We start from the raw sequence: 111854 nt of genomic DNA on the forward strand, positions 1-111854 counted from the left end.
GTATCTGAGATACGCTACGCCGCCTTAACTTAGTGAGGCTGGGGCTGGATTCACAAAGAACCTGCGCCCTAAGTTACGGCGGCTTAGCGTAAATCTCCCGGCGTAAGCGCGGCAAATTCAAATTGTGAAAAGGTGGGCGTGTTTTATGCAAATAAAACATGACCCCACGTAAATGACGTCTCTAACGAACGGCGCATGCGCCGTCCGTGAACGTATCCCAGTGCGCATGCTCCTAATCACGTCGCAAATAGTCAATGCTTTCGACGTGAACGTAATTTACGCAAAGCCCTATTCGCGAACGACTTACGCAAACGACGAAATATTCGACACTGTCCCGACGTCCATACTTAACATTGGATACTCCTCATATAGCAGGGGTAACCTTACGCCGGAAAAAGCCTTACGTAAACGACGTAAAAAAATCCGCCGGGCGCGCGTACGTTTCTGAATCGGCGTATCTAGCTCATTTGCATATTCTACGCCAAAATCAACGGAAGCGCCACCTAGCGGCCAGCGTAAATATGCACCCTAAGATACGACGGCGTAAGAGACTTACGTCGGTCGTATTTTAGCAAAATTCCGGCGTATCTTGCTTTCTGAATACAGAAAAAAGATACGCTGGCGCATCCTAGAAGTTATGCGGCGTATCAACAGATACGCCGACGTAACTTCTTACTGAATCTAGCCCCAAATTTTCCTCATTCAAAGGGGCTGTCCCTCTTTTGGAACCAAATCCCCCTGTCCCTCTTTCCTTCTCCATTGTCCCTCATTGTAATCTGATGAATAGATCTGTATAAGAATGTAATATCTAAAATTGAGCTCTAGGAAACCTAAAAATCATTCTTTGCAGGGAATATGCTTGTTTAGTTATAGGGGAAAGAAGTTTAAGGCTCGGTTTCCAATACTGCGACTTGGGACTGCAAAGTCGCATGACAAGTTGTACACTATGATATCCAATGAGTACTGTTCATATCTGTGCGATTTCAAGTCGCAGCGACTTCAAAGTAGTCCCAGCACGACTTTGGTCCACTTGGATGCAACTTGAGGTCCCTAGACCTAAAGAATACCCAGGCATTACTTCAAGTCGCATCAAAATCCCCTTAAGATCGCGGCAAAAAAAAAAATCGCTGCAAAATCGTGTGACTTTGGGGTTGCAATAGTGGAAACCTAGCCTTACTTACCCGATCCTCCTCTCCTGCAGGCTCTTCCATGTACTAGACCAGTCCATGCAGCCTCTTCTTCCCTATGCTCTGGGATCTAAGGCTTGATTCACACGAACGCGTTTTTTGGTGCATTTTGCAAGGAAAGCAGGGAATTTTTTTAACATGGGTTCCTATGGAACATGTTCACATCAATGCTTTTTTGTGCCTCTGCGTTTTTGGAAAGGGTCGGAGACTTTTTTTCCCCACAAAAAGCAGCGTTTTGCATGTAATAGAATTCAATGGACCCGCATCCAAAACGCAAGTACCGTGTTTTTACCGTGATTTGCGTTTTTTTAACCTGTTTATAGCTGGTTGTTAAAGGAAATGTAAAAAAAAATTAAATTGATGGCAAAAAAAAATAAAAAAACGCAAAACGCAAATCGTGGTAAAAACGCACGTCAAAAAACGCAGCAAACACCGCAAAAAGCACTGCAAAAACGCTGAAAAGTAACATGCATAGGTGTGAATCGAGCCTAAGGTCCTGTGACGTCATGAAGACCATAGCTTTGCATTAAAGGGGTTGTAAAGGTTTGTTTTTTATTTTCTAAATAGGTTCCTTTAAGCTAGTGCATTGTTGGTTCACTTATGTTTTGCCTCGATTTCCCTTCTAAATGTTTTTTTTCTTTGTCTGAATTTCTCACTTCCTGTTCCTCCTCAGTAAGCTTGCCCCCATCATCCGAGCCGTTCTGGGTGGGGGTTAGTCAGCGTGCTTGCCCCTTCCCTTGGGACTGCATCCCTGCGGGGAATCCTGTTCTCCTGTTCTGAACAAACAGGATTCTGATCAATCTGTTTATCATATACATGATAGGTGTTTATTATGATGTGTAATAAATTGTTGTTGGTGTTGATATCTTTTATTCATTTTTTTTTTTTTTTCTTGTAGCCAATACACAGCAGGGGTAGGCAAACCCGACCCTCCAGCTGTTTTGAAACTACAAGTCCCATGAGACATTGCAAGACCCTGACAATCACAGGCATGACTCCTAGAGGCAGAGGCATGATGGGATTTGTAGTTTCATCACAGCTGAAGTTGCCTACCCCTGCCTTACATCTCCTGAAGAAGCATCTAGTGAAACATGTTGAGGCAACAGGCATTTATATAGATTTATTAGCTTTTAATGCAGTATATAGTTTGTTATCATGCTGCGATAATTTTATATATGTTTGTCTGTTTATGAGAGTCAACATATGTTCACCCCACACTCGGAACATAATGCACTCCTGAACGTGACGCACTCCTGAACCTCACACTCTGAACGCAACACACTCCTGAACCCCACACTCTGAACATAACGCAACCCTGAACAACGCACTCTTAACATAACGCACTCCTGAACCCTGCACTCGGAACGTAACGCACTCCTGAACCCCACACTCGGAACGTAACGCACTCCTGAACCCCACACTCGGAACGTAACGCACTTTTGAACCCTACACTCTGAATGTAACACACTTTTAAACCCTACACTCTGTGCACAGCACACTTCTGAATGCAGCACTCTGTGCATAGTGCACTTGACTCCTCTTCAAACCATGTACATAGCATACGCCTTAATTCTGCAATTTGTACGTAGAGCACTTATGAACTTTGTATTCTGTACACTGCGCACTCCTCAACCCTGCACTCTGTACGTAGCGCACCACGGAATACTTCTTTGTACGTAGTACATCCTCAACCCTGTACGTAGCACACCCTCAAGACTTCATTCTGTTTGCAGCGCACTGCTCAAACATTGCACTCTATGTGTAACATACACCTCAACTCTGTACATAGCACACCCCTGAATCCTGCACTCTGTATGTAGCTCACTCCCAATCTCTGCTTTCTGTATGTATCACACTGGGGGGGGGGGTGTTGTTTATGATGTTGATGGTGAGTGGTGCGATGGGGATATGATAGAGTTCCTGGACCTAATCTCTGAGAAAAGATGTCCTGTAGCCGTAAGCCTCATTTACACTTCTATTTGTAACTGCATGCACTTTCAGACAAAGCTGTATTTTGTTTTGAGGCGGGGTCGGGGGAGGAGCCATGGGTGTAGTTGAGAGTAGGGCCAGGGGTGGGGTCAAAGGGGGCCTTGTCAGGTAGACTGTACAGGGGCCCATGATTTCTAACAATGGCCCTAATAAGAGGGATCTCTCTCATTTAATGGAGGTCTCTAAGGAAGGAGGGTGCACTGATAGAAGGGAACTGTGAGCTAACCGGTGCTGATCTAATGGTTGGTGATCATTAGATCAGCAGGCAGCACCCCTCCCCTACAGACCCTCCTCCCCCCCCTTCATTAGATCAGAGTCTTCTTCCCTATATTAGCACCCCCTCCCTACAGACTCCTTAAGAGGGGGTGCCAATATAAGGAGACTGATCTAATGGGTAGAGAGGGGGTGGTCTGTAGGGGAGGGGTGCTGACTGCTGATCTAATGACCACCCAATATTAGATCAGCAATCGGCACTCTTATATTAGCACTCCTTGTCCTCCTTAAAGTTAAAAACTAGTAGGTAGATTCAGTAAGAGTAAGGCCGACTTATCAGTAGATAAGCCGGCCTAACTCAGAATCTACGCCGACGTATGTTTAAGCGTATGCTCAAACAGAGATACGCTTAAACATATCTAAGATACGGCGGCTTGCGCCGTCCTATCTTAGATTGCAATTTTTCGGGTGGCCGCTAGGTGGCGCTTCCATTGCGGCGTAGATTATGTAAATGAGTTTGTACGCCGATTCACGAACGTACGCCCGGCCGCCGCAGTCGATTTACGCCGTTTCCGTAAGGCCTTAGGAGGCCTAAAGTTATTCCACCTATTAGGTGGAATAACAATGTTAAAGTATGGCCGCCGTTCCCACCGCGAGATTCGAAATTTTAACGTTGTTTGCGCAAGTCGTCCGCGAATCGGGATTTACGCAGTTTACGTCCACGTCAAAATCAATAGGCCCGTGCGGCGTTCGTAACCACAATGCACACTGGGAAATGTAGTCGCCCGGCACATGCGCAGTGACAAAAAAAACGTCAAAAACGTGAAGTCAAGCCTCATTACCATTAAAAACGCCCCCCCCCCCCCAACCCATTTGAATTAGGCGCCCTTACGCCCGCCGCATTTACACTACGCCGCCCTAAGTAAGGAGGCAAGTACTTTGTGAATCATGTACTTGCCTCTCTTACTTAAGGCGGCGTAGTGTAAACACGCTAGGCTACGCCGACCTAGATTTGCGCGCCCCTACCTGAATCTACCCATAGGTAAATAAATTCACTGTTGGGTTGCTGCTGGCACTGATATGTGTTCCCACACCTCAAAAGCGAATGAAAAAAAATGCAGCGCTACCTTCTCCTATAATTGTATTAATTTAAATGTAAAAATTATTTTGAACGGTAGTGGATTAACTCCGATTAACTCTGTATGATTGAAATGTTATTTAATCACAAAATATATGCAAAAAAAATAAAAAATCCTGTGTGCCGCTAAAATGTTCTGGTTTGGCTTGAAGAAAAGGTGGCAACCCTAAGGACGGTGCCCCTTATGGACGGGCCGCCGCTGCTGTCCACTGTCAGAATGTAATAGCTCAGCAGGGAAGACTCCCCCATTGTGAGGATGGGTGAATCTGGCAACCTGCTGCTTATATGGAAAAAAAAACACGAATTAATAGGCTGCCAAACAGTGATTGCAGTTTTTGTTTGGGAAGAATTGTACAAATTGTAACGTACGCGTTCTTGGCACAAAAGAAATCTGTTGGATACATCTGGGATTCCATTCAAATAGCAGGTCTGCATACAATTGTAAAGGCTTTTGAACGAAGTTAGTTGACTTATTGATAGAAAGACTGAATGCTCTGATGAACAATTTTATAGAATTTCCATACAAATGTGGAATAAAATTCTACTGGTGTACAGTGTTGCCAACCTACCAGATTAAAATGTACTGGCACGACACCCGAAATTTACTGGCGCAGCCACGTTTTTACTGGCATTTCACAAAAGTTACTAAATTAAATTTTTAGGTGCAAATTTCAGTATTTAGGCTACAAACAAGTACGCTAGGCAAATAGCAATGTGATTTAAGGTAGATATTAAGGTAAAATTTTTTTTTTTTTTCAATATAATAAGGGCAAATTATTTAGTCACATCACCCCCTGCCTTCACCCCCCTCTGCAGTGCCACAATCTCCCCCTGCCTCCAACATCCCTCTGCCTCCAATTTCCCCCAGGCCCCCTGCCTCCAATCACCCCCTGCCTCCATCGACCCCTGCCTCCATCCCCCTCTGCCACCAACACCCCCTGCCTTCACCCCCCTCTGCAGTGCCACAATCTCCCCCTGCCTCCAATATCCCTCTGCCTCCAATTTTCCCCAGGCCCCCTGCCTCCAATCACCCCCTGCCTCCATCGACCCCTGCCTCCATCCCCCTCTGCGGTGCCACCAACACCCCCTGCCTTCACCCCTCTCTGCAGTGCCACAACCTTCCCCTGCCTCCAATATCCCTCTGCCTCCAATCTCCCCCAGGCCCCCTGCCTCCAATCACCCCCTGCCTCCATCGACCCCTGCCTCCATCGACCCCTGCCTCCATCCCCCTCTGCCACCAACACCCCCTGCCTTCACCCCCCTCTGCAGTGCCACAATCTCCCCCTGCCTCCAATATCCCTCTGCCTCCAATTTTCCCCAGACCCCCTGCCTCCAATCACCCCATGCCTCCACCGACCCCTGCATCCATCCCCCTCTGCGGTGCCACCAACAACCCCTGTCTCTATCCCCCACCCTCTGCAGTGCCACCAACACTCCCTGCCTCCAATCACCCCCTGCCACTAACACCCCCTGCCTCCAATCTCCCCCTGTCTCCATTGCCCTCTGCCTCCATTCCCCTCTGCGGTGCCACCATAGCCACCATTACCCCCTGCCTCCAATCACCTCCTGCCTCCCAATCTCCATGCGCAGTTCCAAGACGAACCTGACCTCGGTTATTTTTACTGGCACATTCCCGCAACCATGGACATTTACGAACGGGGGGAAAAAGTGCCCGTTTTTACGAACTGTCTGTAAAAATACGGACGGTTGGCAACACTGCTGGTGTATGGCCACAAATGTAACAAAGACGTTGAGCAAACATAGGCAGTTGTGCAGTGCAGTGTAAATCGAATAAGAACAGATGGCAAGAAGCACTTCCAGAGTGCTAGTGAAGTGGTACCATACCATGCAGTGTCCCTGCAGAGATCATTTATACTGAGAATTAATTACATCCAGCATACAGAACAAGTGCTAAAGCGAAGCGCCTCTTTATACAGAACAAAAATAGATGCTGAAATTTACACCTAGCAACCAAGAATTATACCCAGTGTGTAGAACAAAATCCCTGGAATTCATAGAGAGTGTCGTAGATGTTCTTTAGAAATCGTGGTATTTGGACAAAATGGCGGAACTTGCAACAGAGTATGTGTCGGCAAGGTTTATATAATGCCGTGTACACACGATCGGAATTTCCGACAAGAAAAGTTCGATGTGAGCTTTTGGTCGGAAATTCCAACCGTGTGTATGCCCCATCGGACATTTTCTGTTGACAAAAATGTGAGAGCTGGTTCTGAAATTTTCCGAAGGGAAAAGTTCTTGTCGGAAATTCCAATCGTCTGTATGCAATTCCGACTCGCAAAAATCCTACGCATGCTCGGAATTATTTTCGGCTCATCGTAGTTGTGTTGTACGTCACCGCATTCTTGACAGTCGGAATTTCTGACCACATTTGCGTGATCGTGTGTATGCAACACAAGTTTGAGCCAACATTCCGTTGGAAAAAAATCCACGGTTTTCTTGTCGGAATTTCCGATCGTCTGTACGTGGCAAAGCAAGAACAAAGATTGTCTCTGGACAGCCGCACTCTGAACAAAAGGCTACAATTTGCTTTGCTAAGTGCGTTGCCTGCACCTGAGTTGTCTGCAGCGGAGGATATTCATCTGGGTTCCCACCTGGAGCGGCTACTCCCTTTTCCCGTGTGTACGCGGCATTAGGCTTCATGTACACGAGACGTTTTTACAACCTCTCCTTAACAATTTAACTTGACCGATAGTAACCAAAGTTTAAAACGTCCATTTTGCCGCGTTTACATGCCGCATTTAAAAAAAACGCCTGTAAATGAAACGCGGCTAAGGAGTTACTGTGTTTTGCCACGTTTGGCGCTTGAAATGCCAAACTCAGCTTCTGAACGCTTTTTTTGCGTTCCAAAAAATGCCTCTAAACTCAACTAGAATAAAAAAGAGAAGCTGCGCTACAAAGTTCCAATCAATACAGATAATGGCATATTCATATTCCATGTTGGGGAAGTGAATCCTCTTCTCATTGGCACCACAGTGACTTCAAACAAAAAAGTGCCCCACCATCTTAAGAAAGACCTGCGGATGGCAAGCAAAAAATCGCGCTGCGCGTCCTCACTGGACCCTGCTGTCTTCTGGGACCTGTGTGTTTTCCAGAAGACAGCGGGGGAGGGGGGGGTGGTGTAACCCCCACGGGGGTCTATGCCCAGAAGTGGGTGCAAAAACCTGTATTATACAGGTATCTGCATCCCCTCCCCCCTGAAAGGTGCTAAATGTGACACCGAAGGGGGGTAGGGTTCCGAAAAGCAGAAAAGCGGAGGTTCAATTTTTGTGTGGACCTTTGTTGAAGTCACACAGATATGAATGGTACACATTGGAAATCATGGGGTACGACTTGTCATGCGACTTTGCAGTCCCAAGTCGCAGGACAAGTCGTACAAGTGTAAAAGGGGCCTTAGCCATTGTGATATACAACGTCTTTCTAAAAAAAAAAAAACAAGAAAACAAGTTTCATAAACAAACAAAAATATAGATTTTTGACAAGCACAAGTACAACTTTAAAATATAAAAAAACACCAAAAACGGTAAACTCTATTGGCTGCAATGCCATTGCACATATTACCAGAATATATTACCTACATTAAATATTAATATTTTTTTCTTTCAGCGGCATAGTAGATGCCCCCTACTTACTGTTTAAACTTTAGACCCCTTTCACACTGAGGCGCTTTACAGGCGCTATAGCGTTAAAAAAAGCGACTGTAAAGCGTCTCTCCTGTCACGGCAGTATCTTTGTGGCGCTTTGGGAGCGGTGTATACACCACTCCTAAAGCGCCCCTGCCCATTGAAATCAAAGGGCAGCGCTGCCGAAGTGGTGCTTTGCTGGCGCTTTTAAACCCTTTTTTGTCCGGTAACAAGGGTTAAAAATGCTCTGCTAGCGTCCGAAAAGCGCAGCTAAAATGATGGTAAATCGCCACTAAAAATAGAGGCGCTTTACAGCCGATGCCCCCAACGCCCCAGTGTGAAAGGGCTCTCAATGCACTATTATTACAGGCTGGGGATAGAATTGTGCTGCGGATTTAGAAAAGGCCAGCAGAGCAGTGTTAATTTTGACGTCTAATTAGTTTTAGTCATAGTCTTTTGACTAAAATGCCATTTTAGTTTTATTCATATTTTAAAAATCTAGTACCAGTGTTAATTTCGTTGACAAAATTAATACTGCTGGAAAACTTGTTCTGTTGAAAAACAACAGGCGTACTGGACAGATCACATTGGGCTAAATTTACTGGTTTTTTTTGTTTTGTTTTTATTCATTAAAGTGTATTTTTTTTTTTTAAATGCGTTTGCACCATTTAGGATCCCCATCGCCGATTCAGCATTGCCAATCTTGGCTCCCTGGGGGTAACTGATTGAGGTTTATTCCCCTTTTTTTCCCCCTTCCCCACGCTCTCTCTCTCTTTCTCTCTTGCCTTCTTTTTTTTCTCTGCTGGCAATGGCACCGTCCAAATTGGTGCAGGGCTGGCTTTGCGGCGCCGCACCAATTCCCAATCTTGGCTCCCTGGGGGTAACTGATGCGTTTGCACCGTTTAGGATCCCCATCGCCGATTCAGCATTGCCAATCTTGGCTCCCTGGGGGTAACTGATTGAGGTTTATTCCCCTTTTTTTCCCCCTTCCCCTCGCTCTCTATCTCTCTCTTTCCCTCTCTCTCTCTATTTCTCTCTTGCCTCCTTTTTTTTCTCTGCTGGCAATGGCACTGTCCTAATTGGTGCTGGGCCGGCTTTGCGGCGCCGCACCAATTCCCAAAAGTAGTTCCTGTACTACTTTTGGCTACATTGCCTGTTTAAAATCGTGCGAGTTCAGTTGAACTAACCCACACCAGTGTGAATCTGAGCTTAAAGCGGTGGTTCACCCTGCTGAACAACATTTCAGCATAAAATTCGGCATCGTAGCGCGAGCTACAGTATGCCGGTCTTACATTTTTTAACCCCGTACTCACTGTTTAATCGTACATAGACGATTCCGTCTGCCGCGGGGAATGGGCGTTCCTAGCAAGAGGGAGGGTGATTGACGGCCGACTCTGGCACGTCACGCTCCCCGAAGACAGCCGGAGTAGGTCTCGGCTCTTCACGGCGCCTGCGCACAGGCTATGCGCAGGCGCCGTGAAGAGCCAAGCCTATTTTGGCTATTTCCGGAGAAGCGTGACGCGCCAGAGTCGGCCGTCAATCACTTTCCGTCTGGATTGGAACGCCCATTCCCCGTGGGCAGACGGAATCGTCTAGGTCGGATTAAACAGTGAGTACGGGGATAAAAAATGTAAGACCGGCATACTGTAGCTCGCGCTACGATGCCGAATTTTATGATAGAATAAAAAAAAAATTTTTTTTTTTTTATTCTAGGGTGAACCCCCGCTTTAAGGAAAGAACGTTTTAAAAAAACAAAAACAAATGTAGCTATCACATCTAATGCCGCGTACACAAGATTGGAAATTCCGACAAGAAAACCGTGGATTTTTTTCTGACGGAATTTTGGCTCAAGCTTGTCTTGCATACACACAGTCACACCAAATTCCGACCGTCAAGAATGCGGTGATGTACAACACTACGACGAGCCGAGAAAAATTAAGTTCAATGCTTCCGAGCATGCGTCGACTTGATTCAGAGCATGCGTAGGATTTTTCTCCGTCGGAATTGCATACAGACGATCGGAATTTTTGACAAGAGCTTTTCCCATCGGAAAATTTGAGAACCAGCTCTCAATTTTTTCTTGGCGGAAATTCCGACAGAAAAATTTCATTGGAGCCTACACGCGGTCAGAATTTCCGACCAAAAGCTCACATCGGACTTTTCTTGTTGGAATTTCCAATCGTGTGTAAGGGGCATAAGGATTGGTAAGCTGCAATACAATAAATGCCACTTACCAGAACACATTCTTGTGCATTTATCCTGCACAGAAGTAGCCACTGTATGACACTGTGAGACTCTGGATGCTTGAACTATATATGTCCCGTGTTACTGTACACTGAGCCAATTCTCCAAGCAGTCATTAGCTCATGACAGCGCTCACATATTGTGATAATATGGCCCAAGGCAGCGTATGATGATTATATGTTGTTTCCCAGGGTGACCAAGAAGCGTGTGTTCGCTGTCATGGTAATCCTGAGACTTACACGCCTATTTAAAGACTAAAGAGGATAATGGACTTGTGTGGGATTAATACTCAGCTAGTCAATCACACTAATTAAACCCTTTCCCAGGGCTTTCTTAAAGACACAGTAATTGCTCATTTGGATAGTAGAATTGTATCCATCACTTTGGACTAAAAAGCAGCATAAAGAATGTCTAATGCCTTGTACACGCGATCGGAATTTCCGATGAAAAAAGTCAGATGGAGGTCTGGATGGATGCTTGGGTGTGCGTGGGTGTGTGTGAATGTGTAGAGTGATTTGTTCTGTATCTAACAGGTATTTCCACTATTCGTTGTGTATCTACGATAGGAGGCCAAGTGTGGTTCACGTGGGATACCCTGGAGCAGTGGTCTCCAACCCCCGGTCCGCGGCCCACTACCGGGCCGCAGCCTGTTTGCTGGTGGGCCGCGAAGCCTGCTCTATCTGAGGTGCGGCGGTGGCGGGCGAGCAGAGAGATCGCCGCCATCACCGCACTTCCGCCCACACAGCCCCGCCGCACTTCCGCCCACACAGTTAGGGGTGAAGCAGGCTCGCCCGCATCACCGCTGTTCAGCCCGCCCCCCCCCCCTCCGCAAGTGAAGCCAGGCAGCAGCGGAAGCGCTCGGACAACAGCGGCAGCGCTCGGCTGTGACATCCAGGGCAGGGAGAGCGAGAGGTAAGCTGTGGGGGGATCTGCATCTGGTGGCATGTGGCTGGCACTCTGCATCTGGTGGCATGTGGCTGGCACTCTGCATCTGGTGGCATGTGGCTGGCAATCTGCATCTGGTGGCATGTGGCTGGCAATCTGCATCTGGTGGCATGTGGCTGGCAATCTGCATCTGGTGGCAGATTCTGCATTATGGTGAGTTTAACTATTTAATTTTATATTACAATATAATAATACAAATAATGTGCTTCAACCATCCTGATTAATCATGGTGTTGTGATGATTGAAGTGCCATATTGGCCGCGAAAAAACGCATCGTCGGCCCGCATCATCGGGCCTTGGCACAATTTTCATCCACAATGCCGGTCCCCGGGGCCAAAAAGGTTGGGGACCACTGCCCTGGAGCAACTGTTGTTATTGTTCCTCCGTTGAGGGACCGGGGTATTTATTCTCAGGGAGGGGAGAATTGTTGATTGATATGGGCTTGTTGAATTCTACGTCATTTTATGCCGATGTTGAAACAATTACTGTGCCTTTTTTGATGATTGTAATTGCAGAAAACTAATAAACAAAGTTTTAAAAAAAAGTCAGATGGAATTTTTTTCATCGAATATTCCAACTGTGTGTGGGCCCCATCGGCCTTTTTTCCGTCGGAGTTTAGAAATAGAACATGTTTTTCATCTGTGTGGTACTCCGACAGAGAAAAAAAACATGCATGCTCAGAATCGAGTCGGAAGCATTGAACTTCATTTTTTCTCGGCTCGTCGTAGTGTTTTACGTCACCGCGTTTTGGACGGTCAGAATTTGGTCTGACAGTGTGTATGAAAGACAGCTTGAATGGAATTCCGACGGAAAATTCCAGCGGATTTTATCCCACCAGAAATTCCGATTTTGTGTACAGGGCATTAGTGTTCATTAATGAACACTATTAGACGCTGACAATGTGCAAAGATCACACAGATTACCAGAATCATAATTCCCCTTTTATTAGCCTAGTTATATCCATGTCTACAGTATTAAAAAAAAATTATGTGGTGTTATTTTTTTATTATGTTAACCACTTAAGACCCGGACCTTTAGGCAGGTAAAGGACCTGGCCAGTTTTTGCGATTCGACACTGCGTCGCTTTAACTGACAATTGCGCGGTCGTGCAACATAGCTCCCAAAAAAAAATTGGCGTCCTTTTTTTCCCACAAATAGAGCTTTCTTTTGGTGGTATTTGATCACCTCTGCGCTTTTTATTTTTTGCGCTATAAACAAAAATAGAGTGACAATTTTGAAAAAAATGCAATATTTTTTACTTTTTGCTATAATAAATATCCCCCCAAAACATATAAAACATTTTTTTTCCTTAGTTTAGGCCGATACGTATTCTTCTACCAATTTTTGGTAAAAAAAATCGCAATAAGCGTTTATCGATTGGTTTGCGCAAAATTTATAGCGTTTACAAAATAGGGTATAGTTTTATTGCATTTTTATTAATTATTTTTTTTTTACTACTAATGGCGGCGATCAGCGTTTTTTTTCGTGACTGCGACATTATGGCGGACCCTTCGGACAATTTTGACACATTTTTGGGACCATTGTCATTTTCACATCAAAAAATGCATTAAAAATGCATTGTTTACTGTGAAAATGACAATTGCAGTTTGGGAGTTAACCACAAGGGGGCGCTGAAGGCGTTAAGTGTGACCTCATCTGTGTTTCTAACTGTAGGGGTTGTGGCTGTAGGTGTGACGTCATTGATTGTGGTTCCCTATATTAGGGAACACACGATCGATGACGGCGCCACAGTGAAGAACGGGGAAGCTGTGTTTACACACAGCTCTCCCCGTTCTTCAGCTCCGGGGACCGATCGCGGGACTCCAGCGGCGATTGGGTCCACGGGTCACGTGCGCCCGCCACCCCACGGCTGGGAACTTAAAGAGGAAGTACCTGTACGTGCTTGTGCCCAGCCGTGCCATTCTGCTGACCTATAAGTGGTTAAAGTGTTACTAAACCCACAACAGTAAAATCAGTCTGTATATTCAGTAAACCTAATGCTTGCATGCTTGTTATACTCACTGCGGAGGAGTTAATCCTCTGCATTGTGTATAAAGGCTGTTTGATCCTGGATCTCTGATCCTCCTCTTCTTCCACTGTCTCCAAAAAATAACCTGATATTTACAGAGCCAGGGGACGGGCTGCACATGCTCAGTTTTGTGTGTATTGCTAGAGAGTAGAGCTGCATGATTTTGGCTAAAATTAGAAATAATTTTTTTGCAAAGAATAAAGATCACAATTTTCTCATGATTCTCACGGCGTAACATCATCTTTCACATTATACAAAAATAAAATAAAAAATTGGGCTAAAGGTACTGTTTATTTTTATTTTTTTAATTCGTTAAAGTGTATTTTTTTTTTTTTTTAAATGCGTTTTCTACTGTTTAGGATCCCCATCGCCTATTCAGCATTGCCGATCTTGGCTCCCTGATTGAGGTTTATTCCCCTTTTTTTTTCCCCTTCCCCTCGCTCTCTCTCTCTCTCTCTCTCTCTCTCTCTCTCTCTCTTTCCCTCTCTCTCTCTCTCTATCTCTCTCTTTCCCTCTCTCTCTCTCTCTCTATCTCTCTCTTTCCCTCTCTCTCTCTCACTTTCTCTCTTGCCTTTTTTCTCTCCCTTTTCCTTCTCTATTTCTCTCCTTCAATAAAAATGAAACAAAAAGTGATGGACACAGATGTTTTTGTTTACCCAATATCAGACTTCAGCTAGTGGAGTGAGCCTGACTGAGAACTAGTTACCTTCACTCACAGTCTACAGGTCATTCTCAAAAAATTAGCATATTGTGATAAAGTTCATTATTTTCTGTAATGTACTGATAAACATTAGACTTTCATATATTTTAGATTCATTACACACAACTGAAGTAGTTCAAGCCTTTTTATTGTTTTAATATTGATGATTTTGGCATACAGCTCATGAAAACCCCAAATTCCTATCTCAAAAAATTAGCATATCATGAAAAGGTTCTCTAAACGAGCCCTTAACCTAATCATCTGAATCAACTAATTAACTCTAAACACCTGCAAAAGATTCCTGAGGCTTTTAAAAACTCCCAGCCTGGTTCATTACTCCAAACCTCAATCATGGGTAAGACTGCCGACCTGACTGCTGTCCAGAAGGCCATCATTGACACCCTCAAGCAAGAGGGTAAGACACAGAAAGAAATTTCTGAACGAATAGGCTGTTCCCAGAGTGCTGTATCAAGGCACCTCAGTGGGAAGTCTGTGGGAAGGAAAAAGTGTGGCAGAAAACGCTGCACAACGAGAAGAGGTGACCGGACCCTGAGGAAGATTGTGGAGAAGGACCGATTCCAGACCTTGGGGGACCTGTGGAAGCAGTGGACTGAGTCTGGAGTAGAAACATCCAGAGCCACGTGTACAGGCGTGTGCAGGAAATGGGCTACAGGTGCCGCATTCCCCAGGTCAAGCCACTTTTGAACCAGAAACAGCGGCAGAAGCGCCTGACCTGGGCTACAGAGAAGCAACACTGGACTGTTGCTCAGTGGTCCAAAGTACTTTTTTCGGATGAAAGCAAATTTTGCATGTCATTCGGTAATCAAGGTGCCAGAGTCTGGAGGAAGACTGGGGAGAGGGAAATGCCAAAATGCCTGAAGTCCAGTGTCAAGTACCCACAGTCAGTGATGGTCTGGGGTGCCATGTCAGCTGCTGGTGTTGGTCCACTGTGTTTTATCAAGGGCAGGGTGAATGCAGCTAGCTATCAGGAGATTTTGGAGCACTTCATGCTTCCATCTGCTGAAAAGCTTTATGGAGATGAAGATTTCATTTTTCAGCACGACCTGGCACCTGCTCACAGTGCCAAAACCACTGGTAAATGGTTTACTGACCATGGTATTATTGTGCTCAATTGGCCTGCCAACTCTCCTGACCTGAACCCCATAGAGAACCTGTGGGATATTGGGAAGTGAAAGTTGAGAGACGCAAGACCCAACACTCTGGATGAGCTTAAGGCCGCTACCGAAGCATCCTGGGCCTCCATAACACCTCAGCAGTGCCACAGGCTTATTGCCTCCATGCCACGCCGCATTGAAGCAGTCATTTCTGCAAAAGGATTCCCGACCAAGTATTGAGTGCATAACTGAACATAATTATTTGAAGGTTGACTTTTTTTTTATTAAAAACACTTTTCTTTTATTGGTCGGATGAAATATGCTAATTTTTTGAGATAGGAATTTTGGGTTTTCATGAGCTGTATGCCAAAATCATCAATATTAAAACAATAAAAAGGCTTGAACTACTTCAGTTGTGTGTAATGAATCTAAAATATATGAAAGTCTAATGTTTATCAGTACATTACAGAAAATAATGAACTTTATCACAATATGCTAATTTTTTGAGAATGACCTGTATATGCAATGCAGTTGTCTTTCCGTTTGTATCTGTGTCACATCTTTAAATAAATAAATAAAAATGCGTTTGAAAGACAGCTGTGCAAATACAGTGTGACATAAAATATTACAACAACCACCATTTTATTCTCTAGGGTCTCTGCTAATTTTCTATCAATAAATATTGATTTTAACTTGTAAGCAGCAAGTGCCAGAAAAAGGATTAGGCCCAGATTCTCAAAGGACTTGTACGCCGTCGTAAGTCCTAATCTGGGCCGTCGTATCTATGCGACTGATTCTTAGAATCAGTTACGCATAGATATCCATTCGATCCGACAGGCGTTAGTCTCTTACACCGTCGGATCGTAACTGCAATTTTTTTCCCCGCTAGGTGGCGCTTCCGTCGATTTCCGCGTCAAGTATGCAAATTAGCTAGATACGCAAATTCCCGAACGTACGCGCGGCCGACGCAGTAAAGTTACGATGTTTACGTTAGGCTTTTCCCGGCGTAAAGTTGCCCCTGCTATATGAGGCGCAGCCAATGTTAAGTATGGCTGCCGTTCCCGCGTCGAAAATTTATAAAATTACGTCGTTTGCGTAAGTCGTCCGTGAATGGTGTTGGACGTAATTTACGTCCACGTTAAAAACCAATGACGTCCTTGCGACGTAATTGAGAGCAATGCACGGTGCATGCACAGTTCATTCGGCGCGGGGACGCGCTTCATTTAAATGAAACACGCCCCCTACCCGCCGAATTTGAATTCCGCCGGGTGATTTACGCTACGCCGCCGCAACTTTACAGGCAAGTGCTTTGTGAATAAAGCACTTGCCTGAAAAACTTGCGGCGGCGTAACGTAAATGAGATACGTTACGGCTGCACATTTTTGCGCCCATCTACGAGAATCTGGGCCTTAGTCTTTAAAGCAGACTTTTTCCATCGGAATTTCCGAGGCATTAGAATTTCAAGCCTACAATACAAAACAATGTACCGCTTTCAGCATCAAAAATCGCACATAATCATACTGCCAGGGAGGTTAAGGATTTAAAAAATCGTAATTTTTATTCAAGTAAATATTAAATATTACCCAAGAATATTTCAAGTATATGTATTTCTATCTAATATGTGGTGCTCTGGGCTAATTTATATGTGTTTATCTGCCTATTCTTAGCTGTTCTGCAGCAAAAAAAAAACTGTAGTTTTACAGCACTCAGTGGCTCAAGCTAAAATGTACACTCACATCTCAATGATCAGAAGACTGACCAAAACCATACCATAGTTGCCCACAAGCTCAGCATGATCATTCACAGCTAACAAAAGTATTCCACTTACCTTCCACTTCCATTACAAAAGCAGACAAAGCCAAATGTTCCCAAAATTATTTTAAATTATTGTTAAAGCGGAGCTCCACCCTAAAGTGGAACTCCCGCTGATCGGAACCCTCCCCCCTCCGGTATCACATTTGACACCTTTCAGTGGGAGGGGGGTGCAGATACCTGTCTAAAGACAGGTATTTGCACCCACTTCCGGCCACACAGTCTCGGGCAGACTGCGGGCATGACGTCACCTCCCGTCCCCCGTCCCCCCTTGTGTTCTGGGAACACTCGGCTCCCAGTACACAGCGGGAGTCAAATCGGCAGGCGTAGCGCGACTCGCGCATGCGCCGTAGGGAACCGGGCAGTGAAGCCGGAGTGCTTCACTTCCTGGTTCCCTCACCGAGGATGGCGGGGGGGCAGCAGAGTGAGGAGCGATCGCTCATCCTCTGCTGCGGAAAGCGCTGGACTCCAGGACAGGTAAGTGTCCTAATATTAAAAGTCAGCAGCTGCAGTATTTGTAGCTGTTGGCTTTTAATATTTTTTTTTTCAGCGGATATCCACTTTAAGTCTTTTATGCTCCCAATTGTACTACCTATTCTAACTACCGTATTTATCGGCGTATACCGCGCACTTTTTTGCCCTGAATATCAGGGCAAAATCGTGGGTGCGCGGTATACGCCGATACCCGCTTTCCCGCGCCGAGTTTTAAACACTGCGCCGACCTATACACTCGTGTATTGTCGGCAATGCTCGGCTACCCGCGCTGACGTCCTGTACGTCCAGGACGTGACCGCGGAAGTTGCCAAGACTGCCCGACTATACCCGAGTGTACTGCGCTCGGTATAGGTCGGCGCAGTGTTCAAAACTCGGCGCGGGAAACGAGCGAGGACGCCGCAGAAGGACAACGGACACGCCGAAGAGGACACCGGACCCGCCGCAGAAGGACACCCGAAGCCGCAGAAGGACGCCGGACCCGCCGAAGAGGACACCCGAAGCCGCAGAAGGACACTGGACCCGACGAGGCCGCCGATGGACACCACGCAAGACACCAAAACTGTAAGTACAAAAAAAAACGTTTTTTCCACAGGATTCAGGGTCACTTTAGGGGTGCGCGGTATACGCGGGAGCGCGTTATACCGCGATAAACACGGTATGTTATTGTTCATGGAAGAAAAGGGGAACCTGTACAGAAGGGATGATCAATGCTGCAGAGGTGGCATTTACTGGAACTGATCCTCTGTAGTTCCCTCCTCCATACAGAAGGGCCAGTGATGCCTCCTTATCGAAGGCCCTGAAAGCATCGCTTTGGATAGACTTACCATTAACCCTCATACACATTTTTAAATTGGTTTCCTTTTTTCCTAAAGGGATGTTGCCCTTGTAACATTTTCAGCTGCCCGTCCTGCAACAGGTTCAAGCAGCGACTTGCAATCAATAGTGTGTGAAACAAAAAACATACACACGATCGGAATTTCCGATGGAAAAAGTCAGACGGACTTTTTCCATCGGAAATTCTGACCGTGTGTATGCCCCATCGGAGTAATTCCATCAGGAATTCCGATAAATTCCATCCGAGTTTAGATAGAGAACATGTTCTATTTTACTCCAATGGAATTCCGATGTGAGTTTGGCTGGGCAAAAGCCCGATCGTGTGTACGGGGCATAACTAAGTAAGTGCTCTTTTATCATAACTGTTGTCAGCTTAAAGGGGTTGTAAAGGAAAAAAAATGTTTTCAAAATAAGCATCCTTTACCTGCAGACATTCCTCTTTTCACTTCCTCATTGTTCGTTTTTGCTCAGAAGTTGCTCTATTTCTTCTCTGTTCTGTTCACTTCCTGCTTGTCTGATTGTAACTCGGTGGTCAGTGACGTGCTCGCCCCCTCTTGGGAACTACATCTGTGTGGCAGGACGCTCTCTACGTGTTAGAGACTCCAAGGAGGTGTGAATTACTGGGTGTGCCGCAATGCATACTGGGAAATGTAGTTCTTACATGAACGAGCGCCGCAAACCAGGAAGTGAATGAGAGAACAGAAACTAGAATGCCGGAGGTGATATAGATGAAGGAATTTACTAGGTATTTACTCGTTTTTTAACAGAATCATTACACTATTCTGTCTGTCTACCCTGCAGACATTGGCCCGGATTCACAAAGCACTTACGCCGACGTATCTCGAGATACGCCGCGTAAGTGTAAATATGCGCCATCTTATCTATGCACCGTGCCCACAAACTGAGATACGCCTAAAAATAGGCTTCATCCGACCGACGTAACTTGCCTACGCCGGCGTATCGTGGGCGCATATTTACGCTGGGCACATTTGCCGCTCCCATGGATTTTCTATGCACATATGCAAATGAGTGAGATACGCCGATTCACTAACATACTTGCGCCTGGCGCATAATATATACGCACTTTGCGTAGGTCGTACGTCTGGCGTAAAGTTATTCCCCATATATGAGACGCAACTCATGCTAAGGTATGGACCAGGGAACACAGCCGTCGTATTTTACGTCGTTTACGTAGTACGTGAATAGGGCTGGGCGTAGGTTACGTTCACGTCGTAGGCAGTGATTAGACGTATCTTAGGCAGTTGTTTCGATGCGATTCTGAGCATGCGCACTGGGAAGCGGCCACGGGACGGCGCATGCGCCGTTCGTTTTAAGTACTTCTATGGCGCTTGGCCCATCATTTGCATGGGATCACGCCTCATTAGCATGGCTCACGCCCACTTCCACCTACGCCGAAATACACTGAGGAAATTTTTATATATGTTTTTGGGGGATATTTATTATAGCAAAAAGTAAAAAATATTGCATTTTTTTCAAAATTGTCGCTCTATTTTTGTTTATAGCGCAAAAAATAAAAACCGCCGAGGTGATCAAATACCACCAAAAGAAAGCTCTATTTGTGGGGAAAAAAGGACGCCAATTTTGTTTGGGAGCCACGTCGCACGACCGCGCAATTGTCTGTTAAAGCGACGCAGTCCCAAACTGTAAAAACACCTTGGGTCTTTAGGCAGCAATATGGTCCGGGGCTTAAGTGGTTAAAGGAGACATCTAAGAAAATGGTAATCTCCTATCTGAATGGATTTTTTGGGGTTTAGTTACATGGAGGAACGCTTCTTACTACAGCCCCCTTGTAAATAGTAGTTGGCTTCCTGTCTGATGTTGTGAACATCACTGGGGAGACTGGAGTCTAATCAGTGGTTTTCAGTCATTATATTTTATGGTCATCACGCAATTCCAGATTTTCCTAACAAGTGACACTGCAGATAAAATCTGTAATGACAGCTCTGTCCTGAATACATCATGGAGCCACGGGGGTGGCGACCTTGGGTTTTTACATGAAGTTGTCCCATCTGTACAGGGAATTTTACATGTTTCTGGAAAGCCCCCTAAGGGTGCAGGATGGAGCCAATCTGCACATGTTTTTCATCCTGGCGGCTCATCGTACTTTAATATTTGTCTTGTAAGTTCTGTGGTGCAACAAATCATTGCCTTGGAGCTGCTGGGATACAGGCCAAGTTGTACGATAGCAAATAATCTTACTTATTTTTTTCTTAATAAAAGACATGGAGAAATCTTGATAAGGGTAACTCCACTTTCGTGGGGGGAAAAAAATAGCAAATAAAGAAAAAATAACATACAATTGAGACACAACTCATAATGTAATTGAATGTTATTAAAAATGACCTTTCCTTTTCAATCTGTGGCTGCTGTAATTTTCTGAAAATGCAATATGGCTACCTGGAGTTGCTCTGCACACAGAATGTGTATTGAACACAGCCCAGACACATCATTTTCTGCTTGTGTGATTGGCTCACCAATTTTCCCAGAAGTCACTAAGATACAAGTCAGATTTCGGGCATCCCCTGCAACATAAATTACATTTTTGGTTAGATACTCCCAATAGGAACACGTCTAAAGGGATGCAGGCCCAGCAGATTTCCTCATTAGTGCCATGGTTATAAAACCACTCCCATTAGACCCACTCACTACAGAGGCACAGAGAAACACACAGGGTATGATCCCCTCCCTTCGGAGACTGGGCTGCAGGGCAGTATTCCAACATGATAACGACCCCAAACACACCTTCAAGACGCTTAAGAAGCCAAGGGTAAAGGTGATGGACTGGCCAGGCATATTGCCAGACCTAACCCCTATTAACCACTTACCCCCCGGACCATATTGCTGCCCAAAGACCAGAGTACTTTTTGCGATTCGGGACTCTGTCGCTTTAACAGACAATTGCGCGGTCGTGCCACGTGGCTCCCAAACAAAATTGGCGTCCTTTTTTTCCCACAAATAGAGCTTTCTTTTGGTGGTATTTGATCACCTCTGCGGTTTTTAGTTTTTGCGCTATAAACAAAAATAGAGCGACAATTTTGAAAAAAATTAATATTTTTTACATTTTGCTATAATAAATATCCCCCAAAAATATATAAAAAAACATTTTTTTTCCTCAGTTTAGGCCGATACGTTTTCTTCTACATATTTTTCGTAAAAAAAAATCGCAATAAGCGTTTATTGATTGGTTTGCGCAAAAGTTATAGCGTTTACAAAATAGGGGGTAGTTTTATGTCATTTTTATTATATTTTTTTTTACTAGTAATGGCGGCGATCAGCGATTTTTTTTTCCGGTACTGCGACATTATGGCGGACACTTCGGACAATTTTGACACATTCTTGGGACCATTGGCATTTTTATAGCGATCAGTGCTATAAAAATGCATTGGATTACTATAAAAATGCCACTGGCACTGGCAGTGAAGGGGTTAACACTAGGGGGCGGGGAAGGGGTTAAGTATGCCTGGGTGTGTTCTTACTGTGGGGGGGGGGGGGGTGGCCTCACTAGGGGAAACACTGATCCTCGGTTCATACAGTGTATGAACCGAAGATCAGCATTTCCCCTGCTGACAGGACCGGGAGCTCCCGGTCCCCGCTCTGTACCGAGCGATCGCGTGTGCCCGGCGGCGATCGCGCCCGCCAGGCACACGCACGGGAGTCGGGGGCGAGCGGGGGGCGCGCGCGCGCCCCTAGTGGCGGCTGGGAGAGAGGACGTCATATTACGTGCTCTCGCCCAGCAGAGCCACCTTGTGGACGTATTTCGACGGTGCGCGGTCGGCAAGTGGTTAAGCATCTGTGGGTCATCCTCAAACTGAAGATGGAGAAGCGCAAGGTCTCTAACATCCTCCAGCTCTGTGATGTCATCATGGAGGAGTGCAAGAGGACTCCATTGGCAACCTGTGAAGCTCTGGTGAACTCCATGCCCAAGAGGTTTAAGGCAGAGGTGGAAAATAATGGTGGCCACACAGAATATTGACACTTTGGGCCCAATTTGGACATTTTCACTTAGGGGTGTACTCACTTTTGTTGCCAGTGATTTAGACATTAATGGCTGCGTGTTGAGTTATTTTGAGGGGACAGCAAATGTACACTGTTATACAAGCTGTACACTCACTACATTACATTGTAGCAAAGTGTCATTTCTTCAGTGTTGTCACATGAAAAGATATAATAAAATATTTACAAAAATGTGAAGGGTGTACTCACTTTTGGCCCGGATTCAGATACATTGGTGTATCTATTGGCGGGCGTAACGTATCTCAGATACATTACGCCGCCCTTAAATTAGGGCGCAAGTTCCGTATTCAGAAAGAACTTGCGCCCTAAGTTACGGCGGCGTAACGTATGTGGTCCGGCGTAAGCCCGCCTAATTCAAATCTGGATGATGTGGGCGTGTTTTATCTAAATTTCATGTGACTCCGCGTATTTTTACGGCATGCGCCGTTCGTGAAAGAATCCCAGTGCGCATGCTCGAAATTACGCCGCAAATCGTCATTGCTTTAGACGTGAACGTAACTTATGTACAGCCCTATTCGCGAACGACTTACGCAAACGACGTAAAATTTTCAAAAATGGATGCGGGAACGACGTCCATACTTAACATAGGATACCCCTCATATAGCAGGGGTAACTTTACGCCGGAAAAAGCCGAACGTAAACGACGTAAAAAAATGCGCCGGGCGGACGTACGTTTCTGAATCGGCGTATCTACCTAATTAGCATATTCCTTGCGTAAATCTACTGAAGCGCCACCTAGCGGCCAGCGTAAATATGCAGCCTAAGATACGACGGTGTAAGACACTTACGCCGGCCGGATCTTAGGGAAATGTATGCGTAACTGATTCTATGAATCAGTCGCATAGATACGACCCCATAACTCCTTTCTGAATCCGGGCCACTGTATATATATTTATTTTATTAATATGTTATCATTTCTTTTTATATATATATTTTTTAAATTACAAAAATGTGAGGGGTGTACTTTTGTGAGATACTGTATATAGTTGCACTTTGCTGCATTCACACCTCGGCGTACAAAATCGCGGCGTTTTGTCCCGCGAATTGCGGCAACAAATAGCGGCGTTTTGTACCGCAAATTGCGGCGACAAAACGCTGCAATTGTGAATGCAGCCTTCACCCCCTCTATGGAGATGGTTCACATCTCCTATGCCGAACGCCAAAAGCCGCCTGAAAAAAAGGTTCGGGACTTTTTTTCAGGCGGCAGGCGTACGGCGTTCGGCGTGGAGATGTGAACCATCTCCATAGAGGTGCATGTTAAATCATCCCTCTGGCGTTTCGGGGCTGCAGCGGCGTCGCACTACAGGCGTATATACGCCTAGGTGTGAACGGGGGCTTATATGCAAATTCAGAAGCCATGCCCTCTTTCTTATATTCCAACTATTAAATCTGAGCGTCTTCAATCACGAACACAAGAAGTTAATGTAAGGAGCAGAGCTGGATAATCCCCGGAGTCAGAGGTCGGAAGCCAAAATTAAACTCTTTTCCATGAGAGGAACATTCTGTACTATGAAAAATCCCGTTCATTTTAGAGGAAAAGAAAGACAAGGTGAATTTCCCGAAGTGTTGTTTTTATTCCCATATATCTTCCCACTCCACATCCATTCTCTATCTGCCCCCCCCCAATCTGGGCTCCTCCTCTCTGTTTCTCATTTAATAACGACTCCCCACCCCCAATTACCGACTTCTCCAAACCTTTTATGGAGATCTCAGCTGTGTATAAGTCATTTTCTCCCAACAAATTCCCAGGTCTCCTAATAGCAGATAAGACAGTGGTGTTATTGTATTCTGTTCCAGATGGATCCGAGTCATATGAATTTATTGAGTGGCGAAAGACTTGCGCAGTTCTGAAATACTCATAAATAAAAATAAACCCATGTACTGGATTGTGGAGAAGATTAAGGAAAAGTCCACCAAAAACTGATAATTAAAGGGTTTGTAAAGGAATTTTATTTTATCTTAATAGCTTCTTTTACCTTAAAGCGGTAGTTCACCCTCACTTGCATCATTTTTCCATCGAGACAGGCATTGTAGCGCGAGCTACAGTATGCCTGTCCCGATTTTTTTACCCCCGTACTCACTGTGTACCTGTACGATAAAGATTTCGGCTCCCGCGGGGAATGGGCGTGCCTAGGGAGAGGGAGGATGATTGACGGCCGGCCCTGGCACGTCACTCTCCCCGAAGACAGCCGGAGTAGGTCTCGGCTCTTCACGGCGCCTGCGCACAGGCTATGCGCAGGCGCCGTGAAGAGCCAAGCCTATTTCGGCTATTTCCGGAGAAGCGTGACGCGCCAGAGCCGGCCGTCAATCATCCTCCGTCTCCATAGGCACGCCCATTCCCCGGTATCTTCGATGTACGAGTACAAGGTGAGTACGGGGGTAAAAAAATCGGGACAGGCATACTGTAGCTCGCGCTACAATGCCTGATTTTATGGTACAATAAAAATTTTTTTTTTTTTTTGCGTTCATAGGGTGAACCCCCGCTTTAATGCAGTGCTGTTTTCATGTCCTCGTTGTTTGTTTTTGCTCTCAAGTTGCTGTAATTCTTCTCTTATCTCCACACTTCCTGGTTGTCTGTTTCCTGATAACCACAGTACTGGGAGCTTTCTCTCTGTGGTCACTAATCAAGGAGGTGTGATTACTGTGGGGCAGATCCACATACATCTGCGTGGGCGCAGCGTATGCGAGATACGCTACGCCGCTGTAACTTACTTTGCTATTCTTTGAATCCTGAAAGAATTTGTGCCGTAAGTTACGGCGGCGTAGTGTATCTCTCGCGGCGTAAGGGCACGGAATTCAAATGCGGCGAGTAGGGGGCGTGTTTCATTTAAATGAAGCGCGTCCCCGCGCCGAACGAACTGCGCATGCCCCGTCCGTCAAAACTCCCAGGGTGCATTGCTCCAAATGACGTCGCAAGGAAGTCATTGTTTTCGACGTGAACGTAAATGGCGTCCAGCCCCATTCACGGACGACTTACGCAAACAACATAACATTTTCAAAATTATACGCGGGAACGACGGCCATACTTAACATTGAGTACGCCACCAGATAGCAGCTTTAACTATACGTCGGAAAAAGGCGAACGGAAACAACGTAAAAAAATGCGACGGCCGCTCGTACGTTCGTGGATCGTCGGAAATAGCTAATTTGCATACTCAACGTGGATTACGACGGGAACGCCACCTAGCGGACGCCGAAAAATTGCATCTAAGATCCGAAGGCCTGTTGGATCTAACCCAGATGCCGTTGTATCTTGTTTTGAGGATTCAAAACAAAGATACGACGTGGGAATTTGGAAATTACGCACTTTCTTTGTGGATCTGCCCCTTGGTGCCTAAAACCCCACAGCACCAATCAGTTTCGTTTTACAAACCATCACTGCCCTGTATTGGCTCTGTGGCTCTGTACATCACAGAAGCAGGAAACAACATGCAAAAACGAAACTAGAAACTGTAGGTACATTATATGATTGATTTTTATCTATTTTTAATCATTTTTAAAAGGAATCAGTTACTATTATGTCTCTATACCCTGTAAACAGTCATTTCATAAAAAAAAAATGTTTTTCCTTTACAACTCCTTTAAGGGTGGCAATAGAAGCAATGACATTTTAGAGAATACGGGGGTTCAAGAGACAACTTCCTGTCTCAAACTTTCCGCAATCTTCACTTTTCCCCAAATATACATGCAGGCCATGTTGTCCACCAAAAGTGACAGTTGCAAAGTTTCAGCAAACCATAAAACACTTGTGGGGGTGCTTCCAAAGCTCAGTTTTTTTTATCCATTAGGATTAAAGGGGTTGTAAAGGTACAATTTATTTTTCCTAAATAGCTTCCTTTACCTCAGTGCAGTCCTCCTTCATTTACCTTGTCCTTCCATTTTGCTTTTAAATGTCCTTATTTCTTCTGAGAAATCCTCACTTCCTGTTCTTCTGTCTGTAACTCACCACCGTAATGCGAGGCTTTCTCTCTGGTGTGGAGTGTCGTGCTCGCCCGCTCAGAAATCAGTGCATTTTTATAGCACTGTTCGCTGTATAAATGATAATGGTCCCAAAATAGCGTCAAAAGTGTCAGATGTGTCCGCCATAATGTCGCAGTCACGATAAAAATCACAGATCGTCGCCATTACTAGTAAAAAAAAAATAATAATAATAAAAATGCCATAAACGATCACATATTTTGTAGACACTATAACCAATCAATATACGCTTATTGCAATTTTTTTTACCAAAAATATGTAGAAGAATACGTATCGGTATAAACTGAGGAAAAGGATCGTTTTTTTATATATTTTTTGGGGATATTTATTATAGCAAAAAGTCTTTTTTTTTTCAAAATTGTCGCTCTTCTTTTGTTTATAGCGCAAAAAAAAATTGCAGAGGTGATCAATACCACCAAAAAAAAGCTCTTTTTGTGGGGGAAAAAAGAACGTAAATTTTGTTTGGGTGCAACGTCGCATGTGCAATTGTCAGTTAAAGCGACACAGTGCCGAATCGCGAAGAGTGCTCTAGTCAGGAAGGGGGTACATTTTTCCAAGGCTGAAGTAGTTAAGAGATATTTACATGTGTAGCAGCCTGTGACATCACAGTATGCCGTTCATTGAGAACGGCATACTGTGCATATGTGCCGCGGTCGTGACTCCCACCCGCATGAGCGGAAGTGATGACATTGCGGCTTGGCCATTCAAATAGCCGGAGCCTGGAGACCAGTGAAGTATGCAGTGCATACTAGCACATAGTGACATTATCCTCGGGGGACCAGTTTTTTATTCTTAAACACAGTTTACTACTGCTTTAGAAAGTATTAACTAGACATGTGCACTTCGATTCATAACAAATCAAAGTTCAATACGAAATACGTGTGACATGGAGATTCTGATTTATCTAAATCCCCGAATCACAATAGTAACAAATTTCAACTAATCCTAAATAAATTATAAGGAAAACAACAAAATCATTCCAGTTCACTTGTTTCAGTCGGGTGACATGCGATAGTTTGGGATGACGCCGTTTCCGTTGCCCTCATTAGCGTCTTTGACACCATGCTCGGTCTCATTTTCTTCACCTGCTGGTTACACCTGCATAAAAAAAGAAAATATTTGTTTCAATTACTTTATAAATAAATTAAAATTTATATTTGATTTATAATAATCAAAAAATTACTTACTGTGAGCATCTGAATCATGTTCTTGGGGTTCTATGCTAACTATGTTGGGCCCAAGGCATCCCATTAAAAAGGAAGTAAACTCTGATGGGTTTTACTTCCTCTTTTGCTTGCTGCAAAGTCTGCAAATGAAAAGCATAATGGGCTAGTATGCATCGCATACTAGCCCATTATGTGCCACTTACCTGCAAAAGAATCCAGCGATGTCCCCAGTGTAGGCAGCGCCCATCTTCTGGCCCTTCTTCCTTCTGGGCCGTGGACTCCAGGTCTGTGATTCGCCAGAGCCGCGTGACATCCAGGGCTGTGGAGTCGGAGTCGAGGAGTCGGAGTCGGGGGAAATTTTGGGTACCTGGAGTCGGAGTCGGCAAACAATGCACCGACTCCGACTCCTACTAAATTTAGATTGGAATTAAAAAAAAAAAAAAAAGCAAGTTTAAATGTCCCAATTCACAAAAAGTTATAATTAATGACTTCTCTACTGTAAGAATAAAGACCAATGCATGCAGTGCCTCACGTAACCGCAAAACGAACACGTTAAGTGACCGTGAAGAAGCATGCTTTTCATGTGCTTCACTATATGGCACGCAACGCACAATTAGGAGCTGCAATACTTCTACTTTCCATAGTGTTGTGTTCTGCTTTTACAGGGAACGCATGTTAGAGAACCAGTAAGTGTCCAAATAAAAAAATTCCAACAGGAGTTTTATAAAGCACTAAAAGAAGTTGAAAAGTATGATCGCTCATCAAAACTTACTGTTGAAGAAGCCATCCTTGTTTATCCAGAGATCGTTAGTGATGTGGCCAGAATAGTTACTGCAATGCCACCCACCCAAGTCAGTGTCGCAAGATTATTTTCAGCCCTAAAAATAATAAAGTCTGAAGAGCTTCTATGAAAGAGGATCTGGCAGAGGCAATTATCTTCCTCAGAACTCTACATTGAATTGATTTGCATTTGCTAAGCCTATAACTACATTTCAAGATTAATATAAACCATTTCTAGGTTTTACAGATTTTGTTTTTGGTTCATTATAGATAAGCTTTGTTTTTGTTCTAAAACAACCAAATAATGTGGTTTGTATTTTTGAACTGTAAAGATCGTGTTCCTGATGTTTATGCCTGCTGCTACTATCCAGCCACTTGATTGTTTTCATTGTGTTTGTCTTTTGCTTAAACTGTGCAATACAGTAGACTGTTGGCTTCCCAGCCAGTAGTCCTGTGGTAGGTTGCGTTTCTTTCCCTCAAGGAATGTATAAAATACATTCGCATATTAATACAGAGGAGTTACATAAAACTGAGGAGTCGGAACATTTATCTACAGACTCCACAGCCCTGGTGACATCACAGGCTAGTGAAGAAATGGCACTTAGGTTTGTTTCTTCCCCGCGCATGCGCCATTGGAATTTTCGGTGGACTACAAGTGAAATATCTCCTAAACGGCGCCCGTTTAGGAGATATTTCCACTACCTATAGGTAAGCCTTATTCTAGGCTTAACTATAGGTAGAAGTCCAAAAAGTGGGTTTACAACCACTTTAATTCCTCTTCTTAGTGGTTAAAGGTCACTTTGGCTGGAGGCCCTCCACCTCTGCCATGCTGATGCCTTGCTATGTAGCCAGATGGTCACCAGTCATCTCTATGACCGTTGGAGTCCCAGGCGTGATGTGATGACGTCACGCCCGGGTACCCGTAAGTAAACAAACCGCAATTGCGGCTAGTAAGAATGAGATCTGTGAATTTTTTTTCACAATCTCATTCTTTCCAGCCTGGAGGAGAGATGTGGGGTCTTATTGACCCTGCATCTCTCCTTAAAGAGGACCTGTCACACACTATTCCTATTACAAGGGAAAAAAAGGTGATGGGCTGGCCAAACATGTCTCCAGACCTAAACCCTATTGAGCATCTGTAGGGCATCCTCAAACGGAAGGTGGAAGAGTGCAAGGTCTCTAACATCCACCAGCTCTGTGATGTCGTCATGGAGGAGTGGAAGAGGACTCCAGTGACAACCTGTGAAGCTCTGGTGAACTCTATGACCAAGAGGTTTAACCACTTCCTTACTGGGCACATATACCCATTCCTGACCAGGTGAAATTTCAGCTTCCGGCACTGCGTCGCTTTAACTGACAATTGCGCGGTCATGCGACGTGGCTCCCAAACAAAATTGACGTCCTTTTTTCCCCACAAATAGAGCTTTATTTTGGTGGTATTTGATCACCTCTGCGGTTTTTATTTTTTGCGCTATAAACAAAAATAGAGCGACAATTTTGAAAAAAAAACAATATTTTTTACTTGTTACTATAATAAATTGCCCAATTTTTTTAAAAAAAATAATTTTTTCTCAGTCTAGGCGATACGTATTATTCTACATATTTTTGTTAAAAAAAAAAAAAAAAAAAAATCGCAAGAAGCGTCTGGTTTGCGCAAAATTTATTGCGCTTACAAAATAGGGGACAGAATTATTTTTTATTATTTTTTTTTTACTACTAATGGCGGCGATCAGCATTTTTTTTCGTGACTGCGACATTATGACGGAGACATAGGACACTTTTGACACATTTTTGGCGCCATTCACATTTATACAGCGATCAGTGCAATAAATATGCACTAATTACTGTATAAATGTGACTGGCATTGAAGGGGTTAACACTAGGGGGTGAGGAAGGGGTTAACCTCCCTGGCGGTATGATTCTTTCCAAAAAAACATGCTGAAAGCGGTACCATTATTTGCAAGGAAATTTGGCGTTTTATATTGTAGGTCTGTAATTTTTAGAAATAACTCACTTAAATCTGACCAAACAAGATTCTAATAGGCATCCCGGGTATGACATTTTTTTAAAAACAAAATTATAAATTATAATATAATAAATAATTATAAATAATAACAAATAATAATATAATTATAATAAAAATTATTCAATAATGTAATCAAATTAAAATCACTGAAATTTGCTCAGTTGCAGAATTGTTGCTGTCATTATTTTATTTTTTTTATGACGAATTTCCCCACAAATCGCTATCGCACAATTCTGCAAGTGATTATAATTTATTATCGCTGTTTTTTAGCTGATCTAAAACTATTTTTGACATAAAGGGACACTTTTGGTTGCTATGGACAATCTACAGTTTGCAGGGAGAAAAAAAGGTTTTTATTATATAAAAGAACATGCATGACACAGGACAGACCACTAGGGACAGGGGGGGTGTGTTTTTTTTACATACAGTACTGTAATCTATAAGATTACAGTATACTGTATGTAATGTGTTTGTTTACGTTTTTGAATTTGGCGCCGTTCTCCGTCCCCGTGCGTCGTAACGTCGCAGGGAACGGAGATCGGCGTCACACGGAGGCACTATGTGAATCGAGCGAGGTCCCGCTCGCTCACACAGCGCGGTGGCATCGCTGGATCCAGGGACAAGGTAAGTAAAAAGTGCCTGTGGATCTAGCGAGGCAAGCCCGAGACTGACTCGGGGTTACCGATCGTAGCAGGAAAATCTAACCCCGAGTCAGTCTCGGGAACACCGCCAGGAAGGTTAATGTGTACCCTGAATTGTGTTACTAACTGTGGGGGAAGGGGGGTGACTGGGGGAGGTGACCGATGCTGTGTCCCTATGTACAAGGGACACAGATCCGTCTCCTCTCTCCCCTGACAGGACGTGGAGCTCTGTGTTTACACACAGAGCTCCACGTCTTGTCCCTGTAGCCGCCGATCGCGAGTCCCTGGCGGACATCGCGGCCGCCAGGCACTCGCATCGGCATCTCAGCGATGCGGCGAGCACGCGCGCGCCTCCGCCGGACGCGCGCGCCCGCGCCGCTGGCTGCGCGCGCAGGCCATAAAAACACGGCCTCCCAGAGATGTAGAGCCACCCTGCGGCCGTACAAAGTCGTACGGCCGTCGGGAAGTGGTTAAGACAGTGCTGGAAAATAATGGTGGCCACACAAAATAATGACACTTTGGGCCCAATTTGGAAATTTTCACTTAGGGGTGTACTCACTTTTGTTGCCAGTGGTTTAGACATGAATGGCTGTGTGTTGAGTTATTTTGAGGGGACAGCAAATTTACACTGTTATACAAGCTGTACACTCACTACTTTACATTGTAGCAAAGTGTCATTTCTTCAGAGTTGTCACGTGAAAAAATATAATAAAATATTTACAAAAATGTGAGATACTGTATATATATTTATTTTATTAATATGTTATCATTTCTTTTTAGATACATTTTTTAAAAATGTTTTCTATATTTTTGTTAAAATTGCATTTTTTTTTTCATATTTTATATATTTTCGTTTTTTCATATAGTTCAAACTCATAGACAGTTCTATTTCTATTATACAGGAGAATCTCATAAAACTATTTATTATTCTTATTATTATTTATTATTCAATGTTATTATTTTTTAAATGTTATTTGAATTATTTATTTATGTTTACATTGGTTTTTTTTTATTTTATGAATGGTGTATAACTGGTTGACAGATGCAGGATTAACCATTTCACTATATACCGTTCATAAAAAAAAAAACACATCTGAATATTATAATTTTAATAATAGTTAGGTTTTAAAATAAAGGGGTGTCTATATATTTGTGATTGGTGGACTTTATATATATATATTTTATTGTATTTTATTAGGAAGTGTATTATTTTGTGCTTGGTGTTTTACTTTCACATTAACAAATTGTAATCTCAGGATTTCTCCAGAGATTACAGCCTTGCATTCACAGTCCTGAAGCATTCTGGACGGTTGCAGATCGCTTTCCTTCTGAAGAGACGCGATCTACACAGCTTTATAAACTGTTAAGAGTAGAAGAGTTTACTTCAATGATCTGCATAGCAGGGATTTTATGATGCTTCATAAATGGCCACCTTAGTACTTTAGACTATATGCATCAGTTATGAAACCGCACTGCCATCTTGAGGTTTAATGTGGAATAATTTGCTAAATTTTCACTAACGTTTTAAAAGTCTTAGGCTGCTTTCACATTGGGCAGCGGAGGTGCGGTGACGGTATAGCCGCGCTATTTTTAGCCGATTCGTTGTGGATTTGAAACAAAGCCAAGTAAGTTACGGCGGCGTAGCGTATCTTAGATACGCTGTGCCGATCTATGTGGATCTAGCCCCCGTTTCCTCAGAGGGGCTACACAAAGATTAGAGGTCATTAGTGAAACGGAGAGCCCTGAATGGAAGGCACACAAACTGAAAATGTCCATCTCCCACCAAGACTCAGTTTCTCTAAATTCAACAGCGGTCTTATTTGTACAAGACAGAGAATAAAAGCCTGTAAATCTCTCCGAGGGAGGACTAAAATTCCCCATTGCAATTGTATATTTATGTAATCAGAGAGGACATCTTCCTCCTGAGCAGAATGTGCTGTTCTGGAGGGTGATATCTGAAGCACAAAAAGTAAAAGAGTTTTACTGTAGAAGGCACCTACGGGTCCCAAAAAATGGGTTTTACCCTCTGTGCACACAATCGGCCACCCTGGCCTCCACCATACTAGCCTGGGGGTGTCTCCGGGCCAACAACTACTCCTGTAGGGGATGAAGAGATTAAAAGGACCATGGCTGTGTGTAATTCAGAAAGGTGCCCTTGCACACCCTTCCATTCGCACTTGAAGTTTTCCATTCTGGGAAAAGGTTCTGGAATGTAGAGTGGGCCAAACTAGCAGGGAGCCTCAACCTTCTATGAGGAAGAAGGCCAGACTAACCAGTGATTGCTCTTGGAATAGTGCTTAGCGATGTGACTTTTAATTGTGACCAATAAAGAATGTACGACATTCCAAGGATGGTTGCCGCTCTATGAAACTTAAAGTGATTGTAAACGATCACCATGTAAAACAACCCATTCAGTTTAACCACTTCCCGACCAACCGACACAGTTATACTGCGGTAGAGTGGCTCGGCTCCTCGAATCGCCTTCATTGTACATCAGGCGCGTACGTGGCAATCTGTGGGCGCGAGCGTCACAATTCTCTGGCGTAGGAGCCAATCAGAGGGTCCAGCGGACTCGATGTCCGCCGGCCACCCACGATCGCTCCACAGAGGCAGAACGGGGATCTGCCAGTGTACACAAAGCAGATCCCTGTTCTGTCATGAGAATAGAGTGAGATTGTGTTCATATATATGGAGCGCTATTTCTTGTGTTAAAAAGGAAGTAAACCCTGATGGGTTTTACTTCCTCTTTGTTTCCCTGCAAAGGTAAAGCATAATGGGCTACTATGCATCGCATAGTAGCCCATTATGTGGCACTTACCTGCAGGAAAAGCCCGCAATGTCCCCTTCTTCGCTGGCAGCGAGTGAGTTTCCATTCTTCACCCCTCTCCCTTCCGAGGCAGCGAACTCCGGCTCTGTGACTGCCCGGAGTCGCGTGAAGTTACTCCTGCGCAGCGTGCGGGAGCCGCCAGCCATGGCATGACAAGCTAGAAACGACACAGCGCACCCTTTCTAAGTCCGGCACATGCGCAGAAAATAAAAAAATTAAATTTTTTTTTCATCACAAAAAGTGATCGTGTGTACGCGGCATGAATCTAGGCTTACCTGTAGGTGAAAGTGGTATGTAAGGGTTTACAACCAATTTAAACCATATAAAAAGTGACAATAGTGTCTGGTCCTAGTGATTAGGAACAGCAATCTCTCTCTACTCCCTGTCAGCCACTCCCCACAGTTAGAAAGCACCTCCCTAGGGAGCATTTAACCCTTTGATTGCCCCCCTAGTGTTAACCCCTTCTCTGCCAGTGTCCCGTGATGTACTCCAAGAAAAGGTTTTTACAAGTAAGCTGTTTTTAAAAAATCCTATTTTCTTTTTCGTACATCACGGGACACAGAGCATCTCGTTAATTACTTAGTGGGATGTTCCAGAGCAATGCTTAACTTGAGGGGAGGGAGACACTGATTAACCACTTTCTGCCGGCCGTAAGACTTTGTACGGCCGCAGTGTGGATCCCAAATGCCGGGAGGCCGTCTATATACGGCCTCCGGCCACTGGGGGGGGGCGCGCGTGCCTGCCGCATCACTGAGATGCCGATGCGCGTGCCTAGCGGCCGCGATGTCCGCCGGGCACCCGCGATCGGCGGTTACACAGACAAGGACGTGGATCTGTGTGTGTAAAGACACAGATCCACGTCCTGTCAGGGAGAGAGGAGACCGATGCTGTGTCCCTTGTACATACAGACACAGATCGGTCACCTCCCCCAGTCAGTCCCCTCCCCCTACAGTTAGAACACTCACTAGGCTACACATTTAACCCCTTCCTCGCCCCCCTAGTGTTAACCCCTTCCCTGCCAGTCACATTTATACAGTAATTAGTGCATATTTATAGCACTGATCGCTGTATAAATGTGAATGGTGCCAAAAATGTGTCAAAGGTGTCAAAATGTGTCAATGCTAGGAACAAGGATCTTCTTTTTACTGGATCTTTGGAGATGATTGACCTTAGAAAACTGGAAGGAGGGAATTCTGAAAATGGAAGTTTGTAACCCAGACACCCCGTGGAAATAACCCACTTGTTCTGAATCTCTTCCTGCCAAGCCCTTGAAAATCACACAAGTCGCTCCCACACTCAGCCGAGCAGGGGCGCCCCTTCACATAAGGGGGCTTTGGGGCTCTGCTTAGCAGATCTTTGACCCCAAGGCTTCTGTTGTCCCTGGGTTTGGCCCTGGACTTTACCTCTTGCACTCAGCTGAGGAGGCCACTGTCTGGAGGCTGTAGCCATCGGGACTGGGAGAGAACGTTTAAATGAAGGACGTTTACGCTTTTTCTTAACTGGCAACAGGGTGGTTTTACCACAAGAAATTGTATGCATTTATCCAGGTCATCCCCAAACAATCGGTCCCCATGAAAGGGAAAACCGGCCAAAAGCTTTTTGCACGGAGCTTCAGCTGACCAATGATTCAGCCACAAAATCCTGCGCATGTGTACAAGCAGGAGAGTAAGGCAGGATGCTTGATGAATAGAATCTTTAATGGCATCCACCGCAAAACATAAGGCCTTAGGTAGGTGCGCCCAAAATTTGGCCTGTTCCGCAGGGAGAATTTTGATCACCTGCTTCATCTGCCCCTTAAGTACCTGACACACGCCAATCGCTGCCACTGCAGGTTGGGTTACTGCGATCTGAATTAAGACTCCAGCTTTTTCTCAGTTGGATCTCTGAATACCTGAGCATTGTCCACAGGACAGGTCAGACTTTTATTCACTGAGATAATGGCCACGTCTAGTCGGCCAGCTCCACTTCTTGGTGAATTTCTCCTCCATTGGATAAAGAAAGGCAAATTTTTGGGGGGGGGGAGAAAACAGCTTATCTGGGTGCTCCCAGTCAGCATAAATACGTTTTTCCAATAAAGAATGGACCGGGAAGGTATATACAGCCTGCAGGAATTTGAATGATCCCAAGGAGGAGACGGGGGTCTCGGCAACTTGTATGTAGAACGCACAACTTCTGTATAGCATTGCACCTGCAACTTGAGAGCCTGAGAGGCAGAAAATAGTTCCTCTGAATCCCCCAAATCATACGACTGCTCCTTATGCTTGTCCCCTGATGGCGTTACATCATTATCAGAATCATCTGATAGGGGATCTAAAGCAGCATAAGGGGACCTATCCTGCTTTCTGTGAGGATGCTGCAATTAAAGCAGCCATCTTTACTTCCAAACCCTCCAATGCTGCTGCTAAAGAGTCCTCAGTGACATATGCAGGAACTGAAATGTTGGGAGAGGCTGCAAAAGCCTGACAGGGGCAATAGCTCAGGTCTTTTTTCAGAGGAGGATGGGATCAGGCTGGCATGTCTAGGACCCCCAGATCCAGATGGCGATACCTTAGTGCCTTTTTTCCCTGCCCCTGAACCCTTTCTACAGGGAGACATAGTCCTAAGCTAAAAAGCAGAGGTACTATACACAGGCCTGATGCTGATAAGGTTTCTTAGGGTATGCCTGAATCCACTCCACACAGAGGTGCTTACATGCCCCAAAGCTGTTGTGTCCCTCTTGCTTACAGAGCTCTGGCGTCTGGGGCTTTAAACACCTGTCCTGCGCCATGGGCCAGTGTCCGCGCCGCATGTGCATGCCGGCGGCAACCACACCCCCTCCTGCTTGCGGGGAAGCTCACAGCGCCTCTCCACAGGGATGTAGTCCCAAGGGAGGGGCGAGCATGCTGACTACATACCAGAACAGCTCGGATGATGGGGGCGAGCTTACTGAGGAGGAACAGGAAGTGAGAAATTCAGACAAAGAAAAAAACATTTAGAAGGGAAATCGAAGGAAAAGGTAAGTGAACCATCAATGCACTAGCTTAAAGGAACCTATTTAGAAAATAAAAAATTAACCTTTACAACCTAGAACACATGATCGGATTTGGCCAACATACACAAAACATGTTTTTTCAGCTCTTTAGTACCACCCTTTGGGCAACTTCTGCTAATGTTGTCTTATGGTTAGCATTGGTTCGGGGAATGCGTGTTTGTACACACCATCAGATAATCTGACATCACACATTTGCCGTCAGGAAATTTTAAAGAACGCTATCCCACATTTGTTGTTGGAAATTCCGACAACAATTGTCCTATGGAGCTTACAAACGGTCGGATTATTTGACAACATCCTGCCATCACACAATTACCGTCGGAAAGTCCGATCGTGTGTCCGGGCCTCTAGATTAAAGCTACCCTGTCACTAAAAGGAATTCGGAAAATACAGTCTTTCCTGAAAAGACAACATGGAATACTCACTTCTCTTGCTGCTGGCCCCTACTCTGTCCTGTAGTGACGTAGGGGCCGGTAGAAGGAACCAAATGCAGTGGTGGTGGGGCCTGGAAACCAGCACTCCTGGAAGTGTTGGTTTCTGAAGATTCTTTAGTCAGTGGCATCTCTTATCTACAGTACAGATCGACAGCACAAGCAGCAAGAGAAGTGAGTATTCCAAGTCTTCATCATGAGGACGGTATTTCCAGTGTTTTAGTGACAGGGTCATTTCAAGAATCTAGTGGTTAAAGGAGTTGTAAAGGAAACATTTTATTTTTACAGGGTATAGAGACATAATAGTTAACTGATTCCTTTTAAAAACGATTAAAAATAGGTAAAAATCATCTTCTGTTGTGCAATACGAATCTATTGTATCAAATTACATTTCTGTCTTTGATAAAACAATAAAATATTTGAAACAAAAAAAAAATAGGTAAAAATCAATCATATAATGTGCCTGTAGTTTCAGTTTCGTTTTTGCATGTTATCCTGCCTCTGTGCTGCACAGAGCCATAGAAAAGTGATGGTTTGGAAAACTAAACTAGAATCTCCCAGTACTGTGGTCACCAGGAAACAGACAACCAGGAAGTGTCCAGAACAGAGCAGAATTACAGCAACATCAGAGAAAAAACGAACAACGAGGACATGAAACCAGGACTGCAGTAAGGTAAAGGAAGCTATTTAGCTAACAAAAAAAAATCCTTTAGTGACCCTTTAACTTAAGCATTCTAAAAATCCCAGTTTGGGTGAAATTAGCCTTCAGTAGTTACAGGTGGTAGGTTTTATACATTGCTGTTTACACCTCTTATTAGCACTAAGCATTGTACATATACAACAATGTAAGGACTGACAATAGGAGATCTTTATGAAAAAAGAAATCAATTTATTTTCTCTGTATCCAGCCATTCGCTGATATTTACACACAGACAAGTCATCATTGCCTAATAATACAAGAACCATTTTGTCCCTAATACTTGAGTTATTTTTCCTGTAGGTGCTGGGCTGTAGATGAGATTTAGTAACCTGGGGATACAGTAGAAGAAATAGAATATTCCAAGAGAACATTTACTTACTGTGGTACAAGTAGTACGACACCACTAAAACAACTAAAAACACCACGAAGAAAACAGAGCGGATCCTGTATATGTTTTGTCTCCAGGCATTGTTATTTATCTAATCTGCTTTAAAGGAACACTAAAGGCAAACTATTTTTTTTTTTTTAAATAACAAACATGTTATACTTATCTCCACTGTGCAGCTCGTTTTGCACAGAGTGTCCCCTAACCCTGTCTTCTGGGGTCCCTCGGCGGCTGTCTCGGCTCCTCCTCGCAAAAGCTTTCCACCTTCATGCGAGCGAGCATGGTGGAAAGCTTTTGCGAGCGCGCTCCCGTGATACAGCGGCGGGCATAGCCGCCGAATGTATCACTCGGCCCCGCCCAGCGGCGCGCCGCGTCATCCGATGTGATTGACAGCAGCACCAGCCAATGGCTGCGCTGCCATCAATCCGTCCAGCCTAGCCAATCAACGGCCAGGCTGGGAACCAAAGAGGATCACGTGGACGCGCGTGGGACTTTCGAGGGGTCAGGTAAGTAAAACGGGGGTTCGGTACCGTCGGTTGTTTTTTCACCTTAATGCATAGGATGCATTAAGGTGAAAAAACATTTACCTTTACAACCCCTTTAACCTCACATCCCCCCCCCCCCTCCCCTCGTGAATTTGTGTAAGGCCTGGTTTACACCTATACAGGGGGTGTGGTTGATGCATTTTCATGGTGCGTTTTGTGCTTTTTTCACTGGCGTTTATTATGCATTTTGAGTTTTTCTGAAGTGTCCGTTGTCTTGCAGGAGAAACCCGCAAAAATGCAGCAGAAACGCATCACAAGCACTGCATTTTTGATGCGTTTCTATTGAAGTCCTTGGAACCAAAAATGCAGCCTGCTGCAGGGGAAAAAAGTCCATCACCCTTTCTAAAAGGGTCAGGGACTTGGAAAATGCTCAGATGTTATCGTTACCCATATGAAACCATGTTAAATGGACTATAGCGCGTTTCTGCAAAACTGCACTGAAAAATGCATAGCTGTGAACCGGGCCTAAGGCCCGTTTCATACAGGCTTTAGCTTGTATAACAGCAGTGTCAACAGCAAGCTTTGACAAAACATGTGTAGAGTTTTCAGACAGCTAATGACTGTCACTTTAAAGAACCTGCTAGCAGGCTTCAGCACTTCTTAAAGCTTGTTAAAAGCCTGTTAGCAGCTTGCTTAAAGTGGCAATCAGCACTCCCATTAGAATCTGTGTTCAGTATTTACAAACAAGAGCTGCACAGTACTTTAAATGCTTCAACACAGCTTGCTGAAAGCTCTGCAAATGCTTTATGAAAGCTTGCTCTTATATATGACCCGGAGCCCATGTGAAACAGGCCTAACAGAATTTCTTGCTCTGGTAATTTAAGGAAATTTCCTTCTCTAACGGACTTAAAGTGGCTCCAATGGCAGAAGGTTTTTTACCTTCATGCATTCTATGCATGAAGGTAAAAAACATTCTGTGTGTAGCAGCCCCCCCCCCCCCCATACTTACCTGAGCCCCATCGCAATCCAGTGATCTGCATAAGAGCATCAGCTCTTTGGCTAAGGCAGCAGCGGAAGCCATTGGCTCCCCCTGCCGTGAATCACAGTCAACAAACCAAGGAGGAGAGAGAGAGGGCGGGGGACGAGTCGTGGCTCTGTGTGTGAATGGACACACAGAGCAGTGGCTCAGAAGCAAGCCTGCTTGGGTGCCCCCATAGCAAGCTGCTTGCTCTGGGTGCACTCGGCAGGAAGGAGGGGCGAGGTGCGCCAACAGGGGATCCATGGAGAAGGATTAGGGATACTCGTTACAAAACCACTGCACAGGGCAGGTAAGTACTACATGTTTGTTATTTTAAAAAAAATTGCCTTTAATATCACTTTATCAGGTCTAACCACCCTAAAACAATGGCCAAAGAAATGCCGCTGTAGGTGAGTGACTGACTCTCACATGTTGTGAACTGGAACCCAGGGTGCTGCACAGCTCGTCTGTGAGACTCAGTAACATGCAAAATCCAAAATATTGCTGCAATCCTTAGCATCTTTATTGAAGCATTAAAGGAGTTGTAAAGGAAATATTTGTTTTGCTGAAATGACTGTTTACAGGGTATAGAGACATAATAGTTAACCGATTCCTTTTAAAAATTATTAAAAATAGATAAAAATCAATCCTGCTTCTGTGATGTACAGAGACTCAGAGCCAATACCAGCCAGTGATGGTTTGTAAAACGAAACTGATTGGTGTTGTGGGGTTTTAGGCACACAGTAATCACACCTCCTTGATTAGTGACCACAGAGAGAAAGATCCCATGACTTTTTTCATCAGGAAACAGACAACCAGGAAGTGTTCAGAACAGAGAAGAATTACAGCAACATCAGAGCAAAAACGAACAATGAGGACATGAAACCAGGACTGCAGCAAGGTAAAGGAAGCCATTTAGCTAAAATTCCTTTAGTGACCCTTTAAAGGGGTTGTAAAGACAAAAATATTTTCCTCTTAAATTAAAGTCTGACAGTAGCTGATAAAGTAAAAAGTAATGTTTTGCATTATAACTAGTTTGATACCTGTTGAAATCGAGCTGTTTTATTCACCTCCGTCACTCCTGAATCATTATTCTCACTGACTTCCTGGTTTGCGGTGCACATTCATTCTTGCTACATCACGGCCTAATGGGAACTACAGGTTGTTATTAGGCTTAGCCTCCATGCCTGTGAGGGATAAGAGAGCATCTTCACGCAGGGCTATAGTCGTAGGGAGGGGTGAGCCATTCTGCTTTCCACCATGCAAAACGGCTCAGATGCTGGTGGAAAGCAAGAAGAGGAGTGACAGGAAATGGCATTTTTAAACCTGGATTACTGTATTTTGGAGGTCAAAAGGAAAAACGAGGTAAGTGATATTTAAATGCTCTAGCTTACAGCAATCAATTGATCTAACAAAAAACAAACCTTTACTGTTCCTTTAATGCTTCAATAAAGATACCAAGGAGTGCAGCAATATTCTGGATTTTGCATGTTACTGACCCTTAACAGATGGTTTAGTTTCGAGTAAATGCTAGCTGGCCAAATTATTCACCAACTTCTTATAAAATGTTGGGAGTCTATGATGGTAAGTACCTGAACTTCCAGCCCAGTCCGCTGCAGCAGCCATTACAGGGAGATGGTTCAGTCTTCATGCTGGAGAAAGCAACATGAACATTGACTTTTAGCACCAAGCCTAAGCCAGAGCTGGAACCTCTCAAAAACTCCTTGCAAAGGTTCCAGAGACAAAAGACTGCGGCGTGACATTCAGGTCACCATCATTCACTCATAACATTGGAGCAAACAAAGCATCAATCTCACACACGATGGATAGTAGGCACCTTCACCAGACTGCTATGATACATAAAGCATCTGTATTTGCCAGCACAGCCCACCCCCTTTCTGCGCTTGACTATTGGCCCTTCCCAGTGATAGGTGACCTCACTCACCAATAGTGAAACAAAGGGGGCAGGTTTTCCATTGCATATCAGAGTTCTGAGATATTTGGGGTTTAATAGTTGCTCTAAGGAAAAGCAATCCAGCATGCAGGCAGTAACTTGGAGATACTTGCTACCCAGTAAGAGATTCTCTTTTTATTCCTGGACACAGGTTCAGTTTAAAATATATCTGTACCCAAAAACAAACATTTAACTTATAAAAGCTTACCAGTTCCTAAATAAGGTGGCTGCATTCATTCTTTTTTTTGGTTTTTCTCTGTGTGCATTTGGCGTTTTTTTTCAATCCTACAAATAGCACACCTCCTGCCCCTTCATAGCTACACTAACACGGTTTGTAATTTGGCCAGTTCACTTGGGACCAATTGAATTTTGATCAGTGTATGGCGATCCCCGTTTGACAAAAGCTAATTGTTTATTTGATATTGATTAATTAGTAAACAAACATGTTGGAAAAAAATCTCGATCGGCTGCTGCAGCCATTGATCAGTGTATTCTGAGAGTGGCAGGGGCAGCTGTCAGAACACTATGGCCCATCAAGGGAGGGGAACGCTCCATTTACCTGATTTGTATGGATGGAGGAATCGGTTCAGTTGTTTTGCCAGCTGGCTGAATGAAAAAACGATCAGTGTATGGCCGGCTTTACTACTTCACTATGGTGGACATCGTGGCTATAACACAGGCCGGATCTTTGGGATATCAGCCTTTGTTCATGTTTATTACATTGTTGCTTTATGGGATTAGAAGATTACACAAAAAAAGGACGTGCTTGCTTTTTAGCTCCCAGGAAATAAACAAGCCCACTGTATTAATTGCAAGATAAATGTGTATGTTCTGTACTTGCATACAATGTCCTTCACCTGAAGAAAAGAAAGCGAATGCAGCCACCACGTCTAAGAACTCATAAGCTGCAATAGATTACATTTTTGTTGTTGGGTTTAGATAAGCTTTCATGCGGGCAGAAATATATTTCAAGCTGCTTGATGTATGTTTTGGGGATCTACAAGCAGTTTTTGTCTGATTGTTTTGCTGTGGAACATGATAACCGGTAATTGTGTTTATATCTGCTGCACTCGGATACAACAAAGCTGCTTCACTGCCTCGACAGCAAGTCACATTTCATAATATTCTCGGAACAGAAATGTTTAAAATATAAAAGATAAGACACATACACGTGCAGGAAAGAAACACAGCTTGAAGGAACTGGAAGAAAGGAACTCTTACTGGGGAAAAAAATACAAGGGCTGCCATTAGTGACTTCACTTTGAACAAGCTAGATTCCTGGCTGACTGTGATTTTATTGTTTTCCTAGGCCCGGATTTACAGACAGCAGCGCACATTAATGCCGCCGTAGCGTATTTCCTGTACACTACGTCGACGAAGCGCAGAGAGGCAAGCATGGAATTCACAGAGCACTTGCTCCCAAAACTGTGCTGGGTTTCCTAAGTGTAAGCCGGTGGAAGTGGAAGTGGGCGTGAGCCATGCAAATGATGGGCCGAGCGCCAGACAGATACGTGTGCCGTCCCGTGGACGCATCCCAGTGCGCATGCTCACAAACACGTTGGAACAACTGCCTAAGATACGGCGGATCACTGCCTACGCCATGAACGTAATCTGCACCCATCCAGACACACGTCCAACGTAAAAACCGCAGGCTTCTGTTCCCTGATGCTGACCTTTACATGTCTGCTGCTGAGTTACACCTCCTTTATGGGGCTTAACTTTACGCCGGACGTACAACTTACGCGCACCTCTCGTATTGGGCGGGCGCAGGTTCGTGAAACGCCGTATTTTCCTTATTTGCATATTTAAATAGCTGATCAATGTGAGCGCCACCATGCGTCCAGCGTAAATATGCGCCCACTCTACGCCGGCGTAGGCAAGTTACATCGGTGGGATGAAGCCTATTTTTAGGCGTATCTTAGTCCGGTGCACAGATACGACGGCGCATATTTGCACTTACACGGCGTATCTGGAGATACGTCGTCGCAAGTGCTTTGTGAAGCCCTAGTGTCTGACCCTTGTACAAGTAGGTGGTGAGTTGAAATTCCCAATCCGCATACTACTTTGGGGTCCAGGGATCAGAAAATATTGAAGTCTCTGGGTCAGCATGACAGCCAGGCAGTTAGTATTTTCCCAAAAAAAGAGATGAGCAATGGCAATCCCCTTCTTTTCCTCATTATACTTTTCCTTTAAAGAATAAGTTCAGCTTTACAAAAAATAAAATAAATGCTCATTTATTTTTTTTGCAGGTAAAATGTTTTTTGTTTGTTAGAAGCCTGTAAAGTATTGCACCCATGATCAGCAGACTGTGGGTGTAATGGCACAGTTCTGCAGACTATCTGTGTAGCTGTTTGCCTGTACCTCCGATACCAGCAGGCAGTTACACTCTGACAGGTAGCTCAATGAACTACCTAGAGAGCTCAACAGTGCCCTGGTAGTTCATTGAGAACTAAAAGCCGACAGCCACAAAGGCTGTCGGTACTTGTAGTTTTTACATTCACAGAACACTGTGAATTCATTTTTTAAATTGTGATGACAGTGGGCGGGGGGGAGAAGATCCCCCACTCGCTGTCAAAACAGGATTAGGGGTTGCGGGAGCCGGTGCATCTCGTTACATGTTACACTGATAATGTATGTTGCATATAACAAAAGGTGAACTTATCCTTTAAGGAAAAAAAAGATCTCTTGTAAGGCAGGGCAGTGAAATCTACTGTTTAAGTAGCACCTATATTGTTCCACAATGCTTGTGATTCAAGTATCTATTGTGCAAAGTGAGAAATGCTACATTTTGGCTTGCCATAGACAAGTTCTTTATGTGGGATGCAGTTCTGTCTCTATAGAAGCATTCTGTATTAAATAAAAGAAAGAATTGTTTTTTATTGGGAAGGAAAGTTTGATCATTTATCTTGGAAAATAGCTATAATTTACTGCACAACCTAAGGGTAAAAAAGATGACATACTATTTATACAGCCTATTTGACTGTACTGTCTTACAAGTAAAATTTGTCCTTAAATTGTGAAAAAGCCCTGTTTAGGGCCCATTCACACCAGAACCAAGTATGCATTTTCCTGTTTGGGGACTGTTGTATTAGACAGACAACTGAAAATGAATGACCAGCTTGAATTTTTCACAGCGCATTCCACCAGATACAGTGCATTAGGGGTGCACTGCAATGCACATGCGTAGCGGAGGTGCATTTGTTCAAAATGAATAGCATTGCAGTGCACCAACACACTTAACCACAATGCTGGTGGAGTGAATGGGCCCTCAAGATGGCTGTTAACTGTGAGAGCCAAGACTCACTCCAGCGCTGGAAGCTTTTCTAGTTCTAGAATTGTCATATCACTGTGCGGGACATTCCACAAGGAGAACTCCGCTGTCTCAAGCAAACACACACTTACTTCTGGCAGACAGCAATGGCAGCCTTCAGTGCTAAACCTTGGCTGTGACAGATAACATATGCCCTGACAGTATTTCTTCATGGATCACCAGTACAAATGATGGTTTAATAAATGTAGACATGCTTCTAAACATTAAGAATTATTCACTTGGTTCATCCTGTGTTTGGAAACGGACCAACTCTGCTTTTTTCAGTACACATAACAAAAAGGGAAAGCAGAAAACAAAGGGGAATAAGGATTTGCTTTAAATAAACTTTTTACAATACTCAAGTGGCAAACTTTGAGATTTCAGCTATAAATACTTATACTTCCTTTTGGTTTTGTGAACTTGCTGCTCTTTGCATAATATAGCACATACATAAATGTGGTATAAAATCATATTTATATATAAATATATATATATGTACAATGAAGTGTGTCTGTCCAGGCCCATCCAAGGCTCTTGGGAAATCAGACACACAAATCAATTTAGAGTTTGACACAAGGATCCAACCGACTCTCTGTACAGTAATGAAGGAACTAGCTGCCTCTTCACACCACTGAGCTTACTCAGTGCGACAGTGCAAGCGATAATGTAGCAAACCACAGCATGACTGGACTACAATAAGCTGAAATTTGATTGGAAGATATGAGTTACTGCACTTTTCACTACCTCGTTGAACAAGCCTGCCTGTGTGCTCTGTACGGACATGTGCACTAAATACAAAGAATTTCATCATATTAGGAATCCATCTTTAACGGGAATCCATCACACAGCAAATCACAGGTGTGAGAAGCCTCATATTGAAGCTGTAACTTTTACCTCCTGAGTTGCACGTTACCAGGGCAGTGACAACATAAGCAGTGAGGACGAGTCCATTTGTCTTCACTGCCTCAAAATTAGTAGGCTGCTTGGGAGTTGGAGAGTAAAATCTTTCATTTAACGTTCCTCTACTGGGAATTTTACTTCATGACAGATCCACCACAACTTTGCTGCCCTTAAAACTACACCATAAATATATGGATATATATCTATAGAGATATATATATATCTTCTAACACATACAGCGGGATGTATGTTTATAAAGAAAATTTTAAAATAACATACAAATAGACAGCATAAATCACTACGCAAGATGATTATTCATTAAAAACAGATTGTGGAGCTGTTACATTTTTTTCTTCGGTTTATATACATGAAGAATTGACATAACCAAGGATGGTATCAGTTGCTTAAAAAAAAAATAAAGATATATATATATAGGCATGTTATTATGAACACTGTATATGGGTATCACTGGCAGAATGGAGATGCTGTGGGGTCAAATCCTTTAAAAACATCCTTAAGGGAGCCAGCGTCCTGTTCAGACTCCTGTGTTGGGCTGTTTCCAGCAAAGGGGCTTCCACTGCCAGTTTTGGTTTGCTTGACCACACCATAGACAGATGGCACTGGCAAGTTGTGAACAGCGGCCTGGCTGCTATCTGAAATAGCTGCAGTTTTAGCACGGGGCCGGTTGTAACTGTTGTAGCGGTCAGTGGCAGTATCTGAATTAGGTTTGTCTGCTTCTGGTTGGTCCAGGGCAGACTTGCGCACAAAAAGGGGCTCTTTTGCTTTACTGGCAGTTTTGCTGTCTGAACCCTTAGAGGTTGTCTCGTTAGAAGTGACCTCAGCTGAAGTCTTGTTCCCTGTCCGAGGATCATACAAACTAATGTTGCTGAGAACGTTACTTTGACCGCTTGGTTTGCTCAGTCCCCCTACAGTCAGCAAACGGGGGTCATAGGGTGCAATGGTTGTTGGGCTCTCAACAGGTGGTATTATGGGAAGGGGCTGTGTGGGTTCTGGTGGCCGTACAGTAAGCACAGGTTCTGTGGATTTTTGAAGACGTGGGTCAGCAGGAGGCTTCCGTGTTCGAGGATCAGAGGGTTTTTCAGCTGGTGCTGATGAAGTGCTAGAGGCAGCATTGACAGTCTTCAGAATCCTAGATAGCAGTTCAAAATCAGGCAGGCTAGAATTTGATGTTGTTGCATCAGAAGCAGCTGCCCGCTGACGTGGGTCCTGCGATACTGAGGTGGATGGACGGTTAGGTCTGGAATCAAGGCCTTGCATAGACTGTAGTGCAGGAGGCATTGGGATGAAGTCCTGTTTAGGAATGGGCAGTGGGATAAGGTCTTCAGGACTCCATAAAACAGTCCTGGCAAAGTTTGGTTTGTTCAAATTGACATCCTTTTTGATGTGGCTGAACTGCTGCAGCTGATTTCTTGGGTCTCTTAATGTATGTCCAGGGGGAGGATCAAGGGGGATGTTGACAGGCTTATCCCGTAGGACCCTTTCCCCTTCTTCTTCATCTCCAGCAATTTTATTTACTGGGGAGTCTTGTTTTGAAGACTGGCCTGCATGTCTGGCTAGTCTAGGGTCGCTTTGCCCTTTGTCAGATGAAGAAGGGTTGTCTGTGGTTCGGGAAAGTCGTGGATCACGAGAGAGACGGGGATCAGTAGGGCGGCTGGATGGGGCAGCTGAATTTTTTTGCAGACGTGGGTCAACCTGTCCCCCTGTACTGGTGTCTCTGGCAGGGACCTGTGGAGCAGGGCGGTTAGATGACTGCTGTCGTAAAGTCTTGAGTATTGAAGTCACGCTGCTTCCTCCTTCCTCTTCATCACTGGAGTACCAGTTGCCAGAATCACCTGAAAATGTTAACAATAATCATTAATTTATAGCTCCCAGACTTGGTACAGGAAAGTTCAAAACTACAAAGAGCAAAACAGTTAAGGAGTTTACAGAAAATACGCCAGAAAATGATACAATGAACAAAATGACGTAACCATAATTGATTGATCAGATATCTGTTCATTAGTGTTATTATACAGGGGAAGGAAAAACTTATGTCTGAAGTTAAGGTAAAAATCCACATAAGCAGATTTACATACACCGATCAGCCATGACATTAGGAACCAGCATTAACTTTTTCAGCATTTTAAGCTACAGTACTGGATCAGACTACATGGGCCAGCTTTTGCTCCCCACGTGCATCAATAAGCTTTGTCTACCCATGACCGTCACCGGTTTGCTTTCCATGGACCACTTTTGATAGGTCTGTTATTCTGTTTCCTTCTGTGGTTTATATACATAAAGCCCACTTTCATGAGCTCACTTGTGTAAAAGTTAATTCACCTTCATTATCTCTGTCCTGCTGGGTTCCTCCAGCCATCCTCCGTGCTCGCTCTTCATCGTCTTGCTGCTTCTGCTGAATACGCAGGTACAGAGCACGCTGTGCAGAGGGTAAGAAATCTGGGATGTTCCCTTTGTTAAAAGAGGACTGTGTATCCATATTCTCGGGGTCCTCTTCAGTAGAGTGCTCATGATAATGGTGAGGATCGTCTTCTGGCATGCCTCCATAGTTGTTATAGGCACCTAGTTAACAAAAAAAATTGAAAGTTCTGTCTTTTACTCCACTTACTGCAGAGAGAATAACACCATTAGCAGAATAGGGTCAAGGAGAACATATTTCACATCTCACTGTTAAAGTGTTACTAAACCCACAACAGTAAAATCAGTTGTATATGCAGTAAAGCATGCTTGTTATACTCACTGTGGTACCTAAGGGGTTAAGCCTCTGCATTGTGTAAAAAGGCTGTTTGATTCTGTATGCACAGATCCTCCTCTTCTTGCATTGCCCCCAAAACATGTTCGGCAAAGACAGAGTTAGTGACGTTAGTCTGCACATGCTCAGTTTGGGGTGTATTGCTATAGAGTTTTTTTTCTTGGAAAATTGCATGTGATCAGCACTATCTAGAAAGTCAGGGGTCCTGCGCCCTGATGGGACAGCCAGTGCAGTATGAAAACTCCTCCTACAAGCTCTATCCAGCCACTTATAGAAGTGGCCCCCAAACATGTTCGGCAAAGACAGAGTTAGTGACGTTAGTCTGCACATGCTCAGTTTGGGGTGTATTGCTATAGAGTTTTTTTTCTTGGAAAATTGCATGTGATCAGCACTATCTAGAAAGTCAGGGGTCCTGCGCCCTGATGGGACAGCCAGTGCAGTATGAAAACTCCTCCTACAAGCTCTATCCAGCCACTTATAGAAGTCAAAAGACTGCTATATACTGCTGGGGAGAAAAGGTATTTAGCAGTTTATAGTTACTAAAATACAGTAATTGCATTTTCATGTTCTGTGTGAGACTGAAAACAGATATCGTGAAGGTAGGGTCCTGGGTTTAGTAACACTTTAATAGCAGATATTAGTTACAATACCTGGAGTCAAAAAACTTTCGATGAGGTACAAATTAATGCTTCTAAGGTGAACTATTTCATATATACTAAGGCTGCATTCACACCTGGGCATTTGCATAGTGGGCAGAATCGCAGCAATTCTGCTCGTGATTTCAAAACGCTCTAGTAAAATGAGAAATCGCACAATGCGAATTTCAGATGCCATTAATTTAAATGGCAACTAAAAACGCGCTGCGGTTCTGCTGCAATTTTTGAACGATAAATCCCGCTGCAATTGCAGAAAACCACATCTCCTGAAGCTTGTCAAACAAAAAAAAGTTCAGGAGCTACTTTTGGGCGACAAGCTTCACGTTACACAGTTGGCCATGATTGCAGCACGGTTTATCGTGGCAGACCTGTACCGCGTTTTTAGGTGCCATTAAATTGAATGGCACCTGTGATTTCTCATTTTACCAGAGCGTTTTGAAATCGCGGATTTGTCAAACGATTCCCCAAAGAGATGTTCAGCATCAAAGGGCATGCATAGAAGAGGTTTCTTACAAGCATGTTCAGCAGACCAAGCTTTTAGTCACAAAATCCTGCATGTTTGTACAGAGAGATAGCAGAGATTCTTGAGACTTGTCGAATTGCATTCTTCAGAACATGAACACAAAACAAAAAGGGCTGAAGGGAATCAGCTCCACTTGTTCTAAGAGTTTCTAAGACAAGTGTCTTTGTTTATACATCCTGACCTGTTGGCGATAGTCTGGCAAATGAACATGGCAGCAATTGCTGGCTGTATTGCTGGATCTGCAAGATCAAATAAGGCTTTTTAAATGGCCTCAAAATACCCATCAACAGAATGCTTGAAAGAGGGAACACCCTCAATAGCAACTGTAAAGAGTTTGACAACAGCAATCACAGGATCCACTACTGGTATACACCATTTAATTTTAAAATTCATAATTGCATTCTTAAAGTAAATGAGGGTATGAGAAAAGTCTTCTTTAATCTTAGACAATCTCTTAGTTCACATAGGGGCCTGTGTTGGCTGTGGCGCATTCAGTTCTGTTGAATCGTGTAAAAGGAAAAAAAAATATGACTCCAGTGGAGAAGAGGTCCATCGCCTAAAGCATCAGCTCCCAAAAATGGAGCCTCGTGGAGTGGATGGGGTTATGCGAGTACACTTTTGGGGTAGCCCTAGCAAAAAGTTTTATCCCAGTGTCCATTCACCTGCAGGTAGCAGCAAAAAAACCCTGGTCTACGAATACCAGTCTTGTACAATTAAGATAACTTTTTTTAATGACTTACAGTAACTTAATTTTTTACTAGCGCGCAAGTGGCAGCTCAAGAGTGAGAATCCCTGCAGTAGCATTTGGATAAGAACTGCTGTCCTCTGTGTGAGAGCAAGGGGTCGATCTGCAGCAGTCCCACCCACCCCTTGCACAGTCACATCATCTTCTCTCCAATCAGAGATGTGCATGCTTCTTGCTAATTGGGGGTAGTTATAACTGTGCAATGGACTGCAGAAAAAAATCAGCAGCAGACAATTTTGCACCAATGTAAATATGGTAGAGTTTAGTTCAGAGGACCCAACACCATCTGTGCTGTGATCCCTTCCTCTGACAGTCTGACCACCACAGCTCACACAGGGGCAGAACGTTTCAATTGTTAAGACTTTTCTATTAGTTCACAGCTATTCAGCCAACAGACCTACAAGCTGGGAACATATCTTTTACAACTGGGTGCCTAGGGACATGATATGAACCATTTATTTTTTTGATGAAACAGGTTTGTGAGTCAAGATTTTTAGATATAAAGCAGTTCACTTACAAAGTACTAAGAAATGGGATCGGCTGTAGAAAGGTTTACCTTGACTAATGAACATTAGCTTTTGCTATAGAGGAAAGCTTTGTACCTAAAATGCTCAACTTCAGGCACAAAAACTACATTTTTCAAAAGCAACAAACAATATAAATCCACTTAGTTTACACCAATTGCCAAAACCCAGATAATAATCTGCGAAACAAAAAAAAGGATGACACAGTGTTCCTATACATACATTAGACCTGGATGGAGGAATCCACTGAGTTGTATTCTGACTGCAGGGAGACCACCCCACTGTCAGAATACACTGATCAGTGCTGCAGGGTATAGCTGATGGCAGTGATCAATCAGGAAAATCCCAATAGGCTGGTTGTACAGAAGTCAATCGGTAGATAACCAGCATTCCCGTACGTGGACCGAAATTCAGCTAGTCCCTGCTGAACTGGCCAAATTTAGATCCATGTATGGTCCGCTTAGGTGAAGATCAGAAACAAACAACACACAATATTTAAAATAAAGTAAAATAAATTAAAAAGACAGAAACACGAGTGAAAGAAATACCTTCATCTCCCATCATATCAGGTGCCATCTCCATATTTGGGTCAGGATAATATTCACCATAGAAGTCTGGGCCTGGTGGACCATCACCCATCATATCAGGTCCATCTTCAGGGCCATAGGGCATCATAGGTGGACCTTCCTCCATATCCAGATCATGGTGCATTGGGCCTTGAGGGCCCATAGGTCCAGGAAACCCTGGGGGACCTCCTGGTGCACCAGGTGGCCTAAACAAAAAAGAAAAACAACAATTCAGTCAATCAGAACTAGCGTTGTCCCGATACCACGGTTTTAAGACTGCGTACAAGTACCAATACTTCCCCCCCCCCCCCCCCCCCAAGTACTCGTCGATACCGATTACCGATACTTTTTGCCATGTGACAGTGGCACTAATGACACGTGGACTGTCGGTAGTTTTTATTGAATTTTTTACATATTTTTTTTTAGGGGGGGGTTGCGGCGGACGGTGTCAGTGTGTTTTATTATTTTTACAATTTAACCTTTTCAATATTTATTACAATTCTTTATTTTTTTTAATTTAGCCCTGTTGGGGGTGGCTTTGGTGAGATATCCCCTGACATCTCCCTTTTGAGACAGGAAAAGGGATTGAGGACAAAGATTCCCCAGTCCCTTTCTCTGCAGCCTCAGCTGAACTGAAGATGAATGGACAGGAGATAGCGGCTCCTCTCTATTCATAAACTGAAGCATGGTAAACACAGTTTACGATGCTCAGTGACAGTTATGAATGAACAGAGTCAGTGGTCATTGACTATGTGCATTCGAAAAAGGAAGGAGCTGCTAAATTGCATTTACCAGCTCATTCCTCCGCTCTCCATCTGACAGATCGAGGACAGAGGGGGACAGGAGGAGCACGAAGGGGAAACCGGAGGAGGATATGGGGGACAGTCAGGGGTGATCAGTGCGGCGCTGTGGAGGAGTTACAATCACCAATATTCCTGTATAGATTTCAATAAAGCAGCTGAAAGCTGCAGGAGGGAGAGGAGAAGCGGCTGTCAGCTGCTTTATTGAAACGTATACAGAAAGATTGGTGATTGTAACTCCTCCCCAGCACCGCACCGATCATCCCTGACTGTCAAGATATTGGATTAAGCGTCGGAGCATTTGTCCAAGTAAAAAGTACTCGGGCAAATTCTCGGTTTTGACACCGATACTAGTATCGGGACAACCCTAATTAGAACCAAGAACACAAAGTAAAAACAGTACGCATGCCCAACATCTTACCTGACACCCAATTTATGAGCCAAATGAGCAGTGGGCCGCACCACAATGTCAAAAAGGGATGGTATTCGCTGGCACATCTGTGGATCCATAGGCCCAGATCCAGGACTGCCTTGCATTGTTTCCATTGGAGGACCCCCTGGTGGACTTCCAAGCATTGGTCCTCCATCTTGCATTGGAGAAAGTGGACCTCCAGGTCCACCGTGCATTGGAGGCATGGGACCTCCCTCACATGGATGCATAGGGCCTCCTTGATATGGATGCAATGGTCCTTCTGGTGGTAATTGCTCCCCAGGCCCAGCAAGCATTGGGTGCATTGGGCCACCAGGCATTGGGCCCCCAGGAACTGGAATACCGGGCATTGGCTCTCCATGCATTTGACCTCCTGACATATGGCCTCCTGGCAATGGATGACCACCATGAATCAATCCACCCATTACAGAGCCTTCAGGCACTAACCCGGGACCTATGGTCATTTCTTCTTCTTCTTCTTCTGGTGGACTTCCAGGTCCGTGCATGTCTGAACTTGGCAATAGCCCACTAGGAACCGGACCTCCAGGAAGTTGAGGAACAGGAACTGACGAATCAGGTGATGTTACTGGTACAGCAGGTGGTGGGGATGCTGGATCACATAAACCTGCAGTATTAGAAGGCCCTGATGGTGCTGAAGGTGTAGGCAGAAGCCCGACTCCAGGGGGTGGTTTGGGCAAAGGGTTTATGCCTTGTTTTTTCAGTTCTTCTAAATCCTTTTCATCCTCAGCTCCAGCTTCTGCATCCTCCGCTAATAACTGAAGAAAAAGTATATATTCAGCTCTCTCAAAACCAAAGAAAATTTAACACATTAAAAATATGGTTCCAATCTAGGAAATGTTTTTAAGCTGGTTAGTTTTTGTGTTGTTTTTTTCATACAAACTATGAGCTCATAAATCCTAAATTTGGAAAGCCAGATAGTCAAAACTTAAAGCGGATGTGCCACTAAAAAAATATATTAAAAGCCAGCAGCTACAAATACTGCAGCTGCTGACTTTTAATATAAGGACACTTACCTGTCCTGAAGTCCAGCGCCGATCGCAGCAGATGACGAGCCGATCGCTCGTCACCCTGCTGCTCCCCCCTCCATCCACGGTGAGGGAACCAGGAAGTGAATCGCTCCGGCTTCACTGCCCGGTTCCCTACGGCGCATGCACGAGTCGCGCTGCGCCCGCCGATTGGCTCCCGCTGTGTGCTGGGAGCCGAGTGTTCCCAGCATACAACGAGGGACGGACGGGAAGCAAGGAAAAAACCCGTCTTTTGCCCGCATCGTAGGGCCGGAAGTGGGTGCAGATACCTGTCTGTAGACAGGTATCTGCACCCCCCTCCCCCCTGAAAGGTGTCAAATGTGACACCGGAGGGGGGGAGGGTGCCGATCAGCGCGACTTCACTTTAGAGTGGAGATCCGCTTTAAGGAACTACAGTCTAGCAAAAAATAAGTATAGATTTATTAAACAAGAAGCTTTCACATTAAACCTTTCCTGGGAAAATTATGGTTTTTGCTGATCTCATTTTAAAAGTGCAATTTTCCCTGCAGTTAAAGTGGTACTAAAGGCAGAGTGTGTTTTTTTACCTTAATGCATTTTCTGCATGAAGGTAAAAAAAAAAAAAATAAAAAAAAAAAAATTTACTTCTGCATGCAGCTCCCTCCCCAGCCCCCTTATACTTGCATGAGCCTGATCTCGATCCAGCAATATGTCTCTTCATTGGACAGAGAGGCAGCGCAGTGGGACCCATCAGCTTCTGTTGCTGTCAATCACAACCAGTGAGGAGAGAGCGTGGGAGCGAGCACTCACGAGTGCTACCAAAGCAAGCGGCTTACTATCAGGCAGGGAGGCAAAAGCCTGGAGCACTAGCGGGAGACCCCAAAAGAGGAGGATCTGGGCTGCTCTGTGCAAAACGATTGCACAGAGGTTAGTATGACATATTGGTTATTCAAAAATAAATAAAAAATCCTGCCTTTAGAATCACTTTAAACTAACCCCCTGGCTTCAATACTACCGAGTTATGGACCATGAACAAGCATTCAGACTAGAAAAGTCATATGTATACTTGTTCTATGTTAGGTACACAGTTTCAAATGAACAGGGTCAGTACAACAGCCAGACATCTACCATTTGCAGAATGAAAAGTAAGCTACAGTACCACGATTTAAAATATGATTGACGTGATTTGAGCCGATGCTCCACAGGCCTTTACTACATCATGATAACAGACACTGCAGCTTACAAAACAAAGCAAAAAGCTGACACAGCTAAGATAAATTTTTCTTGTTATTCAATTACATTCTAGTAATTCAAATATACTGAAGTGGGAGATGACGAAGAGAAGGCATGGACAAACTAAGGAAGAAATATTTAAACCTTTCTACTGGAACAGAAGAAATCCACAGTCTTAAGCCTCGTACACACCACTAGTTTTCTTTTGTTCAACCCAGCGTTTTTTTTTAGCATTAAGATAAAAAAAACTTCTGTGTGCAGCAGCCCCCCTCAGTCCCCCCAGCACTTACCTGAGCCCCATCTCTGTCCAGTGATGTCCACGAGTGTCTCGGTCATCTGAGACTCTCCCTTCTGATTGGCTGAGACATAGCAGTCAGTCAGACAGCCAATCATAGGAGAGAGGGGGGGGGGTGGGCCGGGCCGCAGCTCCGTGTTTGAATTGACACATGGAGCTGTGACTCGGCTTGGGTGCCCCCATAGCAAGCTGCTTACTGTGGGGGAACTAGGCAGGAGGGAGGGGCCAGGAGTGCCAAAAGGGGGACCCGAGACGTGGAGGATCTCGGCTGCTCTGTGCAAAACCAGTTTATTATTTTTATTGAAAAAACAAAACAAAAACAAGACTTTACAATCACTTTAATGCAGGGCCCCAATGTTGCAAAGACACCTATCAAGCTTTTGTTTTGCCAATAGCAGAACCGTGTTTTTGCATAATGATATAAACAATCACAGTTTTAAGTCTATGAGTGGTAGAGAGATTGTGCATACTTGTCAAGGGTGCCACCTTATGTTCAACAATTACTGTTAAAAAATCTATTTTGTACCTGATCAAGCAACTCTTGCGTTTCTTCTGTTAGTGGCTCATGAGAGAACATGCACTCTTCACCATTAATGCAGCTGCCTGTTGTGTGATATAGCTTACAAGGGAAATCACGTGAAAATTATTAAGGAAAAAAACAACTCATTGTAGTCTGATGCCAGTACGTTACTATAAACAACTTGATTTCACACATTTAAAACACAGAGTAAAAGGTACTTACTAGGGCAGTGATTGCAAACCTTGGAACCACATTTCCCATGATGTTCAACTACACCGCAGAGTGCATAAGCATCATGGGAAATTTATTTCCAAAATATTTGGGGTGCTAAGGTTCGCCATCACTGTACTAGGGAATGTGTGCGAGTTCTGTTTATTGGTTATAATACTTGTTTCTGTGCCCTACAGTCACAGATGTACATCTTTAATCCCCTGCCTCTAAAGCATCTGGTACCTACACTATGGGGTTAATTTAATAAAACTGGAGTAAAGTCTGTCGCAGCTGTGCACGGTAGCCAATCAGCTTCTTACTTCAGCTTGTTCAATTAGGTTTTGACAAAAAAAAAATGGAATATGATTGGGTTCTATGCAGAGCTGCACCAGATTTTGCACTCTCCAGTTCTAGTAAATCAAACCCAATGTTTTTGATACACTTTTATCCTCTACAAATTCCATGCTGTTCTGGAGACTCAGAAAACTCTTTACAAATAAGAGCCTCTACCCCAGACCAGGGTGCAAAGCAGCGGCGGCCAGTCCATAAGGGGCGCCGCCCCCCCCCCCCATCCATGCACCCGGCCCCCAAATCTACATGCGGGACGCCAGATGCATGGATTCCAATGGGAAGGGGGTGGTGGGTTTGAAGCATGTGATTAGAGCCAGAGGCTCTAATAAAACAAGAAATTTGTTGCACACTGGAACTCCAACTTATCTTGATGTCATCTTTATTGTCAAAAGGGTCAGACAAATACAGGCAATGGTAGACGCATTTCACAAGTGGTAGCTTGCTTGTTCACAAAGATCTACCATTGCCTGTATTTGTCTGACCCCTTTGACAATAAAAATGGGGTTGGATAAGTTGGAGTTCCAGTGTGCGACCAATTTCTTGTTTTATTTTGTCTTCCACAGTGGTGAGCCGAGGTCTGCATCTGTGATCTACCTTGCACCTGATTCTCCTTGTTCTTTGCAGAGGCTCTAATAGGCTTCAAAAAAGGGTGGGCTTGGGGTGCAGAGTCTCACCCAGTTGTGTGACAATAGCAAATTAATATTCACTATTGTCACACAGATTCTCCTCCCAGCGAAAGGACAGCTTCTCCAGCCCCTCCATGCCAAGTGCTCTTAACTCCTGTGGCACTCATATATGGGTTGCTGGCTGCAGAAGAGGGGAGCACAACCCTATAGAGGGAAGAAGTACGTAGCAGACAGCAGCAGCGACGCCGCCATGCCTAATGCACAGCATTCTTCATGGATCGCCCCTGTGTCAGCACACACCTCTCTGATAGTGATCCCCATCGCCCTCATCAAGCTGGCATCCCCGGGGCATGGTCTATCGGGAGATAGCAGCACAACAAAGAGAGCCGGGGGGGGGGGGGGGGGGGGGGGGGGTCCGTGGTCAGGTCCGTCTGCCTCCCCTGACAGATGGAGCACCAGCACCACTTGTAGAAGTGAATACAATAGGCACTCAAATAAAACCCCTCCCAATTCACACTTTTAGTTCACTTCATATCGCAAGCAAGGAAAAAAAAAAAGTAAAAATGCTCCACTGGTATGAATTAGGAAAAGCTCATTAAAACCGCTAAAAAGGATATCGTGCATGTATGGGCAATTGTCACCTCGAGCACAATAACCAGTGAAATAGAATTTGCACAGTCCACGCCGCCTTGGGACTTCCACGTCATGGCTGAAATTACAATGCTCCCCCTGAAAGAAAAAAATAAGACAGGACTTGTTGCTATATATAAATACAAACAAAGCAATCTAGAAAACATATGGAAAAAATCATACGTTAGTGACAATGAATTCAACAGTGAAGCTCAGCATGTCACAGCTGTGCCACAGGTTGCCATGGTAGAGCTGTAAATACCTGACTAATGATGAAATTCCATCCAAAATACTTACACTAAGGCTGGCCATAGATGGTGCAAATTTCTGTCCTGCAGCCATGGGTTGCAGGAAAGAAATTTGCATGATTCGCCCATCAAAACAGACAGCGCTGACAGGAAAATCCCTCCCACCAAAACTTTGCCTCTAACTATTGATCTGGTCCACAAAAGATTTTATATATATATATATATATATATATATATATATATATATATATATATATACATACACACACACACATATACACACATACATACACCCACACTAGGTGCAAGAGCTGAACTGGTTAGTACTGTTGCGTTCTGCTGAAGGACATAAAAAAAAAAAAAAAAGACACAAAATTATTTGTTTGGCAAGTAGATTGAGGAACTCTGCAGTAAACGGCAGTGGACATCCCTGATATCTAAATAAATTGGCTATATATTTTTAATGTTGCAACTGACCTAAAGGCATTATCTAAACCCAATTAGAAAGATGTGACAAAATCTAACTATGCTTTATGATTTAGGAAATATTTACTATCACTCTATTGTAAACTCATTTTACTTAAAATTAACCACTTGCTTGCCGACCTGCTCACGCAGATGTACTGTGGCAGGTCAGCTCTCTCCTGCGCAAATCGCCACACCTTTACAGCGGCTTGCGCTGGCGCAGTGGCAGGCACTCCGCCACTGGCGCACTAGTGTTCCCGCTGCAGGAGTGTGATCTGTCATGTGCATGGCAGCCTTTCCCTTTACAGTTAGAACACACTGAGGGAATACAGTTAACCCCTTGATCGCTCCCTAGAATTAACCCCTTCCCTGCCAGTGTCAATTTTACATTGATCAGTGCATTTTTTTTAGTACTGATCAATGTAATAATGTCACTGGTCCCCAAAATGTGTCATTTGGGGTCAGATTTGTCCGCCGCAGTCACGCTAAAAAAAAAATAAAAAAAAAATAAATAAAAAAATCGCAGTTTGCCGCCATTACTAGTAAGAAAAACTAAAAATAAAGTCCCTAAATCTATCTTTTGCACAAACCAATTAATATGTAGAAGAATATATATCGGTCTAAACTGATGATAAATAAAAAACGCACAGGTGATTAACCAGTTGGTAACCGCCCTATAGCCAAAATACGGCTACAGAGCGGTTACTGTACTCTAGGAGGGCGTCAATGTACGTCCTCCCAGAGACTGCGTTGTGCGCGCCCGAGCGGGCGCGCACACGCGATCGCCGGTGCTCGCCGGGTCTACGGGACCCGCAGCAACAGCACTCGCGGTAAGGAGCCAATGGACGCGGCTCCTTACCACGTGATCGCGCCGTCCAATGACGGCGCGATCACATTTGTAAACAAACCCTGCGGCTGGGTCAGATGCAGGTCATCTCTCTCCTCTCCTCACACCGTTGCAGCGTGAGAGGAGAGGAGAGAGATTTTTCAAATCAATAGTAAGTGCCCAGCAATCCCCAGCAGTCCCCAGCAGTGCCCAGCAGTGCCCAGCAGTGCCCAGCAGTGCCCAGCAGTGCCCCAGCAGTGCCCCAGCAGTGCCATCTGTCCCCTAGGAAGTGCCATCTGTCCCCCAGGAAGTGCCATCTGTGCCCCAGGCAGTGCCATCTGTGCCCCACTAGTGCCATCTGTGCCCCACTAGTGCCATCTGTGCCACCTGTGCCCCACAAGTGCCCCAACAGTGCCACCTGTCCTACACCAGTGAACACCAGTGCCACAAAATTAAAAAGTAAAAGTAAAAACACTGACACATCAGTGCCACAACACTGCCACCTGTGCCCATAAGTGCCACCTGTGCCCATAAGTGCCACCTGTGCCCATAAGTGCCCACAAGTGCCGCCTGTGCCCACGAGTGCCGCCTGTGCCCACGAGTGCCGCCTGTGCCCACGAGTGCCGCCTGTGCCCACGAGTGCCGCCTGTGCCACACCAGTGCCGCCTGTGCCACACCAGTGCCGCCTGTGCCACACCAGTGCCGCCTGTACCAAACCAGTGCCGCACCAGTGTCATCTGAGCCACACCAGTGTCATCTGAACCACATCAGTGCCGCCTGTGCCCATCAGTGCCACCTGTGCCCATCAGTGCCGCCTGTGCCCATCAGTGCCACCTGTGCCACACCAGTGCCGCCTGTACCAAACCAGTGCCGCCTGTACCAAACCAGTGCCGCACCAGTGTCATCTGAGCCACACCAGTGCCACACCAGTGTCATCTTTGCCACATCAGTGCCGCCTGTTCCCATCAGTGCCACCTGTGCCCATCAGTGCCGCCTGTGCCCATCAGTGCCACCTGTGCCACACCAGTGCCGCCTGTACCAAACCAGTGCCGCCTGTACCAAACCAGTGCCGCACCAGTGTCATCTGAGCCACACCAGTGCCACACCAGTGTCATCTGAGCCACATCAGTGCCGCCTGTGCCCATCAGTGCCACCTGTGCCCATCAGTGCCACCTGTGCCCACCAGTGCTCATCTGCACCCCACCAGTGCTCATCTGCACCCCACCAGTGCTCATCTGCACCCCACCAGTGCTCATCTGCACCCCACCAGTGCTCATCTGCGCCCCACCAGTGCTCATCTGCGCCCCACCAGTGCCATCTGCGCCCCACCAGTGCCATCTGCGCCCCACCAGTGCCATCTGTGCCCCACCAGTGCCATCTGTGCCCCACCAGTGCCACACCAGTTCCACCTGCACCACTGCAGTGACGCCTGTGCCCACCAGTGCCGCCTGCTAATCAGTGACCCCAGAGCCACAGCAGTGCAACCAGAGCCACACCAGTGCCACATTTGCCCATCAGTTACACCTGCGCCACTGCAGTGCCACTAGTGCCCACCAGTGTTCTGCAGTCCAGCCTCACTAGCCACCAGTATGGCAAAAAAATTTTTTACCACCGAGCAGGCCTTCCAGAAACTATGGGCGTCTGATGACAGCTGTGAGGAGTCTCTGTCCGATTCCGATTCGGCCTATGAGCCCGTAACAGGAAGCGGGTCTGATACTGATTCAGAGGAGGAACCTGTGCCCGTTAAAAGAAGGCGTTCTGGCGTGGAGCAGCCTACTACTAGTGCAGTGCCGTCCACCTCGCAAGCAGTGCCGTCCACCTCGCGAGCAGTGCCGTCCACCTCGCAAGCAGTGCCGTCCACCCCGCAAGCAGTGCCGTCCACCCCGCAAGCAGTGCCGTCCACCCCGCAAGCAGTGCCGTCCACCCCGCAAGCAGTGCCGTCCACCCCGCAAGCAGTGCCGTCCACCCCGCAAGCAGTGCAACAAAGGTCAGGCACCAGTAGGGTGTCCTCTCTGCCCCAAAGGGATAGGGGCCATGCCAGCCTTCCCTATGGCCTTCAAAACCCCCTGTGGCTGCCTTCGAATTCTGGAGCATCAAGTATCCCCCCTTTCACCGCCCAACCAGGTGTACAGGTGAACACCGATAATTTTGACACGATTGATTTTTTTCATTTAGTTTTTACAGACGAATTATTGTCATCTATTGTGGCCCAGTGCAATCTCTACGCTCAGCAATTTATTCTAAGCAACCCCGATTCCAGCTATGCCCGCCCCTTTCATTGGAGAGACCTGACCGTAGAGGAGTTTAAAATATTCTTAGGCCTGACCTTCAATATGGGTCTCTCAAAAAAAAACAAAGGGTACGCCTATTGGTCTACCAAAGCCATCCACCACATGCCCGTCTTCTCATCCCGTATGCCCAGATCCCGATACTTCATGATTCTACGGTTCCTCCACTATAATGACAACACCCAGTGCCCTCCCCGAAATGACCCTGCCTTTGACAAATTATTTAAAATTCGGCCACTTCTAAAAATTTTTTCTGAAAAATTCCCCCAGTTATATACCCCTCAACAAAATATTTCAATAGATGAGTCCCTTGTAAAATTCCACGGCAGGCTGGGCTTTAAACAATTCATCCCAAGCAAAAGGGCCCGATATGGGGTGAAGATGTACAAACTGTGTGACCGAGACACGGGGTACATCTACTCCTTCATTGTTTACGAAGGGAAGGACTCCCAACTACATCCCCCCGAATGCCCCGAATACATCGGAACAAGTGGAAAAGTCGTCTGGGAGCTCATCTATCCACTACTTGGAAAAGGATACCACCTTTACGTGGACAATTTTTATACTAGCTTGCCCCTGTTTAGAAATCTTTACCGGAGAGACACCCCAGCATGTGGCACAGTGAGAATAAACAGAAAGGGCTTCCCCCAAAAATTGGTGAATCAGAAGCTGAGACGAGGAGAGACGACGTCTTTACGGAACCAGGAGCTATTGGCTGTCAAGTGGAGGGACAGACGAGATGTCCACATGCTCACCACCATCCACAATGACACCTACGTGGAAGTCCCCAAAAGAAGCGGCCCAGTGCAGAAACCATCTTGTGTCTACGACTACAATTTATTTATGGGTGGCGTAGACTTCAATGACCAGATGATTGAACCCTATCTTCCCTCCCGAAAATCCCGTCACTGGTATAAAAAAGTGTCCATTTACTTTTTCAGTTTGGCCTTCTATAACTCTTATGTTATCTACAAAAAAGCAACACAGAATCCCGTTCCATATCTACTCTACCAAGAAGACGTTATCACCGCCCTTTTGTTCCCTGAAATGCCACCAGACATTCTTCGCACTGATTGCGTGAGCAGACTTCACGAACGGCACTTTCCTGACAAAATCCCCCCCCGTCGAACAGGTGCAGCCCGTCAGAAGAAATGTCGGGTGTGCGCCAGAGGAGGAGTCAGAAGAGACACAACAGTTTATTGTCCCGATTGTCCCTCCCAACCAGGCCTCTGTTTAGGTGCATGTTTCCGCCGTTACCACACTATTGAAAATTATTAGATAAACAAAATTCAAATTCCCTGTCATTTTCCTCCACACCCCTTATGCCACTGCACTGTACCTACCTCTGCCTTCTCCGTTACCGACCCTGGACTGTTTTATACGACCACGATTTTGCCTAATGCTAAAAATACCTCTGCTTTCTCTGGAACTGACCCTGGCTTGTTATACGACCACTCTTTTGCCTAACCCTAAACTGTACCTACATCTGCCTGCTCTGGAATTGACCCTGGACTGTTTGACCACGTTTTTTGCCTGCCCCTTGGATTGATCTTTTACCCTGCTATGCTAGTGGGAACACAGGAGTCTCACACATGTGAGGGGCTCCAGAATTGTTTTTCTGGATGAAAAAACTAATTTTTTAGTTTTCTCATTCCCAGATTAGGGTCTGGTTGCCCGGAGGCTTCAAAGAGATTTGGGTGGGAGAAGCCTCTACCCCTGTCCCCATTCTTTCCTGGCCTTACTACCAGGACCAATATTTTGGCACTGCTGGCTATGTACCGACTATGAACAATATTGCTGCCTGGACAATTCCATTCATTGTCGCTGACCACGTTCCTGCCTGCTGCCTGGATCAGGGCTCTCCTCCTGTGGACAATTGCACTACTAAAAACACAGGTAATCCTTTTTTTTTGTACCCATTACTCAGCAGAATGTATTTTAGGGTGTAATTCTTGGTATGTACATGCTGTGTTAGAAATATGAAGGGCCTTCAAAAATGTGATAGATTGTAAGGAAATTGGATGTGTAATTTGTGTCCCTACAACACCTGATGGTGCTTCTTGGATGTTGGGTCTCTATGTGGCCAGGCTGTGTAAAAGTCTCACACATGTGGTATCGCCATACTCAGGAGGAGCAGCAGAATATATTTTGGGGTGTAATTTTTGCTATGTACATGCTATGTGTTGGAAATATCCTATAAATGGACAACTTTGTGTAAAAAAAATGCGTTTTCATTTTTTTTCCACATTTTCCAAAAACATCTGCAAAAAAATGAACTGTTCAAAAGACTCATTATGCCTCATAGATTATACGTTGGGGTGTTAGCTTTCCAAAATGGGGTCACTTTGTGGGCGTTTCCATTGTCCTGGTGCTCCAGGGCCTTCAAAAGTGTAATAGGTGGTTGAGAGATTAGATGTGTAATTTATGCTCCTAGAATGCTTGAAGTTGCTACTTCGGTGTTGGGCCTCTGTATGTGGCCACGCTGTGTAAAAGTCTCACACATGTGGTATCGCCATACTCAGGAGGAGCAGCAGAATATATTTTGGGGTGTAATTTTTGCTATGTACATGCTATGTGTTGGAAATATCCTATAAATGGACAACTTTGTGTAAAAAAAATGCGTTTTCATTTTTTTTCCACATTTTCCAAAAACATCTGCAAAAAAATGAACTGTTCAAAAGACTCATTATGCCTCATAGATTATACGTTGGGGTGTTAGCTTTCCAAAATGGGGTCACTTTGTGGGCGTTTCCATTGTCCTGGTGCTCCAGGGCCTTCAAAAGTGTAATAGGTGGTTGAGAGATTAGATGTGTAATTTATGCTCCTAGAATGCTTGAAGTTGCTACTTCGGTGTTGGGCCTCTGTATGTGGCCACGCTGTGTAAAAGTCTCACACATGTGGTATCGCCATACTCAGGAGGAGCAGCAGAATATATTTTGGGGTGTAATTTTTGCTATGTACATGCTATGTGTTGGAAATATCCTATAAATGGACAACTTTGTGTAAAAAAAATGCGTTTTCATTTTTTTTCCACATTTTCCAAAAACATCTGCAAAAAAATGAACTGTTCAAAAGACTCATTATGCCTCATAGATTATACGTTGGGGTGTTAGCTTTCCAAAATGGGGTCACTTTGTGGGCGTTTCCATTGTCCTGGTGCTCCAGGGCCTTCAAAAGTGTAATAGGTGGTTGAGAGATTAGATGTGTAATTTATGCTCCTAGAATGCTTGAAGTTGCTACTTCGGTGTTGGGCCTCTGTATGTGGCCACGCTGTGTAAAAGTCTCACACATGTGGTATCGCCATACTCAGGAGGAGCAGCAGAATATATTTTGGGGTGTAATTTTTGCTATGTACATGCTATGTGTTGGAAATATCCTATAAATGGACAACTTTGTGTAAAAAAAATGCGTTTTCATTTTTTTTCCACATTTTCCAAAAACATCTGCAAAAAAATGAACTGTTCAAAAGACTCATTATGCCTCATAGATTATACGTTGGGGTGTTAGCTTTCCAAAATGGGGTCACTTTGTGGGCGTTTCCATTGTCCTGGTGCTCCAGGGCCTTCAAAAGTGTAATAGGTGGTTGAGAGATTAGATGTGTAATTTATGCTCCTAGAATGCTTGAAGTTGCTACTTCGGTGTTGGGCCTCTGTATGTGGCCACGCTGTGTAAAAGTCTCACACATGTGGTATCGCCATACTCAGGAGGAGCAGCAGAATATATTTTGGGGTGTCATTTGTGGAATATACATGCCATGTGAGAGAAATAACCTGTTATAATGACAATATTGGTATGAAAAAAAAAAAAAAAAAAAAAAATCTTAATTTTGCAAAGAATTGTGGGAAAAAATGGCAACTTCAAAAAACTAACTATGACTCTTACTAACTACCTTGGAATGTCTACTTTCCAAAAAGGGGTCATTTGGGGGGTATTTGTACTTTATTGGCTTGTTAGGGTCTCAAGAAATGAGAGAAGCTGTCAGTACTTCAGGTGTGATCAAATTGTTCAATTTTCAGAAATTGGTACCAAAGCTTGTAGACCCTATAACTTTCACCCAGACTAAATAATATCCAAATTTTTTTTTTTTTTTTACCAAAAATATGTAGCAGTATGCATTTTAGGCCAAATGTATGAGGAAAATTACTTTTTTACAAAATGATATGATAGAAATGAAGAAAAATTCATTTTTTTACAAAATTTTCGTTCTTTTTTCATTAATAGCGGGGAAAAAAAAAAACGCAGAGGTGATCAAATACCACCAAAAGAAAGCTCTATTTGTGGGAAAAAAAGGACAAAAATTTCATTTGGTTACAGTGTTGTATGACTGAGTTATTGTCATTCAAAACGTGAGAGCACCAAAAGCTGAAAATTGGTCTGGTTATTAAGGGTGTTTAAGTGCCCAGTTGTCAAGTGGTTAAATACCACCAAAAGAAAGCTCTATTTTGCTTGCAGTGTCACATGACCCCGCAATTGTCAGTTAAAGTGACGCAGTGCCGTATCTCAAAAAAAATGGCCTTCTCATTAAGAGGGCAAATTCTTTCAGGGCTGAAGTGATTAAATTAAGCTATCTTTTCAGTCTACAACATAGTTTGCCATAAAAGGCCTTAAAAAACAAACAAAAAACAGACAAACCTAGACTAGCAAGGATTTGAACATTATGCTTACCCAAGTACAACGACCCTCCACAAAATATCTGCAGATGACTTTCCCTTTCTTGTCTGCTCGACGGTAAGGCTTCTCATAGTCATTGCGGTACGTTCCCCCATCCTGAGAAAATATAAGATACCGGTACATCAGAATACATTAATGTGAAAGGATGTTACTCTCTCAACTTGCATTTCCCCCCATCTTTGTTTTGCCAGTAAACCATTGGCTCCATAAATCATGACAGTGAACTGAAAAGGGTATTAAAGGTTCGATTTTTTTTTTTTTTTTTACTTACCTCCACTGTGCAGCTCGTTTTGCACAGAGTGGCCCCGATCCTCGTCTTCTGGGGTCCCTCGGCAGCTGTCTTGGCTCCTCCCCACCTCAGATAAACCCCTCTGGGAAGCACTATCCCAAGGGGGTTGGTATAGATAAACAAGTATTTTGCAGTCACTGCAAAATTACAAATGAATCACTGAGTAAAAGCAGAATAAAGGAAACTTTCCTGCCTGTAGCAGGCTGGTGACATTGTCTTAACCAGAACGTTCTAGTGAGTGATATATGGATCCATTTTTTATTTTTATTTTTTATTTTATTATACTGTTACTGTGTATTGTGACCTGCCAGGAATTTATTCATGCAGGCTTGTAAAAATAATGTAATGGCCACTAAAAAAAGAACCAAATATGTTCCTCAACAGATACTAAGCAGAAACTTTTTTTGGGCTCTTGCTTTTAAAGTGGTTGTATAGCCCATTTTTACACTTTTATCTACAGGTAAGCCTATAATAAGGCTTACCTGTAGGTAAAAAAAATATCTCCTAAACCTTTACGGTTTAGCAGATATTCTCCCTGCAATGAGCCGCTGACTGCAGTGGCACATGCGCACAGAAGATTTGCAGACGCCGGACCTTGCCGGAAAGAAGTCTCCCATGTCAGCTACCTCGGCGAGGACCAGGTGAGTGACCAACGCCTCGTTTTTAGGTAAGTAGTTCATAACGAGTTAGTAGAATGCGGTGCATATTAGCTCAACATGCCTTTTGCATTACAGGTGACAAAAAATAAAAAACAGGACTATATAACCGCTTTAAGGAGTTGTGAGGACATAATTATGAGTGCTGCATTGTTTCTAAAGTTACGGACAAAACTATCAGCCTGATCTTGTCTTCACTACCTTGTAAACTACTCATCTTGAACAAGCATGGTTCCTAGAAACTCACCACTGGCCCACAGAATATGCACTCCCAAATCCCCAATGCCTTTGCAGTTGCCTTTTGTTCTTGGCTGTGCCAATACAGCACAGCTCCCTTATACCACCTCCTTTATATAGTCCCACTGAAGGACAGTGGACTAAATAAATTCTGCCTGCTGGTTGAATAGGTTGATGACATAATTATCCCAAGACAGACAATTGGGCTTATGCATGATCACTTCACAGGAGTTCAACAACTGCTTTTTAATGATAAAATGCCATGTCATGACAGAATTTGATTCATGCATCTGTGTAAAGTTACTCATACTGTAGGTCTGCTTTAATAAACTAAGGTTAATGGAAAATTTTAGTCTTCTAAGCTTGATGTAAATACTGTAATCTGATCAATAATGGTGAGGCTTGATTTAACCGCTTGCCGACCAGTTATACGGCCGCAGTTATACGGTGGCAGGTCCGCTCTGCTGGGCGAGATCACGTAGATCTATGTAATGTCGCCGAGCAGCCAATAGGCCCCCGCTCGCCCCTGACGCCGACGCGCATTACAGAGCTCGTTACAGAGCAAACACACAGCTGTAAACACAAAACTCCCGGTCCTGTCGGGGAGAAATGCCCGATTGTCTGTTAATACAGTGTATGAACAGCGATCAGTCATTTCCCCAAGTCAGTCCACCCCCCCCCCTTCAGTTAGAACACACCCAGGGAACATACTTAACCCCTTCCTCGCTCCCTAGCCAGTGGCATTTTTATAGTAATCAACGCATTTTTATAGCACTGATCGCTATAAAAATGCCAATGGTCCCAAAAATGTGTCAAAAGTGTCCGAAGTATCCGCCATAATGTCGCAGTACCGATAAAAAAAAAATCGCTGATCACCGCCTTTACTAGTAAAAAAAATATATTAATAAAAATGCCATAAAACTATCCCCTATTTTGTAAACGCTATAGCTTTTGCGCAAACCAAACGCTTATTGTGATTTTTTACGAAAAATATGTAGAAGAATACATATCGGCCTAAACTGAGAATTTTTTTTTTTTTTTTATATATATTTGGGGGATATTTATTACGGCAAAAAGTTAAAAATATTTTTTTTTTTTCAAAATTGTCGCTCTATTTTTGTTTATAGCGCAAAAACTAAAAAACGCAGAGGTGATTAAATACCACCAAAAGAAAGCTCTATTTGTGGGAAAAAAAGGACGCCAATTTTGTTTGGGAGCCACTTTGCACGAAAATTGGCCGTTAAAGTGACGCAGTGCTGAATCGCAAAAAGTGGCCTGGTCTTTGACCAGCAATATGGTCCGGGGCTTAAGTGGTTAAACTGTTCCTTGCATGTACAGTATAGTAACGCACATGTTTAGGTGTGAATGGGTTCATAGAGTTTCCCTTTCATTCACAGAGCAGAGCAAAGATGTAAATCAGCCACATGCACCAAAATGCATGTGAGACAGAGGCAGAGTTCTTTTTTACTATGTTGCTAGTCTACAATTCTCCATTTATACACATAATACAAAAACATAAAAGAGCAAGTATGTAAAAATGTAAAAGCCGACAAAAAAAAAAAAAAAGAAACTTTAAACTCCACAATAACCAAAGTATATGCTCACTGAAAATACACTACACTTGCACTCTAAGAAGTTGGTGGTGTCCCTTTCACCATCAAAATATGACCTCTTTCACCTCAAACTTTATTTTATCCAGTACAGCTCAGTATACTAGAGATTATAAGTATGTGGAAACTTACTCCATCTTCCTCATAATATTCATCATCTTCATTTTTTCCTCTGCCACGCCCTCGACCCATGGGTTTAAAGCCTCTGCCACGGAGACCTCGACCACGGCCCCTATGAAACACTTAAAGGCAGAAAGACAAGTGAGATTAAATCCATATTCTTCATATTGTATTATTAACCCCTCTGGATGAAAGAATAAACTTACCTCTACCTCTGCCTTCCTTAGACTTGCGATATTGGTTCAGCTCTTTTGAGTAATCATCATATTCTTCATCTCCCATCATTTCTTCCTCCCCATACTGCATAGAACAAAGTAAAGCAATGAATATGTTAAAATAATAATATTGCTCATGGTGGCTGCAATGTCTTCTATATGTGGACTTTGGCACTGATATTTTGAATTGTGTATTGAGATTCCCTTGATGTGGGCTGGGGTTCTGTGATCTATATCCAGGGTCTGTTGAACTACTTTGCTGCCATACAATCTGTTTTGGGAACCAGTAGATTTCACAATATAAAGATTTCCATTTATTATATATGTGAAGTGGGATTACTGCGATTACGGCTGCGTATTAGCCTTAGAGCTATACTGATGGCCTAGTGCTGAGGTCTTGGAAAAATGTGGTATACACTGCGCTGCCTATAGTATGCAGCTGCTAACACGGCTAGTTATGAATAAAAAGCAATAACAAAATATGGAAAAAAATGTGTAGCGCCTAAACCATGTGAAACATAACAGTGAACATGGAAATTAAATAAAGTGCTGACTGTAAATATATGAATACAAATACAATGTGCAAATTAATGACAAATGTAAAGTCCATAAATGAAATTCCACCAAGTGAATGGAAAAATTGATCGAATATGATCAACACGTGAGTAAACCAATATAGTCCATAAATATGGATTCCACCAAGTGAAAATGGATGGACGCAGGAGATACTGGAATCCTCCTTCAAGTGATAATGACCACCACCAGTAGAATTGAATGCTTACCGGAGATAGTGGACTTATGGGGACATATGTCACCAGAAGTCAATACAGGCTTATAGATGAAGATCCCGAATCATGGAGGCAGACGGCAAGATGGTGTGCACATCCTGTTCTCTGATGTAAACGGCTTCATAGGGAAACTTATGATGGAAGGAATGCTCTTGAACAATACTGTTTGGAGGAAGGCAGTGATCGAACATCGCATCCCGACTGCCTTCCTCCAAACAGTATTGTTCAAGAGCATTCCTTCCATCATAAGTTTCCCTTTGAAGCCGTTTACATCAGAGAACAGGATGTGCACACCATCTTGCCGTCTGCCTCTATGATTCGGGATCTTCATCTATAAGCCTGTATTGACTTCTGGTGACATATGTCCCCATAAGTCCACTATCTCCGGTAAGCATTCAATTCTACTGGTGGTGGTCATTATCACTTGAAGGAGGATTCCAGTATCTCCTGCGTCCATCCATTTTCACTTGGTGGAATCCATATTTATGGACTATATTGGTTTACTCACGTGTTGATCATATTCGATCAATTTTTTCATTCACTTGGTGGAATTTCATTTATGGACTTTACATATTTGTCATTGATTTGCACATTGTATTTGTATTCATATATTTACAGTCATCACTTTATTACATTTCCATGTTCACTGTTATGTTTCACATGGTTTAAGCGCTACACATTTTTTCCATATAGTGCTGAGGTCTTGTTTGTCAAGTGCTGCCTGGATGTCAGGCTTTCTTTAAATGTTATTTTCTCTTTGCATCATTTAGAAAAATCAATGAAATTTTTTTTTCCAAAAAAAAAAAAAAAGATCTAAAACCTAATACAACTATTTATCCAAAACAGCAGCTGGTGCACATAAAGTTGCATTACAAGCACTCAGTGCAACAAGTGTCTCTTTACCCAAATACACACAAGCACAATGAGTACCTCCATCTCTTCTTCATATGGCTCATCGTCCTCTTGCTCTTCACCAGAGAATCCTCTTCCTCTGCCTCTTCCCCTATAAATTCCCCTTCCCCTCATCATTCCTCTTCCACGTCCTCGTATTAATTTACCCCGTCCTCGCATTCCTGAGAGAAAAAAAAAAGTCATTACACTTCATATTGCTTTTAAGCACCTAGTTAGTAGCTACGTAGACAATAGGTGGTTTTGAGTATAACTAATTTTATGAACAGCTGGTATTTATTTGGCATTGTTGCTGGCAGGCTGAATGCCATCACCTTGAGACTCCAGTGGCTGCTGCAAAGTCAAACAGTGATGTCAAACTCCCCAGATGGATGGATTGTCCAAAATGCTTAAAAAACAAGGTATTTGCAAGAGGGCAGCACTTACATTATTAGCCTTGTTGAAGAAGAGGGACAGCTATGACTTTAGGGATCTTATCACCAGATATAAAAAGGCAAATAAGAGATACGATCATCGAGTAGCCACCTGAATCTAACTCATGTTAATTTTAAGGTTGTGTTGATTTTTAAATGCACTGAAAAAAAAGGTGTACAAATAGCTTTGGCTTACAAAGCAGAACAGTCCACATGTCTATATCAAGGTTTGTCATTAAAGGCAAAAAAAACATTGTCTAAATAAAAGAATCATCTGTATTAAAAGGGGTTGTAAAGGTAAAAAAAAAATTCCCTAAATAGCTTCCTTTACCTTAGTGCAGTCCTCTTTCACTTACCTAATCCTTCCATTTTGCTTTTAAAAGTCCTTATTTCTTCTGAGAAATCCTCACTTCCTGGTCTTGTGTCTGTAACTACACACAGTAATGCAAGGCTTTCTCCCTGGTGTGGAGAGTCAGGACGCCCACTAACCCATAGCTCCTTTCTCTAACTGCAACGTAGAGAGCGTCCTGACTCTCCTGCTCGCCCCCTCAAGGGAGGGGGCGAGCACGACACTCCACACCAGGGAGAAAGCCTTGCATTACTGTGTGTAATTACAGACAGAAGAACAGCAAGTGAGGATTTCTCAGAAGAAATAAGGACATTTAAACGCAAAATGGAAGGATGAGGTAAGTGAAGGAGGACTGCACTAAGGTAAAGGAAGCTATTTAGGAAAAAAGAAATGTACCTTTACAACCCCTTTAAATCTTGGTGTCCTTTGTGTATGGTTTTCCAGATCTTTGCAAAAATCCTGCACTTTTCCTCTGTGCAGGGGTTTTCTGCAAGAAAGGCCAGTAAGGCCTGATGCACACCTATGCATTTTTAGTGCTTTTTGCATTTTGCAGATTTGCACTACAGAACATGTTCCATAGGAAACCATGGTAAATAGACTGTAGTGCAAATCTGAAAAATGCAAAAAGCACAGAAAATGCATCGGTGTGAATCAGGTCTTACTGGCCTTTCTTACAGGAAACTCCTGCACAGAGGAAAAGTGCAGGACTTGCTGCTCTCCCTCCTTATGCAGGATGACTGGTCCTCGACTTTTTCCATATGTAGAATATATAATGATATATATAAATCAATTATTCTCAGAAACCCAATCCATTAATTTGTTAAATTGATAAATATTAGATATTAGATTAAAAGAAAACTTTCTAACACCCATTCATACCTCAGTAGAAAGCATAATTGAACACCCAAAGACTAACAGGTACAAAAAGGCAAAAATATTTTTTGAACCAATAAGAATATGTTCATTGATCACAAAAAAAATAAAAAATAAAATCAGAAAGGTTAGATGGCACTAGTAGCTATATTAATGGCTATCTAGCCAACCTGAGAATTTCTCCATCCCTCTAACATCACATGGACTGGACCTTAGGGGGACATCCAATCATAAAACAAGTGCCAAGACTGGACTAAAGAACACGTTAATGATAGTATTACATTTAGCAACAGGTCAGATTAGGTTTAAAGCTGAGTGTAGATTAGGGTTAGGTGGCAGGATTAGGATCAGGCTAGGGTAGAGTGGAAGTTTAGTATTAGGCACTGGCAGAAGGTTAGAGTCCACAGAGCAGCACGTTTTCATGGTAATAGCAGAAAAGCCTCTACTTTTGACAATAACGACTGACATAAAGCAAGCTAGTGCATTACCACTGATTAATAGCTTATTGCCAGTTAACAACAAAAACAAATTATCTCCTGCAAATTATCAAAAAAAAAATGGAAAAATAGCCAAACACATTTACACCTAATATTAAATAAGTTAAAGAGACTTATCACACATTATGCACCATACAGATGCCATCAAATATCAAAATAAAAAACTCTCATCCTTTTTTTACTTTTCCTGTATTTCCAGAGAACGAAAATGCGGGTAGTTTAACCCCTTCCTAGAACTGTGGCAGGTTGGCTTCACTGGGTGAACCGAGGTAGCTGTACATCAGTTCGCCTTTTGACCACTTGGAGGCGCGCAAGCCGCCAGAGTAGCAACGTGCGCATGCACCTGCAATGACCGCCGGGCACCCGCGATCGCGCCACACAGAGACAGAACGAAAATCTGTCAATGTAAATAAGACAGATCTCTGTGCTGTCAGGGGTGAGGAGAGCGATCTGTTGTTCATACGAAGTATGAACAACGATCACTCTCCTCACCCAGGCAGTCCCACCCCCCCAGTTAGAATCACTCCCTAGGGAACACAGTTAACTCTTGATTTCCCCCTACCCTGTCAGTGACATTTACACAGTAATCAGTGATTTTTTTTTAGCACTGATTGCTGTATAAATGCCAATGGTCCCAAAAATGTGTCAAAAGTGTCCGATGTGCTTTATCTTCCCCTCTTTCTCTCCCCTTCTGTTTTAGTTCACTCTATTGGCCTAGTGTCCACAGCTACACTGTGATCTGAAGCCATGGTCTCACCAGAGACCAGTTACCGTTATTTGTGTTTTGTTGCTATGTACCGTATATAAATCGAATATAAGCCGAGTTTTTCAGCACATTTTTTTGGTGCAGATAATGCCCCCCTCGGCTTATACTCGAGTCTGCATACCTGCATTAGCCCGTGACATGCGCTGCATTCTCACTCTAGGATAAGCCTGCATTAGCCGTGACAAGCACTCACACTGCGGGCGTCCAATGTAAAAAAGCCGCGCTGCATTCTCACCCTAGGCTAAGCCTGCATTAGCCCATGACATGCTGTCACACTGCGGGCCGCTCCTCCTCCTGTTCCGTGATAGGCGGAACACTCGGTTTCCCAGCAGAGACTGTGTTCAGCCTATCACGGATGTCCTCTCATCCTCGTCCCACGGACAAAGACAAGAGGACGTCTGTGATAGGTGGAACACTAAACACAGTCTCTGCTGGGAAACCAAATGTTCCGCCTATCACGGAACAGGGCTAAGAGCGGCTTTTTTACACTGGACACCCGCAGTGTGACAGCATATCATGGGCTAATGCAGGCTTAACCCAGGGTGAGAATGCAGGGTGGCTTTTTTACACTGGACGACCGCAGTGTGACAGCATGTCACAGGATAATGCAAGCTTAGCCTAGAGTGAGAATGCAGCGTGGCTTTTTTACACTGAACGCCCGCCAGCAATCTGACAGCATGTCACTCACGGCTAATGCAGGTATGCAGATTGGTTGACATTTTGCTAAACACTCGAATTGCTGCACATAGTACAGAGGAAGAAATTAGCATTTATAATTGACTTTGCATTCCCTTCTAAAATGTTCCCAAATTCATTCCACATGCAGTTTTTATTTTGCACATTTCTGCTGTTCCTGTGTCCTCTTTAAACACACTTGCCTTTGGGGAAGTTGGTACATAGTGTGGTATATAAAAAAAGGATTTTTGTACTCACCGTAAAATCCATTTCTCTGAGTTCATAGACGGACACAGCCTTCATTGACCTTAGGGTTATGCTTCTTCCTACCAGGAGATTTAGGCAGAATTCTACAGCACTTAAGGTGTTAAAAACTTTCCTTCATGCCGCTCCTCCCAGGGGGCGTGGCTCCCCCAGGCATAACCCCCACTCTGCTCTAGCAGCTTCAGTTCGTAACAAGCAGTACAAACCAAAGAGGGGTGGGTGCTGTGTCCGTCTATGAACTCAGAGAAATGGATTTTACGGTACAAAAATCCTTTTTTCTCTTTCGTTCATAGACGGACACAGCCTTCATTGACCTTAGGGACGTCCCCAAGCAGTGTCAAAAAAATTCGAGAGGTGGGAAAATAACACAGCAAAAACAGGTTACACCCCAAACAAAACCGGAGTTACTCAACGGAGGAACTCCAACCGTAAACTGCCGCCTGTAACACCCTGCGGCCGAAGGAGGCATCAGAAGATGCACTCACATCCACCTTATAAAACTTTGAAAAAGTGTGGACCGACGACCAGGTCGCAGCCTTACACACCTGTAACACAGAGGCCAGAAGGCCCCTGGTCGAATGCGCCGTGACCCGAAAGGGAGGCGCCCGCCCCTTCAGGGCGTAGGCCTGAAGCACAACCTGTCGGATCCACCTGGAAATGGTGGCCGACGAGACTGCCAGGCCCTTACTGGGACCGGACACAGACACGAACAGCGAGTCCGACTTCCGGAACGGAGCTGTCGCCGACAAGTAAACTCGAAGGGCCCGAACCACATCCAGAGAATGTAAAATGGCTTCCTTCGGGTTCTTCGGCTGAGGACATAATGATGGAACAACAATGTCCTCGTTAATGTGAAAGGCCGAAACGACCTTCGGAAGAAAAGAGGGCTGCGGGCGCAGCACCGCCTTATCCTGATGGATGACCAAGTAGGGGGCCTTGCAAGACAAGGCCGCCAGTTCAGACACTCGTCTGATAGAGGTAATAGCTACCAGAAAGACCACCTTCTGCGACAAGGTCAGCAAAGGGATCTCCCGAATGTCCTCAAAGGGGGCACGCTGAAGCGCCGAGAGGACCAAATTCAAGTCCCAAGAAGGTAGCGGAGGGCGCACGGGGGGGGCCACATGCCGGACCCCCTGCACAAACGTGCGAACCAAAGAATTCGCTGCCAAGGGACGCTGAAAATAAACAGCCAGAGCAGAAATCTGACTCTTGATCGTGCTCAAGGCAAGAGCCTGGTCCACTCCCCGCTGTAGGAACAGCAGGATCCGGGACACCACGTAAGTACGGGGGTGCCACTTCATCTCCTCACACCTAGAGATGTATGCTTTCCATGTACGATGGTAAATTTTTCGAGAAGTGGACTTCCGTGCACGCAGCATGGTAGAGATTACCGGGCCCGACAGGCCCCGGTCCTTCAGTACCTGGTTCTCAACAGCCATGCCGTTAAAGCCAGTGACCGTAAAGCAGGATGGAAGATCGGGCCCTGAGACAGGAGATCTTCCCTCAGAGGCAGACGCCAGGGGGCGTCTGCCACCAGACGTACCAGGTCCGCGCACCAAGAGCGACGCGGCCAATCTGGGGCGATCAGGATCGTTGGAATACCTTCGGCTTCCACCCTGCGCAGCAGGCGGGGTAGGAGCCTTAGAGGAGGGAAGGCGTAAATCAGGTGATATTGACTCCAGGGAGCCACTAACGCGTCTGACGCGTCTGCCCACGGGTCCTTTGACCTGGCCACAAACCGTGGTACCTTCCGATTGAGACGGGACGCCAGAAGGTCCACGTCTGGAGTGTCCCATTTTTGGCACAGGACCTGAAACACCTCCGGGTGGAGAGACCACTCCCCTTGATCCAGAGTCATGCGACTTAGGAAGTCGGCTTGCCAATTCAGAACTCCCGGAATGTATACCGCCGACAGGGCCGGAACGGACCTTTCGGCCCACCGAAGTATGTGAGCGACCTCCGTCGCCGCGGCCGAGCTCCTTGGGCCGCCCTGATGATTGAAGTACGCCGCGGCCGTGGCGTTGTCGGACTGGATCCTGACAGGACGACCCTGTAGCTACAGGGACCACCTGACAAGGCACAGCTTGATTGCTCGGAGCACCAGGATATTGATCGGCAGGCGGGACTCCTCCCCCGAGTTCAGCGCCCCTGGGCTGACTGGGTGCCCCAGACGCCCCCCCCAGCCGAAGAGGCTGGCATCCGTCGTGACCACTGTCCAGCGGCACGGAAGAAAAGACTTCCCGGACCGAAGCACCGGAGACGTCAGCCACCATGCCAGGGAAGACTTGGCCAGATGGCTCAACCGAATCTGGCGGTCCAGAGAAGATGGGACCCTGTCCCATCGTGACAGAATCTCCTTCTGTAGTACCCTGGTGTGGAATTGGGCATACGGAACCGCCTCGAAGGAGGCCACCATCAGACCCAGAACCCGCATGCAGAAGCGAAGAGATGACCACTTCTGGGTCAACAACTGTCTCACTGCAGATTGCAGGGTCAGCAGTTTTTTCGATGGGAGGAACACTTTTTTCTCCCCCGAATCCAAAACCAGCCCCAGGTGTTCCAGCCTCTGGGACGGAACCAACACTGATTTTCTGAGATTCAGAAACCAGCCGAACTCCTGCAGAGTCCGACACGTGATGGACACGTCTTCCTCTAACTCTGAGCCTGAAGAAGCTCTCAGGAGAAGGTCGTCCAGGTATCCCACGATAGCGATCCCTCGCTGCCGTAGCAAGGCCAGGATCGGGGCGAGCACCTTGGTGAACACCCGTGGTGCCGACGCCAGCCCGAACGGGAGGGCCACGAATTGATAGTGGTCCTCCCCGATCGCAAAGCGCAGATACCTTTGGTGGCTTGTGCAAACGGGAACATGCAGGTATGCGTCCATGATGTCTAAGGATGCCATGAAGTCCCCCTGGTGGAGGGACGCTATGATAGAACGGACCGACTCCATCCTGAATCGCTGCACCTTGACAAAGGAGTTGAGGGCCTTTAGGTCCAGGATAGGGCGAACCCCTCCCTTCTTGGGGACCACGAACAGATTGGAGTAGAACCCCCGAAACCGTTCCAGCGAGGGGACCGGCACAACCACCCCCCTGTCCAGAAGATCCTGGACAGCCCCGGACAGGGCTAGCCGACGATCCGGAGGAAGCTGGAGGTTGGATGGAAAAAATCTGTTTGGGGGACAAGAAAGGAACTCTATCTTGTACCCCGAGGCGACCACCTCGCAAACCCAACGGTCGGATAGAAGAGAATTCCACCGATCCACGAAGCCGTGAAGCCGTCCCCCCACCCGGCTTGTCCGCAGGCTTGTTCGGTTTTTTGAACCAGGGGCGCTTACGCCCGGCAGCAAGGGCTTTTGCACCTTGCGACCTTTTCCAGCCGCGCTGGCGCACGAAAAAACCGCTTAGGGGGTAGTAAAAGTAGGACCTTGCTTGCGGCGAGGTTCCCTACCCTTCCCCGACTGAGGGAGCAAGGTGCTCTTACCTCCAGTGGCATCCTTAATGATGTCATCCAGGGATGCCCCCAAAAGCCGTCCGCCCTTAAAGGGCAAATCTACCAAGGCCTTTTTTGAGGACTGGTCAGCCGACCAGCACTTCAGCCATATAAGGCGGCGCAGAACCACTGCGTAGACAGAAGCCCTGGAAAGCAAAGGAATCTAATCCATATCTGCCTCGCAGAGAAACTTCTGACCCTGAATCAACTGTTCAGCCAGGTCCCTAGAGGACTCGGAAGCCCCCTGGACCTCCAGGTCCTGCAGCAGGAGCTTCGCCCTTTCAGTCAGCGTCTGAGCTACCAGGGCTCCGGCCAGAGCCGGCCTTACCACCGAACCCACCACCGAGAACAGGGAGCGGGCCACGGCCTCCACTCTATTAGCGGGGTCCTTGAAAGCAAGAGCCCCCTCCACAGGCAACATAGTAGCCTTACTCAGTCTGGACACAGGAGGGTCCACCGACGGAGGAGTGACCCACTTTTTTAAAAAAGTCCTCCTCCAGGGGGTAACGGTAGCAAAGCTTTTAGGAACCGTAAAAGCCTTTTGCGGTGTATCCCATTCCTTATACAACATATTGTCTAAATAAGGAACACAGGGGAATACCTTAGCGGTACGCGGTGGTTTGCGGAATCCAAAAGGGACTGACACCGCTGGTGTCTCCGCCAAATTCTCTAAATGAAGAGCCTCACGCACCGCAGTAATAAGAGCTCCAACAAATTCCTTATCAGCAGACTCCGCAGCAGAGTCATCCTCGCTGTCCATGTGGGTTAAGCACGCATCCTCTGACATGACAGAACCAGAAGCATCAGATTCTGCGTCAGAGATATCCCCAGAAACAGCCTCCGGGGGGGGGGCTTATTTACCCCCCAACCGAGCACTGGCTGCTTCAAACCTGGTGAGAAAAAGACTCCAGGACAGCCGACACCGACTCAACAGATGTGGCAGGGGAAGGGGCGCTAAGGGTTAATTCCGGCAGTGTAAGGAATGAGGGGCCTGATTCAGGCTCCATATTGCCGTTGCCATTTCACCCCTACTGCCAAGGGCAGGAAAAAAGTCCCCCACAGGTCACCTCCCGGCCGCCAGAGCACAGTATGGGGCCCCCTGAGACTCACCACCCTCTGGTACAGCGCGGTCTGTGAAGGCAAGTGTGTGCTGAGGAGAAGCTGCAGCGCTGCGTCTGTCCCCTCAGATGATTCGCGGTCTTTTTTCCCCGCCGAAACGGCCACTAGAGGCCGAACTAGTGCTGAAAACGGCGCCGGCCACAAGAAAATGGCCGCCGAATAATACAAGCGCGGCTCCGGCAAAATGGCCGCCGTTGCGCAGTTTTAAAAAGACAGTGTATCCAAAAATGACAGTACACCAAAACATCACACACAAAAATGCCCAGAATGTCCACCACAGTCCCCTGCAGTGACACAGAACAGCCCCAGCCATACCCGAGTGAAAAAATATGAGCCCCAGGGAAGAAAACCCCCTGCACAGCCGTCACCCAAAGGGGGAAGGAGGGAGAGGAATAAGGGAGAGAGGAAAGCAGGGGAAAACCCTCAGTCGACCTCCCAAGGGAAAACATTCCAGCCAGACCACTTACCTGAGTAAGGGGCCACTACTTACCTGTCCTGCGACTACCCGGCTGGAGGTATCCCAGACAGAACCAACGTCCGCGAACGGCATGGTTGTCAGCCAGACACACTGTGACAAGGCCATAGAGACCGGTCATATGTGTGCCCTAGAACCCAAGTTCCCCGGCCGCCCCTGGAGCAATGGGGCCTGTCGTGGACGTCCCAAAGCGGAGCTGAGGGCCGGCACACGCTCGAAGGCCGAACCTGGGGGGACTACAAGGGTCGAGGACCCAGCCTGTCACCCAGTCGGCTGTTGATAGAAGAATCGCAGGATTCAAAAATAAAAATAAAATAAAAAAGCGAGGAAAAAACTCGCAAAAATGCAAAAAAATTTGCAAGAAAAAACTCCAGAGTCCAGGACTCCAGAGAGAGCCTGACTCTCCTGACGGTTAGGCAGAAACAAACTGAAGCTGCTAGAGCAGAGTGGGGGTTATGCCTGGGGGAGCCACGCCCCCTGGGAGGAGCGGCATGAAGGAAAGTTTTTAACACCTTAAGTGCTGTAGAATTCTGCCTAAATCTCCTGGTAGGAAGAAGCATAACCCTAAGGTCAATGAAGGCTGTGTCCGTCTATGAACGAAAGAGAAAAAAAATTATGAAATCAATATGTTCTTATTTGAATGCGTCAGCTGGGCTGCCCATGTGAAGCAGTAAAAGCAGTGTCAAGCCTCACCCAGCGGCAAGGTTAAAAATGCCAAAGTTTGCAGTATGCAGTATTAATCTCTGAGGAAAACTAAAACAGTGAGGCTATAACTTTTGCGCAAATCAATCAATATGCGCTGATTGAGATTTTTATTACCAAAAGTATGTAGAATACATATCAGCCTAAACTGAGGAAAAAATTAGCTTTTTAAAAAAAAAATGGGGATATTTATTACAGCAAAAGGTACAAATATTGTGTTTATAGCGCAAAAAATGCTTAACATGCTTTTAAGGGATAGGATTACTTAAAAAAAATTAGGTTAAAAGCAGCTTTAATCCATACCTCTACCGCGATGGCTGCCCTCTTTGGCCCTTCGGTATTGGTTCAGTTCCTTGGCAAAGTCATCATAATCTTCTGCAGCCATCTCCTCTCCCTCATCACCTTCATATTCATACTGATCGTTTTCATAATCCTCGTACATGCCATAGTTCTTGCTATCCATTTTGGGGTAGCCCTTCTTAGGAGGCGGTGGTGGAGGAGGGTACTGTGAATGAGGCTATAATTAAAAAGGAAAAATAGGCACTTCAAATATATGCAAATAATTTTCAACATCAAAAACAATATTGTGACTGCACTATTTTTATAAATATATACACTTCATCACCACAAATAACGAAACATTTATCCGTATTTCATGTGTAATACCCATAAACGTGTATCAAAATTTTTATCTCAAGTTCCTTATTTTGTTAGAAACCTTTAATACTTTAAAGGCGAGATAAAGTGCCCAATTAGATTTGAAACGTAGTTACAGAGAGCATACACTTTACAAGGCCGCCCAGTGCATGCTCTTGACGACATTGATCAGAGTCCCCTTATATAGGGTTTCTTATCCCCGAAGTGAAAATGTCCAAATTGGGCCCAATTAGCAATTTCCCCCCCCCCGGTGTCATGTGACTTGTTAGTGTTACAAGGTCTAGGTATAAATGGGGAGCAGGCGTGTTAAATTTAGTGTTATCTCACTCTCTCTCATACTGGATACTGGAAGTTCAACATGGCACCTCATTGCAAAAAACTCTCTGAGGATCTTAAAAAAAGAATTGTTGCTCGACATAAAGATGGCCTACGCTATAAGAAGATTGCCAAGACCCTGAAACTGAGCTGCAGCACGGTGGCCAAGACCATACAGCGGTTTAACAGGACAGGTTTCACTCAGAACAGGCTTTGCCATGGTCGACCAAAGTTTTTGAGTACACATGCTCAGCGTCATATCCAAAGGTTGTCTTAGACGTATGAGTGCTGCCAGCATTGCTGCCGAGGTTGATGGGGTGGGGGGGGGGGGGGGGTCAGCCTGTAAGTGCCAAGACCATAAGCTGCACACTGCATCAAATTGGTCTGCATGGTCGTCCCAGAAAGAAGCCTCTTCTAAAGATGATACACAAGAAAGCCTGCAAACAGTTTGCTGAAGACAAGCAGACTAAGGACATGGATTAATGGAACCATGTCCTGTTGTATGATGAGACCAATATAAACTTATTTGGTTCAGATGGTGTCAAGCATGTGTGGCGGCAACCAGGTGAGGAGTACAAAGACAAGTGTGTCTTGCCTACAGTCATGCATGGTGGTGGGAGTATCATGGTCTGGGGTTGCATGAGTGCTGCTGGCACTGGGGAGCTACAGTTCATTAATGGAACCATGAATGCCAACATGTACTGTGACATACTGAAGCAGAGCATGATCCCCTCCCTTCGGAGACTGGGCTGCAGGGCAGTATTCCAACATGATAATGACCCCAAACACACCTCCAAGACGACCACTGCTTTGCTAAAGAAGCTGAGGTTAAAGGTGATGGACTCGCCAAGCATGTCTCCAGACCTAAACCCTATTGAGCATCTGTGGGGCATGGAGTGGAAGAGGACTCCAGTGGCAACCTGTGAAGCTCTGGTGAACTCCATGCCCAAGGGGGTTAAGGCAGTGCAGGAAAATAATGGTGGCCACACAAAATATTGACACTTTGGGCCCAATATGGACATTTTCACTTAGGGGTGTACTCACTTTTGTTGCCATCGTTCTAGACATTAATGGCTGTGAGAGTTATTTTGAGGGGACAGCAAATTTACACTGTTATACAAGCTGTACACTCACTACTTTACATTGTAGCAAAGTGTCATTTCTTCAGTGTTGTCACATGAAAAGATAGAATAAAATAGTTACAAACATGTGAGGGGTGTATATACTGTATATACCATTGTTTGTGGACTCTAACTTTCGTACAGACTAAACAATATACACCGATTTGGGTTATTTTCACCAAAGAAATGTAGCAGAATACATTTTGACCTAAATTTATAAAGAAAGATTTATTTGCAACATTTTATAACAGAAGCAAAGAAAAACCCCTTTTTAAAAAAAAAATATTTGTCCTTTTCTGTTTATTTAGCCCCTAGAGAGGCAGGACAAAGAAGTTACGCATTAGTTGCTTACTGTGGTTAGGCTATAGACATCCAAATACACATTCGAAACAAGCTGTAAGTGAATGAACTTTATGACAAGCCCTTACTACTGAGCCTCTGTAGCTGCAGAAACTGTGGAATAACTAACCCTTTAAAGATCATAGCAAAAGTAATTTTACTAACTTGGTTCATCCTTCTGGTGGCTTTCTGATCTAATGTAAGCACAGAACAGCTGCACGGGAAGAGGAGTACAGCAATGTGCAGAGAATGTTTCTCTTGCCAACTTGAATCTGGGAAATTACATCATAATACCCACAACTACTGAGGCTAGTAAGGGCTTGTTATAAAGCTCATTTACGGTTTGTTGAGAATATAAGAATACTTGACTGTCCACAGCCTAGTCACAGGTTCACTAGCTTGTAGCGCAAATCACTGCCATTCTGGTGGTGATGTCTGACCAACCTAATGGGATCGTGGACAGTATTTAACACATGGTAGGAGGTGGAACCATGCACCACACCACAAAAAGCAGAGAAAACGTATGCAATAAATAAACTGAACTGAACACAATTGTAAACTTTACAACTCCCCAATAGTTTAAAAAAAAAAAAAAAAAAAAGTAAGCTGGCAGGGGCGCAGGGTGCACTTTGCCTTCCATTTTTTCCGCTCGCTCCCCTCTATGCCTGCACTCCTCCCCATCTAATGCCTTCCCCTCAGCACAGCATCTGTGCTCTGTTATCCATTAGCAGACTTGTAAATAAGGATGTCGGATCCCAGTTACTGGACTGCGGTCCAGAGGAGTAAAGGACCCCTGGCCAAAGGGGCTCTACTGCAACAATCAAAGAGGTAAACAGTCATTTTTGTTTCCCAAAAATTCACATTTCTTCTACAAGTGTGTTTTTTTTTTTTAACAAAACTGGGACAGCCAATCAGCTTTTAGCTTTCATTTTTCAAAGCCTGACTGAACAAAGCGGAAGCTAGCAGCCGATTGGGTGCCCTCCACAGCTGCTCCAGTGTGGAGAAATTCTTGCTGTATCTCTGCATACACTTGAATAGAAACAGAACCATTCATGATATTTTTATTAATAGCAAATTTTATATAGTAGTGATAATTTTTTGGGGGGGCTCACAAACACAATAAACAACACAATTTTTGGTAAAGTATAATAGATGAGGGTGCAGCGCGCAGCTGCTTCATCCATCAGCGTCACAGAGTCGTCACATTTGGTAACTAAAGTGACGCTATGTGTTGCCTTCAGGGCTTGAACATCCCGACGCCCATCTTGGTACACCCTGAACTCGGCCACAATAAGCCAGCAGCAGACATCTTGTTACACCCAGCACATATAGTTTGGGCTGGGTGTAACAAGATGTCCGCTGCTGCTTTTATGCGGCCAAGTGCAGGGCGTACCAAGATGGACGCTGTAGGCAGCATAGTAAAATTTTTAGTTTTCTTTTTCCTCTCATGTAATTTAAGTGCCAGATGTCAGTGGCCAGCCTCAGTGCCACTGCCAGCCATCAGTGCACTGCTCACCAATTATGCATCAGTGGTAACACTTATCAGTGCCAGCCATTAGTGCCAGGCATCAGTGTGTGCCACCCATCAGTCAGTGCCCAGCCATCAGTGCCACCGTTTAGAGCCCATCAGTCAGTGCCCAGCCATCAGTGCCCAGCCATCAGTGCGTCACTGTCACATGACATTAAAAAAAGTATCAGTAATCTGTATCGGCGAGTACTTGAAAAAAAAGTATCGGCACTTGTACTCGGTCTTAAAAAAGTGGTGTCGTGACAACCCTAATATACATATAAATATATACACACACACATATGGTACTATATTTGAGTGTTAGAGCAAAGGTCTAGGCAACTAGCAGACAGACAGTTGACACATTTTGGTCACTTACCGGAGGGTATGATGGGCTGTACTCTCTGTATTTTCGGTGACTCTTCTCACTGGGACTGAAATCTGAATCATCACTATAGTCAGAATAGTCTTCACTGGATGATGCATGTCTCTAAAGTATAAAAAGGAGATGTATGACAAAGGATCCCCAAAACAATTTGGACCATCTGAAGAGACAGCACACATTTTACAGTTATACAGAAGTTAGACAAAACTATGGGAAAATGTATGGGAAAAGAACAAAATCATTAAACAGTATGGAGTTGGGCCACCTTTGGCTTCCAAGCCAGCCTGAATTCTCTTGAGAATTGTCAAATTTAAGTCTTGGATGGTGTATAATGGAATCGGATACCACTCTTCATGCAAAAACCTGGGTCACAATCCTGCGCAATGTCCTTTTCGCTCTTTTGGTCAGTTGACCATGTAGACCGTGCTTATTGCTTATCAAATGATATTTTCCCAGAAACTGCATATCCCGCCATAAACTTTGATACTACTGTACTTTGCGACAATGTAAATAAATTGGCAATTTCAGTCACAGAGGCACCAGCTAAGTGGGCACCAACTATTTACCCTCTTTTAAACTCATTTCTTCCGCTTTCAATGTGAAACATGTTGTCACTTTCACACCTGCAAATTATGTAGTGTTTTCATATTTTTGTCCAACCCCCATATGTATATTTAAGTAATTGTTGTACCATACACATGCACTTTAAAAATAGGTATATAGTAAAGACTAATAGAACTGTCATTTTTCAATTGTTTGTATTTATTTGCCCTTAAAACTTGTATTAAACCACCTGAAAAGGTACGAGTTCTTGAGTACGAGTTACTGTTCCTTCTGTGGTTGTAAAGTACAGCTTAAAGCGGAGGTCCCGCCAAAAAAATATATTAAAAGCCAGCAGCTACAAATACAGAAGCTGCTGACTTTTAATAAATGGGCACTTACCTGTCCAGCGCACCCGTGATGTCGGCAGCAGACGACGAGCAATCGCTTGTCTCTCTTCTGTCCCCCACCGCCATCCTCGGTGCGGCTTCACTGCCCGGTTCCCTACTGCGCATACACGAGTAGTGCGGCTCGTTCCTAGTGGTCGCCGCTGTCTCCTGGGACCAGTGTGGGGGGGGAGACGGGAAGTGGAGCGACTCCTGCGGGAGTCTCTCCCGAAAGTGGGTGCAAATACCTGTATTATACAGGCATCTGCACCCCCCTCCCCCTGAAAGGTGCCAAATGTGACATCGGAGAGGGGGAGGGTTCCAAAAAGTGGAAGTTCAATTTTTGGGTGGAACTCCGCTTTAAGCAAGGTTTATTTAATGACTTTATACTCCTCTAAGCAGCATTTTTCTGGAGTCTTGGGCAGGCACCCGAGGCTTACATGAAGAGGGCTGCATAATGCTGGGCATCATTCAACCCAGAATAGGAGGAACCGGGGAAGCTAGGCAGCACCTGACACGGACAGAAATGTTTTATTCCTTGCCCAACCTGTTGATGAGCCTTAAAGTTTATCTCCATATCTTTTCCTTTTTTAGTTTTGAAAAGAGGGGAAGGATAAGAACCTTTCAGTTTTCTATTGCAGTTCAGGGCTCAGTTGGGCAGATTTCCCCTCACTTTAGTTGTTACTAGACTGATTCTTGGCAACGGCCACACACAACCTCTCCTGCGAATGCTACAGCACCAGAATGGTAACAAAAATCTGATATAAATGTTAATTTAATGCCCTGCTTCTTTAAACCTCTCTCCTGAGAGAGCAGGGCCCATTATTGAGGCAAGATATAATTAAATTATTTTCCAGCATGTTGGACACAATTTAATTTATATGTTAAATGTTTCAGAGTGATAACTGAAAGTGTGATTTCTATTTCTGTATAATATTTTGCATAAGCACAGGAGAAGTTAAAAGTCTGATACATTCACGTGAAAGAGTAAGTGTTTTCATTTCAGGAAAGTAGTGCTGCATAGATTTAACTAACTAGTTATAAAAAATAACTAAATTAGTTATAAGACGTGTGGGAACACATGATAGAATGTGTTGGCTGCTTAATAGAATAGCATAGAGGTAAAGCGGTGAGGGAGATTATCCCAAATAAAATAAAAATCAGATGAGCACTCTCTAATAGGACAGAAGGCTATGAAGGACTTCCAAATTAGCATCTCAGATACCAACTCTAAAGTTTGACAAACAGTGGTATTTACCTTCAAGCCCCTTTCGCAGAGGCGAACTGATCTGGTACACCAGTCAATTTTTTAGGCGGACCGTCTGTTGCCCTCAATAGAGTGGCAGATGTAAATGGACATGTGTCCGTTAACACCTGCCGACATCCAACCCGCTAAAAACAGATGTATGGGGAACAGATGGGATGACAGGCGGTCCGTTTACATGCCACCGCCCATAGTGGTAAGCAGGCTGTGTTCGTGTCCACTCTGCATAAGGACACGGACACGGACCTGTCATCCACCTGCTCAGCGGGGGATCAGCGTAAAGACTCCCCACTGAGCAGGCAGATCCGCTGGTAGAGTCCACCAGTGTGAAAAGAGCCCTTAGAAAAATTTCTGACGTGATGTAAGGATACAGCTATGACACTATTGTAAGTATCTAGGAGAAACATCAACTGAATGTGGATGGAGAAGTTATTGAATTACAGCAGTAACTACCGTAAGAGCTGCTTTGCATCAAGACAAAATATTTTGTCCTTTTGCTCCCCTCTTAGAAGTTCTGTGAATACCTTGTGCTTAGATCTTCTTTTCTTTTTAGCCCTCTTTTTGTCCTTCTCCTTCTTACGTTTCCTCTTCATCTTGCGATGTGACTTTTCATCGTCTGTCTCGCTGGTTTTCTTTTCACTTTTCTCACTTTTCTCTCTGGGAACTTCTGGCTCAGCCGCATTATGGCTAACCTCTTCACCTCCATCATCTTCAAGTTCACCCTCTTCCAGCTCACCATCCTCCCTGTTGAAGCATAAGAAGAGAGTTTGAATATACAGTATATATGTTTAACACCACCCATTCTAACAAGAATTGAAATGTCTACAGCAAGCTAGTGGATTGTGGAAATCATGTAAATTGGCAAAAAGACTCCCTCAACAAAATAAAACGTTGGTAACTGAAAACAATTAATTATGAAATGCTTCTGAAACAGCAGGAGGACATAAAATATGCCACTGGATAAAGGGAGGTGAAAATGCTATTTTATAATTTAGTAGCCACCGAGAGAAATCTTGGTACCAATAGCATTCTCAAAGTGTCAAGGACTGTACACACAGGCCAAATAAAAACTAACATCTGGCCCGTGTGTATGGCAGCCGGTCCAGCTTCTGTCGAAAAAGGCCAGCCGATCGACATCCGATCAGTTGACCGGTGTGTGTCTGGGGAGGGTGGGGGTAGTTAGTACAGCGGCTCCTCCTAAGCTTTTTAGTTTTTTTGGTGCTTTTTGCAGAAACACACTACAGTCCACTTAACATGGTTTCCTATGCTTTTTTTCAGCGGCTGCATTTTTGGAAAGCGTCAGTGCCTTTTTTTACATTTAAAACCATGCTTGTTTTGCTTTTTTGGTTCCAAAGACTTCAATGGAGAAGCTGCAGAAAAGCATGTAGTGCAAACATGCTTTTCTACAGCTTCTCCATTGAAGTCTATGGAACCAAAAAAAGCAAGGTCTTGCATGTAAAAAAAAAAAAAAAAAAAAGTCACTGACCCTTTCCAAACATGTAGTGGCTGAAAAAAAGCACCACAGCGCCACATCCTCTTTCTACAATCCTCACATTCTCAGGCCTCTTCCTTGAGGCACTACAGAGAGGCAGCAGTCTTTATTCCTTACCTCAGCGCGGATTATATATTCATCACATAGATGTGAAAGTGTCTCATAAAAAAACAAGTTAAAAAGACTGTAGTGTGTATCTAAAAAAAGCACTAAAAAACGCACAGGTGTGAATCAGGCCTATAAACATATGCAGTACAAAATTGGAGCAGATGTGCATGGCAACCAAGCTTCTATCTCTCATTTTCAAAGCTTATCCGAACAAGCTGAAGAAAGAAGCTGTTTGGGTTCCATGCTCAGCTGCTTCAGATTGTGTCTGCTCCAGTAGTGCTCCATTTTTCCTACCCTCTCACAACCTCACATCTCTTTTGCATTCACACAGCTGAGCCATTCATTTTTAATGCCATTCCCATGCACCTTGCCAACACACATATCAAAACACATGGTAACAAAGTATTTCCAGAGCAAATAACCAAGTTCATGTTTACCCAGTAAGAGTGGCCAGAATGCAGAAAAATTAAATGTGTGATATTATTGGGTGAATGCTGCTCTTCAAATGTGCACATCAATATGTTTCTTTCACTAGATCAGGCCAACACACAACATAACATTACTATGCGCTGCTTCCAAGCAGGAGGTTGGTAAAATAAAAACTGCTCACGGGGGCACAGACAGAGCCTGGCAGCCTTCTGTATGGCACCATGGAACATTACATCAAAAACAGGAAGCAGATAAAGAAGAAACCTTTTCAATTACTGTGAAATCACACAAACGGTTCTGTCTCACCTGACCATATTAACACCATCTTTAATCAGCCATATTACAATCAGAGGACGTCTACAGGGATGCATTAATGGAGAGCTGGGGAAATGCGCTGTACACTTGAGACAGGACTGCAGACTGGAAGGTTTCGCAAACCTAAACCAATCTGACAAAATCTTATCATAATAATCCTACAGATAGCTGTAAATAAGTAGCAGGGGATGGGGGAAAATGGAGCTTGTCTATCAAACATAAGAGGCAGTGTTATACTTGTTAAAGGGTAACTGCTTTTGTGGGGAAAAAAAATAGCAAGTAAAAAATAATATAGCGTATACAACTGCAACACAAGTCATATTGTAATTTATTATTATTTTTTTAAATATGACCTTTCCTTTTCAATCTGCAGCTTCGTAATTTTCTATAAACAGCAAAGCAATGTGGCTACCTGGAGGCATTCTGTACACAGATGGTATACAGAATGCCCCCAGATATGTCATTTCCTGCTCGTGTGATTGGCTGACTGAGTTTTCCAGAAGTCCGCACTAAGATACAAATCAGATTTTGGGCATCCCCTGCATCAAAAATTTCATTTTTAGTGAGATAAGCTCAAAGGGAAATCACAGCTAAAGGGATGCAGAGCCTGACACTTCTCTCATTAGAACCCTGCCGGTGCAGCAGCTGATTAATGATAAATTCTCATACAGATTTATACCGCCCTTGGACACAAACAGCTATATCTTTAATGAAGTTTGTTAAAATCCTTGAAATGTACATCCTAGAGAGGAATGTTTCTTTCTCAACAAAAAGGGGTTACTCTTTAAGTAAACCTAAGCAATTCCAACTAAAAACGAGATGAAAAGCAAAAACCACCTTCAACGAAGACGAAGTTATGTTTTAAAATGAACAGACAACACAGAGATATGACTGTCTGAAACTATATTATATTTTTTTGTAAAACAATCTCAGCCCACCCACCAACTTGGCACCTTTATTGGCCTTTTCAAGTGAAAAGCAGCCCTACTACTATGGCGGGTGAAGTCAATGTGTTGCCCAGGTTTGGGTAAGTTTTAGTTTAAAGTAACTCTGTCACTAAAATTAACAAAAAAGCTGTAAAATATAAAGTTATATCTGCGGCAGTCTCTACCGCTATGACCAAATACCAGGATCGTTTGATGGGCATGGCTTCAGTTCTTGCATACACCTCCTGCTTCCCACGCTTTCTATAGGCTGGTGAGAAAGCCTATCATAGTGATGGGAGAGAGTTTGGACAATTTATTTGTATAATATATACACACATATCTTTATAAAAAAGGTAAAGTGTCATTATAAAAAAAACTTCATTAATATTAAAATATTAGTTTACACAAGGTGTTTTAAATAAGAAAATCTAGCACTGCTTGCACACATTTTGAGTACCTCCCACTACAAATTCATAGGGCTCTGAATGAGATAAGAGAAATGGATGGGATTTGTCCATCTGCTGACACTTTAAAGTGACCTTTGTTTTTTTTAAATAACATACATATCATACTTATCTCCACTGTGCAGTTCATTTTGCACAGTGTGGCCCCGATCATGGCTCCTCCCCACATCGGTAAACCCCCTGGGAGTTACCTTGAGGAAACGCTCCAAAGTCCAGTATTTGCATGCATAGACACAGAATGCTGGACTCGGCCCCACCCCTCGGCGCCCGTGTCACTGAATTTGATTGACAGCAGTGGGAGCCAATGGTATAGGATGCATTAAGGTGAAAAAAACACGAGGGTTTACAACCCCTTGAAGTCTAGGTTCATACATATGCAGTGTTTTCATGCACTGTATTGCAATCCCACTGTTTGTGATCTGCTGTGGGTTTCAATACAAAGTTAACAACACCCCAAATGCATCGTAAACACAGTGTGGTTTGCCTGCAGCACATGTGATTTTGCTCCAAAAAAAGTGCCTGCACTTTTTCGGTACGATTTTAGCCCATTCAAATTAATAATCAAACTGAATCGCATGTGAACTGCACACAAGGTTCCTGGGCGATTCACATGCAGGTTACAGTGTGAACTGAGCCTAATGCAGTCGTTTTTTGTGATGAAAAAATAACCACATTTTTAAAAATGTCATTTAAAATGACCGTGTGTGGGGAAAACGTCGTTTTATGTCTTCTGAAAAACGAGCAAAAAAAAATTCGAGCATGCTTCAATTTTTTATGTAGTTTTTCAAAACGTTGTTTTTTGTGTCATAAAAAAATCACTGTGTGTAGCTAAAACTAAGTTTAAAAAAACGTTTTTAAACCCGCGCATGCTCAGAAGCAAGTTATGAAGTGAGCTTGAATGGAACAGAGTGCTGCCGTACGTGCTGAACGTAACCGCGCTTTGCTAGAGCATTTTGAAAAAACGATGGTGTGTAGGCAACGTCGTTTTTTGAAATGACGTTTGAAAAACGTCATTTTTTTTCATGAGAAAAAATTGCGTTTTTTTTTTCATCACAAAAAACGACCGTGTGTACGCGGCATAATGCTTTGTGTGTATTGTAAATAAAAAAAAAAAAGGAAAATTTGTATCTGCAAATTGCAATTTGTTTCATTTCCATGACTCATAAATGGTAAATACAGCTTGCTGCAAGTAGTAAAATAAATTATATTATACAATATAAATATTTACTAATATACATATTTAATTCTGTAAATAACTAAGCCTAAATACTAAACAGTTTATTAAAAGCCTCCAACTACGACTTTCTCTTATTTGCTCACACATTCTCTTGCATATTCTACAGATATAGTGTTTTACTATCTCTACTCTACAGCATTATTTCCACTTTTGCAGCCAAATGAAAATGGTTCTAAAGCCTCAAGGTTTTTTACCTGAATGCATTGCATACATTCAGGTAAAAAAAAACGTTTGTGTCAGACCCGCCCCCTCACCCCTTTTACTTACCTAAACCCTGTGCATGACAGCTGCGACTCTCCTGGCTTTTTTCCTCCTCTCTGTGCAGATCGATAGCAGCTGAGCCATTGGCTCCCACTACTGTCAATCAACTCCAGTGATGACTCAAGGTCAATAAACGTAGCAGCTTGGGAGCCCGCACCAGTGCCCCCATAGGAATCAGTTTTCTATGGGGGCAACAGCAAGAGAGGAAAAGCCAGGCACGCCAGCGGGGGACACGAGAAGAGGAGAATCGGGCCGCTCTGTGCAATTCTAGGTAAGTATAGACATGTTTATTTTAAATATATATATATATATATATTTTTTACAACTACTTTAAAGTTCCACTCATTTTTGTGTTCATTAAAAGTCAGCAGCTACAAAAAGTGTAGCTGCTGACTTCTAATAAACGCACACTCCCCTGTCCCAAGGTCCAGCAATGCGGCCGCCCGAAGCCTCACTTCTCTCTCTTGCCTCTCCGCGGTTCCGGCATTGCAAGTGTGGGCCTCTGGCTGTGATAGCTTGCGGCTTCACAGCCAGTTGCGCATGTGCGTGTCGCACAGTGCCTCCCCATTGGTCAGGCAATCTTCTGGGACCTGTGATGTGTCCCAGAAGATTGCAAGGTGGGATAGGGAAAGAACATCTGCTCGAGCCGCCATAGGAAGTGGGAGCAGGTACCTGTGAAAATGGGGTAACTGCCCCCCCCACCCAAATGTGTAATATTTTGGGGGGGTGCTTTAAGCGAAGCTTTCCCTTTTGGGTGGAGCTCCGCTTTAAGATAACACCCACAATATATATACTTTATATGTGCAACATACTTTTTTACTTGTCCGTTTATGAAAAGTTCAAAATTAAAGTTTTTCCCAGCTATATAATGTCAAAGCTAAACTCCAGGAGACGTAAAAGTGTGTGTTGGTTAGGGAGAGGGGATGGATGCTAGACATTTTACATGCTGCACTCTAAATACAAGTGTAACATGTTCAGAAAGGGAAACGTAACCTTTCGGGCTACAGAACACCTTTTCTCTGATACGGTCAGAAGAAATAAGGGAGGCATTCTGCAAGGTGGCTAATGGGACAAGGCTGCTCCTTCACATAGCTTAGAACAAGAAGTGTGCTACTGACAGGATCATCAGGTGAAAATAAAGCAACCACATCTAAGGACTGGTACACTGAAAAATATTACATGTTTAGGAGTTTAAATACACATTAAAAATAGGTAGGTACAGCAGGTCAACATGATGTACCAAAGGCACTGATCATACTGTTAGGGCCTCCTAGTGTGTCAAAGGTAAAAAAAATAAAAACCAACCACACAAGCTAACAGCTATTGTACCTAGTAAATTCACTAAACAAATAATTAACTCAAATACTGCAGATAATTCTCGACTTGAAGGTCACTTCAGATCACACATTCACTGGACAGCATTTAAAACAACAGCAGCTGCAATTCATTCCCTTTTCCCCAGTGCAGGAAATAGTCTGGTTTCATGTACTCCTAAAATATGTTTAAACCCTAAACTAATATTTTAGGGTCTGGTGGATGTTCACCTTACAAAAAACTGTCTAAGGGATGTTTGTATATATAAATATATAAAAAAAAAACTGTGAAACCCTGACTAAGAGCCGGTTCACACTGGGGCGACTCAGCCGCCTGACAAGTCGCGTCCCATTCAATTCAATAGAACCGTTCTAATAGGAGCGACGCAAGTCACTCCGACTTAGAAAAAGGTTCTTGTACGACTTTGGGGGCGACTTGCATTGACTTCTATACAGAAGTCATTTTGCAAGTCGCCTCTGAAGTCGTCTTTAGGACGCCTTGCCGAGTCGCCCCTGAAGTCGTGCCGCCCCAGTGTGAACCGGCTCTAAAGTTGAATATTACCCTTTCTATAAGGTGTAGGCCACTTACATACCTCCCAAAGTCTGACTGGAATACTCCCAGGACGTTGCTAAGTGAGGCCTAGTCATCACTGCTCACCTCCTCCATCACAGGAGTGAGCTTCTTCTTGAATTCAAAGCTCCTTGCATGCTTTTTCTCACCCCCAATAGCTCTGAGCTATATTAATTTTGTTGACTAGAACATTTCCGTAGACTAAATTACTTATATTTTAGTCAACAAAAAAACAATTGAGATGACTAAAATACAACTAAAACTAAAATGGCATTTTAGTCAAAAGAGTATAACTAAAACGAAATTGAAATTTGATGTAAAAATGAACACTGGTTTGTAGTGCATGTTCATACCTAAATACCATAAATAACATATTAGATTTTTCACTCCAGCAGTATATGAGCTTGGAAATTGTAGAGAAATGCTTAATGCACTACAATTTTACTACATTCGATTTTAGACGCATAAAATGAGTTTTAGTCTACTAAAATGTACTGGAGATTTAGTCTACTAAATACAACTAAAACAAAACTTTTGTGGAGGTGAGCAGTAATGGCTAGGTCTCACATAGCAATGTCCTGGGAGCAGGGTGGATACAATTCAATGATTTAAAAAAACAAAAAACAAAACCAGACTTTGATTTAAATCGATTTTTTGATTTGTATCTAAAAAAAAAACATAAGATGCTTTTGGAGTAAAAATATAATTAAAGCGGAGTTCCGGCCACAATTTCACTTTTTAAATATAAATACCCCTGTAATACACAAGCTTAATGTATTCTAGTAAAATAAGTCTGTAAACTAAGGTCCGTTTTGTTAGGTTGTTACAGCATTTAGACACTTTATAAAATAGAAATTGACTGGGGCCATCTTAAGTGTGGGCATCATGAAGCCAGACTGTATGACTTCCTGGATTTCAGCCTTGCAGATCTCGCACATGCTCAGTGCTGCACAAGCAGTGTAATAGGTTTCAGATCAGGTTTCAGCACCTGTACTGTCCAAGTCACATGATTCTTCGAGACTGGGGAGTGCACAGACTCCTGGAAAGTTACACCCACTACATTCCCAGGAGTCTGTGCTGTGAAGCTTAAGCACCTAGGTGCAGGAAGAGGGAAGATTAACTATTCTGCCTAGCAACAACACTTTGAAGGCATCTAAAAAAAAAAAAATTTTCGTAAAGGACGAATGACATTTTTTTTAAACTACTGATGTAATGTTATATTTATGGGTGGAACTCCACTTTAAAGATAGTTTTCAATCTAAGAAACATTAATAATTTAGTTTATTCAGCATGAAATGGGGCTTGGTTATGTAGCATGAGTCTGTATATTCTGCAATATTTACATTTTTGGTAAACTCATTCAAGCTCTGCAAACAGATAACATGCACTGCATTGATGCATTCACACAATTTCACAGTAACCATGAGATAAAACAAAGTTTAGGAATATTCCTTTATCCCATAGTTTTGCAAATCTATGTACACTACAAACTGTATGATTGAATCGGTTCTGATATCGCTGTTTTAGGCAGGCACTGGTTGAATTTCGAAAAACATTTTCTTTAAAAAATCTTATGTAAGAATTTTTGTCTGTATTTGGCACCATTAGTGGGCTGCAGCAACAGCCAATTTTCATGCAGCCATAGATTTTGAGTAATCGGACATGTTGGAAGTTTTTTGAAAAACAATTTTCGAATCAATGATGGGAGAATTATGCGAGAAATGTAATCGAAAAAGAAATGTGCAAGAAAAGAAAATTCCCAGAAAGAAAAGAAGATTCCCAGCCATGAAAATAATTTTCTGTAGCAACATGAGGCGGAATTGAAGGCTTGGTTGGTCGAATTTCGAAATCAATGGTGCCACCATCACAAAACGCACAAATTTTCTGATTTTCAAAAAATAAATAAAAAATATTTTGAAATTCGACCCATGTATGGCCAGCTTTACTAACCTGACAGCTTTCTATTCTAAATAAGAAACTTTAATTTTGTTTGTAAATATTAAAGATTCTAACTACCAGCAAGAATAAGTCCTTACATTTAAAGAGCACCTGTCACTTCAGATCTATCATGGCAGCACCTGTTAGCGGGGCATCCACTCACTGCTGCTGCCACGTCCCTCACCTTGTTGTGTCACTGCCACATCACCCGCTGTCCTATTAAAGTGAATGAGTCTCTCGTGAGTCAACACAGAGGTGACATCCAAGGCCTACCCTCCAACTCTGGCCATTATAAAAAAGCTTTGTCATAATTTATGATACATTTCAGATAACGGAGTATGATCAGCGAGATAGAACTTAGAAACCCACCAGAGATATAGTCAAAGGAGTCCTGAAGTCTATGATCAGTTCAGCCCAGTAGCATCCACCCATAACAACATTATTCATTTTGAATTTATGGACTTTTAGAATTCCAGCTAAATGCTGAAGGCAGGGTTTACATATGTGTGGCTGCAGTTTGCAGTCCAGGGTCTGGTGCGTTTTTGTTCACCGATTCAGGTGCAAATCAGATGTGAATTTTTGCCTGAATTCGCACCTGAACCGGAATCAAAAATGCACATGAACCTTTTTGAAAGCGCACCGCGACCGCCCCAGACATGTGTGAACTGGCTCCATTGAGAGCCGGTCACACTGCAGTTAAAACTGCATCCAATTCGCATATGTGAACCCAACCTAACTCTGTGTAAACCATGCACTGTTCTGCTGACAATCTTGGCAAATGACTGCAAACTATGCCAGCCTGTCCAGCAGACACAAGACGGCTCAGGTCAGACTTGCGAAAGATCACCTACTAAAAAGATTTTCCATAATACACATTTCCTGGTGATAGATACTTCTGAAATATAGTACTGTACTTCTAGATACCAGAAATGTATTCTATATGACTTTTTATGAGACAAGCAAAAAAAATTGAAAAAAGAAAAACTGAAGAAAAGGCAGCCAAAAAGTTTCAGCTTCAGACAGTTTCCAGCAATACAAAGTTTTGTTTCTGCAACCTATTTAGTAGATGTGCAAACTGCTCCATCATCCAGCGTACAGAGGGTTAAAGCACAGCTACACATCAAAGCCACAAAAGTCTATTTCAGTTTTATCACTTCATGTCCCGCCAGAAAGGAAACCATTATATTTGTCATATTTAAAAACGGCGCAACCCAGCGGCATAGTGACCAGACACGCCAGAGGCTTAACCATATAAATCTTGACACCTTTGAAGTATAAAGTATTACAAGGCGTTCTAGAACAAATCCAACGAATAATTAGGAAGTCTTGTATATATGATTATGTAAAGGGACAAGCCGTGTGAAATTTTAGATCCATTTCATGTTCCCTTCTGCATGAAACAATTTGTAGTAGCTGAAAGCAAAACCTCTCAGAGTAGATATGTAAGCATGCGAGAGAGAGAGGGATAGAGAGAGACGGGACCTTAGTGTGTGTGTGTGTGTGTGTGTGTGTGCGCTGATAATGCACAACTGGTTATTTCACACAAACGTGTTGCTGAGACAATACATTTCAGTTTGGGGGGGGGGGGGGGAGAATAATACTCACATCCTCAGTTTCACTGTAATAAATTTTTACGCTCCTGTTTTCCTGCTATGAGGGAATAAGAATGGGATTGCACCATACTAGAAATCATTCAAATTTGTTCGTTTTTTTTTTGTTAAAAGTAGCTAAGCTTGAAATGAGGTAGGTGTTTAGGTAGTGACTTTGACGAAGGTTCCAGAATTTTTAATTTTAGTTCTTGTTTTCCGGGTCTTGTTTAAAAAAAAAAAAAAAAAAAAAATGTGCAGCTCATAAAGGAGGGGGAGGGAGGGTTTAAAGAAGAAAGGAGAAGCTAGACTCTGGTTCAAAGGTCAGCTGGCAGGGGCGAGGCTTCACTTCTGCAAGAGTAGCAGGTTATTAAAATGAGGTGTGGGTGGGAGAAAGTCATTGGCATCCGTTTGTAGCATGGAGTAATAATCCCAGCTCACAGAGATTAAAACCAGACACTCATGCATAAAGAAACCTGGGACGTCCCCATTTCTGATGAACAGAAAACCCTCCCCCACCCATACGCTGCCATTTTAAAACACTGAAGTCAGCCGAGAGCAAAGTTAACCCTTACTTATATGAACAAGCAGGAATGCCATCGTACTCAGGGAGGAAAATAATGTTCAAGTGTTTTCCTTCTGTGCAGGCACCAAGAGCTGAACGAGGAAATGTCCCGTGTCTATGTTTTCCACAAACTACCAAAAACTTGTACAATGATCTACACAACATGGACACTGCCTTATCCACTACAAAAAGTGCGATTTCTACTTTAAACCGTTTGATTGGGTTATCTAAGAAAGACAAGTGCACATGAAATTGCAGTCGCTGTAGATCTGAGGGGGACATGCAAGGAAAATAAGAAAAAATATTTTAGCTTGCACATGATTGAATGATAAAATCAGCAGAGCTTCCCTACATTTCAGATCTACAGCAACTGCACTTCCAAATGCAGTTTCAGTGTAATTTTAAGTGCACTTTGAACTTGTAGTGCAAAGTGGATTTTCATTTCATAAATAACCCCCACAGTTCCTTATTTAGAACACATAAACAGTATGAGGAATGTAGGTAAAGTGACTGATTAGTGGAGAGCTTCAGTAGAGGGGCACAGTAATTACGGGGGGCAGTAACCCGGGTAACAAGATTGAATCAGTTTTTAGCAGGGCAAACTAATGACAGCTAATTTATGAATTGTTTCTGATGATTATTCATTTTTATAATTTGTCATTAAATAAGTTCCAAAAGTCCTATAACAGTCTATAGCACACACAAACATTGGGGTTGATTTACTAAAACTGGAAAGTGCAAAATCTGGTGCAGCTCTGCATATAAACCAATCACCACCCACGTTCACATCGGGCCGATTTGACATGTCAAATCACTGCCTATTGCCGGCAATGCCACTGTCCGAATCTGGGTGGTGCCGCATCGATTCCCAAAAGTAGTTCCTGCACTACCTTTGGCGACTTCGGGGGCGATTTCAAAAGACATTTGTGCAGAAACCCGCACAGAAGTCTCTGAAATTTCTCCCAATGTCGGACTGAAATGCGGGTTTGAAATTGTACAAGTTCAGCTGAACGCGCACAATTTCAAACCCGCCTTCAGTGTGAATCCAGGCTCCAGGTTTTATTGTCAAAGCTTAATTGAACAAGCTAAAGTTAGAAGCGGATTGGCTACCGTGCACAGCTGCACCTGTTGTTGTGCTCTCCAGTTTTAGTATATGAACCCCCATTAGGCCTGGTTCACACCTATGAGGCTAGGTTCACACCTATGCGAATTGAGTGCGGTTTAAACCGCATCTAATTCGCAGGACATTTCAAAATACATTGTTTTCAATGAGGCTGGTTCACATATGTGCGATGCATTCGCACTGCGTATTGCCTCCAAACCGCATGCGGTTTTTATGTCTTGCGGTGCGGCTCAGGTGCGAATTCAGTCCCATTATCTTCTATGGGTACGCATCTAATTCGCACATGTGTTCAGTTCTCTGCAGGAGTTTCTCTCATTCAGCTCAATACAATTCTCCCCCACTCTCCTCTCACCCGGAAGTTCTCCCAGGTCTCCAAATTCGCACCTGATCTGCAGCTAAACCGCAGTTGATCTGCAGAACACCCTCTAGAGAAATCTGCAACGACAACGCAGCTCAAAAAAGCAACGCACTAGTGTGATTCCGGCCTAAAGGTTGTAGTTGATGCATTTTGCATACGTGTTTTTGATGCGCTTTGCATTTTTGGGAGGTGTCTGTTGTCTTTCAGAAGAAACCAGCAAAAACATATCAAAAATGCAAGCACTATGTTTTTGATGCCTTTTCTATTGCAGTCTTTGAAACCAAAAATGTAACGTGCTGTGGGCAAAAAAAGTCCCTGACCCTTTCCAGAAAATGCACAGATGTGAACATGACCCATAGAAAATCATGTTAGAGGACCTGTAGTGGGTTTCTGCAGAACTGAAAAATGCATAGGTGTGAATCAGGCCTTATGTTTTACAATGACAAAATGGACAAAAAGAAAGTGGAGGTGTTGCCCATAGCAACCGGATTCCAGCTGTCATTTTTCATCTGCAGATTATAAAATAAAGTCACAGTGGGTTGCAAGAAGCTACAGCTTCATTGCTGCTTTTTTCCTAAATAATCTCAATTACAGGTCTGTACTGGTGACTCCACAAGACATTGAATGTAATATTTATGAACCCGGGTGACCTGACCATAAATTAACAATTTCTAACTGTGCAACATATCCCAGGGAGGATCTCCAAAGCCAATTAAAACAAATGATTCAAATCAGTCATTCCCAAGCCATTCCTCCTTCTCAAGCTAACCAAAGAGCGCAAAATGAAAGCTGTAAATTGATACCCAGTCCACATCAACAGAGAGCTTTTAGTCCTGTGATGGAAATGTGTAGAAAAGGTTAAAAACCACGAGTAGTAACTGTTTTCCTCTTCAGTGACTCCAAGTCATGTGGCTGAGGAAAATTGCTAGTTGCTAATCACAGGCACCCAACCTATAGCTCTGCATCTGCCAGTATTGCAACTAGATTACATCACAAACTGCTAAACCCCAAAGATGACCACAACTGTACTGAATAAAGGACAAAATCACACATCCTGACAGGGAATTTTTCTGTCAAGGTTGAGATCCCATCAGCACATCTTTTTCAGTTGCAGCGTGTTGTGTTTTCTCTATAATTAGCAGAAACCCGTATGACTAATCTTCTGGAACACCCCCCAGTCCAGTTGTATATAAGGGACTTGTACACCTGTCCATATAGGGCCTCTTCCATGCTATGAATAGACTAAAACATATTTTGGAGAGCTTATGAGCCTCAGACCACAGGCCTCTGCCTATTCAACAGCAAGCAAGTCCCCAAGCGAAGCCGCTCTGCCTATCTGGGCCACACACAGCTGTCTACACAAGGGTTTTGCTGTTTGCATACAAGTTCATTGTATTAGCATATTTAGGCCGTCATCCCCAAACTTTATAATACTAGGAGGAGGATTCAGGGAAACCTATCCCTCCTCCACCTGAAATCTCACATCTAGGCGTTTTTATGCTGTAAGCCTCGGCTCTAAAAACTCCCCAACAAGACAAATCCCATTCATTTCAATGGCCCCTGTTCACATCTGAGCGTTCTGTCGCCAGAAGCAAAACACCCTTCACTCAAAAAAGTACAGGAGCTTCTTTTTTGGCAGAATACAGGCATTTTACTGCTTTTACATTGGTGACATTTTAACCTTGAAAATGCCTGTACAAAAACGCCTGTAAAATAATAACGCCTAGATGTGAACAGAGCCTTAAAGCGGAGCTCCACCCAAAAGGTGAAGCTCCGCTTCCTTCCCTCCCCTGCCACATTTGGCACCTTTTGGGGGGGGGGGGCCTGATTTTAACAGGTACCCGCTCCCACTTCTGGCTCAGTTCGCCACGGCAAATTGTCTGGAAAAATTTGCCCCCCTCTGGGACACTGCACAGATCCCAGAAGACTGCGGCCCATTCACAAAGTGCAGCACTTTGCACATACACAGTAGGAAATCAGCTGTAAAGCTCTGCAAGGCTTCACTGCCATTTTTCCGTAGTCAAGATGGCGGAGCCAGCACCCAATTCAGGAATCGGCTTGGATGAGGACTCTGCTGGATTCCTGGACAGGTAAGTGCCCTCATATTAAAAGTCAGAAGCTACCATATTTGTGGGGAGCCTGGAGCTCCTTTTTAAAGCATAGCTCCACTTGTCTGCCTCCTCCCTGAGCTGAAAGTTTGGCCCATTCACAAAGCGTGCTGTGCTTTGTGCATGCGCAGTAGGAAACCAGCCATGATGCTGCAAGGCTCCCGATAGCAGATTGAAAAATTGGTTTAGGGAAAGACACCGCTGGCTTCCTGGACAGGTAAGTGCCTTAGTATTAAAATTCAGCAGCTCCTCTCTAACTTTTTCCATCAGCTTATCAGTCACAACTTTGTATCACTTGCTCCTTCCCTTTAGCTCTCAGGACCCTCCTGTGTCTTTTTATTTTATAAAGTGCTGCACTACATAAATCCTGTACAATATTAACAACAAATGCAGCACCGTTTCCTCCACCTAGGCCACAACAGAAATGACATTGTGCTCATCTGCAGCACTGAAAGATTAGAATATTTACAAACATTCAAAAAGGAACATTTCAAAACTTTTCTCCAACTCCCACAACAATCTCAGGTATGAAAAGTTATTCTTATTTCCAACAGTAAGGCCCCATGCACACGAGAAGCAATTACAAACACCTCTAAACTCACGTTTTCAAAGGCAAAAACCAGCGTTTAAAACGCCCGTTTTACCGCGTTTGCGGCTGTCAGCGCTTATCTCAAAGACATTGTAGACCCTCCCAAAGTTTAAAACGCTTCTGAACCCAAAATTTTGCGTCTGAAAAAACGGACATAAACCCAACTGCTTTAAAACGCCAAAAAACTTGATTGTGTGCATGGACACATAGGATAACATTAAATGTGTTCAGGGGCAGTTGAAAAAAATGCCCAAATGCCTCTGAACTCGAGTTTAGCAGCGTCTCGTGTGCATGGGGCCTAATGGAGTTCCATCAACAGATAAGATCACAAAACTTTCCTATCTGCCAGAATCACACCAACTGACCGGTTTCACATCGCTGTGCTTAGGCTGCGCTACAGTGGTATCTGCGATTGTGGTGCGTCTTAGCCCATGTTCACACTGGGCCGATTTGGCATGCGAAATCACGTCAAATCGGCAGCTATTGCCGGCAATGGCACCATCCCAATCGGTGCAATGCCAACTTTGTGGCACCGATTCTCAGAAGAAGTTCCTGCATGACTTTAGGGGCGACTTGAATAGACATCTGTGCTTGAACCCGCACAGACGTCTGTCAAATCGCCCCCCCGAAGTCGGACTGCATTGCCGATTTGCACTCGCACGATTTTTAACCCACATCAGTGTGAACCTGGGCTCAGCCGCAGTCCCATAGACTGATTAGATTGTGCGTTTTTGCTGTGTTTTCTGAAAGCACACCAAAGATGCATCATGCAGGACTTCTGATGCGCTTTCAGAAACTGCAGCAAAAACGTCAGATCTATTAATCTATGGCATGGGTCTTCAAACTATGGCCCTCCAGCTGTTCAGGAACTACAATTCCCATCATGCCTAGTCATGTCTGTGAATGTCAGAGTTTTACAATGCCTCATGGGATATGTAGTTCCGCAACAGCTGGAGGGCCGGAGTTTGAAGATCCCTGATCTATGGGGACCATGGCTTTGCCCTGGTTCACACTGGTGTGTTTTGACATGTCAAATTGGTGGCAATGGCACCGTCCTAATCGGTGTGGCGCTGCACAGATTACAGAAAGTCGTTCCTGTACTACTTTTTGCGATTACGGGACACTATTTACATGGTTTCTGCACAGATGTCTCTGAAATCGCGGCCGAAATCAGGACTGAGAGGCGCGAGTGAAATTGTGCGAATTCAGCTAAACTTGCACAGCTTCATTCCCGCAGCCCAGTGTGAACCATGGCTAAAACGCACAAAAATCGCAGATTTATGCAAACCACAGTGCAGCAGTGTGAAATTTGTCAATGTTTTCTATAACCAAAAGTTAGGGCAAAGTTAGAACCTCTGTCAGGTTTTATTGCCAACGGTGGCTCCAATTCAGGGACTTCCTGTTCTAGTGACACCAACATGTAAGGGAAAATCTGCAACAGGTAAACAATAAGAATCGGACAGGCGTCTTAGCATCCCCTTAAAGACAGGGATTAGTTACACGTCTGTGTAGGTGGTGGAGACTTCCCCTCACTTCCTGTCTGGTCAAAACAGTGTCACCGGGACAGGAAGTGCGGTGAAATCTCTCTAACGGAGTCCTGGATAGCAGTAAAACCTGACAGGGGTTGTAGTTGTAATCTTTCCTCACAACATTTACACAATAAGAAAACAATTCTGGCTGTAGACACACTGACACCACAAACGTCCCGCACAAGGACAATACAAAATACCAAATCTCACAGTTGCCATTTTCATTACATTTCAGCCCCAAACTGGACACCTATCGCCAGCGCCAGTGGGGGGCTGGGCGGACAGCTGGCACCCCAACAAAGTCGCGTTCTACCTGCATAAAGGTCGCTGTGGCCCCTCGGCACGCCTACCAGGGACCCCCCCCCAGGACCTGCAGACACAAGAATAACTGAAAATAAGACTTGCGAATGTTAGAACAGCATTGCAGGAATAGAACATTGACATTTTGGCCACACATCGGTCACATTATCACACACACAGCGACATTTTTACGCTCCCAGTGCTTTGTAGACATTGAGGACCGGAGGGTCTGGGGGGGGGTCTCCTGGCCACCATTAGGATAGAATGTCACATTAGATCACAGACTGGACCTATCATCATAGGGGTCGGGGCGTACACCCCACAAAAACACACGCGACACCCCGTTCTATCGGCGGACCGCCACAGATGTCGCCGTGGCCCCTCAGAACGCCCGCCAGGGGCCCCCCCAAGACCTGCGGACAGAAGAATGACTCTGAAAACACAGACTTGCGATGTTAGAACAGCATTGCAGGAATAGAACATTGGTCACACACACACACAGCCACATTCACACAAAGCCATTTACGCCTTGCTTTGTCTGGCAGACACGGAGGGGCTGGGGGGCTCTCCTAGGGACCCCCGGGCCCTGGATTAGCACACAGAGATCCGTGCCCATTAGGGAAATGCTGGCAGACACAGAGGACATTGATGGCACAGCTTTTTACCTTGCACTGGACCCCCCAGATGGTGGAAGCCCCCCAGCCCAGCCCCCTCCAGACCCGAGGACACAAGGGTGACTCTAGACACACACACTGTGGATATTACTCGACCTTTCGGCGGGGAGGAAGAGGAGGTTTGGTTCATTTTCATGGTTTGATGTTGGGGAGGAGGATTCATGGACACTGGTGCCCTCCACGGCCATAACAAGCATTAACTTTCTGTACTGGACTTAGTGTCACTTGTGTGAGCGGCTACATCACATGAGAGTCCAACGTGGTGTGCTTTGCACTGTAACAACGGCGGGGCCCAGCTACAACTGTAGGGCGGTTTGGAGGGGTCCACAGCGGCCCCTCTACTGGCTTTCGCCTCAGGTGGGTGAGATGGTGGCGGTGGGGCAGGGAGAGCTCAGTGGAGAGGGTATAAGGCGGGAAAGGAACACAGAGAGAGGGGGATGCAGGACGGGGGGGATTTGGGGTGTCAGTCCCTGGGAAGCGGGGATATTCCGTGTATCGTGGCGCAGTGAGAAGACACAGACTCAAAATGGCGGCAGCACAGGACTAGGAGGAGGCGGCTCTGTCCGTTACGTCACAATGGTTAACCGAGGCCGCCGCTTTTTCGAAAGGGGGGGAGGAGGAAGCCTTAGGAAGTTTCCGGAGAGTGGGCGGTGGCGTGAGTTTGAAGGGACGTGATTGGTCGGAGGAGCCGCACCCAGAGGTGAGAGGGCAGATTCGCCAATGAGGCAGTGGGAGATGGGCGGAGACTGGGGAGGCGGAAAGTGGATTGGGTGCGGTGGGCGTGACTTTTAGTGATGGCGTTTCGCAATGCAGTATGGTAGTTGTAGGCTGGAAGGTGTGTGTCGTCATGTAGTGGCAGGTGTAACACACGAGGTGAGCTCGTGCACCTGTTCTATCCAATATGGCGTCACCTGTACGCTGGAGGACGTGCGGTATTTCTAGAGGCGCAGTGGGGTCACGGTCACACACACCCCACTATTCATTCTCAATGGCACCCCCAAAATATCTTTATGTTAGGCTGCTGCGTTCACACCTCAGCAGTAGCTTGAAGCTGGAGGAGAAAAAAAAAATATTCTCTAGGGCGACAGTTCACATCGGCACTACAAGTCACCCGAAGCTCAAAAAAGTCGTGGAGCTTTTTTGGCACGTTTTTATTCCCGTAGTTATGAACGGAAACACGCCATTTGCACATTTTTGTGAAATTTTCTGTTTAAATGTAAAAAATAAAATGGTAATAGATAGATCGATATATATCTATCTATATAGATTTATATATATATATATATATATATATATATATATATATATATATATATAGATAGATAGATAGATAGATAGATAGATAGATAGATAGATAGATAGATAGATAGATAGATAGATAGATAGAGATATATATATATATATAGATATATATAGATATATATATAATATACAAATAACATACAAATAACAAAAAAACATTATTTATAAATAAATTAATAATATGTAATAATACATAAATAACTACTAACAATAAATACATATTATTTCTATTAATAATAATTACATTATTATTATTAAATAAATGACTACTACTAACAATAATTTATTTTGTGCTAGGGTGTTTAATATTTTATTAGGGGTTAATTATTTATTTATTATTAGTATTAATTTATTGCATTTATTTATTTATGATTATTTTTATTTTACATCTAATCATTTAATATTATTATTATTAGTAGTAGTAGTATTAACACCCTAACCCTTAAAAAAATAAAAATAACCCCTAATCCTAACCTTCACTTAAAGCGGTGGTTCCCCCTTAAAAACAACTTTTTTTTATTCCACTGCCCCCCCACATTACAATCGAATTAAGGCTTTTATTTTTTTTTTGCTGCTGTACATACCTTGATACAGCATCTTCACCCGTGCATCCGGGTTGCGAGTCCCGCGGGAGTGGGCGTTCCTCACATGTGTTTGATTGACATTTTTCCCAAAAACGAGCTCTCCCCCCGTCGCGTAAGCCGCGTCACGATTGGCGAAAGGAGCCGAACGGCGATGCGCATGCGCAGTATAGCGCCGACTCGCCGTTCGGCTCCTTTCGCCAACCGTGACGCGGCTTACGCGACAGGGGGGAGCTCGTTTTTCCGAAAAACGTCAATCAAACACATGTGAGGAACGCCCACTCCCGCGGGACTCGCAACCCCGATGCACGGGTGAAGATGCTGTATCAAGGTATGTACAGCAGCAAAAAAAAAATAATAGCCTTAATTCGATTGTAATGTGGGGGGCCAGTGGAATAAAAAAAAGTTGTTTTTAAGGGGGAACCACCGCTTTAAGGCTGCATTCACACCTGAGCGTTTTGTCGCCTGAAGCGCGACGCTCAAAAACGCTAGAGGGGAAAAAATACATTATTCCCTATGGAGATGGTTCACATCTCCACTCCAAAACGCCGAACGCCTGAAGCTCAAACTATTAACGGACCCTTTTTTGTCGCGCGAATCGGGCGGTTTGGGCGTATTTGAGCGTTTCTATTTCCCATAGAAAGTAATGGAAACGCTCGATTCAAGCGACTAGCGCGACAACGAGCGTTTGCTACGGGCGTTTTGTCGCTTTAATCAATAGAGCATTTCACCCAGGCAGAAGATAAAAAAAATCTACCAACATAGCAACAAGTGATGAAAAGATGATAATTTTTCCTATTGGCTAAAATAAAAAACGTCGAAGTACAAAAACGTCGGACGACTCTGTATGCAAACGCGCAAATAAGCATGAATACGCGCGACAAAACGCCAGAAAAAACTACCGGACGACCTACGCTCAGGTGTGAATGCAGCCTAAAACCTTACCCTAATGAAAAAAAATAATAATAATAAAAGAAAAGCTAATGAAAAAGGAAAAAAAAAAAAGAAGCTGAAATACCTAGCAATAAATGATGCAACAAATGATAGTTTTCTCTAATGGCTAATAATAATAAAAAAAAAACGCTGTATAGAAACGTGCCAAAATCATGCATAAAAACGCACAAATAAACGCCAGAAAAACGATACGCTTAGGTGTAAATGCAGCCTAAGGCCCCCTTCACATGGGTGTCTCTTCTAAACAGAATCTGTTTGCTCAGGGGGCATCTCTTTGCTGATCCCTCCTGAGCAAGCAGATGACAGGTCTGTGCCCTCTCAGCTCCGCTATGCAGAGCCAACACAGACACAGTCCCGTTCTCCTATCGTTTTTCTGGCGTTTATTTGTGCGTTTTTATGCATGATTTTGGCACGTTTCTACACAGCGTTTTTTTATTATTATTATTATTAGCCATTAGAGAAAACTATCATTTGTTGCATGGGGCAATCAGATTGAAACATTTCCATCCAATCCGCTGGTCCAATAAGGAATAGGACCACCACCCGTCTGTTTTTGGCAGATCAAGATGGCCTTATCCACTGCTTAATAGAAGAGCCTGGAGAGTCCGAACAGGTCCACCTGAAAAACTGACCAGCGGACCTGATTGTACAGCCCGCATAGAAGGGGCCTTATGTCCCATACACACAATCTGAAAAATTGCGATTTCTAAGCGATCTTGCGATAATTGGATCGTTAGTACAGAGCTTTCGAGAGCCAATCATGACAGTTCATCCGATATTATTCTATCAGACATGCACTGAATTTTTTTTTTCGTACAATGCCAGATCGTACGATTTTCGTTTAATCAGTACAGCTGCTGTCGAAAATGCAATACAAATGCATTGCAACATGTGGAAGGCTGACCGCAGGTCAACCTGTATTTGTAGGAGGATTCGGGAGGTATTTAAACCCTTGTTTATTCCCTGGGCATTCCCCAGGTTTTGTTGTTATATGCTTTAGCCTTCCAATGCTACTTACTAGCTATGGCCAGCTATAGACGGGGGCTGTGGACACGTTTATGTTTCATCTGTGGTGCTTGTATTGGTCCAGCAGTGCACCAACACCTTTGCAGCCATTGTGCTACATGCTGGGTGCTTGGTGTGCTCTTGCACCTTTAACCACTTGAGATCCGCGCTATAGACAAAATACGTCCGCAGCGCGGCTCTCAAGTGCCAAGTGGCCGTTTAAACACGGCCTTTTATGTGCATTACCCGCGCGCACCACTGGGTGGCGCGCGGCGGGTAAAAACTGTCCCGGCGCATCACCAAGACCCGATGCGTGTACCTGGCGGCCGCGATGTCCGCTGGGTACACGCGATCGTCGGTGACACGGCAGGTGACAGCAGGAACGTGGAGCTCTGTGTGTAAACACAGAGCTCCACGTGCTGTCAGAGGAGAGGAGACCGATCTGTGTCTCTTGTACATAGAGACACAGCATCGGTCACCTCCCCCAGTCACCCCCCTCCCCCCACACAGTTAGAACACGCCCAGGCTACACAGTTAACCCCTTCCTCACCCCCTAGTGTTAACCCCTTACCTGCCAGTCACATTTATACAGTAATTAGTGCATTTTTATAGCACTGATCGCTGTATAAATGTGAATGGCGTCAAATTTGTGTCAAAAGTGTCCGATACGTCCGCCGCAATATCCCAGTCCCAATAAAAATCGCAGATCGCCGCCATTACTAGTAAAAAAAAAAATAATGAAAAAATCCTAATTCTGTTCCCCATTTTGTAGGCGCTATAACTTTTGCGCAAACCAGTCGCTTATTGCGATTTTTTTTTTTTTTTACAAAAATACGTCGAAAAATACGTATCGGCCTTAACTGAGAAAAAAAAGAGTTTTTTAAAAAAAAAATTGGGATATTTATTATAGCAACAAGTAAAAAAAATATATATATTTTTTAAATTGTCGCTCTTTTTTTGTTTATAGCGCAAAAAATAAAAACAGCAGAGGTGATCAAATACCACCAAAAGAAAGCTCTATTTGTGGGGAAAAAAGGACGCCAATTTTGTTTGGGAGTCACGTCGCACGACCGCGCAATTGTCAGTTAAAGCGACGCAGTGCCGGAAGCTGAAATTTCGCCTGGGAACGAAGGGGGTTTATGTGCCCAGTAAGCAAGTGGTTAAGGAGGGGTGGCTCCCCTTCAGTCCGCCTGCCCCATCTATCCATTAGAATGCATGTGCCTCCACTGTGGGGACACTCATTGTTTAGTGTTAGGACCACAGATTACAGGGTGCCTTGGCGCGGCTCTGTGGCTCACGCATGCGTTTGCAAATGCGTGCGGACAAAACCCCTGTTTTTAACACATACTGTTAGACAGGTTAATTGGTTGTTCTGCGAGCTGGTCGGTAAATAGGCTTGGTTTTTCCCTGGGCATTCCCCAGGTTTTGTTGTTATCTGAAGTGGTTAACCCCTTGCCGACCGCTGCACGATGATATACGTCAGCAGAATGGCACGGATGGGCATATGGACATATATATACGTCCCCTTAAGATGCGGCATTGTGGACGTGCCCGCCACAAACTCCCTTTGTGTTACAGCGGACTCAATGTTCGCCGGGGGTACCGCGATCGTCTCATGGAGAGGAAGTTCTGCCTAGTGACAGGACACTAATCACAGCTCCCTGTAATCGGGAGCAATAATCAGTGTCGTATCACACGTAGCCCAGCCCCCACACAGTTAGAACACATTTCTAGGACACACTTAACCCCTTCAGCGCCAACTACAGGTTAACCCCTTCACTGCCAGTCACATTTACACAGTAATTGGAGCATTTTTATAGCACTGATCGCTGTATAAATGTGAATAGTCCCAAAATAGCGCAAAAAGTGTCCGATGTGTCCGCCATAATGTCGCAGTCACGATAAAAATTGCTGATCGACGCCATTACTAGTAAAAAAATAAAATAATAAAAATGCCATAAAACTATCCCCTATTTTGTAGATGCTATAACTTTAACGCAAACCAATCAATAAACGCTTATTGCGATTTTTTTTTTTTACTAAAAATATGTAGAAGAATACGTATCAGCCTAAACTGAGGATAAAGCAAAAAGTAAAAAATATTGCTTTTTTGAAAAAAAATCTTCGCTCTTTTTTTGTTTATAGCGCAAAAAATAAAAACTGCAAAGGTGATCAATTACCACCAAAAGAAAGCTCTATTTGTGGGGAAAAGAGGACGTAAATTTTGTTTGGGAGAAACGTTGCACGACCGCGCAATTGTCTGTTAAAGCGACGCAATGCCGAATCGCAAAAAGTGCTCTGGTCTTTGGGCAGCCAAATGGTTTGGGGCTGAAGTGGTTAAAGGGAGTGCTCCTAATCTCAGTTTGTTACCTGAATAAAAGACACCTGTCCACAAAAGCAATCAATCAGATTCCAATCTCTCCACCATGGCCAAGACCAAAGAGCTGTCCAAGGATGTCAGAGATAAGATTGTAGCCCTACACAAGGCTGGAATGGGCTACAAGACCATCGCCAAGCAGCTTGGTGAGAGGGTGACAACATTTGGTGCGATTATTCACAAATGGAAGAAACACAAAATTACTGTCAATCTCCCTCGATCTGGAGCTCAATGCAAGATCTTACCTCGTGGAGTTTTAATGATAATGAGAATGGTGAGGAATCAGCCCAGAACAAACCGGGAGGATCTTGTCATTTTTCTCAAGGCAGCTGGGACCATAGTCATGTAGTTACATAGTAGATAAGGTTGAATAAAGACAATAGTCCATCCAGTTCA

General features: G+C 44.2%; 1 protein-coding gene across 3 annotated transcripts; it reads right to left on the reverse strand.

The window, feature by feature from the left end:
- Positions 1-45428: 45428 nt before the first annotated feature.
- On the reverse strand, positions 45429-105833 carry ZC3H4 (zinc finger CCCH-type containing 4). 3 transcript variants are annotated; one of them, XM_040323537.1, is made up of 14 exons: positions 105336-105833; positions 87878-88097; positions 85158-85268; positions 81143-81356; positions 71236-71378; positions 69509-69602; positions 69315-69424; positions 66385-66486; positions 57880-57991; positions 56082-56191; positions 53015-53799; positions 51776-51999; positions 48350-48589; positions 45429-47862 (listed from the first exon to the last, which is right to left on the reverse strand). In XM_040323537.1, exons 1-14 carry the CDS (start codon positions 105434-105436, stop codon positions 46475-46477), a joined length of 3954 nt encoding a protein of 1317 aa, XP_040179471.1. In that variant the 5' UTR covers positions 105437-105833; the 3' UTR covers positions 45429-46474. The 3 variants fall into 3 exon arrangements, with proteins under 3 accessions (XP_040179471.1, XP_040179473.1, XP_040179472.1); XM_040323539.1 differs by having other exon boundaries at positions 53471-53799; positions 105336-105832; XM_040323538.1 differs by lacking the exon at positions 105336-105833 and adding an exon at positions 98013-98615.
- Between the last annotated feature and the right edge of the window lie 6021 nt (positions 105834-111854).

Source organism: Rana temporaria, chromosome 9, assembly GCF_905171775.1.
Source record: "Rana temporaria chromosome 9, aRanTem1.1, whole genome shotgun sequence".
Lineage (NCBI taxonomy): Eukaryota > Metazoa > Chordata > Amphibia > Anura > Ranidae > Rana > Rana temporaria.

Excerpts from the sequence above, each read along its gene's own strand:
- ZC3H4 (XM_040323537.1), bottom strand. The coding sequence starts at position 105,436 with ATGCTTGTTATGGCCGTGGAGGGCACCAGTGTCCATGAATCCTCCTCC. Across the intron at positions 85,269-87,877 it reads AAAGAAGATCTAAGCACAAG|AGACATGCATCATCCAGTGA; the intron begins GTATTCACAGAA and ends TTTATACTTTAG. Across the intron at positions 71,379-81,142 it reads GGGCAGCCATCGCGGTAGAG|GAATGCGAGGACGGGGTAAA; the intron begins GTATGGATTAAA and ends TTTTTCTCTCAG.